General features: G+C 39.9%; 1 protein-coding gene and 1 pseudogene across 11 annotated transcripts; one reads left to right on the forward strand and one right to left on the reverse strand.

The window, feature by feature from the left end:
- The first annotated feature begins 10461 nt into the window (after window positions 1-10461).
- PIAS2 (protein inhibitor of activated STAT 2) lies at window positions 10462-84189 on the forward strand. Of its 10 annotated transcripts, none has more exons than XM_080920387.1 (14): window positions 10462-10621; window positions 29016-29490; window positions 39656-39740; window positions 48635-48685; window positions 48791-48881; window positions 52117-52251; window positions 54292-54397; window positions 55203-55276; window positions 58547-58707; window positions 59394-59527; window positions 61398-61569; window positions 70127-70183; window positions 75024-75061; window positions 83975-84189. In XM_080920387.1, the coding sequence occupies exons 1-13, from the start codon at window positions 10598-10600 to the stop codon at window positions 75052-75054; spliced, it is 1596 nt and encodes a 531-aa protein (XP_080776513.1). In that variant the 5' UTR covers window positions 10462-10597; the 3' UTR covers window positions 75055-75061; window positions 83975-84189. The 10 variants fall into 10 exon arrangements, with proteins under 10 accessions (XP_080776513.1, XP_080776509.1, XP_080776505.1 ...); XM_080920383.1 differs by having other exon boundaries at window positions 70044-70183; window positions 83975-84150; XM_080920379.1 differs by lacking the exon at window positions 83975-84189 and adding an exon at window positions 77556-80476 and having other exon boundaries at window positions 70044-70183.
- Window positions 12478-12795, reverse strand: LOC308423647 (cytochrome c, somatic-like; annotated as a pseudogene). Its single transcript has one exon. The product of its transcript is annotated as a cytochrome c, somatic-like (transcript).
- Window positions 84190-109141: the final 24952 nt, after the last annotated feature.

Consider the following 109141-nt stretch of genomic DNA (forward strand, 5'->3'; position numbering starts at 1 on the left):
CGAGGGCACTCTCTGCCAGATCCAGGATCTGGCGAAGCCACCAGGAGTCCGAGTGACGACTCGCGACCCCTGCGCATAGGCGAAACTTTTCTACCGAGTTTCATCCACTGGGACGCTGGATTGGATGGCTCCGTAGCCCCCTCCCTGTACCTTCCCAATGGGCAACTCAATGTCTCAAAACGTGTCACCAGGCTCCCCACTGGGATGTCTCCTGGAAAATTCCAAATCTCTAAAACTAACACCTCAGCTAAAGACATCAAAATTGATACACCTCTGCAACAATGTTTGGACTCAATATCCACTAGATAATAACTCAAAATGGCCGAAAAATGGCACCCTAGACTCGTTAATTTTACGAGACCTCCACTCATACTGCCAACGATCTGGTAAATGGAAAGAGGTTCCCTATGTACAGGCATTTACCTACCTCCGTTCTAATCCTTCTCTGTGTTCTTCCTGTAATCCCACTCACCTCCTTTTAGCAATGAAGAAAACACCAGATGACACTACAGCTCTTGACCCAGCCAATGAGCCACCCCCACTTCGCCGCAAAACCCAGACTACTGTTTCCACTCCTCCACAGCCGGTGCCAGCTAGAGGCCACTCTGCCTTGGCACCTAGTTTTACTCCTCCCATTACTCGTTCCAAGGCCATGGCCAAACTTCCACCTGACTCTTCGTCACCAGAGACGCCAGGCCCAGCATCAGTCCTTCCACTAAGGGAGGTGGCTGGCGTCGACGGGCTAGTCCGTGTCCATGTTCCTTTCTCGCTAAATGAGCTCTCCCAAATAGAAAGCAGGCTGGGTTCCTATACCTCTAACCCATCTGCTTTTATTAAAGAATTCCAATACATTACCCAATCTTACAGTCTGACATTCCATGATGTACATATGATTCTTACTAATAATTTACTTCCTGAGGAACGCCGGCGAGTTTGGGAGCAGGCAAAAACGCATGCAGACGAAATCCATCAAACAGATACAACATACCCAATTGGATCTGAGGCAGTACCTGACCAAGATCCCCGATGGGATTACAATTCCACGAGTGGTATCTTGGCCAGAGACAGGTTCATAACCTGCCTCCTGGCCGGTCTCCGCAGAGCAGCCTTAAAACCGGTAAATTTTGAAAAGCTACAAGAGGTTTTCCAAGACAGACAAGAAAACCCATCCCAATTCCTAGAGCGCCTCACAAAGGCCCTGTTACAGTACACTAACTTAGATCCTGAAAACCCAGAAGGTAAACAACTGTTAATGACATATTTTTTTTCCCAGAGCTACCCCGACATAAGAGACAAGCTTAAACGGCTGGAGAGGGGGCCCCTAACTCCACAGGCAGAAGTCTTGGTGCTGGCCTTTAAAGTGTACCATGGGAGAGATGAAAAGGCTCGCAAACAAAAGTACCATATGCTGGCACAGGCTGTCCGACCAGCCACTGCTACAAACTCCCGGCCTCCGAGGGCAAAGGGACCACCGGCTCCCTGCTATAAGTGTGGTCAGAAAGGTCACTGGGCAAAAGCCTGCCCTAGCCCCCGCAAACCAAAGGGGCCATGTCCTAGATGCCATCGAGAGGGACACTGGGCTGTAGACTGCCCTTATGTCGCGCAAGACAGGGGAGCATCACACCCAAATAACTCTCCAGCCGATCTCCTAGGCTTGGCTATGGACGATTGACGGAGCCTGGGCTCCCTTGACCCGACCACTACCATTACAAACAGGGAGCCACGGGTAGCTATCATGGTATGTGGGCGGCCCATCTCCTTCCTCTTGGACACTGGGGCCACTTACTCGGTCCTGACGGAGTTTTGGGGACCCACTTCTCCCTCTCGTTTTCCTATTGTCGGGGTAGGAGGACAACCCTATCTCCCTCACCAAACCCCACCACTTAATTGTACCTTCAGGGGCATACCTCTCACCCATTCCTTTTTGGTAGTGCCTACATGTCCTGTCCCCTTATTGGGAAGAGACCTTCTAGTAAAGCTGGGAGCTTCCATTTCCTTTGCTCCCCCCACTCGCCTAAACCCAAGCTCGCCAGCAACCCCTCTGCTTCTCCTCCTAGCCAGCCAACCTACTGACACAAACATGCTGCTTCCTTTACCAGCTTCTCAGGTAGACCCCCAAGTCTGGGACGTCCAGAACCCCTCTGTTGCTAAACATCATTCTCCTGTTGTCGTCCAATTACTGGACCCTACCAGGTACATAACCCAAGCTCAGTACCCTCTCTCCCTCCAGAGCCTTAGGGGACTTAAACCTATCATTTCTGACCTCTTAAGGAAAAAACTTCTTCGCCCTACCTCTTCTCCTTTTAACACCCCTATACTAGCAGTTAAAAAGCCCAACGGAACCTATCGTCTGGTTCAAGACCTCAGGCGCATCAACTCTGCAGTGGTTCCCCTTCATCCTGTTGTGGCTAATCCTTATACTCTTCTTTCCACTATCCCCTCAGGGACCTCCCATTTCTCAGTCCTAGATCTCAAAGATGCGTTCTTCTCCATCCCTCTAGACACACAGTCACAGGACATATTTGCCTTTACCTGGACAGATCCAGACACCCATTTCTCTACCCAGCTTACCTGGACTGTTCTACCTCAGGGGTTCCGAGACAGCCCACACTTGTTTGGCCAGGCTCTGGCTTCTGATTTGTCATCTCTGCCTCCTCTCAGATCTAAGGTCATACTTTATGTAGATGACCTTCTTCTCTGTAGTCCTTCCTCAGAGATCAGCCAGGATGACACCTCCACTCTCCTAAACTTTCTTTCCAGTCGAGGCTACAGGGTCTCACCTTCCAAAGTCCAACTGTCCACTTCTCAGGTCACCTATCTGGGACTAACAATTACCCCAACCCACAAAGCTATTACCTTAGATAGAAAAAACCTAATTCAGTCCCTAACCGTTCCTTCTACAAAGGAAGAAATTTTATCATTCCTAGGGATAGCTAGCTTTCTACGCTCCTGGGTTCCTTCCTTTTCCCTCCTCTCTCGCCCCCTATATGAAGCAGCATCAGGTTCCATCCATGAACCTCCCCTCAAGCCTGTTACCAGGCCCTTTCGAAGGCTCCAACAGGCCCTCCTTAAGGCTCCGGCCTTACATCTCCCTGACCTGACTCGCCCCTTTTCCCTCTATGTAACTGAAAAGGAGGGATTTGCCCTTGGAGTCCTAGGTCACCAACTGGGGCCATCTTTTGCACCCGTAGCATATTTGTCAAAAAGACTAGATCTAACCATCCAGGGATGGGCACCCTGTATTCGCACCTTAGCAGCTGCTGAACTCCTCATTAGAGAGTCAAAAAAGCTAACCTTTGGTTCGCCCATAACTGTTTTCTCTTCTCATAACCTGTCGCAGCTCCTGACTTACAAAGGCCTACAGACCCTGCCCCCTTCCAGGGTTCTTTCTCTCCAGGTAGCACTAATCGAAGACTCTACGCTCACCTTCCAATCATGTCCACCTCTTAACATTTCCAGCCTTCTTCCTCCGCCAGATACTAACTACTCACCCCGTTACTTTGCCACCAATGTTGTAAATTAGATTTCTCGCCTAGGCCCAGACAGACCACACCAAACACGGTTCCACGTGGAGAGGTTTAATAGAACGGGATAGGGCAGGGGTCAAGGCCGGGCGAAGAGAGGAAGAGGAAAGAGAGAGAGGAGAAAGGGTTTCGGTCTTTTGTAGGGGTAGTGACGTCACTTGCTCCCAGGTGGAGATGGGATTTAGAACTGATGTCTTCTGGGAATGCTTTGGCTGTTTCCATGGCAATTGATGTGCTAGGTTCCTGTCACCTGTGGGTGGAGCCATTGCTGGGGGAGGGGGCTATCCTAATGCCAACAATGTTGACTTTGATTTTGCAGTGATCCTCTTACCTTAGCCTTCCAAGACCTGGAATTAGAGATGTTCACCACTATACCCAGCCCAATTTAGCAATCTTTCTGAGATCTGTCCATTCTTCTATGCAGTTCTGACTTGAATTTCATTTTCTTATTTTATAAATTGTGTTCTTTTTGGGAATCTACTGCATTATATACAATTATTTGTTTGATTCATCAGTTTGTTTTGTTATCAGTAGTAATGAAATGTATATTCTACTATATATTGCCCAGTGTGCTTGTGTATCAATAAGTTCTGTAGGTGAGGGCTGTATTTACTTAAGTCAGAGCTCAAATTCTGATTGGTCCTAAGTGGGAAATATGGTTGTGGAATTCTTAAGATTAACAAACTACAGAACATGCAGAACATATGAGAGTATGTGGTCAACATGGCCCTGCTCTGAGTTTTTTGTTTTTTTGTCAACAATATGAAATAGCTGGCAGACATGGAACAAAATGGCTGCAGCTATGCTAGAGGGGCAAGTCTCAACGTTATGTATATGAATATTTTGCCTGCATGTATTTTTCAAATACACTGGTGGAAACATCAGGTAGACAAATTATAGCCAAGCCTCTGCTGTAGACCTTAGATACCATCTGATGAAACTATTAGCCTGTGAGTTGGTGCAACCTAGTGTTCTGCTGAGCTAACACATTCTAAAAGCTGTCACCTGGTAGTCACAGGATGTTAGGCTCTAGACCTGCAATATCCTAACCTTTCCACAGTCAATGATGCTCACAGCTCATCAGTCCTGGGCATTGAACAGTCAGGTTTGGTGGCCAGCACCTTAGCCTGTTGAGTCATCTAGACATTCCCTATTCTCCTTTCAAAACTACTTATTCCTTGTTTTGTGTGTTATTTTATTACTTCACTCATTGGCTCTTCATTTTTGCCAAAAAGCAGATTTACTTTTATCCTACTATGTTACCGAACCTATGCCAAAAATCTATCTTTGTTTTTTTAAACTCATAATCTGTAAGGAAAAGATGACGGGGCACCAATGAAAGGAAAAGTCACTGAAAGGAAGAGTCACAGGGAACCAATGTTGTGAAAGGATAACGATCCGAGTCACGGCACCAATGTTAGGAGAAGGATGAAGAGAGTGGGGGGCATATGGCCCATGGAGGTGCAGCGAGGCCTGAGGGCAAAAGATGCCTCTGGGGGTCCATGTTGGGAATCCCTTCCCTGAGGGACCAGCCACACAACGGTATAGTACGGAATAGAGTTTATTCAGGTCATGGGAGAGTTAAGAGGGTGGTAGAGGCAGAGAGAGAGAGAGAGAAGTAGAGGAGTAGAGGCCAGCCATGAGCACGTGGGAGAGAGGGGGAAGGGAAAGGGGTAGGAGTGGGAGAGCAAGGCTGCAAGAGCACAAGAGCAAGATAGGCCAAGAGAGAGAGGAGGGGGAAAGCAGCCCCTTTTATAGTGTCAGGTCACTGGGGCAGAGCATACCTGGCTACTGCCGGGTAATTGAGGGGTGGGCTATACCTGGCTGTTGCTAGGTAACTGAGGGGTGGGGTTTACAGAATCCCAACATAATCTCCTTTTTTTTTTTTTTTTTTTGTCTGCTTGAAACATGGTCTTCTTACTAGGCAGGTCAGGCTTGCTTGGTGCTTACCATCTGACTTGGTCACTTTCCCACTGCTGTGATAAAATGCCAGGACCGAAGGAACTTACAGAGGATAGATTCAACTCATAGCTCTAAAGGGATAAGGATTCATCACCATCCAGACTGGGAAGTGCAGCAGCTAGAGCTCAGAGCTTGTGGAGAGCGGGTGTGGCGGCAGTCCCAAGATGGCGAGTGGGACTTCGGCCAAGTCTTGTGACTAGCACCTGACTTCCTCCTGCCCCCCCCATTAGCCACTCCCACCGTGCGAGCTGTGCAGGTATACCCATGATGCGAGATCAGGATGATGCGAGATCAGGCCAGATGACTCGGACCTATGAACTGCAGTCATGCAACATGGACTGAGGAGGTGGAGTTGAGAGAGGATAAAAGGGACTGCACTTGGGGGTGGAGAGAGAGAAGGGGAGACAAAAGATTTTAACTTGCATGCTGTAAGGTTCCTGAATAAACCGCTTTGAGAAGAATGCTGTGTCGTCACCAATCCTTTTCTGCTGGTCGGAGACGGTAGCGACTAGAGCTGAGGGTTCAGACATCAAGCCACACATAGGAAATGGAAAGCAACCTAGAAATGCTTTTTGTCTTTTGAAAGCTAAAAACCACAACCCCTACACAACCCTACAGAACCCCCATGACATACTTCTTCCAACAAGGCCAAACCTCCTAAACTACTCAAACAGTTCTACCAACTGGGAAGCAAATGTTGAAGACCTGAGGACTGTGGGGTCCATCTCATCTTGCCATAAAACTGTCCTCTAGATTCATCCTCAGGAGTGGGGCTACTACAGACCACTATTCCTGCAGGCTTTAAATCTATCCATTTTACGGTACTGATAAATCAGAGAAAAGAAAGAAACCTGCTGGGCTGGAGAAATGGTTCAGTGGTTAAGAGCACTGACTGCTCTCCAGAGGTCCTGAGTTCAAATCCCAGCAACCACATGGTGGCTCACAACCATCTGAAATGAGATCCCATGTCTTCTTTTAGTGTGTTTGAAGACAGCTACAGTATACTTATATATAATAGATAAATCTTTAAAAAAAAGAGAGAAAGAAATCTACAAGTGAATGCATTCAAGGTATGTAAAAAGAGGCCAGAAGGAAGATAACAAAATAGGGAGATGATTTATCCCTTATTAAGAACAAATATTCTGCCAGGAAGTGGTGGTATATGTCTTTAATGCCAGCACATAGCAGGAGGAAGCAGGTGGATCTCTGAGTTCAAGGCCAGGGAGTTGCACCATTCGAAAGGATTAGGAGGTGTGGTTTTGTTAGAGGTTTCAAGCCTACGTTCAGGATGTAGCTCTCAGCTATTGCTCCAGCACTGTCTGCATGCCACCATGCTCCCTGCCTTGATCATGGACTAAACTTCCAAAAGTGAAAGCAAGGCCAACGCAAATGCTTTCTCTTATAATTGTCTTGGCCATGGTGTCTCCACACAATGTCCCACTGACTAAGGCAGAAATTGGTATTAGGACTGGAAGTAATGCTGTAACAGGCCAGACCATGCTGCTTGCTGGTAGAGTGTGGACTTTGGGAGTTTAGATTAGGGAAGAAGTTGAGAGGTTTAAGTGGGGCTCAATGGGCCATCCTAGAAGGAACATGGAAGACAGTAGTTCTAAGAGCAATGTAGATTATGACCTACCCAGCTCAAGAGGTTTCAGAGGGGAATAATATTAGCAAGAGGTCTAGAGACCATTCTTGAAGTGTTTTGACCAAAAATGTGGCTGCTTTTTGCCCTTGTCCTAAAAAATCTGCCTGCTGCTAAATTGAATTTTGGATTAATGGCGTTGGCAAAAAAGACTTCCAGACAGCATAGTATTGACTGTGTCCTGTGGTTATTAGGAATTATTCTTATGCAGATCTACAATGATGAAAAGGAACAAGCTGGACAAAGACATACAAATGTAGTTTGGGAAGAAAAGGCACACCAGGAAGTGTTGTGAAGCTAAATCCTGTGCTTAAGGAGATAAAAAGGTTTTTATTTTTATTTTTTTATTTTTAAGCCTGATGCAAATGCAATAAAAGGAGTTGTAACCTCAGAGGAAGATCTCTCCTGGCTAAACTTCCAACATGTGGGAAGGAATTAGAGAAAAGCTTAAGTAGTAAAGGAAACCATCAACAACAGAGTGCTGATGAAAGTGTAACTGAAGGAGGGACCAAGCTCCAGCAATCAGCAGAACCTGGCAGTTTCTGCGATGTGGTTATGGCTTTAGAGCCATCCAAGGCTAAGTGAAGATGCCAATACCAGGCATATGTCAGCGGTATCCCTACATGTTGTTCCAGAGAGGCCATTGTGTTGAAGGCCCCAAAATATTGAAGATATTGACGACCCAGATCCATACAACTTTAATTAGCTATGACTATCATATAAAGAATGGATTATTACAGGACAATTTTTTCAGTCTAGGTGGACAGTTTATATCAATATCAATTGGCTCTGAGTTCTTTGGACATTCTGTGGGTTGAGAATTTACTGATATAAATCTGATAATTTACAAGCCTCTAGAGCTTTGATTTTTACTGGGTTACAGGGATTTGTGACAGCTAGCCACAGGGGACGGATTGCTGGGAATGCGACCAGAATCTGCAGCAGAACCATAGATGAATGGGGATCATGCAGACCCTGGGGGCTGGCGGATGATGCTAGCTGGCATTATTGTGGGATGATTTTTTTTTCTTTCTATTTCATGAAACACCATAGTGGGATATCTGCCAAGGGGAGTGGCTAACAGGGTGGGAAACAGCCCGAGAGAAATGTGTCAGAGTCAATAAAACTGAAAGGACTTGGAGATCTGAAGAGTGCTTTGACATCAGACATAGAGATACAGAATTTGGAGTTTGCTGGGTTTGGGTTTTGCTTTGGTCTAGTATTTCCTCACTATGCTCTCTTTCCTTCCTCTTGACATGCAATTTATTAATCCTGTGCCATTGTATGTTGACAGTAGGTGATCTCATTTTGATTTTACAGGGGTTTCTAATGAGAGATGCCTTGACTCTCAGAAGATAGTTTGAACTTTGGATTTTTAAGCAGATTTGAGACTGTGAGAGACTCTGGGGACTTCTGAAGCTCGATGGAATGCATTTTTGCATTATGAAATGGATATAAGCCTATGGAGGCCAGTGAGTAGAATGTGGTGGTTTGAATGACTCAAATAAGCTTATATATTTAAATGCTTAGACACTAGAAATGACACCATTTTAAAGGATTAGAAGGATTAGGAGAGTGGCCTTCTTCAAGAAAGTATGTCAGTGTGGGTGGGCTTTGAGGTTTCAAAAGCCTAGAGGTTTCTCAGTTTCTTTCTCTTTCTGGATCAGGCTGTACCTCTCAGCTACTGTCCCAGCACCTGACTGCATACTGCCTTTCTCCCCACTATAATTGGATTAAACTGTTGAAAACTGCAAGCAAGGTCCCAATTAACTGCTCTCTTGTATAACAGTTGTCTTGGCCAAAGTGTCTCTCTTCACAGCAATACAAGCACTGTGACTGAGAAATGGCACAGTGACTGAGACACAGTGTTTTGTTTTTAATCCTTATTTGAGTCAGCTGTCCACATTCCACTCATTAAAGCTCAATTATTTATTATACATGTATACCCTACTTCATTTAGCTCTTGGGTAAGAGTTTAAGGAGAGGCATTCTAGGGCTTAGGTTTTTTTTTTGGGGGGGGGTGGTAGAGGGAGACGGAGGCCAGGGACTAACAGAGTCTAGCTCAGAGCTTACTACTGAACTATGGCCTAACCTCATCAAGGCATTTAAATTAGTCTGTTTGAAGAAAAATCCCTGTGTGCAAGTGAGAACTGTGGGATGTATAGAGTAGGAATTTTATGCCCACAGACCCAACACTTTAAAACTCACACGAATGACTGTAACTGGAAAGAAGCCTTAGGTAGGAGTGATATTCAACAGGGGTTCCAGTCTTATCAATGAAGTCTGAACTGGGTGTGCCCAGCCAGTTTGACTCTGCATTGTCCGTCATTATGTTTTTGTTTTTTCATTTTCACACTGTCTTCCAGCCTGGCCTCCACCTGACTACATAACAATTCCTAATCCTTCTGCTTCAACTGCCCAAGTGCAAGTATCCAGCTTATTTCTTTTTTACATTGTCCTTGAGTCTGGGGATATCAGCCATCTTTCTTGTCTCTAGTCTCTTCACTTTTTTTTTTCCTGCAGGTATCGGAATCAGCTGAGTTTTCAACTTCATCAGGGTTGGGTCTCTGGAGTGCTTTTACGTCGCTTTTCTCCTAATCTTACCCACAATTCTTTCAACTTCGATGTCCGGGCCATTGACAGTCCCTTCAAGGTCAGGAAAAGTATCAGCCAAGGTGAAAAGTTAAGACATAAATTAAAAGGTCTTATCCAACTGGGTGTGGTGGCACACACCTTTAAATCTCAGCTCCCAAGACACTCAAGAGGCAGGTGAATTTCTTGAGTTCTAAACTGGCCCACAAAAGCTTCAAGCTAGCCCGGGTTATATAGAGATGCCCTTTTTCAACAACAAAAACACACAAAAAAATTCTTATCCGCCATCACCATTAGCCTGGAACAACGGTTTCCACATCACTCATACTTGGATCATCCTACCACAGCTACCCTGGGGATGGCTCTGAGGCTGCTTCCTCTGTTCTCAGCCATCTCGGGTAGAGCACTGGGAGGATCTTCCGTGTTTCCGTGAGTACTGCCACCTCCCCCGGCCACTTCCTCAGCCAAGGCCGCCCTCCAAGTCTGGGGAGAACGCACGGTTCCGGTACGAGCCTCGGTAGCAGCCTGCACACCCGTTCAGGAAACAGAGAGCAGGGACAGGAAGCCGAGAGCAGGACGGGGCTCAGCAGGGACAGGCCACCACCGGAAGCGCGTGGGGGGCGCTCGGGCGGAAGACCGAGCACGACGGGCCGGGGGCGCCGCGAAGGGCGGGGCCTGCGCGCGCCGGGGGCGGGGCTCCCGCTCAGGTCACGTGAGGGGCCCGGTGGAGGTGGTGGAGGTGGTGGCGCGGCGGCGGCGGCGGCCGCGGCGTCTAGAGCGGCGCCCAGTGCAGGATGTTGCAGGAGACGGCGGCGGTGTCTTTGGCGGCAGCGGGCGGAGGAGCGGTGACGGCTGAGGCGCCCGCGGGCGGGATAAAATGGCGGATTTCGAGGAGTTGAGGGTGAGCGTCGCGGGGGGAGCGGAGGCCGCAGGGCGGGGGGAGGGGAGGCGGGAGCAGCGCGGCGCCGCCGGGGCGTGCGGCCGGTTGGCGGAGCCGAGTCGTCGTCGCCGGGCGCTGCGCGGGGAGGGACAGCGAGGGCGGGCGGGTGGCCCGGGCGGCGGGCCGCACACCTGGCGGGCGGGTGGCTTGACCCGGCTGGGCACCGGCAGCGGCGTTCTCCTCGGCGGTGGCGGCCGCGGAGCACTGTGTGAAAAGACCGACCGCCCTCGGAAACGTGAAGTTGCGTTTAGGAATTTTCCTGTCCCCGCTGGGGTCTAGGCAGGTCTGTCACGAGATGAGGCCCCTTCTTCCCACCAGCGCTTTCTCCCTCAGCGTGGGGAGAAGCGCGGTCTTTTGGGAACACCGCCTTCCGTAGTCAGCCTTATACCCAGAGACTTGGTTTGTAACCATGGTAAGAAATCTTCAAAGTCCGTGTTGTCATGTATGTAGTTTGTGCTCTTGAGGAGAAACTGTTTCTTAGCAGGAGAACAAGGTCATAACTTTATTGTCGGTGCCTTTGTAGTCGGGGTCTAACATAGAGGCTGTGGGAGGTTACAAGGAAAAAGAATTTTTTTTCTCCAATAGCAGATCATCGTCACAGAAACCTTATTCCAAACTAAAACAGGTATGGTGAGCTTCACTGAAAGCCGAAGTACTGACAACATATGTGGGATGCTTACTGATAGAAATCTTGACTTGTGTGTCTATTTGTCTGTGTCTGTATTTTAATACAAACTGGAGACATAAGTATGGGTTTGAAGTTAAATGAACTTGCAACCAGTTGGGGTAATTTAGCCATGTTTGGTGTTTGGGATACTTTAATATGTTCTGTGTTGTAAGACTATTATTGTTTGTGGGAAGAGGATGTTGGCTGGCTGGACACCAACAAAAGAGTGAATGTGAAAGCTCGTACAGGGCCTACCATTTACCCTCCGGTTTCAGGAAAGAATGATTTTCCCCATAAAAATTATATGCATGGTGTATCCCTTATCAGTTTATACAGAGAACCATGACTGAAAAGGATATTTGAGCTGTATCCGTCCTAAGTGTTTAGTGGAGCTCCTGAAACAATCAGGCCCGAGCCTCACTACAGTAAACTGAACACTGACGGTATTTTCACATGCAATATTACCTTAACTTTTGCACAGTAACAGATGTATATTTCCTCTCCCAAAAAAGGTAGCTTTTTTTTTTTTTTTTAATTTGGTTGGTGTAAACCTCTCTAGGGCACGTATTAGACTTTTAGAAATGTTACTGGTTAAAGAGAAGAATTAAATTTAATCTTATAGGGTGCAAAAGGACATTAATACTTGGATTAAAGTGGAACCAGGACCTCGAAAGCAGTCCCTTTCTGTTTTCTCCATTTTGTTTTTGTGATTAAGCTTCATTTTCTCATCCCTACATCACCTGGATTTTGCATCGCCTTGTGCTGGGTAAAAGATAATGGGCTTCCCCATTCATAGTTAAGTGACCAGCAGAGACTTGGCCTCAGGGTTTCTAGAGAAAGGAAGGAAAGCTGAGTAGTTGCTGGGAGAATTATCCACTATGTTTTGCTTAAGGCAAATCCATGTTAGCTTTATATGTAAAGAACTTTATCCCAGTCTTCAGTGCAGAAAGTGATGATGATGGCACATCCTCATTTTCATAGCACCTTATTACATGTTAACTCTGCTTCAAATACTTCTCATATATATTGTTATTCTCCTAATTCAGTTTTAACCAAAACAAGTCATTCATGATCTGAATTTGGTGTATGAATTAAATTATGGTATAAAAAGCCACGAGACATTTGTTTTGTAATAAATAAGGCAGTGGAATTACTCATTAGTAGCCTTTTTAAGATAAGCTATTGGGTCTGCCCTTTCTCCCTTCTTCATAATTCCAGTGAAGATCATTTTTGTTCCAGGGATGTACTTTTTGGGATTCTCCAAAACCTCCAATCTGGTATCCTCTCCCCAGATGATGCATTTTTTTCTTGTTGGTATCTGTGTAAGAGAATCCAGCAACCTGACCTGTCTTCCGCCCAAACAGACCGTGGAGATTTGGTCCAGTCTTATGCTTGCCTCCCTTTTCCACAGTGTGGCACTGGGCACACTTCTGAAGAAAAATCTTTTTCCCTTTTCAACATCGCCCATTTTAAATTTGCGCTGGGCTGGTTAACACCACAAACTATTCAATCTCCCATTCTCTAGCGACGGACTTGCTGGCCTGCGCCTGTGTGCTGGTGGTGTCATTGCTCTCCTAATTCTACAAAGAAAATGAACATAGAGAAACTTTCACTTAGATTATAGTTTGAGAGGGAAAAGGCTAAAATTTTAAACACTAGTTACCTGATTTCAGGGTCTTGAGTTCTTGAGTCTTGTTAGATTTTATTGTTCAGGTGCCTTTGGGATTAGGAGGGATTCCTAATCCCTCCTAATTTATGAAATAAATTAAATGATAAATACTATTTTGTGTCATAAAAGTGGAAGAAAAACAGAAGAGTGCCCCCCAAAGACCCAAAAAACAAACAAACAAACAAACAAAAAACCCAAACTAAACAGCAACAACAAAAACAAAACTATAATTGGAAAGAAAGGAAAGGGGAAGAAATATCCAGGGCATTCAGAATGATGGTTTCTTGTATAGATTATTTTCAGATGATCCAGTGACAGTTAATTAAATTATAAAATCAGAGAAGAATATGGATATTAGCTTTTTTGTTTTCTTAGCAGTGGAAGAAACAGTAGACTGGATGAGACACTAGTTTAAGCTGTTGAGATTAGTCAGCATGTGCTTGGTGCTGTCTGTTCTAGAAGGATCTTGGAGAAAAATCATCCCCTCATTGTGGTTTAGTTATGTTCTTTCACTTTTTAGGCTTGGTAGGGGTGGGGTGGGGAAGGGATAAATGTGGTAGTTTGAATAGGTATGACCTCCATAGATTCATGTACTTGAATGTTTGGCCTATTGGGAATGGCACTGTTTGGGGGTGTGGATTTGTTGGAGTAGGCATGCCCTTGTTCGAGGAAGTATGTCTTTGTTTGGGTAGGCTTTTGAGGTCTTCTGTGCTCAAGCTCTGCCCAGTATGGAACACAAGTTCCTCTTAGATGCCTTCAGATCAAGATGATGTTGGCTACTACAGGTACAATGTCTGCCTGGATTCTGCCTTGCTTCCCACTATGATGATAATGGATTGAATTTCTGAGACTGTAAGCCAGCCCCAATTAAATGTTTTTCTTTGTAAGAGTTGTCTTGGTCATGGTGTCTCATTCTTTAGTGGAACCCTGAGACAGAAGAGACAGAAGTTAGTAATAGGGACTGGGGTATTGCTGACCATTTTTGTTTGGAGGAATGTATGTTTTGAAATCTTGGATTAAGAAAACAGTGGAATGCTTTAAGTGGGTCTTAATGGGTCATACAGACAGATGCATGGAAGACATTGGTGCAGAGGGTGATTTGAATTGTGGGGGTTTTAGAGAAGAATTTTAGTATGTTGTCTAAAGAATTGTGGGGGGTTCAGAGGAGAACAATTTTAGTATGTTGTCTAAAGATTGTTTTTGTGATATTTTGGTGAAGAATGTGGCTGCTTTTTGCCCTTGTCTGAAGTCTGCCTGAGGCTAAGGTGAAGGAAATCTCAAAACAGCCCAATATAGACCTTGTATTGTACATCCCTCTTCTCTCTCTCCCCACTACCCCCTCTTACTGTGGCTGCTTTGTGATTTACCTGTCAGTCCCAAGTGACTAGTAGATTACCAGTCTTGCTTTCTTCCATTCTTCTGAAAGAATATGATGAGTCTGGAGTCAGAATCCACTTGAGTGTCCAGTTCCAGGGTATGGGAATCATGGTACAAACCTGATTTTGGTAGCCATTCTAATGGGTTGAAGGAAAGGAAGGGGGGAATTCTTTGAGAAGAAGGTGGCCTGTGTAGTCAAAGGCGTTTAGAATAGTGTGGTTTGTATAAGAAGCTTTCAAGCGCCAGGGAAATTGCTTTCCTAGATGCTCACTTATAACATCTTTATTATAATTGAAGAGATGGCTAACTAGTTTGTGGATTAACTGCTAGATGTGAATTAACTTAGTATAAGATTGTTTTAGCTTCTGTCCTATTGCTCTGAAGAACCACCATGACCAAGGCAGCACTTAAAGAAAACTTTTAACTTGGGCGCACGCTTAACAGTTTGAGAAGGTTAGTTCATCATCATTACTGTGAGAAGCAAACAGGCATAGGTTAGAGTAGTAGCTAAGGTGGTGGTTCTCAACCTTTGTAAGTAGTAGTGTGATCCTTTATACAGTTCTTCATGTTGTGGTGACCCCCAACCATAAGACTATTTTCATTGCTATTTTATTACTACTTTTGCTATTGTTATGACTCTTAAATATATCATTTTTTTCTGATGGTCTTAGGTGTCCCCGTGTAAGGATCTTTTGAGCCGCAGGTTGAGAACCACTGAGTCAAGAACTTTATATCCTGATCCATAGTCAACAGGAAGACACTTGGGCCTGGCCCAGCCTTTTGAAATCTCAAAACCCATTCCCAGCCACACACTTCCTCCAACAATGCTGCACCTCCTAATCCTTCCAATCCTCAAACATTTCACCAACTGGAACCAAGTATTTGGACATTATACTTTGGGGGATATTCTCATTCAAATTACCACAGAGATCAGTGGTAGGTCTGTCATTACCACTATGGTTTTCCTCCTGAAAATTATCTCTCAAGGAGCTAAGTAAGTACTGGGTGAAGTCATGAAGGTAGAACAGTCGGGTTTCTGGAGTCAATTTAATCTATTCAGCCATTCACTAGTTTTTCCACCCTTGTTTTTCCTTGCCTGTTACACAGTTCTAGCATTGGGTTTCTGGTGGCAGTCATTCTTCAAAATTTTGTAGCAGTTCAATCTAGCCAACTTATTTTATTCAGTACACAGCTGTGAATGGAAAATCTGTTTGTAGTGACAATTCTATTTTTTTTTTTTTCTTAAAAGGACATCCCTTTATTACCTTTCTTTCATCATGGATTGAGAACTAGATTTCTGTGTATCTCACAGAAAGAATGAAGATGCACATGAGACTTTGGATGTGTGTCATAGTTGTGGGTAAACTGGAACCTGGATAGATTGTGGCATTGTAATTTGAAATCAGTTAGCTTGGTTGGTTGCTGCATAGCTCATTGCTATGTAGAGTTTTCTTAGCACACTTCGTGCCCTAGGTTTGATGGAAGTGTAGACTGTGGGTTGTGGAAAGTAGAGGTGGTTCTTTGATACTGAGTCTTAAGTAATTCTGTAGCAGGTAATTTTCTGCCTAGAAGATCCAAGTGTTCGATCCCTTTATACCAACCAGGAATCTTCAGTTTTACAACCTTAGGTACTACTAGGATAGAGGGAGAATGAGCAGTTAATGAGATGGTGAAGTTGTAAGTCCTTATCACCCCTCCACCAAACTACCGCACAGGGAAAACAGACTAATATGTTGTGTGACAGAATCCATGGAGTTTTCAGTGTTGTTAGGAAACACAATGGAGATTTAAAAAAAAAAATACATTGCTTGAGTTGTCTATGAAGGCATGCCAAATTGATGTTAATTTAAAATGAAATAGACAATTTCCAGTTGTCAGTGAACCATGATATTCTTGGGTATAAGTAGGTGCTTCTGTATTTGTTTGCTTTGTAGGTCTGTATGTTCCCTCCCGTGAACATGAATTAACTTTTCTGCTGATGAAGTGGCAGATCCCTGACATCATCTGAGCACTTCCACTTTTCCTCAGCAATTTTTGCTTTTGTTTCTGTGGATTTGATGTCTCTGTGTGTGTCTGTCTGTCTGGCCCCCCCCCACCCCCACCCCCGTTTTTCTAGATAGAGTTTCTCAGTGTAACAGTCTTAACTGTCCTGGAACTGACAGATCTACTTACTGCCTCTGCCTTTTAAGTGCTAGCATTAATGGTGTTTGCCAATACGCCTGGTTTAATGTCTATACTGAAATTATTGAATATGGGCTCTTTAGACTATTCACAAAGTCACACTAGCTAGTATCACTGTCTAAATCAGGAACAGTTTTCTTATTCCAAAAAAGTCCTATATTCAGTAGTTACTCCTTATAACACCTGCTCCCTAAGCCATAGCACCTACTAGTCTACTTTCTGTCTGTGGGTTTGACTGTCATGAGAGTTTCTTATCAATGGAATCACACAACACTGGCCTTTTAAATCTGGCTCATTTTCATTTAGCATAATGTCCTTTGGATTCATTTGTGTTGTAACAAGTACCAGTAATCTGTTCCTTTTTGTTCTGTTGTGTGAATGCGTTGTCTGGCATTGAGTTATTTTTACTTATTGGCTAGTACCAGTGTTCATCTACATGAGCATAAGTTTTATTTGGACAGAGGTTTTCAGTTATCTTGAATGGCTATTTAGGAATGGAATTGATGCATAATCTGGTTAACTTTATTTAAGGCAGCATCTCATGTAGTAGCATAGGCTGGTTTCAAACTCTGAAGACAAGGCTGGTCTTGAGCTCCTGGTTCTCCTGCCTCTAATTCCCGAGTATTGAGATTACAGGCATGGTCCGCCACTTTTGGCCTCTTTCCTTTTCCTCAGATATGAAATTACACTTAAGCATCACTCAACTTGTTTTTTTGGCTATTTTTATTTCGTGGGATTTTAGTAAGGCACATATCTCCCTGGCCTAGAAGGATTTTTTTTTTTTTTTTTTTTTTTAATGTGATGACAGAAAAGAGGAGAAATGCTTTGCTCATAAGAACGGTTCCCTTGGCTATTGTCTCTGAGTTTGAAGCTCGCCTGATCTACATACTCCCATGTTAGGGAGTAACAATAAAAACAAAACTTTTTGTTAATTCTTGCCAACTAACATTGTAATCTTCAGTTGTTTAAGTCTTCTATAGTGCTTTACAATAATGTTTTACAGTTTTAAACTGTTGTAAAAAGTTAGCTTTAGTTCTAGGCACATTTTTTTCTATAGAAATATACTTTTGATTAGACTTTGTGTAGCCATTTTTTAATGATTAATTTTTGTATAGAAAGTATACTGTCCTAAGACACACCAGAATTGGGCATCAGATCCCATCACAGATGGTTGCGAGCCACCATGTGGTTGCTGGGAATTGAACTCAGGACCTCTGGAAGAGCAGCCAGTGCTCTTAACCACTGAGCCATCTCTTCAGCTCCTGTGTAGCTTCCTACTACTTCTAATTTTGAAATTCTTTATAGATATCCTTTGGATTTTTTGGTGTGTGTGTATGTATGTATAAATGCATGCAGACAGTTATGTAATGACATCTTCGTTTCCACTTTTCTGATTATTATGCTTGTTCCCCTTTCTCACATTTCTTGTTTTAACATTGCTTGCTAAGATCTCCAATATAGTCTTGAATAGAAGCTGTTATGGGGTTGGAGGCACATTTTGAGTTTGTTTCTGACCTTAAGGGACTACTTTCAAATTGGTTTTACAGTTAAGAATGATGTTTGCTATAGGCTTATTACTCTGTTCAAGTTAATGTTTCTAGGTTTGCTAATTTAAAATCATGAATGGACACTGAATTTTAGCAAAGGCCTTTCCTATGTCTTTTGAAAAATCACTGCTTTGTAATAATTAGAATTATAGATTGGTATATTGTATTATTTCTAAACTAATTTTGTATTCAAAGTACAAATTTCACTTTGGTCATAAATTTGCCTTTTCTAGAAGAGTTTACATGGCATTACAATAATGTGTTTCATAAATATCTAATAAAGTCTGCTGTAAAATTGTTGGTGTTTTCATTGATAACTAGTTTTTAACCAATTGTTGCAGTTACTTTGTTTATAATTGTAATTTTTACCCCCTCTAGAAATTTGTTTAGTTTCTTTTCCTTCCTTCCTTCCTTCCTTCCTTCCTTCCTTCCTTCTCCTCCTTCTTCCTCCTCCTCCTTCCTTTCCCCTCCTCCTTCTCCTCCTTCTTCCTCTTTCTTCTCCTTCCTCCTCCTCCTCCTTCTTCCTCCTCCTCCTTCTTCCTTCTCCTTCTTCCTCCTCCTTCTCCTTCCTTCTCCTCCTCCTCCTTCTTCTTCCTCCTCCTCCTCCTCCTCTTTTTCTTCTTCTTTTTTTGATATCTACCTCTGCCTCCTGAATGCAGGGATTAAAAGCATGTGCTGCTGCACTTGGCTTCTCTTTACTTTTTAAAACTACCCTCATTATTTAAGTTTATCAACTGCTCTGGCTGCAGTGATTTTTAATCCCAGCATTTGGGAGTCAAAGGCAGGCAGATCTCTGAGGCCAGTCTGATCTGGTCTACAACGAGAATTCTAGGGCAGCCAGGATTACACAGAATCTCTGATTTTCTTTTTTTTAAAAGCTTGTAATCTTTAAGACTTTTCAGAGTATTACATTTTTGACTTCTTTATGTTCTTTGGACTTATTCTTTCCCTCCATAGTTTCTTATGTTGAATGGCTGTCATTATTTTTCAGTATTTTATTATACAGGCATTTAAGACCATAGGATGTGGAGTGTCTGTCTCTGTCTGTCTGTCTGAGTAGGTACTTGTGCATGTGTTTGGAGGCCAGAGGATGGATCTCTTCCTCAGTTGCTTCCCACAGTACTCTTTGAGATCCTATCTCATTGAATGTGGAGCTTATCTGTTTAGCTGCCTTGAGCTGCAGGGATCCTCCCGTCCTCACCTCCCCAGTACTGAAATTACAGGTGTGTGCTCTGGTACCCACTTTTTATGTAGATACTGGGAATCTGAACTCAAGTTCCCATGCTTGTACCAGGAGGCCTTTACTGAGTAACTGAGCCATCTCAAAAATCAATCAACCAACCAACCAACCAACCTACCTACCTATCTCATCTCACAAACCTGTTTATCCATCATCCACCATCCATCTGTGTAATGTATATGGGTATTTTATCTGCATGTATATTTGTACACTACATTTGTGCTTAGTATCCATGGAAGCCAGAAGAGGGCATCATATCTACTAGAACCAGAACTAGGGTTACAGATGGTTTTGAACTACAGTGTAGGTGCTGGAAACCTGGATTTTCTGTAAGAGCAGCAAGTGCTCTTAACCACTAAGCCATCTTTCTAGCCATCATGAACTCCTCCTCTCTCTCCCCCCAACGTATTTTGAGGCAGGATCTTTATAAGGCTGGTCTTAACCTCACTTGTGTTGCTTTTGCCTCAGTCTCTTGAATGCTGGGGTTACAGGTATATGTCACACTTGACTTTTAAATTTGGTTATTGGTTAGTAATTGCATTATGCTGGTGGCCATGGTCTATGTTATAACAATTCTTTTGAATCTGTTGAAGTTATATAGTAAATTTAAAAACAGTCTCCTTTCCTTCCTTCACTTCAGTGGTAAAGATTGATTCCAGGACCTTGCACATGCTAGGGGAGTCTCTGTAACTATGCTGTAACCCTCATGCTTTGAGGCAGATTTTTGTATTATTTCTTACAATGGTCTGAAATTGCAATCCCCTACTTCTAAGTGCTAGGATTACAGGTCCGGTGCCATTAGCCAGATGCCCAAATGGTCACTTTAAAAACACTTGTTTGTATCGACAAAATACATACTTTTTAATTTTGTCTTAATCGCTCTGATAAAACACTATGACTAAGGCAATTTATAAAAGGGAGCATTTATTGGGGCATTCTGATTTCAGAGTCAGAATCGGGGACCATTGTGGAAGGGAGAACAGCATGGAGAATAGCAGTAGGCAGGCATAGGGTCAGTGGAGTGAGCTAACTGGGAATGACTAACTGCTAGCTAATTATGTTCTTCATATCTTTTAAATTATCTCTTAAGATTTATTTTATGTGTATGAGTATTTTACTTGTATGTGTGTCCCTGGTGTTCACACTGGTTAGAAGGAGGTAGTGGGTGCTAGGAATCAGGGTCCTCTGCAAGAACATGTGCTTTTAACCACTGAGCCATCTCCCTAGCTATACTTCCCCCAACCTCCATAACCTAATAATACCCATCTTATGCCAGGATGATTTATTTATGGAACACAATGTCTCATGTATCCAGGGCTAGCCTTGAATTCATGTGACCAAAGATGACTTTGAATTGCTGATTCTTTTAACCCCACCTCTGGAATGCTGGAATTGCATGCATCAGCCACCAGGTCCAATTTTGTGCAGTGTTTGGGAATCAATTCTAGGACTTGGTGCATGCTAAACAAGCGTTCTACTAACAACTACTTCCTGAGAAAATTGCTCCCCCCATGTTTTTATTTATTTTATTATTATTTTTTTTTTGCCTAAGTTTTTTTTTTTAACATTCTGTTTTTAAATTTAAGGTTATGATTATTACATGAGTTTGAATCTGTTCTGCTGGGTGATCATCTTACTTGATTTTGAAAATTTTCTCTATTTTATGTGTGTGTACATGTGTTTATTTTCACTGTGCTGGAGCTTGAACCCAGGACCTAGTGCATTCAAATAAGTTCTCAGCCACCAAGCAACATTTCCAGCCATATTTTAATTTAAAATTTTTGTGTGTATACTATTTAATTTAAATTTGGCTTGTTAGTGTTAGTCTTAGACTATGTAATTTTAGATTTTGTTTTTAATACAATGATTCACTTGATTTTTGGAAAAAATGGTACATCCCATGTACATTAAAATTTTATGATTGTGTGTGTGTGTGTGTGTGTGTGTGTGTGTGTAGTGTTTTTGTGGAGGTCAGAAGAGTTCTAGGAGTCTGGTTTCTCCTCCCATAAGAATCCAGGAATCAAATTGGCCAGTCTGTCTCAATGCACGGCATGTACACGGGAGCCCAGCGAGGCTGATGTCAGGAAACGAGGCTCAATCATTTTCAACCTGCTCATAAACCAGTCTGCCAGTGTGCCAGCAACCTGTGCTAGGGGTTCTGTCCTCTCAGACATGAACGGAAAGCCGTATCTTCCCAGTCCTAGTGTTGACCTTTCATAATTCAGAGTGCCATCTGCTCCATAAAATGTGAAAAATTAGTTATTCATTTTTATTGTTGTGTAAGTATTAGTTATGGGTATGTATTTACTGTAATTTTTTTAGAAGAATGTCTTGAGTTAAGGTTTTGGTTATTATGGATAAAAGTTTTATAATGATTTATTTGTAGTTCATGTATCTGCACACATAAATTTTAATTTCTCTGCCCAAGAGTGTAATTGATGAGTATTATGGTTATTGTAAGTTTTTTTTAAAGAACTTGCTAAACAGTTTTTCAGAGTTGCTGTACCATTTTACTTTTGTATCAACAATGTATAGACTGATCCAAGTTCTCTGCCTCCTTGCTAGCATTTGTTGTTGCCACTTTTTTTTTTCATTTTAGCCATTCTTGTAGCTGCTAGTGAGGTTTTAATTTGCATTTCCCTGATGCCTAACTATGTTAATTTTCATGTGCCTGTTTGCCTATATATTCTCATTAATGAAATGTCTCTGCATGTCATTTGACCCTTATCTAAATGGATTGTTTCCTCCCCCCCTTCTTTTCTGTTGAACAATAACAGTTTTAAGTATATTCTGGATTCTAGTCCCTTGTTAGTGATAGTTTGAATGTATTGTATCCAAGCCTGATGAAAAGCTTACCTTTTCATTGTTATAAAGGGATGTTTTTGCAAGATGTAACTTTTGGCGAAGTCTAGTATGTCATTCTTCTTTTTGTTACTTGGTTCTTACTGTCCTATTTAAGAATTCATCCTAAACTAGATACTGAAAATCCCCTCCCCACCTTTAAAGAAAAGTCATCTGTTCCAAATACAGATGTGATCTATTTGAAGCTATGGATGTCTAACTGCTTCAGCATAATACATCTTTGTCAAATATTATTTGGGCAGATTTATTCATCATTTGTTTCTATTTCTGTGTTTTCTGTTCTGTTCTGTTGAACTACTTGCCTGTCCTTCACCTGACACAACACAATTTTGAATAGCATTGCTAAAGCTATATTGTGAAGCTGGGATAGATTGATTGTGGTTTGGTGCTGAGGGTTGATTGAATACCTTGCATATGCAATGCAACTCTATTGTAAGACCCCTCAAGTGAGACATGAGAATGGAGTTTGATGCAAATGCAAGAGGTTTATTTTCCAGCATGTTGGGGTTGACCCCCAATCAGCCCCTCAATGACAAGTGACTAGAAGGTGACCCAGATGGCTATAACAAGAAGTTTTTATACTTTAGGGGTACAGGTTACATTATTAGCAAGGTTACAGTTTAAACGTATTGGCTAAGCATATTGACCTTCGAATCTTTTGGCTAGCAAGCATGGGAAAATTATGACATGCTTTGGGACCAGAGAGTCAGGTGACTATCAGTCAGTACATTCTGCAGTGGGTGTAAGGCTGGCGAAAACCTTTAGGGTCCTTTAATGTCACTGAGCTACATCCCCAGCCCTCTGTTCTTTTAAAGGAAAGATTATGGCAGTTCTTTTGTCTATGAAATGTCATGCTCAAGATTTGGATAGTTAACTGTGTTAACATATATTATAGTTTAGGGAAAGGTGGTTGAGAAAAACATGAATACTTGTTTTGATCTTGGATTTTTTATTTTTTTATTTTTTGTAGCTTTTAACATATATGTTCAGTATGCCTATTATATTTTTATATGTAATTCTAATTTTTAAAGAGTGATTATAAGGCTGGGGTGTGCTTTTTTGTTTTGGTTTATTTGTTTCTACCCCTTGTTCATTGCTAGTTTATAGAGATGCAATTTTAGTATTTTATTTTAGCCTATTCATTCAGCCTTTTATTTTCTTGTATTACTCTACCAGGTAGAACTTTCAAAACATATTGAGCAAGTAATGAGCATAATCACTTGTGTTAGTTACTATTCTGTTGCTGTGAGGAAACACCAGGACCAAGGCAGTTTACAAAGGGAAACATTTACTTGGCAGCTTCAAACAGAGAGAGGAGGTGATGGGGAGAGAGGCAAGAAAGGGAAGGAACAAGAATAGGGGAGGGGAAATGAGATGGGACTGGCCTGAGCTTTTGAAACTTCAAAGCCCACTCCCAGCAATACATATCCTTCAAGAAGGCCACACCTGCTAATTCTTCCCAAACAGCTTTATCAACTCTGTGTGTGTGTGTGTGTGTGTGTGTGTGTGTGTGTGGTGGGGGGAGGTAGAGAGGGAGGGAGACAGCAACACATGGAGGACATGAATATTCAAACGTGAACCTACAGGGGCCATTCTCATTCAGATCATGTCACTCTTGCCTTATTTCTAATATTTGGGGAAAGTATTTACTTTACCGTTATGTAAAATATCAGGGCTCCACCGTTGTAGATACTATTTGTCAAATAAGGACTTTCCTTCTATTCTTGTTTTAAGTCACGGCTGGCATGATACTATATAGTCTACATTGCATTGAGTTATCAACAATCTCCCTGACTCAATCTCTAGTACTGATTACAGGCATGCACTACACATCCTCTTCCTCCTTAAAATCATGATTGGGTTTTGAATTTGTTGGTAGTTCTCTGAGTTGATTATAGTCACATGACTTTTTAAAAAGCTATTAAAGTGCTGTGCAATTTCTTGACCCCAGCCATGTCTCCCTGCCATAATCCCACTTAGTGTGATGGTATAATCTTTTCTATGTAATAATATTCTGTTATGACTTTTGTTTATATTGATTTATATTGGTTTGTAGGGCTTTTTTTTTTTTTTTTTTTTGTAGAATTCTGTAAAGCCGAGGCCTCAATTTCTTTTTTAAAAATGTGTATATGTATGTTCCAGAGTATATGTACCACATACATGTAGTACTTGAGGAGACCAGAAGAGGGAGAATTCCTTTACAGTTAGAGCTGTAGGTGACTGTGAGCCACCCAGCGTGGGTGCTGGGAGCAAACTTCAGTCCTTTGTAAGAGCAGCAGATGTTCTTCATAGTCCTCACAATTGGGGTGAGGGAACTTTTGAGTTATGACTTAAAAACTTGGTGTGGTGATACGATACCCCTTCAATCCCAGCATTTGGGGAGGCAGAGGGTCTCTGTTGAGTTCAAGACCAGACCAGTCTAGCTTACATGATCAGTTCCAGGCCAGCAAGGTTACATAGTGAGCTCCTTTACACACACACACACACACACACACACACACACACACACACACACACACACACACCCCGCTATCAAATACATTTCTTGGCAAATTAGGATACTTAAATTTTTGTTTTGATAGTTTGTTTTGTAAGAAATGGGTCTGTTTTCTCTAATTTACCACATTTATAGGTAGAGTTCTTTCCACTCTTGTGTTATCTTTCTAATACAGTTTTTGTAGTGATTTTCCCAATTTGGCTTTTAATAGTTAATTTCTTATTTGGGAGTTATTAATAGATTTCTATTGTTTTAACTTGTCATTTTATCTGTTTCCTTTTGTGCCATCCTGAGCTTTAGATTTTGTTTGCCTATGCTTATTTGTTGCGGGGTTGATTTTATTTTTCTTTCCTCTTTGTCATTTTTTCCCTCACTTTACCACTTGTGAAGTTACATACATTTTTGCCTCTTCACATTCTCTTGATATCTTGAAATTTTGATGTTAGTCTAAAAGTACTTTTGCTTTCTCACCTACAAAACAGTTTAACCTGCTCACATGCTTATTGTTACCTTTCCAGGTTTCTTAAGTCTTTTCTACAGTAAATACTCACTTAGGAAAAATATTATCCTTCCCTACTCGGGTTTGTTATACTCTTCGCTTATTTTTCTGGCCTTTGTTTTTGATGATGAGGCAAGCACTACTATTAGCAGCCGTTCGTCCAGCTATTATAACTCATCCTTCTAGCTTTTAGTTCAGCAGAGGTGATGATCTAAATTTGTTTTTTGTTTTGTTTTGTTTTTTTTTCCAGGTATGTTTTATTTTTGTCATGCTTTGGAATTTGTGTCCTTACATCTCCTCAGATTTTTTTTTCCTCCTTATTTACATTTACCTTTTAAAAGTCTTTTGTATATACTTTTTTTCTTCAAGAAAGAGTTCATAGCCCACACTGCTTTCAAACTTGCCATCCTTCTGCTTCATTCTATAGATTGCTGAAATAGCAGGTATGTACCACCATGCCCAGTTTCTTTTATCATAATTATTACTTTTTTTGGAGCTCAGATCTCTATTCCTGCTATTCTAGAACTAGCTAAGTAGATCAGGCTGGCCTTGAACTCAAAGATCCTCCAGGCCCTGTCTGGGGTGCTGTGATTAAAGATGAGTGCCACCATGCCTGGCTGCTATTATTATTATTATTATTATTACTACTATTACTACTACTACTGCTGCTGCTGCTGCTGCTGCTGCTGCTACTACTACTACTACTACATTGTGCATTTGTTTCCTTTTTTGTTTTTAAGTTTGACTTCATTTTACTTTCTAGTTCATGTTTTTTGCTTGGGCCTTTAATTCCTCCCCCCATTTGGTTGCTTTTGATACTATTTGTTTTTTAAACTATTTTTTAAAGAACTGTGGGTTGTTTAATGCATTTTTAAATCTAGTGTGTTGGTTTTTTAAGGATTCATTTTTTTACTTCATGTGTATGAGTGTCTTGTTTGAATGTGTGTTTGTGTATCATGTCCATGCCCTGCCTGTGGAAGCCATAAGATCTGCTGGACCTGGAATTACAAGTGGTTGAGAGCTACCGAGTGGCTGCTGAGAACTGAAACTGAGTTTTCTGCAAGAGCCATCTTTCTAGCCCCTATAGTATATTCTTCATTTCTTCTTTTCATAGGTGACATTTGATTTTGTTTTTGTTGACCTGAGATGACTTAAAATATTTTATTTTAAGCAAGAGATCTACTTAAAGTCCCTCAAGTAAAAGTAGGCTTAATTATAGGGCATGGTTTTATAAGGAATGGGACTTTCCATGACTTGTGAAAAAGACGGTGGTTAGGAATTAAAGAGATCTGTATCATTTGCCATGCAGCCTATCTTAGGATGTTAGTATATTTTTTGCTATATTGATTTTGTTAACTTTTTCATTATTCCTATTTATAAATGTAGATATAGGTATATATTTATATATATATACACACACACCTAAATATACACATATACACATAGTAGTAACTAAAATAGGTAGCATTTAATAATACAATTTATCAGTTTTCCTGGCAATTAGCAAACTGGACTCCCAGGTCCTGTCACATGTATTGACAGATGGGGAAAGTCAGCAACACTTGTATCAATTTCTAACCAAGTAGAGTTCACCTAAATTTCAGACGTTTTAGTTTCCATCTTAGGCTTAATTAAGGGTTGAAAAGCAATTTCAAAGAAACAGTGTACTGGTTTTATATGTAATGAGAACATTTTCCTAATTAATGTGGTATTTTCTAATGTGGCGTATCTAGCTTGCCTTCATATATATCACAACTTTAAAGTTTTTATACTACAGTGTACTTATATATAATAAATAGTACTTATATATTTTTTATAGTATATGTATAATTAGATGTGACAAATATTGTATCCCTAATTTTAACTTTATAGCCCTCGAACTCACTAAATAGATCAGGCTGGCCTTGAACTTACAGAAATGTACCTGCTTCTGCCTTTTTAAAATTTTTTTGCTTTGGGAATGATGCTTAGGCCTTGTGAATAAGACATGACCTGATATTGAGATACCCCTAGCTCTGTGCATCTTAAAAAAAACAAAACAAAACAAAACAACAACAACAACCAAAAAAAAAACCACCGTTTTATTTTTGGTAGAGAAATTCCTCTGGGTAGAGCAAGTAGAAGTTAGACATACTGAAAGCCAGCCTATGGAGCCAGTAGAGTGGAATGGGGATAACAACAAAACAACAGCTTCAAAGACCGTACTAAAGATACAGACATGAACTATTGGTGAAGCAAAATAACTGAAAATCACTCTTGCCCTGTTGTCACAGCAGATTAGCCTGACTCCTTGAGGGCTCTGATGACTTATCTATACTCCTTTTCAAAGTACCTGAATAAAACTTGGTTAGAAAACTTAAGTTTAGAAAAAAAGTAGCATTGTTTAAGAAAATTTTAATTTTTAACTACAAGATGTGAGTGTGTGTGGGTATGTGCATGCCAGTACAGTTGTCTTAGAAACCAAAAGAGAGATCTCCTATGAGCTGCTTGATGAGAGTGCTAGGAATTGAACCCTGGTCCTCTGGAAGAGCAGTCCAAGTGTTCTTAAGGACTGAGCCATCTCTAAGAGCTCAGGGTTCAGAGTCTTGGTGACAGGGTTTGGCCTTTCACCTGTGTATAGATTTTGGGTCCCAGGTTTCCCACTGGGTGTTCTTGACCTTTACACCACTATCTTCAGAAATTTCAATGTAAATGTTTGTATAATTCAGAATCCTTTGATGCCACATCTTTATTTCTAAGCCCCTATATCTTTTTAGTTTGTATACAGTATGTCTCCCTACTCCCTGTTTTTCTTCCCTGGAGTTAAGGCCTTTAATCTTACAGGAAAGGAACCCTGGCTGCCACATGACTAACTGATGAGATAGGTAGGATAGGGAAACCCCAGATCACAAGGAGAGGAGGGTCTCCTGAGAGCAGGTTTTGGATGGTCAGTCTATATCTCTTCCTTTCGCATGTGGCATAGGGAAATCTCACCTGTGTTGTTTACCTCTTCCATTCAGAACTGAATGAAAATCACCCAGTAGCTAGACTTAAAAGGCAGCATGTGGTGTAAATTACTTACTAGATGTTATGGACTAGACACATGAGATATGTAGACTAGGCATTGCTTATTATGTAAAAGTCAGCAAGAGTGGCATGAGAGTAATCTTAATTTTTTAAGGATAGTGACAGCTGCTTTCCTTACTTTGTAGAGCTTTTACACTCATTTGGATAATCTACATTTTTAAAGTTATTTTTAAAGTTGAACTGTTAAATATAGGATATATGTGATTCTTAGTCTTAATATTTTTAAGTATCTTTTAAAAATGATTTTGTTTGTTCCTTAATGCTTGAGTTAGGGTTAAAAAAATGCATTGGCTTTAGATATCAGTTAGAGCTGAGTTTTGTAGATTTTACTAAGCAGCACTAGAAGTTAAACATGTGACAGAAAAAGTCTGACTCATTTGTTTAACTAGTTTTGTAACAAATGTTATGTTGTATGTTAGGAAATCTTAGTTTTGAAAAGAACATTTTCATTAAAGACTTTGTAGTGAAGAAGCAAATAGGGATTTTTATTAGAACATAATCTGACAGGAAAGTGTCTAATAAGCACCAAGACTAGTTAACAAAATAAGGAGGAAAGCAAATTTGATTTAATAATATAACTCAAATGGAAGTTCCAAGAGAAGATAGTTTCTGAATACTATATTCTATGTGTTGTGGTATATGTAATATTGACTACTATCAGGAAAAATCTGGTTTTACAGTATATTTTAGGTAGAACTTTTAAAAAAACATGCTTGACAATGACATGTCTTTTTTCCTCCCCCTTTTTAGAATATGGTTTCTAGTTTTAGGGTTTCTGAATTACAAGTGTTACTGGGCTTTGCTGGACGGAATAAAAGTGGGCGTAAGCATGACCTCCTGATGAGGGCGTTGCATTTATTGAAGAGTGGCTGCAGCCCTGCGGTTCAGATTAAAATTCGAGAATTATATAGACGCCGATACCCACGGACACTTGAAGGACTTTCTGATCTATCCACAATCAAATCATCGGTTTTCAGTTTGGATGGTAGTTCATCACCAGTAGAACCTGACTTGGCTGTGGCTGGAATCCACTCGTTGCCTTCTACTTCAATTACACCTCATTCACCATCATCTCCTGTTGGTTCTGTGCTGCTTCAAGACACTAAGCCCACATTTGAGATGCAGCAACCATCTCCTCCCATTCCTCCTGTCCATCCTGATGTGCAGTTAAAAAACCTGCCCTTCTATGATGTCCTTGATGTTCTCATCAAGCCCACAAGTTTAGGTAAGTATTAAGAAAAAATTATTTTTAATTAAAATTTTTTAGAAGTGAATAAAATAAAATAACCTTCAGCTATTGGTTAGTGATTTGTTATTAATACCCTAACATCAGTAGGCAGGGTTGGCAAGATAATCCTGATAATCTGAAATTAGTCCCCAAGACCCCTGCAAATTCTCTGCTTTTGCACACGTGTACCACAGCATGCATATAGCCACAGATAAGTGTTAAAAATATTTGTAAGAAAATGATAGTCGGGTGTGATGTACAGCAGTTCAAGAGATTTGTTTAGCAAGGCTATAGGGAGGCTAGCCTAGACTACCTAGTAAACTGGAGGCTGAGCTGGGTTACATATTGAGTCCTTATTTTAAAAACAAAACAAACACCCCTACCTTCCTCCCAAAAATAAGGGGCTAGGGAAATGCTTTAGTGTGTAAAAGCAACAAGAACCTGTATCTAGAACCTGTGTAGACCCAGACTTGGGTAACTCATACTGTGTAGTCTCTGTATTCTTACAGGGAGTTGGGAAGTAAAGACAGAAAATCCCTGGATGTTTAGTGTGAGAGTGTCTCTCTCATACACACACAAACACACACACACACACACACACACACACACAATATGTCTGACACTGTGGGCTCCTTCCTGTATTGGCAGGTGAACGTGGGTGCACACATGAACGTTTAAAATCAAAACAAGTCATGCATGGTGGAACTTGTTCCTGTAGGACTCAAACCTATAGTCCTAGTACTTGGGAATTGAGGCAAGAGGGTTGCTGAGAATCAGGGGCTAAACTGGGCTACATAGGAAGACTCTGTCTCAAAAGCCAGACAAGACAACAAAACCAAACAACTACAAACTTAAGATATTACTGCTAAACATTTAAGTGTATGAGCAAAAATTGTGATAAACATAAGTAAAGTTTAATTTTAAAATGTTCTATCATTTTAGTGTCTTTATTTTTCTAGTTTGTAAGAATTGTGTCTGTGTGATGGGTATAGGGAGGGGCATAAAAAGCCAGTATAAAACTTAAACTGTTTTTTGTCCTTTGTAGTCTTGTGTTGCTCAGGCTAAACTAGAATGCTGTCTTACTGCCTCAGATGTCCAAGAGCTGAGATTACAGGTGTCTCAGCATCTACCTAGCTTTTTTTTTCTTTAAGATTTGGGTATCTTTTATTTCATTTTTTTCTGCCCTTTTAATTCCTGTGGCTAGAACTACCTCGTATACTTTTTATGTCTAAGGACTCAGATTGCTTTTGTATGAATTGGGAATAAATTTAGACCTTAATATCTATCACATTTTGATAGTCTTACAGAGTCCTAGCTTTTGTTTAATGTAGTTTTAAACTACTTTCCCAACAAATAACCCTCTCAGCTGAAGCGATGACTCAGTGAATGTAGTAAGTACTGCTTTTGGAGAAGACCCTTTTGGATTTCCAGCACCCACATCAGGGAGCTGGGAGCCTGGAACTCCAGCTCTGCACACCTTTACTCCCACATAAGCGCGTATACATCACTAAAAGAGCAAAACTTTTTTTTTTTTTTAAGATTTATTTATTTTCTGGACATGAGATATGAGTACACTGTAGCTGTATGCAGACACACCAGAAGAGGGCATCAGATCTCATTACAGATGGTTGTGAGACACCATGTGGTAGCTGAGAATTGAACTCAGGACCTTTGGAAGAGCAATCAATGCTTTTAACCACTGAGCCATCTCTCTAGCCTAGAATAAATCTTAAATCATATACTTCTTATATATTTTTCCAATGGCAAAAGGTTTCTGATAAATTTTACAATTTTTTAATATACCTTATAATTTATATTATATCATTCTGACTCAAGAAGTTGTTGTCGCATGGGGCTGGCTAATGAGATTTACATGGTCTGATTGTTGTCAGGCCAAGATGGCTACTTGGTAACCAATGTGGTAGAGGTCTGACTTGCACAAATTGTTAGTGTGTGTGTGTGTGTGTGTGTGTGTGTGTGTGTGAGAGAGAGAGAGAGAGAGAGAGAGAGAGAGAGAGAGAGAGAGAGACATACAAATATATGTAGTAAGAATAATAATGTCTAACCACAAAAACTCTACAGATTTGAAATTTTTATATGAAAATTTTCTTATTGTTTAAGCTTCATTTTGAAATTAATATTAGAGGAAAGGCAGTATGCCTCAGTGGGTCAAAGACAGTTGTAACCACACCTGAAGGCAGGAGTGTGATACTCATAATCTAGGTGATGGATGAAGAGAACTGCCTCCTGCATGCTATCATCTGGGCTCTACAAGTGCTCTGTTGCATGTACACTCAGCAAAAACAAACAGAACACTCTTTATAACAGGAGACTGGGTACAGTGAGAGGCACATGCCTGTGTTATTCCTAAATAAAGGAAGGATGATCAGGAACCCAAAGTCATTCTTGACTATAAAGTCTCAGCTCAACGTGAGCTGCTGAAGACCCACTCTCAAGTTTCTGGTGGCAGTGGTACCCACCTTTAACCTCAGCACATGGGAGGCAGATGCAGGTGGATCGCCTAGTTCACATAATGAGTTCCAAGGCAGCCTAACCCTAAGCCTGAAAACCAACCAAACAAAAACCCAATCAACCAAAATAATAGCAGGGATAAGTATTGAGAACGCTTGGTTTATCTTCCTTCATAATTGTACTTTATTTTTTCTTCTTCCTCCTTTCTTCTCCTTCCTCCTCCTCCTCCCTTCTTCTCTTTTTTTAAACAATACAAAAACAAGGCCTCACTGTGTAGCCCTAGCAGTCCTAGAACTTGGTATGTGGATGAGACTGGCCTACAAAATTTCAGCGATCCACTCGCCTATGCCTCATGAGTGTTGGGCTTAATGTGTGTACCACCTTTCCTTGCTCATTTTTTAAACCTCTTATCCCCTTCTAGTTTCTTTGATTTGGATAAGATAACTTATTTTCCCTCCCTCTCTTCTTCTCTTCCTCCATCCACTCCTTTTTCTTTTAAGCATAGTTGACATGTTTTCTTTTTTTATTCTGGTTTTTGGTTATACCAATGCACAGCACTGTGACTCATTTACATGTTTTTTTCCCCCTCTGGAATTAATGCAAAATTATGCTGTATTTTGGATGTTGAATACTGTTTATGTGTTAAAGGTTTGGTACCATTTGGGTGTGTTAGAAGGTGAGGTTTCAGTGGGCAGTCTTCAGGTTACTAAACATGCTCATCCACCCATACTTTCTTCTCTCCTTTCCTCTATCCTCATCTCCTTTGCTTCCTTCCTCCATCCCTTCCTGACTAAGGTGTGAGCAGTTCTGCTCTAATAAGTGTTAATGACTATGATGTCACTTTATAGGATAAAAGCAATAAAATTCTGAAAACTTTAGAATTGATTCAGGAACTTATTGTGAGGAGTATTTACTTAGCACACTTCAGTAAGCCTATGTGATGTGAGGACTCCTCAGGAACATCGCACAGAAGAGAATTCTGTAGAACAGAGCCTGTGGCATAGTGGTTACAGTAAAACATTTGACCACTTCTAAAGTGAGGCCAAGAAGTAATCAGCAATGTATCTTATTAACATCCACAGTGTAGGTGGTAAATTCTAGAACCTCATAGTTTTCTTTCCCTACTGCTTTGTTCAGAAATAGAAATGCTTTTTCTTTAACTGCTAGTGTAGCTTTTCTTTTACTAATTTCAGCAACATTAAAGGAAAATAGTTTTTTGGTTTGTTTTGGTTTTGGTTTGAGACAGGCTTCTCTGTATAACCTTGGCTGTCTTGGAACTGGCATAGTGTGCATATCTGTAACTTGGGGAGCCAAGGCAGGAGTATGGAGACCTCAAAGTCGGGACACTTCAGAGAGGGTGTGAAAATTGGGGCAGGGTGCTGGCTGGTAGCTCAAGGTTTAAGGCCTTCCCTAGCACGTGTGAAGCCTAGAACTGAATTTGATCTCTAGAACTGAAAAAGGGGCAGGGAGTAACAACTGAGAGTGTGGTTATGATTATGAACTATATACATTATGCTCAGATTTTACATCAGCTTAATTAATGAGGAATTGAATTACACTTTTAGAGACTTGCAGGAGCTCGGGGTACCAAATATGTGTATACTTGGGATTATTGGAATTTATGTTGAGAGCTCCAGTTAATCATAGAAGTTAAAATTGTAGTGCACAATTGTAAGCTGAAATAGTGAAGAACTGAGTAGGCTGCAGGAGGCTTGAGAAGTATAGGTTTGCTCGGAAAAGAGCTAAGGCCATTGCTAATGGAGGACTGTGCAGAGTAGAATTTAGAGCTGGCTTACTCAGACATGTGACACACAGTAGCAGAGGAATTTGATGGAAGGGAAATTGGTAGAGAAGACAGACAGTGAGCAGAACAGTGTCAGTGAGGATGGCAACAGCGTCAGGGAAGAAGGTTTTAGGCAACAACAGGACTCAGAGTGGAAGCCAGAGAACACTGAAGTCAAGGAAAGGACTTGTGGTAGTTCTACTGTGGGGTAGATGTCTTCCTCTTCTATAACTCTGATTTAAGCTCACTATTTTTAGATATAAGAAATCTCAATTTTTCTGGCCTCTTCAGTTAACTTTTGCAGTGGTGAATATTAATATGATGATGACATGTGTGGTGTTAATCAAATAATCAAAATTGGAATAGTTTGATAATATAAAGTGGCTATATTTCTCCTGTTAACAATTGTATATAAATGAGCCTTTGTACATTTTTATAAAAATTTTAAGCTTTAATTTAATATCCCCTTGTATTTTAAGGAATATTTTTTCTCCCAACTTCATTTTTACTGGCATAAAATGCACGTGACATCAAATTGTCTACAGACTCCCATCAGCAGTCCCTCCCTGTTTCCTTTCATCTTGTAAAACTGAAACTCTGAGCCCATAAAGCTTTAATTCCCCATTTCTTCTTTTTTAGCTTCTAGCAACCACAGCTGTACTTTTTGTATCTGAGATTGATTCAGCTAAACACTTCTTGTAAATGACATCACAGAACAACAGCTTTTGCTATTGGCTTGTTTCACAGCATAGTAGCCAACATACTTGTCTTGGCATAGTAGAAATCATTTTTTCCCTTCTTAAAACTGAAAATTACATGTATTTCTGGCTTTTGCCTATTCATATGTCTGTTCTTTGAACACTTTGTTGCTTTCACATTTTAGCTGTTGTGAATAATACTTTTTTTTTAAAGATTTGTTTACGTATGTATGTATGTATGCATGCATGTATGTATTTAAGTACACTGTAGCTGTCTTCAGACACACCAGAAGAGGGCATCAGATCTCATTACAGATGGTTGTGAGCCACCATGTGGTTGCTGGAATTTGAACTCAGGACTTCTGGAAGAGCAGCCAGTGCTCTTAACCACTGAGCCATCTCTCCAGCCTGTGAATAATACTTTTATGAATATGAATGTAAAGATCTCTTTATCAAAAGTAAAATTGTTGGATCATATAATGATTGTTTTTAAAGAATTTTTTATTTTATGTATAAGAGTACACTAGCTGTCCTAAAACATACCAGAAGAGGGCTTTGGATCCCATTACAGATGGTTGTGAGCCATCATCTGGTTGATGGGAATTGAACTCGGGACCTCTGGAAGAGCAGTCAGTGCTCTTAACCACTGAGCCATCTCTTCAGCCCCCATAATGATTGGTTTTTAATTTTTATGCAACTCCCATGCTGTTTACTACAACAGCTGCAGTGTTTTATGTTGCTTTGAACAGTATACAGCTTTGCATGAGAATTTTTCCACAGCCATGCCACAGTGTTCTGGTTTGGGGGATAGTGCTTTATTTTGGATAGTAGCCAACCCAGTGGGTATAAAGTAATATTGGAGTCTTCCTTGAAGTTCTCTAATTATGAATTATATTGATTGCTTTTTCATGTGATAATTAGCCATTATGTATGTTGTTTAGAGAGAAGTCTTTACAAATTCTTTGCCCAGTTTTAAAAAAATAATTATCATAGGCACTATAGCTGTCTTCAGACACGCCAGAAGAGGGCATCAGATCTCATTACAGATGGTTGTGAGCCACCATGTGGGTGCTGGGATTTGAACTCAGGACCTCTGGAAGAGCAGTTGGTGCTCTTAACCACTGTTCTCCAGTCCCTCAGTTTTTGTTTTTCTTTTAATTTTTTTATTGGATATTCTCTGCATTTACATTTCAGAAGTTATCCCTTTCCCCCAATCTCATCCCCTCTCCCCCTCCCATTACCTCCATGAAGATGCCCCTTCTCCCAGCCATCCTCTCCCACCTCAGCACCTTGGCGTTTTCCTACACTGGGAAAACGAGCCTCTCCTTCATTGATGTCAGAAAATGCTATCCTCTGAGGCCATGGGTCTCTCCATGTGAACTCATTGGTTGGTGTTTCAATCCCTTGGAGCTGTGGTGGGTTTGGTTAGCTGATCATTTTGTTCTTCCCATGGGATTGCAGACCTTCAGCTCCTTCAGTCCTTTCTCTAGCTCCTTCATTGGGGTCCTAGTATTCAAGCCACTGGTTAGCTACAGGCATCCTCCTCTGTTATCAGTATGGCTCTGGCAGAGCCTCTGAGGAGGCATCCATATCAGGTTCCTGTCAGTAAGCACTACTTGGCATCAGCAATAGTGCTTGAGTTTGGTGGCTGCATATGGGGTGGATCCCCAGGTGAGGCACTCTTCGGATGATCTTTTCTCCAATCCCTGTTTCTCTATTTGTCCCTTTATTTCCTCCCATAAACGTTTTGCTCTCTCTTCTAAGAAGGACTAAGGTATACACCTCCTGGCCTTCCTTCTCTTTGAGCTTCATAAGTTCTGTGGATGGTTTCTTGGGTATTTCGAAGTTTTTGGGCTAGTAAGTACATACCATGTTCTTTTGTGACTGGGTCACGTCCCTCAGGATGGTAGTTTTAAGTTCCACTGATTTGCCTAGAAATATCATAAAGTCATTTGGGGTTTTTTGTTTGTTTGTTTTTTTGTTCGTTTTGGGTTTATTTATTTACTTAAATATAATACACTGTAGCTGTCATCAGACACACCAGATGAGGGCATCAGATCCCATTACAGATAGTTGTGAGCCACCATGTGGCTGCTGGGAATTGAACTCAGGATGTCTGGAAGAGCAGTCAGTGCTCTTAACCACTGAGCCATCTCTCCAGTCTGAAGTCATTGTTTTTAATAGCTAAGTACTCCATTGTGTAAGTGTATCACGATTTTTGTATCCATTTTTCTCTTGAAGGACATCTGGGTTCTTTCCAGCTTCTGGCTATCATAAATAGACTGCTATGAACATCATGGAGCAATGTGTCCTTGTTAGATGTTGGAGCTTCTTTTGAGTATGTGCCCAGGAATGGTATAGCTGGGTCCTCAGGTAGTACTATGTCCAATTTTTTTAAGGAACCCTTTGCCTAGTTTTGAGTTGGGTCACTTTACTTTTTTTTTTTTGTTGTTGTTGTTGTTGTATTTTAGGAGGACTTCCCCACCTCTGTTCCTAGCTCCCACTTACTTTTAATTTAGAGATACAGTGTAATAAGGAATAAAAGGAGAGTATTCTTATATGGCATTGCAGTGATTGATGGGGGATGGAAACCAAGCACAGTCTTAGATGATGCAATGTAATAAATTAGTTCACTTACTATTAACTTTATGAATTATCATGTTGGCTAACTGAGCTATAAATTTGCCTATCAACTTTACATTTTAAGAAATTTATTTTGTGTATATAAAAGTGATTATCTTCATGTCTTTGTACCACATGCATGTCTGTTCATGGTGGACAGAGAAGGTCATTGAGTTCCCTGGAATTGGTGTTATAGATGGTTGTGAGCCTGTTTCGGTGCTGGATTTAACTCGGGTTTTTTGGAACAACCATCTCTTTTGTCTGCAGTGGTACTAGTCATTACATCTTTACAGACCACTTCCAGCCTGAGTATAGCTGTAGAGAATAATAATATGACCAAAACACAAGCCAACTTACTACAAGGCCATATACTACTTCCGGCCAATAGAGGGGATGCCTTAACAAACCTCATTTTTATTAAGAATGTTTAACAAGGTATGTCAAACTGACAACTTTTTACCTAAATATTTTACCAAGTCAGAGTCATTATTATCAAGTAGGTGGCAATATGTGTGTATCAGATTATAGCTTTTTCCACCTTCAAATACTTCTTTTTTCTTAATTATTTTGAGACAGAGTCCTACTATGTAGTCCTGGTTGACTTGTTAGCACTATGTTTTCTAGGCTGCCCATGAACAAATAAGAGATCTGCTTGCTTCTGCCCTTTGAGTACTGTGATTGCTAGTGTGTACTGTCATGCCTGGCTCAGATTTTATTTATTAATTTATTTATTTTGAGTGCATGTTGGTATTCAGAAGATGTTGGACCTTCTGGAGCTGGAGTTACAAGTGGTTGCCAGCCATCCGATGTAGGTATTAAAAGTTTAACTTTGGTCCTCTATAGGATTATCAAGCCCTCTTAACTCCTGAACCATCTTTTCAGACCCTTTCCTCCCTCTTTCCCTCCCTTCCTTCCTAGCAAGGACTTAAATGCAGACTACCAGAACTAAAAATGTATCTGTATATTTTCTGTTTCCGAAAGCTTTCACATGTGTTAATAGTCATAAAAAGTAGAGAAAAGTGTTCCTGTATTTTAGAAGATTTACAAGTTTTATGTCAGCTTTATTTTTGTGTTTGTTCCTTGTTTTTACTTTGTTCCTTTTTGGAGCACTCTGTACTTGTGTTAGATATTTTCAGATTTATGGCTAGAGAAAACACAGTGCTCATGGTATTAAATAAGATTGAAAACACTGTGTATTCACTTGGCTGCTTGGTTTGTGCTAGAGATTGGGTGTAGGGTCTTGTGACAGTTGTTCCAGTGCTGAGCTAGATATAGTCCAACCCCCCTGTGCTCACATGTAATCCTACAATATGGGCTATTGTATTACATTTGATAGTTGCACTGTTGTGGGTGAACTTAGTCATTGACAGAGGCAATGGGAGCCATAAACGGGGAAAGGATGGAAAGACAAACAGGAGCCGAGGACAGGGAAAATATGAATCATTACATTTCTTTGAAGCACTATTCTGCACTAAAGTGCCCATGCTTTTTACTCAGGGAGTTAATATTTTTCTTGATTTGATGTGACTGACAAAGAGGGCTTTCTGATATTAGACATTTAGCTATCATCTTGTTCATGATCTTGGATATTGTAGTAATAACATAACAGGAATCACTTTTGCTTGCTCTTGGGTAATGTTGCAGTACTTTATGGTCTACTCTCCCTCCCTGTCTGTCAGTTCTTATTTTTGAGACAAGATCTCTGTAGCATTAAGCTCGTTATACAGTCCAGGCTGGCTTTGAACTCATGATCCCTTTGCCTCACCCTTTTGAGAGCTAAGATTACAGGCTTTTGCCACAATGCCTGTAATGAGTATTAGAACATCAGTATTAATATGTTTCTGTTCTTTGTGATGTTTTCAATACATTTTAACTTTTAACAATAGAGTTTAGCAGGGTAACTTTACCAGGATAATTCTTCATAACTAGGTTATCTTTTATAAGCAATAAAATGTTTATCAGCTTTACCTAAAGTTCTAAAATTTTTGGACTTTCTTTTGTATGCTCTGAGTACTTAAATATAAAGCACTAAAATAATAAAGATGCTAAGAATATATATTTTTAAAATTTTATTTATTGTTATTTATTTTATGTCCATTGGTGTTATACCTGCTTGTGTATCTGTGTGGAGTCAGAGCTCCAGGAACTGTGGTTACAGACAGTGGTGAGCTGCTAGGTGGGTGCTGGGACTTGAACCCAGGTCCCCTGGAAGAGCTGCCAGTGCTGTTAACTCTTGAGCCATCTTCCCGGCTCCCAGAAAACATGCATATTTCGTGGATTGCACTACTGTGAGGGAATGTTTCTGACGATCATGAGATAGGGCAGAGTGAAATGTCGTCTTGAATGGTTTTATCATATTCTGATATCACAGTGTAGTTCGTTTTTTTTAGAATACTAAATGATTATTTAAAAATCAAGCTCATTTGGATAACTATGCTCAAAATTGTAGATGAATACGGTTTCATACTATCCTGGAGTTTTAGAGAATTAATTACATTTAACCTTGAACATTTTAGGCCTTAGCAAATACTTGGTTGTTATTGCAGGTGCTTCTTTGTTACTGAATACATTTCCTTTCCCTCCTCAGTTCAAAGCAGTATTCAGCGGTTTCAAGAGAAATTCTTTATTTTTGCTTTGACACCTCAGCAAGTTAGAGAGATATGCATTTCAAGGTAAGAGGAATGTTTCAGTATATTTTCCTTGAAGGTTATATGTTTGCCTTATACACTTATAGCCAATATAATAGACTAGGTGATTTACACAGAAACTTACTTTAAAAATTCTAGAGAGTTCTGTCAAAAATCAAGTCGTTGATAAGCTTTGTTATTCCTAAAGCCCATTCTTATGGCTTACACATTTTGCTGTGCCACACATGACTTTTCTCTGTTGCAGTGCATCCAGCTATGCAACAAGCTACTGTCATGACAAACATGCCTCTTAACTTAGGGATTTCTTTAAGAATTTTAATTGCATTTATAAAAGCAATTGCAAATACAGTCACATGTGGTTAAGGTTTCCATGTATAAACTTGGGAATCCATAGTTCAGTCTATAAAAGCTGAACTAATCTCCCTCTTTTTCTCTTTCTTTCCTTCCACTTTTGTATACATTCATGTGTGTGTGTCTGTCTGTCTGTGTCAAATGTCACAGTGCAAGTGTGATGTCAGAGAATATCGGAAATTGAGGAATTAGTTGTCTTCTATTTTGTAGCTTCAGGGATCAGACTCACCAGGTCATTATTAGCATAGTTAAGCATCCAGTGCCTTTGTCACTGAGCTGTCTTGCCATGCCCACTTGTGCTGTTTGTTAAGTAATAATAGTTAAACTGAGATAAGTCATAGTAAGTACTGTGTACCAGAAAAAGTTGCAACCTTTGAATTAAATCTCAAAAAAAAATTTTTTTTTTAAGACACATTTGCCAATATTTTTGTTTGACTGGTGCTTGGAATTAAACCCTGGACCTTCTGTGTGCTGAGCAAGTGCTTCTATCGCACTTCTATCTTAAGTGTTTCAGCTGAAAACTTATTTTAAATAGGGCAGCATAAGAAGTGTGAGAAATTGGCATGGTGATGCATACCTATAATCCTTGTGCTCCAGAGATAGAGGCAAGAAGATCAGCAGTTCAAGGTCAATCTTGGCTACCTAAGATGAGTAAAAATGAATTTGATAATAACCTAAAGATAAAATATCTAAACATATTTTGAGACTAAATAGTGAACAACTTAATGATTATTCTTGGTTAACTGGGCTAGGAATGGTGGCACTTGTCTTTAATCCCAGCCCTCAGGATGAAGAAGCTGGCACAGGCAGATCTCTGAGTTGAAGGCCAACCTGGTTTATAAACTGAGACCTTAAAAAGAAAAGTACTGGCTAGTTTATTTCAACTTGACACAGGCTAGAGACACTTTGGAAGAGGGCACATCAGTTGAGCAAATGCTAGCACTAGGTTGGCTTATAGGTAAGTAAAGTTCTGTTTCTGTAGTGAAACACAAAGACCAAGGGAGGGAGATAAACTGGGCCTGCCATGGGCTTTGAAACTTCACAGTTTACCCTTAGTGACAGCATTCTCCAAAAAAGTCACACCCACTCATGACAGAACCACACCTTTCATTGGTCCTAAATAATTCCTCTAAATGGGAAGGGAGGGGGGGTGGAGTCTTACTCAATTCAAATAAGCACACCTGTAGGCCATTTTCTTGACTTTCAATTGCTTCAGAGCAGCCCTGCTCTCTGGATGATGCCACCCCTGTGTACTGTTACTGGGTACTGTAAGAAAGTTAACTGAGCAAGCCAGTAAGCAGCATTCTTTTATGGCCTCTGCATCAGCTCTTGCCTCCAGTTTTCCTGCCTGTTTGAATCCATGTCCTGACTTCCTTCAGTAGTAGAGTATTGTTACATAAGAGCTGTAAGCTAAAATACCTCCCCTCCCCTAAATTGTTATGGTCGTGGTGTTTATCACTGCAAAACAAACTCTAAGACAAGAAACAAAACCACAAAAGCCAGAATATAGTTCAGGGCGAGGTTAACTGTGTAGTCATCCTCCCCGGCCAAACTGATTAATAGATAGCCCCCAACACAGGAAAAGTACAGCTAATCTTTTCAGTTTTGGATGTAAGAGTTTTAATGGCATGGAATTTAGGGGCAAAGAAGAAACTCCAAGACATACGAGGTAAAAAGGGAAAGGATGATCAGTAGTGTGATCAGTTCCAGTTCCAGAAGGAGTCAGTTTTGTGCTGGAGAGGTGATCCAAGGTTCAGAGCACTGGGTGCAGATGACTTAGGTTGGTTTCTAGTGCTCACTAGGTTCATAGCCAACTGTAATTCCAGTGCCAGGGTTCTGGTGCCCTCTTCTAGCCTCTTTTAGTCTTTATTATGTAAGTGTACGTTGTCAAGTTTCTAAGTGACTATATCCAGATTATATCATGAAATTCTTTGCAATTAGCATTTGAAAGTGTGTCTAATAGTGTATGGAAAAGACTCTTGAGACACAACTTTAGATTTTTTAGAGTGATCATGCTGTTTTGTTAAAATTACGTTATCTTAAAAATCTCAAGATTTTATAATTTATAAAGTTTGAGGTTCCACAGAGAAATGTTTACATAAATAAACTGGTTTGTAATAGTCTTGGGATATTAATAAGCCAACAAAGAACACAAAAGTAAAAATTATTTTAAACAAAAATTTGTATTATTAATCTAGTGATAAGGCCTTGTTTGAGGCTAACATTAAGTGATGTGTACAAGGCATGGTATTAAAGGATATAATGACAACTGATTGCAGTCTTGTTAGTGAGCCGGATTATTAACTGAAGTGTCCATTAGCACTGCAGGGTATTGTATTAAAAAACCCAGTTTAGTCATGACAAATGAATCGATGTGAGGAGGCAGGAAATCACAGTTAATCCTGGTCTAGAAAACTACTGAGTTATTATGTGGGCTTTTTGAAGGAGGGAAGTGAAGAAGATGTAGATTGGGAAATACATATTTCAAGGTGCATTTTTATTCTTTGTGTGCATGTGGTATGCGCAGAGGCCTTGAGGAGGCTGTTGAACATCTTTCCACCACCCCTCTTCTTACTCCTTTGATACAGAGTCTTCTCTGATCCTGTACTTAGGCTCGCAGCCAACCAGCTCCTGTGTTCTTCCTGTTACTCTCTGCAACTCTTGTGGTGAGGTTCCAGTTATGATTACGCCTGGCATTTTATGTTTTGAGGCAAGCCCTCTTGTTCCCTGAGGCATCTCCCTAGGCCTAAATAATTATATAACAATTGTTTCAAAACATTTATTTATGTATGTGAGTACACTGTCGCTGTCTTCAGACACACCAGAAGAGGGCATCGGATCCCACTACAGATGGTTGTGAGCCACCATGTGGCTGCTGGGAATTGAACTTAGAACTTCTGGAAGAGCAGCTTTAACTGCAGAGCCATCTCTCCAGCCCAAATTAAAATTTTTAATAAGGTCCTGGAGATAGATGATAGTGGTGGTTGTTACCCACTACAAATGTTTTTATTGCTTTAAATGGTTAATTGATTTTAATAATTTTATGTATATTTATCCCCACTATAAAATTTTACCAAGTAATGCTGTTTTTCATTGCTTTAAAAAGAAATCAAACATGCTCATATCTATCTATCTGTCTGTCTATCTATCTATCTATCTATCTATCTATCTATCTATCTATCTACATTACAAACACAGTCTTTTCAGAACCGTGGAATCTATTGGTAAAAACAATTCCTTTCCTAATAAGTGTAAATAAAATTTAGCTGAGACTTGTATTTGATCCCTCCATGTCTGTCTCTCCTTTCTTTTTTGTACTGAAGTATTATCAAAGCTAGTCACTTGCATTATGTAATACACAATTGTGCTTAAGTGTGCAGCTCTACTGGATTTTACAGGATTATTCATAAAGTTTTGTGTGTGTGTGTGTGTGTGTGTGTGTGTGTGTGTTGTATGCAGAAGTCAGCCGTTGCCATCAGTCTTTAATTTGTTCACCTTATGTATTGGGGCAGGGTCTCTCAGCTGAAACTGGAGCTCACTGGCTAGTTGAGCTAGCCAGTTTTGGGCAATCCCTGTCTGTATCTCCTGATTGCTGGGATTGTAGGGGAGTTACTACTGCTATTTAATTGTAAGAGTGCTGAGGATTTGAATCATGGTCTTCACGAATTTTTTATAAATTAAGCCATCTTTCCAGCTCCCACTCAGAAGTTAATTAATTCTAAATAAAATTGTATCTGACCAATGTTCAAATTTTCTAAGTTGTCAACTAAGGGCTACTTGCTACTCTTACCTATTCGTTTTTGTTGTTATGGTATTTCACTCACCCACTCACCCACCTACTCACTCACTCATTCATTTGGGACAGGGTTTTCTCTATGTAGCCTTGGCTGGCCTGGAAGTCACTCTGTAGCCCAGGCTGATCTCAAAACTCAAGATCTGCCTGCCTCTGCCTCCAGAGCACTGGGATAAAACATGTGTACTACCATAATCCAGCTTTGTTACTGTTTTTATAATTGTGTTTATGGATGTGTGTCTGTTACATGTACACATGTCCCAGGAGGCTAGAAGAGGGTGTTAGAGCCCATGGAACTGGACTTATAGGAGCTCATAAGCTCTAACACGGGTGCTGGAAACTAAGCTTAGGTCCTTTGTAAGAGCAGTATGTGCCCTTAACCGCCTGTCTTTCTAGCCTATGTTGTACTTCTTTAAACTTCATTTTAAGGCAATTTTGATTTGTAGAAAAATTATAAAAAATCATGCATATGTCCTTTATTCAGGTACCTTTAATATTAGCAACTATCATAAGCATTGTATAATTATCAAAACCAAGACATTGGTATAATGGACTTCATATCGGAATCTAGTCCCAAATTATATCTAATTGTGAAACTTTTCTTTCACTTAGTGACTGTTTTCTTAATTTCTTTATGAAATTCGTCATTCCAGACATCTTGTTTCAGAGTAGCTGTCAGAACCACTTGCAGGAGTTGGTTGAATGCTTCTGCCATGTAGGACACTGGGATCATTTTCAGATTGTTAGGCTTGCCAGCACGTACAGAACTGTTTTGCTGGCCCTTGAAGTTTTATCTTGATTAGATTATGTGGCCCGAATACCTTGTTATATGTTCTTTTCAGAGAACATCATGTGCTACATAATATTTTTGTTCTTTCTTTTGGTCATGCTAACATACCATTTGGCTCATCTGTCTGTTATATTGTAATATTCCTGATATTTCCTCATTATTATTAGTGAATATCTTGGAGGAATACTAAGACTTTGCATGTATTTTTCTCCTTAAATCTTTGCAAACCCTCTGGAATCTTGCACCTTCTAGTTTCTCTCTCTCTCTCTCTCTCTCTCTCTCTCTCTCTCTCTCTCTCTCTCTCTCTCTCTCTCCCTCCCCCCCCCTTTCTTTCTTTCCTCTTTCTTTCTTTTGAAGCTGTCTTCAGACACACCAGAAGAGGGCATCAGATCTTGTTACAAATGGTTGTGAGCCACCATGTGGTTGCTGGGAATTGAACCAAGGACCTCTGGAAGAGCGATCAGTGCTCTAACCACTGAGCCATCTCTCCAGCCCCACCTTACAGTTTCTGTTTGGATTAGTCTTCTGTAAAGAACTGTTTTAACTGACCTCCTTTTATTTATTTGTGTAATTGTAGATTCATAGATAAATTGTAGGTTGTAACAAATGCTATAGGAATTTATTTTATGGTTCACAAATTGCTCTAGCTTATTTTAGTTATCTTTCCTATTGGATCCTAGAAGCTTAAATTTGTTGTTGTTGCTGTTATCTTACTTGATGGCACTTTATTTTGTTGTTGTTGTGTTGTGTGTTTGGCCTTTTTGAGATAGAGTCTTACTGTCCAATTGTACTTGTGTCAGTCTCCTACCCTCAGCCTTATTTTATGTGTATGGGTGTTTTGCCTGAGTGTGTATGTCAGCATGCTATGCAGTATATACCTTGGGAGACCAGAGGAGGGTGCTGGTCCCCTGGGACCAAGTTACAGCTGAAAGATGACATACGACGCATGCTGGGAATTAAAGCTTGGAAGAGAAGCCAGTGTTCTTAATCACTGAGCCATATTTAAGGCTCCATAACATGACTTTTCAAACCAATGAAATTGGTAGTCAGGAGTGGTAGATGGATCTCTCTGTATGAGACCAGCCTGGTCTTCATGGTGATCTCCAGAACAATCAGAACATAGAGACCCTGGAGAGGAGAAATGGAGGAGGAGGGGAGGGACGGGGTTGGAGAAAGAGACAGATTGTGTCTAAAAAATTGAACTTACCCCTGTGACTTAATGTTAGTGTTAATGTTAAAGCTGTTCTTAACTTTGTGACTTAGTATCACCAACCACTAGGAAACACATCTGAAACCTTGCCTCTATCCTGGAGTCAGCCTTATTTATCTATACCCATATATTCTCAGAAGTCATTGGATCTTACAAGATTCTCTTTTAAAGATTTATTTATATAGTTTATGTATGTGAGTATACTGTAGTTGTCTACAAATGAGAGAGAGAGAGAGAGTCAGTCAGTCAGTCAGTCAAGAGCCACTCCATATGGTTTCTGGGACAAGCTAGAGTCTGTACTCTCAATTGCTATCTCTTCACTCCCCCAGTGACCATGTAATCTTTAAAAATCTGTTTCTTCTTTGGTGCTTAAAAATTGGATCACTGGGACTTTGTAGAATTTGTATGTTGTCATTTGTTAGCTTGTCACACCTGTTGTTTGCACCTTCCTCCTTTGGCTGGTACAGAACTTGCTTCTTCCAGCCCTATTTTCTAGCGGTTGCACATTCTGTCTTTCTGGACTCACCTACTGACACCTCTTTCAAATTTTGTTTCACAGCATAACAAACAAATTTCTGTTATGTATCTTGTTGAGAATCTCTTTACTCAGGAAACACTGAACAGAATTACTGTTGTACAAATGTGTGTTCTAATTTGCTTGTGGAAAGTGTCTTGAGCTTTTAAGACAAACTAATTTTCTTTTTCTTTCCTTTTGTAAGAATTGTTACATTTCATTTTGTTTGTATCTATAACTAGCATGAGTTTTTATGGAAAATAGTGTATTTCATTTCTCTTTAAAGTTCCAGGAGCCAAACCAAATTTTTGGTTTGGATACGTGGAATGTTTGAATTGCTTAATCAAATAATTTCTTAAGAGAGGGTCAGGATGGTTGAGAAGAATGTAGGCTCTTGGAAGAACATCTTAAACCCAGACATTTGAATTATCTGTTTAATCATCACAATTACTTAATGAAGTAGATGTATTCTGTGTTTAACACATAAAGAGACTGAATACTGAAGGGTTGAGCAGTTTGCACAAAATCATAGAATTTGGGATTAGAGAGTCCCCGTGTCTTCCAGGGAACTAGAGAATGTGAAGCAGTGAGCAAGGTGAAGGCTAAAGCTGCTTCTTCAGGTTTCTCATGGTAGGACTACTGTGTGATAGTTTCTCCGTATACTCCAACGCTTAGAATAATGGTTAAGAGTGATCTTGCATTTTTATCTGATGGGATTCCAGGCATACACTGCCATGTGTGTTGACTAGATTAGTGTGAGGTTTTGTTTGTTTGGTCCATTTTGACACAAGGTAGAGGAGGGAACCTTAACGAAGAAAATGCCTTTACAAGATCAGGCTGTAGGCAAGTGTGTAAAGCATTTTCTTACCTAGTGGCTCTTCCATGGTGTCTGCATCAACTCCTGCCTCTAGGCTCCTGCCTGGTTTCAATTTTATCTTGACTTCTCTCAGTGGACTATGTTTCAGGATATGTAAACCAAATAAACATTTTACTCCCTAAGTTGCTTTTGGTTGTGGTGTTTGATCATAGCAACCATAGCCCTAAGACATCTAGCTAGGAAGATATTTCTTGAATTGTAATGTGCATCCATTTGATTTGGAGATTGGGGTTTTATTTTCTTCTCTTCTTTTTGCTGACAATGTGCATGTTCATGTACATTTTGAATCCTCTGGAGTTGGATCTGAACTCTGGTCCTCAGAAGAGTGGTGTATGCTGTTAACAACTGAGCTATCTCTCCAGCTGCTGGAGATCTTGTTAAAATGCAGATTCTAATTGTATACATCTGGGACAAGAGCTGATATTCTGAGTGTTTCTTCATCTCCTAAAAAAAAATGACAATTTTCTTAAGTGAAGACTCCATTTTGAGACTAAAAAAAAATCTAGAAATCATAAAAGTTTCTGGATAGATGGTTATGAAATTACCCTAATTATCATGTTGGATTGTAAGTATTACTTTAGTTCTGTTACAATCACCCGTGCAGCTCTAAAAAACGATCACATTATACTCAAACCAATAAGAATTACCTGATGAGGAAACTTTATATTAAACAAAAAAAAAAAAAAAAAAAAAAAAACACTCCATGTGATTAGAATATTCAGCCAAGGTGAAGAACTAAATAAGCATGGAATTAATTCATTAAACTTCTTAGGATCTTAGAATGTTCCTCTTCTTTTAAGTAAGTTTGTTATGTATAAAAGCAAGTACTATATCACTGAAGTTTCTATGAATTGGAAAAAATACCTCAAAAAAAAAAAAAAAAAAAAAAAAGAAAAGAAAAAAATACCTCAGACATGAAGAATTACTCAAAATTTAGTGAGTAGAAGTTATAATTCCTGCATTGTTTTGTTTGTTTTTGGTTAGTGTCATTTAACATTTTTAAAAGTGTGTATGTGTGTAACTGATCACCTGTGACCTCACCAAATGGCATACTGAAGCGTTGACTTGAAGACAGTGTTGGTTACCTTTCTCTGTAGTAACTACCTTATTCACTGCGACAGGGTCTGTGAGTTTGGATATTGTTATTCTAGTTAGTCTGACTGGGCAGCAAAACTTAGGAATTACCCTGTATCCATAAATCCTGCCCCCTCCAGGGCCCAGGGCTTGAGGGTGGGGTGGGGATGTAGTTGCTCACTGTTAAATAGCACCTTGCTTTTTCAGTGACACTTAGTATTGGAACCATTACCCACTGAGTCATGTCCTCAGCTCCTGTTCTGTGAAATTTTATTGTACTTTCTTAACTTTTTTCTCCCTTGCCAACAGGGATTTTTTGCCAGGTGGTAGGAGAGACTACACAGTCCAAGTTCAGCTGCGGTGAGTTTGATATTTCCCTACTTGCTTTGTGCATTTGAGTTTTAAAACATGGAAGCATGTTTTGGTACCTTAACTTTCCTTTTCTTTTTCTTTTGTTTAATACAGACTTTGCTTGGCAGAGACCAGTTGCCCTCAAGAAGATAACTATCCCAATAGTTTGTGTATAAAAGTAAATGGGAAACTCTTTCCTTTGCCTGTAAGTTGCTATATATTTACCAGATTTTTGTGTAAGTTTAGAAACCCTGACAAGGGGTCAAAACAGTAACAACTGAGTACTGATAAATTATTTATTCACCTCTACAGAGGTACATATAAGCTTCAGAAGTAAATGAATGGCCAATTTGGGGAAGATAGAGAGGATGAACCGGAAACATAATAGGTTTGATTGGCTCTTGGATCATATATCTAACAGCTAACTTGAGCACTTAAGTGCACAAAACATTGATGAATTTCTGAGTTAGCTGAGTTTGGCCTGTAGCTTTTATCAAGGGAAACAAAGAGCAACAGAATCCAGGCTTGGAACCTTGATCTTGATGATTTCACATACTTGGGGCCAAGGAAGAAATATTTGGTTGGCAGCTTGTCATCTAATAGTGAAGCAACTCCTAGAATATGTATAGTGTAAACATATGTAGCATATTCTGGCCTGAGATAACTAGAATTCTCATATTGTTAGGTCTAAAATAGCACTTAAGTTATTGAACTGTAGTATGTATTAGTTCCCATTGAGGTCTGGAATACACCACTAAATTAGTATGGTTGTGTAGAAGCAACAATACTTGAATTCAGAAGTGAAAGAGAAGCTTATTTATTAAGTATTATGAAATAGGTTGTGTATTTGTTGTAATTGAAGTATTCCATGACTCCCGGTATTTCAAGTTGCCATTTCAGCAAAAGCTGCTATTAGAGAGAAAAGCTGTTTGATATTCCTGCTAGGCTTGAGACTTGACTTAGAATGTTTATGTGAGCAATACATTGGAGCAGCTGAACACAGTGCAACCCAGTAATCTAGGTTCTCCAAGAACCAACTGCTTATAAGTGTTAAGGCTTAGGCCACCCTGTAGCCTAGGAAACTGAACCTTACTTTGTTTTTAGGCATATCATTTGCCTTGACATTCAGCTATGGCTTGAGTTACTGCTTTTCATTTTGGCAGACCACAAGCTGCTGTTTGTATTTGGTTAATCTACCAATAGATATAGCCAAAGCAGAATTAAATGTAGGATCCAAAACAGACAGAAACAACAGTTTGCATTTATAATTGCTTAAATGCTGATAGCAGTATTCTTGTGTACATTGTTCTGTGTTATCACTTTCCTCCCAATGCTTAAGGACAGGACACTTCACTGAATTGGAAGCTGTTTTGATTGGGCCAACTGGATGGCCATCCACCTCTAGGGATCCACCTGTCTCTGCTTTCTGGAACTGGAACTACAGCCCTCTGTAGCCCAGCTTTTTATGTGGATGCTGGGGAGTTGAGTTCAGGTCCTCATGTCATTACTGAGCCATTTCCCCAGCTCCTAAAGTAAGGGGATCTGATTTTGAGTTTCCTTTTTCCTCTGTGCCTCAGATGGAGCAGCTTAAATGGGTATGGCTCTGTTAAACATATAAACACACATTACTCCTGTCCATGCAGTAATGCAAATTCCTTATGCCCAAGGTTTTGTATGATATTTGGACTTTGATGTTAGGCTTAGATAACAAATTATCATTTGGATACATCCTCCCATCAAGAGAATGACAGAAAAGACATTCTCCACTTCTAGTTGACTTGGGTGTATTGTGTAGTTCTGCTTATGCACCAGTGCTGAGTTTTAATATAGCTCAACATTGCTGAAATCATAAGGGTCTTAATATTTGCTAATGATCAGATGTTAGCTGTGACATTTAGCCATTGCCTATATGTGTCTAAGTTTGATACTATTTCTACTGGCCTGACTGGGTAGCTCAGCTTTTGAGCCAACAAATAGCTTTAAGGATGTTCTGAAAAGGAAGCATGGATCTTGGCTGTCTTAAAACCTCTCACCTATAATTGTTGGGAGATCCTAGACTGTATTAGTATTAACACAAGCAATTAAGGTTGTCTTTGACCTCAAGGAAGTCTGAGGTGTGTTAGTAGAATGAGGTACAGTTTTAAGAAATATTGTAAAGCTTTTTCATATACAAGGATTAAAAAAAGTAAGTGCTAATGATGGAATGAAAAGTTCTTCAGAGATCTTTCTGTTAAAGAACATGATAAGCTGTCTGTGGTGGTGCACATATTTAAATCTTAATATGGCAGGGTGTGGGTCTCCGAATTCAAAGCTATCCTGGTTTACACAATCAGTTCTAAGACCCAGACCTATTTAAATAAAGAGACAGGGCGGGGAGGGGGTGAGGGTATGGTAGTTGATTCATTGTGCTTATATTTCTTTGGTATGTGAAATGAATAATGATTTAATAGTGTTTATGTGAAGGTTCTAAATTGCAGAGTAGTGAGACATACTCTATTTAATATGTAGGTGTTACTGCAGCTAAGCAAAGTTCTTTTTCTTAAGGGTATACTATTTTGCTTTTGAAGACGACAGCCGTTTGGTAATTGAGAGTTGTATATACTGTAAATAAAAGTGGCATGTTTCCTATTTAAAGCAAAGTCAAGCCAATTTAATACCTATTGAAATAATTTTTTTTTTTTTTAAATGTATTAACCTGAAGTTTCTTTGGTTCGTTTTTGTTTGGTTTGTTTTGAGACTGAGGTTTACTATGTAGTTCTGGTTGACCTGGATCTCAGAGATGTATTTGCCTTTTGAAAGCTTATGGCTTTGGTTTTAGTAGTTTTAGTAGTTTAGTATTTTTAGTAGTTTTGTTCCATTTTTATTTGGGTATGTCTACATGCATGCATTGCCTGTAGGTGCCAGCAAAATCCAGAAAAGGCAGCCTGATGCTTTAAAGCTGATGTTTCAGGTGGTCGTGAGCTGCCTGGTGTAGTGTAGTGGAATTCATCTCGGATTCTCAGGAAGAGAGCAGCAAGCACTAACTGCTAGGCCATCTTTCCAGTTCCTTAGCCTGGTTTTAACGATCATAGTTTCTTTCTCAGATGAGGCAATAGATTTCATTAGTAAATTCCTCTTTTAATTCCCAAAGACTACTCATTACTCTTTCCTACTCATTCATGTGTATGTGTTTTGAGTGGGGCTTCCTTAAGATGAGCTTTTATTGAGCCATCAGTTTATCTTTTTAGAGATTGATTTTCTGTAAAAAGATTCATTGCTGATAAAATAAGATGTCAACATTATTAATTTAAGTGGTGGAATAAATAGATTTTTATTTTTTCTGTTGTATTTGTATCTAAGATAAAATGGAAATAACTGTAACAAAAATTAGGCAAGATCCTGTTTACATCTGAAAATGTTTAAATCCTGCAGAGCCTTTAAACTTATCTTTATGATTATAGGGCTATGCACCACCACCTAAAAATGGGATTGAACAGAAGCGCCCTGGACGCCCCTTGAATATTACATCTTTAGTTAGATTGTCTTCAGCTGTGCCAAATCAGATTTCTATTTCTTGGGCATCTGAAATTGGAAAGGTAAGGATTTTTTCCTGGGTAGTATGAAAGTGCCTTCATTGGGAGTTGATCCCTCAGGCTGGTGGCTTGTTTGTGAAGCTGTGAGAAAATACCTTACAGAAGCAACTCTAATGAACAGCTTATTTCAAGGCAATAGAGTCCATCCTGGCAGAGAGCATGCTCAACGAAACAGTGCTGCCACCTAGGGAGCAATTCTTCCTACACGTGAGCTTCTGAGAAGGATATTTAACATGAAAACTGCAGAATTCAGTTTCCTTCAGTTTCTTAACTATAACCTCTGTCTAGAAAGCTGTTGTTTTCTATGCAGTGATGTTAGTGAGAGATTACCTTTAATTTTTCATCAATCTTGTTTTTATTTTGCAGTGAAAAAATATGCATATTTGCATGTCTTCAAATAGTGGTCAGATTTTTTAACCTTAGTGTTTACGTAGTGTTTTTATAAACAGAAAATCTCAAATATTCTTTGAAGAGGATCAAAAAATACTTTATTGGTCTTTGTGGGAAATGGTTAACTGTACTTATGTTGTAATTAAAAATATCTATTAATAACTTGTTCTTAGCCAGGTGTGGTGGTTTACACCCTTAGTCTCATCACTAAGGAGGCAGAGGCAGGTAGGTCTCTAGCCTGATTTACAAAGCAAGTTCCAGATCAATCAAGGCTTGTCTCAAAAAACAAGACAAGAGCACTGACTGCTCTTCCAGAGGTCCTGAGTTCAATTCCCAGCATCCACATGGTCACTCACAACCATCTGTAGTAGGATCTGATGCCCTCTTCTGGTGTGTCTGAAGACAGCTACAGTGTACTCACATACATTTAATTAATTAATTAATTAAGATTAACATGACTTTTTACTGATGCTTGGTCTCAAAATGAAAGATAACTGTTACCATATTGACTAAAGCAGAAAGTTTATATTGACTTTATTTTTTATTAGTAAAATAAATGGAAACATTTTTAAATATCAGCTGTCACAGTCCTGTTTCATGCAAGTAAAACATAATCCTGTTTAAAATTGAGGTATATGTTTATAGTAGGATTTTAAAAATTTGTTTTAACCACAAGATTAATTCTAGATCTAAAAATAACTTACATTTTTAAATGAATGGGTTTAAGCCATTGCAGGCATCTTAGTAGTGTTGTAAAATAGAAATACTTTTGGGGGCGGGTTGTAACAAGGTGATCAGCGGATGTGAAATTTAGGCAGTGTTTGGATTTTGGATACTTAAAAGAATATCAAAAAGTACTTAGAAGTATTTATTTGATTGGCAATTATTAGACATTCTTCATTGTGAAGTTGAGTGAATATATGCATTGAAGAGGCAGAGCCAAGTATATCTACACCTTTTCCTCCTCTGTGAATTGTGAGCAGTACCTTTGTGTAATATCTAAGTGTGGGATTGGATAGAGACACTTTTTGCCCTTGGTTTTTAGTTTTGTAATTTGTTTGTGTTTTAGTTGTTCCATTCAGGAAGTGGAATTAATTTATTGGACTTACTTTCAAAAAGAAAAAGACTGGTCTAGGCTTTGTGGTGTGATTTGCTCTAGGCCATGTAACAGAATAGTCTCATCAGAAAGAATCAGAACATTGGCACTCAAAGATGAAGTGTTAATTTTAGAGCAGAGTTATTTGAACTTGATTTGTGCAGTATGGGCCATTTTCACATGAAGCTATGAAAGCATGCATTGTTACCTAAGTCACTAAAACCAGGGAATGTTCTCATGGTGACCCCCAAGCTACTCATTTGGCTAAATTAAAAGACATAATCCACAAAAGCCCCTGTCCACACTATTTATTTACCATACAAATGGATTTTTAAAATAACAAGTGGTTGAAAATGATTTCACAGTGACAAAACTATTTTCTTACTCAAATGCTTAGTTGATGTCTCTGTCCCAGTTGCCAATGCTCCTTTGGAAGTTGTTTGAGTGTTACTTTCAGAGCCTAGAGTTTCTTTCCTTTATATTTCCTATAAGTTAAAAACCAACAACAACAAATAAAACACTATGTTGTCTTTAAAATAGCTTTTCTTTCTTTGTAGAATTACTCCATGTCTGTGTATCTTGTACGACAGCTTACATCAGCGATGTTATTACAGAGATTAAAAATGAAAGGTATTAGAAATCCTGATCATTCCAGAGCGCTAAGTAAGTAATGTTTGTAAGACTAAACATATGACACACTTTGGAGGGAAATCCTTACATACATAGCAATATGATAATTTTAATTACCCACTCACACACACACATACATATGTGTTTACTACATACATGTATATATATGTGTGTGTACACATTACATACATTTATATAATGTTTAATTTAACACATTTTATAATACATCTATTATATTTTAATAATTATTAACATTTTCTTGATATGTGTTGCTATTATATAATACTTAGAATTATATAAATATAAATAAGTAGCTGGGGCACATAAATTATATTAGTTACTTAGTGGAAGAAATCTGAGACACTTTGCCACATTGTTTTCAGTTTTTAGAGGAAATAAAGAATGTGTCTTTTCTGTTTACAAATTTACTATGTTTGGGAACAATCAGGTCAGCACAATAAAAACATATGATAGTATGAAAGAACACATTAAAGCTCAGAACCTTACTCCATTCCATATCCCCCTCCCAACTATTGTGTTAAATTATAAAACATTTTTTGTTTGTTTTTAACTGTTCTTTTTCAGTGGCCTTATTTTTAAAATTTCTAGAAACCTTAAAACTTCAATTAGATATGTGATGTAGAGTTTGTTGATAATTCTTTAATAATGGGAATGTGATTTACTATATTAGTATTTAACATTTTGTGCTTCTTCACCTATTCAAAGGAGGGTAGGAACTTTTAAAATGCTTTTTTTTTTTTTTTTTTTTTTTTGTAATTCTGCTCTACTATAACTATTAATTTTAAAGTTTATTGTTACCATTTTGTTCTTTTTAAAGTTAAAGAAAAACTTACTGCAGATCCTGATAGTGAAATTGCTACAACTAGTCTTCGAGTGTCCTTGATGTGCCCTGTAAGTAAAGTGACAAAACATTTGGGCCACTTTTGCTTCTTGTAGAGACTAAGTGTCCTGTAAGTGTAAAAGTGGGGTGAATGGAAGAGCATTGTGGTAGGATTCTAAACTTTTGTCTTTCCCATTTAAGCATCTGTTGCAGTAAATATTAAATATTATATTAATTTTATCACTCCATAGGCCTGACCCTCACACAGAGCCGCATGCACTCCGTCCAAGCCACCACCCGGATTTCACTCCGTTCGCACAATTCCCTTCCCTTGGCAGTTTACTACCACCTGTTCTCCGCCTCAGTCCCGGGTGTTTCTGTACCCCAAAATCCCACAAACCCAGCTCTTCCGCCCGATAGCTTTTCTTACAGGTTTATATGTTCAGCTCTCAATCCCTAAACCCTTTACACAACATGATTGCATCAAATAGACAAAGATACAAACTTCCCTTCTATATGAGGTACTAGACCTGTAAAATCCTTAATGTTCATAGCTATTTAACGCCAATCAATATCACCTGGGTCTAGCTGGTCCTTGGGAACCTCCCAAGTTGCCACAATCCTTCCTCATCCTCTGACCTCTGACCTCTGACCTCTCAGCCCTCTCCACCCCCTTGCTCCACCTAGTCACTGGCTTTCCTTTATTTTACTAATTAAAATGGGCAGGTTCATATGAAGCCACCTCTTGGCAGCCCTTCTTGGGGAGGTGGAATTAACTTTAAAATACAAACAACTTCAGGACAATCTACAGGCATCTTTATGAGTAAATGTTAAAAGAGTTGTTTGTATACTTTTGTTTTTGGTTTTTTCAAGACATGTTTTCCCTATGCGACACCTGGCTGTCCTGGAACTCTCTTTGTAGACCAGCCTGGCCATGAGCTCAGAGATCTGCCTGTGTCCCCCTCTCAAGTGCTGGGATTAAAGGCCAGCACCACTGGGCCCGGCTTGGTTTTTTGTATTCTTTAAGCAGTTCTGAAGAAAGAATGTACAGAATTGTTACATAAGAGTAGAAGGCCTTAGGCGCAGAAATCTGTCGTGATGCAGTTAAGAGCTCTCATCAGAGTGCATGTAAATCTGTAAAATAGTGTAAACTGGAGTTATTTCCTATGTGCTTACATAGACATGGCTGAGAAATCATTCCGCAGATCTGATGTCCTGTGCAGTGTGTGCTTAGCACTGAGCTGAGAGAAAGTCAGAATTGGGGAACACAACCCATGAAAAGTGGCAGACCATACCTAATGATGGGTGGAGGAATGTCAGGAATAGTGGATGCAAGTTTCTTTAAATTCTTTTGTAGAAGAAAGTCTTAAAAATGAGAAGAACTTGATGAGAAAAGCTGTGAGTAATGAGTTTCTAGTATAGCTTTGGATGACATTTGATGATTGCTACCAGTGTGAAATGTACTTTTTTTTTATTTATTGAGAGAAATTAATATCAGGTTGGGGAGCTGAGAAAGAAAATAATTTTTGAGTTTCCATAATTTGTGTTTCAACAAACCCCAAGGGAGGCATTGTTTTTATTTTGCAAATTACGTAAATGATTGAGGTTGAATAACCCAAACCACAGGGTCACTAGTAGACCCTGAATAAAGCTTTTATTCTGATAATTATCTCAGTTTTGTTTCCAACAGTTGGTGCCAGGTTGGGCTAAAATATCAATACACTGAGCTTTAGTAGACTGATTGTTTAGCTATTTTATTTATTTATTTATTTTACTTTATTGGAGTTTTTCTAGACAGTGTTTTTCTGTGTAGCCTTAGAATTCCAGGTCTAGAACTCACTCTCTAGGCCAGGCTGGCCTTGAATTCATAGAGATCCTTTTTCCTCTGCCTCCCAAGTGCTGGGATTAAAGGAGTTTACCATCATTGCCTGGCCTTTATGCAGCTTTTTTTGCTCACATGAGAACAAGATTTTGCTGTGACTTGGTGCTTACCTCTCAGGCTAGGGTTGTTTGGTCAGTGAACCCAGGGATCTGCCTGTCTCTGATTCTCCAGCACATGCTGTGTACTTACTTTCAAGTACTTACTGTATTAGCAGTTACACTTTATTTTCTGTAAACACTTTGTTGAGTGAGTTAGTGTAAGTTATTCAACTTACTTTAATGGCTTGTTTCCACATACTTAATAGTGTAAAAAAGCAAATTCATTTATACTGGTGTAAAATTCCTAAATTGAATATGACTATGCCGATATGCTTTAAATCTTAGAATATAGGCATCCTTCAATGAAGGGAAAATAGGGAAATGCCTACTTTTAAGAAGATGCATGCTGCATTTTCTGTTAACCTGTAGTTAAACTTTGTAAATGATCAGGTCACTAACTTTTAAGAACACTTCTGCATCCCTTGTTTTATCTTTCCCCTTTTCTTGTCTTTGTGCATTCTATTGCCAAGTCCATGAATACTGAGGACAGGTTATAAGATGGTATTGATCTAGCATTGGGGGATCACAGAAGCAGACAATACTGTCATTGTGAGCAGAGGACCTAGTAGAAGAAAGAAATGTTTAGTCTAAATAACTGCTCATTAATGGCAATATTTTCTGTAAATGACATACACGGGGAGGTTTTAAGGGTTATAAAAGGAAATGACTTGGTCAAACGTGGGTGTGGGTGTCAGTAGACCTCTTCTGTAAGAATTACGCATAACAATACAAATACATCTATATAAAAACATTCTGGAAATTGATAGATTTGATTATATATAGCAAAACGTTTTCATGAATATTTTTAGCTTGTATCTCATACAAGGCTCTTCTTTTTTTAAATATAAAGAACTCTTATAAGTAAACAAGTGACTGAAAAATGAGTAAGGATATGCATAGAAAGTTTTTAGAGAAACAAACGATCTCTTTAGAATAGATGGGGTTTTTTTTTGTTTTTGTTTTTTTTTTTTCCATTCTCCCCCTCCTTTTAAAAATAATTTGGTTTTGATAGTAGCTACTCTGAATATGAGGTGACATATTGTATTTTTAATTTGAGTTACTATAATGATTTATGATGTTGAGAATCTTACATCGGCTTAATTGGTCATTTTCATGTTCTGAGGAGAAATGTCCCTTCAGGTGTTTTGTCTTTTTAAAATTAAGATTAAAAAATTCTTGAGTCTACATTTTCTTCATGTGTTGTAAATAAAAAAAAAAACTTTATGAGAGTAAATTCAGGTTGGAGCTTTTTATTTTGAACCTCTGTTTGACTTGTAAAGACTCTGATGAGCACCTCTTTTGTCCTGTAGGCTCTCTTGTCCTATTTGAACTTATTTTCTGTTGTATTCTCTGTTCTGTAGTTAGGAAAAATGAGGCTGACAATCCCATGTCGTGCAGTGACTTGTACACATCTGCAGTGCTTTGATGCTGCCCTTTATCTTCAGATGAATGAGAAGAAGCCCACGTGGATTTGTCCTGTTTGTGACAAAAAGGCTGCCTATGAGAGTCTGATACTAGATGGGTACGTGTAACTCTGGGCAAACAGACAACAATATAGAATAAGTGGAGGAAAACCAATAGACCACCTGCTGATGTGGGGTGGGGCAGTTTTAATTCCATCACTCAGGAGACAGAGGCACATGGATCTGAGTTTAAGGCTAGTCAGGGATTTTATATATATATATAGATACAGAGATAGATAGATAGATAGATAGATAGATAGATAGATAGATAGATAGATAGATAGATAGATAGATAGATTCCTACAAAGCATCACACACATACATTGTAAGTACAGTCATATTACATAGATGCTAAGTTTAAAGCTGTAGTTTGTGTGTAGGTTATTCTGGCTCTGGAGTTAAGTCCTAAATGTGATTTCTTACATTGTTCATATTAGAATTGGGTAAAAATGTATGAACTGATTTCATAAGCTAGGTCTTCTCTTTATTAAAGATTTTACTTTTAATTATGTGTTTATATGTGCTTAAGTATGTATGCATACAATGGTAGGCCCCAATTTCTATTCCTGTCCTTTGAGCTCATCCTCCACCCTCCCATCCATCTCTTTAAAGAGGAATTATAATTGTCATAAAATGTTAGATAATTGAAGTTCCAGTGGTGTTTTTAAAGTCTAGTACTGTTACTTTGTCTTCAGTGTATACTATTTTCTTATTTCATCTTTTATGACATTTATGTACTTTACAGGCTTTTTATGGAAATTCTCAATGACTGTTCTGATGTGGATGAGATCAAATTCCAGGAAGATGGTTCTTGGTGTCCCATGAGACCTAAGAAAGAAGCTATGAAAGTAACCAGCCAGCCCTGTACAAAAGTAGAAAGTATGTACTGACTGTTAGGAGCACTCAAAGGAGTGCAGATTGTGAAGCATAAACTCTAACCATTAGGACTATATTCAGAATTTAGTCTGCTAACTTCAGGTCATCCCTCCTTTCTCATTTTCTTAAGGAACATGCTAATTTCTGTACCATCCTTCAAGCTTTTCAATGGTGTTTTATGTTCCAAACAAGTAAGCTAGGAGGCTTTGTGGATGGGTATAGCTAGCATGAAGCCTAGAGTTCAGATCCTGAGTTACCCATAAAGGCTGGGGCCATCGGTGGCCTATATGTAATACTGGTGCCCTAGAGGCAGAGACAGGAATCCCTAGGGCACACTCCTCTGCCTGTGGGTGCTGACCCCCTTTTCAGAGTGATTGGCTAAGACCATTGGAAAACACAGATATGTATATTACAAATAACAGTAAAATTACAGTTATGAAGTAGCAACAAAATAAATTTATATTTGTGGGTCACCATACATTGGGAATTGTCCCAGGAGTAAGAAGGTTGAGAACCATTAAACTAGACTTAAGTAACAAAGTCGGTTTAGGGAAACCTTTTAAGTGGTGAGCAGTTGAGGCAGGTGTTTGATATTAACCTGTCTCTCACATGCATGCCCACGTGTGCAGACATATATGCATGCCTGTATATTATTTAAACACACTTGAAAAACAGAATAGTAATAGTTCTGTTTATCTTTACAGAACCCAGAATGGTTGCGAAGGTTGTATATATCATTTATTAATAAGTGTGGAGAGTGGTCAGGAATTGGCTGTTCCTGAACAGATTCTTACACTTGTTGGTGGAAGGATTCTATAGCTTTAGTTCCCCAGTTTGTATGCGTGATTTTAGCTCTGTGCTCTCATCTGCTCTGCAGGGATGTGTTAAAGGAATTTGATAAGTTGAGACCCATAAGCACATGCAACCTCTGGACTCATTTCACTTAATTTTTTTTTTCTGGTTCTGTTGAATTTCATAAAAGCAGTAAGATTTTCTGAGTAATAAAAATAAAGATTTTTTTTTTCAGAATGTTACTTATTCTCTGTGATCATCACATAACTCTTAGGGGTCACATTGTCACAGTCGCCCACATTCGTGTAAAAATGTGGACAGATATGGTTTTGTTGATTAATTTCTGATGTTTTTTTCCCAATAAAATAGCATTCATTTTTTGATTATAGATAATAATGTTACATAATATGAGTAATGTGATTGCTTGTGTAAACAGAGTGGGTGATGATGAGATAATGTTGCAGTAACTTAGTTTACCAATTTTGTACTTTTTTTAAATTTATTTTTTATTGGATGATTTCTGTATTTACATTTCGATGTTATCCCCCTCCCATTGCCTTCATAAGGTGCTCTCTCTCCCAAGCACCCTCCCACCTCCACCAGTTTGGAACTTTTATATGATCACTACAGTTGAAATGTCTGATTCTGACCCCTTGGTGCTGCATATAAAGATATGCAGCTACTGAGTCCGCATACTCTTGAGAACAGATGTCTCTGACTTAATACTGCCACATTTGTATAATGACAACGCAGAGCTGGTCACATTCTATACTCTTGTCCCATGGCATAAGACCAGTTGTCTGACCCTTATATTCTGGCTGTAGAACGATTGCTAACCCAGAAGACAGCGTAAGTCACCCCAGGTTCCATATAGTTGGAGGGACATGCTATGAAGGAGACTTCTGATCTCTGTCAGGAGTAGCTCTGAGGGTCCTCGCTTAATGTTGAGCAGACTAGTAAGGACTTGGACTTCGTTCCCGCTAGAGAAAATGGTTTCTGTAGCTGTGAGACATTTAATACTTCTGTAACTAGTTTTTTGTTATATCTTTGATATCTCATTTTTCTTTTTATCAACATTCAGGTTCAAGTGTCTTTAGTAAACCTTGTTCAGTGACTGTAGCCAGTGACACAAGCAAGAAGAAGATAGATGTTATTGATCTAACAATAGAGAGCTCTTCTGATGAAGAGGAAGACCCTCCCGCGAAAAGGAAATGCATCTTCATGTCAGAAACACAAAGCAGTCCAACCAAAGGGTTTGTCCATTTATAGTTCACTACTGTTCGTTACACTTAAAACAAGTTGTTCCTGGAATGGTTTTGAGATATCTGTGTGAGAAGTAACTATAGAAAGCAATTTTCACCTACTTTGGTACAGTTGAAATATTTTCAAATAAGCATATTATTTACAGGAGACCAAATTTTGCTGAAAAAAATTCATGTCTGGGAAGTGGGAGTGTGAATATTTTTACTTTGTGTTACATTCTTGAACCTGTTCACAAGGGATTTGGCATCTCAGTCCAGTGTAAGGCAGTTGGTGTAATGGAACGTAGACACGAGGCTTCTGAGGACAGCTCTATCTCTGGCACTTTTGTATGCTTGTTAGGTGATTTGGGTTATAATCCTTGACTTTGACCCACTTTTTGTTGTGTTAAAATGAGGTAAAATAATGTCTGCTTTCACTGCTAGGTTCCATGAGATTATAGAAGAGCTTCTTTCCACTTTACAGAGCAAAATATAGCCAAGGGTGCATCTTACCATGTACTTTCTATGACTAATACAGGGAAGCTTTGGACCTTTACGACAAGACAGATTGGACAGATCCTTCTCACATGCTCATACATTGTGACAGACTGTGATTACATTCTTAAAGCTGTGTGTGTTGGTCTCATCTCTGTCCTTTGTTTAATAACACAAATCCCCCAGTTTAAGTATATATCGCGAAGTTGTTTGTTCACCATTACAAGTCAGTTTTAGCACATTTTCAAGGTGAAAAACGCACATAACTTGTTATCCTGCATCTCCTAGACATAGTCACCATAGCTTTTTAAATTACATTTCTGAATTTGCCTATTCTGGACATTATATGTAAGTGAATTATAAATACGAGTATTTCAAATTTCTTTTTATAATCCTTTATAGGTACTTTGAAATAAGTAATAAATACGTGTTAATAGCTACTTTTAAAACTTTTTTAAAACTTCTGAACTGCTTTCTGAACTATTAAGGTACTTACTCTTCTAAGCTAGGTACCGTAGCCAATACTTGTTATACCAGTACTTCAGAGGGTTACACAAATTGTTATGAGTCTAGGACGAGCCTTAGGGTTCTGTCAAAAGACAAAAACCCTAAAACGACAAAAACAACAGAAAATAAAGTACTTATATTCCAGGTGTGAGTATAGAACTATATTTTCTCTTACCTATATAATTAGAATAATTTTTTATTTTTAGTGCCAGAAAGTGAGAAAAGTAACCTCCCCCCCCCCCAATATGCTGATTATTGCTGTTTTGGGATACTTTAATACTTCTGAAAATGAAATGTTAAAGGACGACAGAAAATTGAAGTGCTTAGTGAAGTGTAGACTCAAGACAGTGGATGCTTCAGTAGTCTAGATCTTTACCATTTTAAGTAATGATTAAATGTTTTAGAATTAAAACAGAGTTTCAAACTTTTTCTATTCATGATTAGTTTTTGTCTGAGAAGTTTTTATGTGGTCTCAGAAATATGAACTAAGTATACAAATTGAACATTTACTGATAATAAATCATAAACTTTCAGAAACAGTGTTTTAGTGTACATGGAACTTAAGCATTTATTAAAAGTGGAAACATTGGATTCTAATAAAATAGTTGTGCCTATTTTTACATTAAGAGAATTAAATGGGTCGCTAAGTAGTTTCCCTGAAAGAGTGTGCGGCATCTGAATTTAGGGACTCACCACCCATATAAAAGTGTGACCTGTGCGTCTGTGACCCCAGTGTGGCTCTGGAGGAATAGACAGGCAGATCACAGGCTCAGTAGCCATCTAGTCTGACAGAAGCAGTGAGATTCAGGTCAGTGATAGAGCCTCTCTTGAAAAATAAGATAGAAAGATGATTGAGAAACATGCCTTGATGACAGCTTCTGACCTCCGTTGGCACACAGGAAAGCGCGCGCACACACACACAGACGCACGCACGCACGCACTCGCGCATGCACATTCAATTTGGATAAATGTTTGATGTTGCTGGATATATCAGTGCTAAAATTCCCATTTACATAAATACATAGTACAAAATTATATAAGTATGTTAAGGAACACAAGAAATTGTTGGAAATATTTTCCTAATCTTACTCTTAACATCCATTTAATGATTTAAAAATGCACCTTAAATAAGCAACTCTAAAAGAAATATTTGAAGCCAAACATTGTAATGCAGTACTATTCAAAGATGTTTTAATTCGATACTTATATACTGAAGAATAGTGCTATAATTAAATACTATATAATGGTGCCTTAAATACTATTCTCCTGTTACATATGTACAGTAGAAACAGAGCAGGTCACAACAGGGATGGATTTGACCCAAGGTGTTTAAGGTAGTATCAGTTTGCATAGTGCATTGCACTACATGTGCATTGCAAAACGTAGACATGTCTAGTAAGATCTGGGGTTTAAATGAAGTCACCTGATGCAGTGTGGGTTAGTGTTGCCTTGAATTCATCATGCATTCAATTACATATTAAACATCAGTTGTTACTCAGAACCTTTCCCTGTTAATCCACTGGGGACATTACCCATAGCTTCAGAAACCATTTTAGATTATGAGGAAAGTTGAGTCACAGGTGTTAGAGGACATTTCCTGTGTGGCTGAGAATTACATAGTGATGCTGACTCAAACCGAGGTAACTGTATGCAGTGCCCATTGTCATACTACAGAGCTGTACTGTGTGTGTCCTGTACTCTGTGTTCAAACCAGTGTAAGGATGAGAAAAAACTGAAGGATTGGCACATACTATGTGACAAAAGTTCAAAATGACAGCATGCAGAAGAATAGAGTTTACATTTGAGCTTACAGTCTAAGGAGATATTAAAGCTCTTTATCTAGATTGAAAAGAAAAACAACACAGCTAAATATAAGGTGGAAATTGTAATGGTTTCAAGAATACTTGAAAGTTTTTATTCTAAGTCTTTTTATATATCTTTTCATATTTTATAACTTTTAGCTACTCAGCCGTTTCCATAAAGTTGAAATAATTCCTACTCTCCAAATCACATTTGCACAACAAACCAAAAAAAAAAAAAAAATGAACATATGGAGATATAAGTGAGAATTCTTAAGCTCAGTCTTAGGAAGTTAGCAATTATTATTAAAGTGACATTCACTACAGCCAAGTAGAATTCATTCTACACATTCTTCACTATTGGAAACTACATTGATAAAATGATTTTGTCATAAGGACAATTATTTAGTTATCCTAATAGATGCTTTGAAAGTATTCAATAAATGTCTGCTGGTAGAAATTTTAATGTCTTTTAAATGTCTGAATTCACTAAACAGTGATGGACTCACTGCTTAACACTAGTCTTTGTCAGAAGCCTGGTATCCAGCATTCATACCATGTCACTTTTGTCCCATTGTGGGACTGTGACTGCACTGAGTATTTTAGCCAGATTGAGAAATGCCCTTGATTCAGCCCAGAGTAATACACAGGGCAGTGAGTAGTGGAACTTGGAGTGAGATGGATGCATGGGTGTCAAGACTGATGGTTGGTTCTAAGCTGAGAAAAGCAGTCACGATTATTCTGATTCTGAAAATACAACTGGCTGGTTTTTCTTTTTCTTTTTTCGTTATATGACATTGAACAAAGTTTAGACCAGTAAAAGAGAGATAAATGGGAAAACTTACCACAGTGTTAAAATCTCATTTTTTGAGAGCTGGAGAGAAATAACTTAGTGCTTTAGAGTACCTTCTTGCTGTAAGAGGACCTGGGTTCTGTTCCCAGCACTCACATGTTGGCTCACATCCATCCAGAACTCCACTTCCAGCTGTTGTGATGGCCTCTTCTGGCCTCCATGGGCACCAGGCACTTGTATTAAGTGAGAGTAGGTGCCCTCTGTCAGCTCATGGTGTCAGCTTCTGCTGTGTTTGACACTTGTTTCTTGCCACCTCTTCTGCTTTCAGTGTTTTCTTCCTCATCATTTATTTTACTTATATCACAATGTCTGGAAGTTTTAGGTTTTTAACTGGTGTTTTAAGGGAGAGTAAGCAAATGAAGAATAAAGAATGAGAAATCAGAAAACTTACTGTAACTTAGACAACAAGAATTATATGAGCTATTTAAGTTTTAAGAGGTGTATTTTAGTTTTAGTAAAAATTATATAAATATTTTTTTCAGAGAGCCAAGAAGCAATTGAAGCCCTTCTCATGTAGAAAGTATTCACTGCCACCATTTTGTGATAGTAATTGAACCAAAGCCCTTTAATGCATCTCTGTAACTCTTGTCTGAAGAAACTTGGGCCATGTAAGCACATAGAGAACTTTGAAACTAACTTTATAGTGTGCTCCTTCCCAGCTCTTAAGAGCCTGCATGGCCGGCTGCTGTGTTGTTGTTGATGATGCTCCAGCAGTAGGGAGCAAACAGTGAAGGTATTAAATTAAAAGGTGTCTCTTATTTGGGGATAGGTAAGAAGAGTCGCTGACCATCTGTCTCCCCCCCCCCCCTTTTTTTTTCTTTTTTTTTTCTTTTCTGCTTGCATGATCAGAGTGGAAACCCAGAGTCAACTTTCGAGTATATGAATGATGACAGTTAACTCATTTTCAAACATCTAGATCTGGACCATGCATGATTTCTGTATTTCTGGTATAAGACATGATCTAAAATATTAATGCTTACTCTATAGCAGCATTCTGGCAATTTACTTTTATATTATAAACTTAAGAAAATTTAGAACAAGTACATTTGCTTAATATGTACATATATGTGTATATATGTATGAATCCTATGAGGAATTAACACATTATAAAAGTTAAATAATTTTATTAAATTTTAGCATCAGAATTTTACACTATTACTTGAAGGTGACACGCTCATTTTCATCTTTTTGTGGAATTTCTAATTCATATCTAAATACATATCTCTTCTGGGTTTAGTTTTTGTGTTTGTGTTACATTTTTTTAAAGATTTATTTATTTACTTTTATGTATGAGTACACTCTGTCTTCATGAGTTCACTGTAGCTGACAGGTTCACTGTAGCTATCAGATCCCATTACAGATGGTTGTGAGCCACCACGTGGTTGTTGGGAACTGAACTCAGGACATCTGGAAGAGCAGTCAGTGCTCTTAACCACTGGGCCATCTCTCAGCCTATAGTATACAGTTTTGTTTCAAACTTGATCTATTGCTAGCCAAGGATGACTTTTTACTCTTGGGACTGCGGGCCTGTACCATCCTGCCTAGCTAGCAAGTTGGATTTATAATGTTAGTTGTGAAAGTCAAGCAATAGGAATTAATCAGCACTGAATTCTTTAACATTAATATTTAGTGAAGTATTAATGGGAGCAAAAAATAGGTATTTCTATTTTTGTAAATTTTGACTCAATCTTTTTGGGACAAGAGAAATGGAATAGGTATACATCAATTTGGTGCTAGTATAGGGACGTGAAATAGGGAATAACTAGGGCATAGTTACATTCAAATCAAAGAAAAACTGGTCTGTGTCAGACATCTGAGGTTCAGGATAGGCTCTAAAGGCCTTCACTTCTCCAGCTCTGTCCTCCATAGCGCACACAACTTGTTCATAAACTCAGACCTCTCCACTTCACACTGACTGCTGTTCTTGACAGCTGTTGCATGGTCCTAGAGTCTCTAAAATGCTGGACTTTCCATTGCAATTGTGCTGTGCCGTCAACAACTTGGCTCCATCTCAGTGGCTCCAACCATGCCACATGGTGCTTCACTGCTCTCTATGGTGCCCTCTTGCCTCCAGTACTACCTGGGTAGATGATGAAGTTCACTTGCAGGCATGAGACAACAGCTGATCCTTCGAAGATACTCCCAGATTTATGATCCTCGGTAGTGTTGTATCTTAATCACTGTTCATTTCTCAGCTTTAGCTAACCAGCATCAGCTGTTCTAGGACAGCAAAGGCTTCATTTCCTTGGTGCTGAACGATTGCCAATCACAGCTGATTCTACAGCCCCAGCTGAGCAAAAGCACAGATTTTTAATTCACCAAATTGAATGGCCCTTTGAGACATCACAAGCCAGGCCTCCTCCATCTGTATTCTTAATGTTCCTATCCTCTGAGCTCCTACATAGCAAGGAGCAGCCCACTGAAACTCTTGAGTAGGCAGTGGGTTGTCCAGCCCAGAGCTCAGATCTCTCCATAATTTTTCAAAGACTAACAGGGTATCTGGTGGTAAAACGTCGTGATTAAACGTGACTTGGGCAGATACGGGTTTGTGTTAGCTTGCAGTTCTCCAGTACAGTCCATTCTAGAAAATGGGAACAGAAAACTCAAGGTAGGAACTGAAGTGGGACCCATGGAGGAGCACTGCTTACTGACTCATGGTCCATGGTGTAAGCCATGATTTACAGATTTTGATAAAACCATTACCCACAGTGGGCTTGTCCATCCCATATCAATCTTTTGTGAAGAAAATGGCCTACTGGACAGTGTGATGGAAGCTTAGGTGACACTCTCTCCTCCCAGATCATCCTAGTTTGTGTCAAGTAGACAAACACTAACCAGCACACCAGGTTTATATATTTCCTAGACCTACCTTGGTCAGTTTTTCATCTAAGATGTCTGAACCCTGACCTTATTACTTACTTTTTGGCATTACCCTAATTGTCAGTACAGTCATGCATTTATACTAAAGACAACTTTGTTTTTTCTACATTTCCAGTATCTCTTGTTTTTTTTTTTACAAATGGTGTGGAGTAGCAGCTAGGCATTTTTTTAGTGTCTTTATATAATAACACAAGCTAATTTTAGAAGGATCCTTGAGCCTAACTGGATTCTGATTGCTTAAGACTGACATTAAGTTAGGATTATAGAAACGTTCATTTGTTAAATTTAGACTGAAGAATTCCATGCAGGTATAGCAGACTGTGCTTCAGCCCTGGGAATGATATCTAGATGTCCTGATTATCATCCTAGTTCTGCCTTGGCACCATGGTTCTTAGAGTTTCTAAGGAAGTTGTACTTTGCTTTTCTTCTTTTTCCTTCCCCAAGACCTTGTCTTTTGTTCCCCAGCCCTTGGTTCATTTGTTTGTTTGGAAAAGAATTGACCTTCTACTTTTCTCTGCCTTTCAGATACCAGTTAGTGCTAGGATTGCAGATTTTTTCATCAAGTCTAGTTTTGTATGGTGTTGGAGGTTGAAGTCAAGGCCTCATACCTGTCAGGCAGGCACTCTTATCTGTGGTGGTACATCCCTGGCCTAGAGAACTGTGACATCTTCATCCTCACACTGGTTTTCTTCAGTGTTGGTCTCTTTGAGTTGGTGTTTATTGGCAGCTCTTTCTGTATCTCATTACTTGTTGCTAAGATATTTAGTCCCAATATAAACAGTCCATAAAGTTGCTTAGTTCTTTAAATACGTGAAAATATTTATCTTACAAAGTACTAGTTTCCCTAAGCTAAGAAAAAAGTCAGGTAAATATGAGTGTGAAATCTCTCTTTAAACCTAGCCTTTCAAAATATGCTCAATTTTTAGTTATGTTGCTTCTTGGAATTATAGTCTTAATTATATAGTATTCATATTTTTTAATATAAAATACGCTGTAAGGTTTTGCTGCGTGCTTGATTTGTATTAGTAGTGGTCTGAATAGCTCATTTCAAAGATAGAAGCCCTCTTAGAAGAGCAGGTAGTATGTCATGGTGGCTAGCATTTTTCTCAACACCATGAAGATTTTAAATGCTGATGATTGGTTATCTTCTCTTAATTTCTAATCATATTGTTGTATCACCAAGCTGACTAGCTTTAACTTTAGTTAATTTTGTTCAGATTATTGAAGAGACTGATTGGGCTGGTGTTAGCAGCTTCATACAGGTGTTATATTTAAAAGCCCTTCCTTCCTTCTTTCCTTCTTTCCTTCTTCCTTCCCTCCGTCCCTCCCTCCTTCCTTCCCTCCTTCCCTCCCAGCAATAATAGCCCTCTAATTTAGTCTCAGACTTCTTTACACATAAATTATTATCCATATATGTGTGTTTGTGTGTGTGTACACATACACTGTGTGTACATTAGCATAAATATAAATAATGTATATTTCTATTTGTGAATTAAAATATTTCATTACAGCAGTGGTTACCAATACTGCGACCCTTTAATACAATTTCTCATGTTGTGGTAACTCCCAACTGTAAAATTATTTTCCTTGCTACTTTGTAACTCTAGTTTTACTATTGTTACGAATTATAAATGTAAGTGCCTGATATGCAGGATATCTGGATATGTGACTCTTGTCACAACCCAGAGGTTGAAAACTGTTGCTTTACCATACATTTTAATTTCACCTTGTTCCTATCTATGGCAACAGCTAGTATTGAAAAGCCAGTTGCATTCGTGCTGAAATGGAGGCTGTTAGAAAGATTAGTGTAGATATAGAGATTGTGAATGTAGTGAATGGCTGCATATATTGAGACTTAATGAACATACATCTGAGAGTGCCCAGTGGTTCAGCTCTTCTCTCCTGTGAACTAACAGCCAGATTATTTGTAATTTCCGTACTATTTAAAACAGGGTTCTCATGTATCAGCCATCTTCTGTAAGGGTGCCCAGTGTGACTTCAGTTGACCCTGCTGCTATCCCACCTTCATTAACAGACTACTCAGTACCATTCCACCACACGCCAGTGTCAAGCATGTCATCAGATTTGCCAGGTATGTGAGTTCTTTATTTGAGTTGCACTCTTTTTAATCTTAATCAGTAGAACAAATGTATTTAATTTTGAATACAAATGCTAAAAGAAATTTCCAGGCTTCATATAGAACTGTTGCTGTCTTAGCATTTTATATTCTGTTTAAATTTTAATTAATGCACGAATTAATTCCTGAGTAGGGAATTTTTACAGAATTGTAGAAAATTTGCACTTAGGCTTTCTTTTTTTCGAAGCATCATTGCTATGGGGCAGTTTCCTCAGAAGTCTTTCTGTTTCTTTTTATATTTTTTGTCAATTCAAGTCTGAGCGATGTGGAAACCAGTACATCATGTATTCCTCACTTCCACCTGCGAGTCATTTTAATGTAATACATTGCCCTCCTGTTCTCTGGAAGTTCATTTTGATCTGCAGCTTATTTTTATTCTTGCCTTTATTAAGATTGTAAGCACAGTGCTTATGCTTTGAATAAAACACATGCTTTTAAGCATGATTGGTAGTTGTATTACCTCTCCCTGTTAGTCTTGCCTCTCATTTAGTTTTATAAAATGTAGTGGAAAAGAGTAGACTAAAGATAATACCCACATGCTAGTGAGTGCTCGTGCACACACACACACACACACACACACAATACTAGCACGTTATGTTTCAGGTATAATTTGTGATTTTGTATTCACCTTTTTTGGTGAAACCAACTAACACCAGTCAGAACATGTTCATCTCATATTCATTGTGTGCAAGGGCTCTAGTAAGGGATAGAAGTCAGAGTTCTTTGTCAGGACAAAATTCTCAACAGTCATGTGTGGTTGGAACCTTGTCTTAAGTTGTTGTGTAAATGGTCATCATTTTCGTATGTGTTAGAAAATAAATGTTCTAAAGGATTCATATAAGTCTTGGGAAAAAATAGTGGACATTTCTTCTTACTAAAGTGACTAGCAGTAATTCAGAAGAAGAAAAGTATGACTCACTAGTCCTACTAAGTTTCCAATTATGAGAATCTGAATGCTTTTTGAACTTGGGGGAATGTATATTCTGATTTTGAGTATAAAGGAAAAATTTTTTTTGTTTTGTTGCTTGTTGTGTGTCTTAAATGTGCCTGAACTTTGTATTTTATATAATTAATTTAAGTTTATAGAAGTAATATTTAACTTAAGGCTGATAAATGGCCAATATAAACCAATACTCCAGTTGTTAAATATTGAAAAACTTTTAATGGTTGGTAAACTTAAATAGAATAGAGCCAGCTAGTCTCAAAAAATTACTAGATATTACAAGTTACATAGCAATTAGACACCTACAAAGTTTAGGTTTTATTTCTGTTCTGTTGTAATGCACTTTTTGGTAATTCATGATTGGGCGTATACTTTTTATGTAAGTAGTCATAATGGGCAGTTTGGGCATTGATAAGTTTAATAGTTTTGTAGTACACCAAGAGTGGAGAGAAGACAGTTTTCATAGATCTGTCATTCTTTTTAAACATCATAAATCTGAATCTTCTGAATCTACAGGAGAACAAAGAAGAAATGATATTAATAACGAAGTGCAGCTTGGAACATCTTCTGATACTGTGCAGCAGTGAATACAAAATAAAACATAATTTGTAATTATGGAGTGGAAAAGAGCTTGATTCTTTCAAGGAAAAATATGTCTGCCTTATTATTGGTAGTGCCATATTGTCAGGTGTGAGTGGGGCTTAACAGTTGTATGGTCAAACTTTGAAAGTGCTAACTAAAACCTTTACAAACTCAACTATGTAGCATTTGCGTTTGCGACTTTTATGGCTCAAGTAAGGAAAAATTGTGTGGTTGCCAATGAGGGGATGCAAAGCAGATAATCAGTTCATTTTATTAACAAAGCATCTAAAATTTTAAAATGACAACTTTATTAATGTTTATTAAGACACCTGATTCTATTAGATTCCTAACAGCACCCCCACCCCTTTTAAGTGAAAAGAGTCAGAACATTTTTAATTGAAATACTTGAGGGCCAAAATAACTCCTATCAATGCACTGTTACATTTGAAATATAATAAAATAATTCTGCTAACAACAAGGGAGTAAAATTTTAACTATTGGTGAAACTATTTTATATGCAGAATAGTGCATCTTTAATGACATGTTGATGGTGGTCTGCCCTTTATTGGTAGCAATGACTCTGAAACATACGGAGATGTTTTTATTGAGGAATAGTTACATTTACATTGCTTGGATTTTTTTTTTTTTTGAGATGCTGGGAAAAACACTAACATTCCAACCAATCTTTAGAAAAATGTTCATACATCTTAATAGGACATTGTGTAATTAGCAGTATGTGTAGTTATCAGTGGGTGAGATATCAAAACAAATAAAAAACAATTAAAACTTTTCTAAATAGATTTTTTATTTGCTGGGATACATGAAATATCCAGCAAAGAGAATCACAGTCCATCTGCAAAGCTGGGTTGGAATGACTAATATTGGAAGACCTTGGCCCTCAGTGTGCGCTCTGTAATAATGGAGTGCAGTTGGAATATTTTTATCAGACTCACATGTTTACTTAGAGTCATGACATGGTAGCAGTTGGACATAGGGACAAATGAGTCTTCTCAAATGAGTACTTTGAATTTGTGGTACATCTTCTGGAATGGTAATGCTTTCTTTAGCTTTTATTTAGTTTCTTACTAAAATAGAATGAGTAACCAACATTACAGGTGGCGAGCCAGACATGGTGACGTCTGCATATGACCCTGCACTTTGGAAGCAGGGGCAGGAGGTCTTTGAGCTCACTGTTATGGAGCAAAGCCTGCCTGACAAAATCAAACCAACAACAAAACTGTTAAAAAGCAGGAGCTGAATCTATGAGATGGCTCACTAGTTAAGAGCATTTACTGTTCCTGCAGAGGGCCTGAGTTCATTTTATAGCACCCTCCCCACATGACAGTTCACCAGCACCCTTAACTGCAACTCTGTGGTATCCAGTGCCCCCTCCTTTGACAACTGTGGGTGCCGGTATGCATTTGCATTGAGAGTACATGCACATGCATGCATACAAAAATATCTTTAAAAGGTAGAAGTTCTTTGTAAAAATGAATAAAAAATGATACACCACTTAGAGCTAAACAACAATGAATAAAATCAACCCAGTTTATTAAATGATATTCTAATAAATATTGATAACTTGATCAGTGATGGAACCATTAACTAGAAAACTCTCAAGGTATATAAAAGCTAGACAGGTTTGAATTGCTATTTAAAAGCAGAAAGATTGAATAATTTAAAGTGTTATCCTTAATTAAATACATTACTTTTTGGCTATCATTTTAATGGGTAAATCATTGCAACAGTGGATTATGATTTACTTTGCTATCAGATTAAACTGCTTTATCTTGTAGCTAGTAACAGATTATACTAACAGGTTTTTAAAAAAGCTTTAGAAATTGTTTCAGTAATTCCTTCCAAATTGTGGCGGTTATAGCTTGTATGATGATAAATGTTTAAAATATACTCCATTTGTAAATTAGGAAATAATGATAGTTTAAATTTTTTAGTTAAACTATTTATAGTTTTTATTGAATGTGTCCATTATCTTTCTTATTAATCTCTATTTTCATAGTGATAAAGTATTAGACTTTCACTCCACGTGGTTGCTATATTAAATGCCAGCATATAAAAGTTCATGGGAGCAGGGCAGTGAGTGATGCTGCACACCTTTAATCCCAGCGCTTGGGAGGCAGAGGTATGTGGATCTCTGGGTTGAGGCCAGCGTGGTCTAGAGTGAGTTCCAGGACACCCAGGCCAGAGCTACACAGAGTAACCTTGTCTCAAAAAACCAAAAACCAACCAACCAAACAAAGCACCGGAAAGAAAATAAAAGCATCCATGTTAGGTATAAGGTTGTTCCAGGCGTGGTAACGTGAACAGTGGTGGGATCAAATAGACAGTGGCCTTTTGGTTTGTTTGTCTTGGTTAACAGTCTCACTGTGTATCCCTGGCTGGCCTGGAACTCATAGAGATCTGCCTGCCTCTGCATCTCACGTGCTGGGCAACATTGCCCTAATTTAATGGCCTTTACTCACTATTTGCTTTCTTTTTTTAATGTCTTAAAATAATTTAAAAGCATTTGATTACAAAGTGGAAGTCTTCAGAAGTTGACTTTGAAGATTTTTGCTAGACTTTTGAGACGTGGGGTTATTTTAGTATACCATATTGTTACTTGAATACTTATTTGAAGAAAATCTTTTTCACATTTCTATTTTCAAAATGTAGTTGTAGAATTCTAGTTTCTTTGTTTAGGGCACTGTATTAGCTGAGAACCTATTAACTATTAAAGTAGCTTGTTGCTGAATAGCAGCTCCCAAGTGCTTACTTTGTGCAGAGCTCTGTATGACTCTTCGATGTGGGAATGGGCAGACAGCTAGCTCCTGATGAAGTAAATATCTGTTAAAGAATTGGTATTTTTAGATTAATGTGTATTTCTTTAAAATAAATATGAAGTATCTTAAGAACCTAAGTATGTTGTTTTATTAATGACCCAAAGATCATTATGATTTTTACTGCTTTTTACTCTAAGTGACAAAAAGAAAAAGATTTGGTTTAAGTAGACCGACTCTGAAAAGTTTTAGACTGCTGTTTTTGAGGTGCTGAGAAGCAGTTTTTTACAGTTGTTTGGCCAAAAGAAATGTATTATTCATCTTTGGGTTTTAGATGCATTAATTATAACTAGCTATGATTATAGAACTTCACTGTAGCAGAGAAGTGAGCATTTACCACAGGTGTTTCTTGGTTTATAAATGCAGAATGATCTTGGGAAATAATTTCTTGTCTCCAAAATATGAGACAACTATTAACAAAACATTTTTGTTTTAGGTTTGGATTTTCTTTCCCTTATTCCAGTTGATCCCCAGGTATGTATCCTGAATTTAAGCAACTAATTTGCATTTGATTGTTGATTATGTCATACTAATTAAAAATGACAAGTTGCATAAAATCAGGACAGTAAATTCTCATGCGGCTAGAAAGGAAGTGCTATCTAAAGATCACAAGTTTATTTGAAGGAATAAAGTTATTATTCAGTTTATTGTTTATGGCTTTTATTAAACTTTTTATTCTTATGGAACACAGTCAGTTGGTATTTCTTACAAATATTTGAGTCATTAGAATGAGTGAAAGCAATACTAAGTATATAGAAAAAAAGGTAAGATTTTTACACACTAAACCATTTACATAAGCCACCAACTAAAGCTCATCCAGTTTGGATCCCTGACTGAGAATGGATCATTGTTTGAAAGACAGTCAGAGTCAGACCTTGAAAAGGCTTCACTTGAAAGTTTTGCAGTATTGCTGTTTTCAATCAAAGAAAAGAAATTCTAGGACTATCCCAGAGTTCCAACCTTAAGACTGCGTGGTGAGCATGGATTTCGTGACAGTCTTTAACAGCAGAGGCAAAACACAGAAAGCGACAGGGGCAAAGTGGAGCCGCAAAAGAAAGTACTTGAGGCACAGATGTGGCACCTAGGGAGAGGTGGAAGAACTGACCTGTCATCAGCTTCAGAACTGACTGACCACAGGGTCAGTGTGAGCTCCTATTACAGTATCGGCATCTGGTTGCACAAACAGCACAGGAAATTTGAGCCCAAGATCTGTGCGGACTAAGCATGTTCTTCTCACCCTAATTGACTTTGTTATAGGAGTGAGCCCTTATAGGGGAGTTACATATTTTTCTAGAATGTAAGTTGTTCAAGCTTAAGAGAATTACATACTTTTATGTGAACAATGCTTTGAAAGAAAAAAATATCTTTGAACCTATGGTTTTTATTTCATAGTTTTATTTAATCTGCTTAGAGGGAGACTGGTTTATTTGGTAACTTGGTAGGAGGGTAAGAATGGTGCCTTCTATTGACTATATAGAATCCATAGGTTTCTCCTCTGCATCTTCTTATTGTCCTATAATCCCTTCTTACTAGCCTTGTGCAGATGTGTATCCAAGTAATCTAGAGTAAAAGTTAAATGGTAGCAGCACAAGTCTAAGTTTAAGCACATTGTCCATTAGTAGCACTTAGCATTTTTACAGATCATTCTGTTACAGGCAAAACTAAGCACGGGTGGTAGCAGATTAAAATGGAATTATCTTCCTCAGTTTTGCTATTGTTGACTTTATTTTAGAGAAAAAAATTTTAACATTTGACAATTTCACTGTCAGAACTTCCTGTGCATGTCTGTTGAATTTCTTCGAGTATGGCATTAACTGGTCCAAAACCCCAGTAACTTTATTTGTTGAAAGTCAGCCTCATTTGGACATAGTGGATCACTCCTTTAATCCCAGCACTTGGGAGGCAGAGGCAGGCAGATCTCTGTGAGTTCAAGGTCATCCTGGTCTACATAGTGCCTTCAGGACTGCCAGGGCTACATAGTGATACCCTGTCTTTTAAAAAAACCAAAAGTTGGCCAATCAATAAAAAGGCAGTTCAGTCAGTCTTCCAGCTGTTTCCTTTCTTCTTTTAATGCGCCCTGAAAGCCATGTAATGTGAACAGCTCTGGTTTGAATTACTGTCCATAATTCATTGTCTCTAAGGAGAATGTAAATGAGATAGGTATAGAATAGGTGACATTAGGTGTCCTTACTGATCTTTCCTGTAGCCTAACTGAATATTTACAGCACTAGATATTACATGTGCTAAAGTCAACACAGTTGTATCTCATGTAAGGCATCCTACTGTAAAATATAAACTCCATTTAGCTCTTATATTAATGTCTTACTAGTTTTAGATTACCACACTCAGGTTTCTCTTTGTGTGTGAATCACTCAGATGGAAGGAGAGTTGAAATACAAAAATATTTGGAGAGGGATGTAAAAAAAAAACATAAAAAATATTAAATTTGTGTTTATGATATTATTCTCTGACATTCCTATGGTAATTACCTGACTTATACTCTCCAAAGACTCCAGAATGAATGTTGACATTATTTTAAGTATTGTTATATTTGTTTGCAGAGGAATCTAATGTCATCTTTCAGCTTGTTACTCTTAATATTATTCACAAAGGGTCTGTTTGAGTTTCAATTATTATTAAGTAGTTTTTGAGGTTAATTTGAGTCATAATTTGTGGGTGGGGTCAGTACATTAAAATATTTCAGTTGTTTTTGACATTTTCCCTGTGTATATGGTCAATAAACAAGTTCCACACATTTAAGACAATTAAAAATGTGTGGTGTTCAGTAGAGAATGTAAAATATCCTAAGTCCATTCTGTCTTCCACTTAAATAGGAAATTTGCTATTTTCAAATTCCACCAGGATTTAACTTAAGGCTGTTGGTTGTACATAGCTAACAATTTCTAGTCTCTTTATTTAAAACCAATGTAGCCTCTTCCTCATCAGCATCATTGTTTGTTTCAAGCAGTACTGTCCTCCTATGTTTTTGGATAGTCTCACCTCACCCTTAACAGCAAGCAGTACGTCTGTCACCACCACCAGCCCCCATGAAAGCAGTACTCACGTTAGTTCATCCAGCAGCAGGAGTGAGACAGGGGTCATAACCAGCAGTGGGAGTAACATTCCTGACGTCATCTCTTTGGACTAAAGGTGGACATACTTGATTCTGGGAATCATTCATCAAAACTCTTTCTTGGATGTCTAGTCCATGGAAGCTACTTTTTGCAACTTAATATTTATTGAAATGTCAGCTGGATTCTTTGCTTTCTGAGAGATGAACAAAGATGACTCCAACAAGAACCAGTTGACATGCAAGGACTCTTATGCTGTATACTGAGCATCGGATATATTTCTCTACAACGCTGTCTTCTGGAGCAGTTGATGTCAGTTTCTTCACTACTTACTGGATGGATTCTGCACACCAGTTAATCTTTTGTTACAATAAACAGCAATAAAGTTATGTAAATAATTAAACTTTTCTAAGTAAAGATGTAATCAATGATAAAGACTAACAGCAACTTCTGTTTAATCCAGTATGAAGGAAAAATGAATGGAAGAAGTCTTGTTTCCTGAATGAATACTTTCTATGGAGATTTGTTCTATTTTGTTGAAGTAATGAAGTTTCAATAACTGGCCAGAACTTGGTTCTACTTTTCTTCAGGTTTTCTGTTCTTCATGATCTCATCAAAGCAAATGATCTTTGTACTGTGCATTTTTTCTCTTGTCTTTTATGCTTTGACGTTTGCTGGTTTGTGCAGAGTAATGTGCTGGATTTACTTGCTCTTTATAATGATTATGTTTGAATACCATGCAGATTTTGTCCCGATATAAAGTGTTATTTTGGGTAACTATACATTCTTGTAGAATTCTCTACAGATTTGAGACTTTTTCTTTCTTTCATAAAGTCTATCCTTTGAAATGTGTTTGAGTTAAGGTGTGGCTAGAATACTGGTAGGGTTTTCTTTACAACATTCATACATATTTAATGTTGAGGAACAGCAGAACATACTTAGGAGAGGTGGAAATAACAGAATTCTTCCTAAGAATTTAATTGATTTTATATATTTTATAGGATAATACAGTATACTGTCTTGGTTGGAACTCTTCATTTTAATGGCACTAATATACAAATTTTAAGGTCTCTGATCATAATTTTTACCAATGTAATTTCAATTTCAGCAGTGACTTTCAAGTTTAAAGAAAAGTCAGTGGTAAATGATAGAGGGTTGTACTAGATCTCATTTTCCTAATTTTTAAAAAAAAAAAGTCTGCTGTGAAAATACACACACACACACACACACACACACACACAGGATATTTGATATGAAGTGAGGAAAAGTGTCCAAAGTTCCCCTGATGCTGCCTTTAAGCACACCTCTCCTATGGCTGTGCTGGGTGCACTTGTCACTTCAGGTTCCTTAATTTTTAGTTTCCTAGAATTTAGTATTTCTCTGATGCCTAGTGATCTCTAGCTTTGCTATGTTGACTTAAAGCTTTTTTTTTTCTTAAAGTGGCTACTCTTAATTTCTCAAATATGTTCTATCATAATGACTACTTTCACTTATAACAAGGACATGTTCCCCCACGTCAGCATGAGCTGGCTTTTCCCTGGCTGGTATTTTCTCAAGCTTTCATGGCCTTTGTGTACCGTCTGTACAAATGCCTATGTAGTTGTCCACATTGTTTCTACTTTGCCTTCAGCTCCTCATGTTTGATGTCATCAGAGATATGGAAAGCAAAGCAAACGCAGTGATCTCAGTGGTCACTGCAGTGGTCCTGGCTCGCTTGACCTTAGCCAGTCCAGACGAAGATTTTCCCTGTAGGATGCTATGTTGTTGCTGCTTTACCCAGGAGGCCCGTGAGTGCTGGAGGCTGGAGTCCACACCACTTCTGTAGCTCTCATAACATGCCTCTGCCTTTGTCATTGTCACTTTGCTTGTCAACAGCTCATGAAATTACAAAAGAAGTCACTTTAGATGACTAGCACCTTTAAAATAGACTTGAGTTTTTAATATTAAAATTGGGTTTTTTTTGAAGGTCTGTACTTTTCCTTCTGCACTGGGCTCTGTATTTACATGGTTATTGCAAAGCCATCCTTTCTTTAATGTCACATTTTATGAAGATCCGGATAAGCAGAGTCTCTGTAATGCAGATTTCTGTTTAACTAGATAAACTAGAATAAAGAGGCCATCTTGGTGTTACTCAGATGGCAGTCACCTTGCCATTATCTGAGATCTCTACACCCAGGGAGCAGTGGGTAATGCTTACAGTCACCTGGGCAACCCGTATTTTAACCTTTTTTCCCGCACAGAGACATATTGGAGGGCTGTCTTGCTTTACTAATTCCAGGCAGTGTAGCTACTGCACAGAGCTCCACTCTGCAAACTGTTTCCTTTTTGCCCCCACAGGATAAACAATTGATGATATCTGTTCTAGGATACCTGTAAAGGCAAATGAAATAGGTCAGATGAGTTTAGTTTGTTCTAGAACACTAATGAAAACGTGATGCATAGGTAAGGGACAGTGAATGGAATCCAGTCGGTCATAACCTTTTATATCAAACAACCTTCCATTAGGGTAGTATTAATGAATTTGAAGGGGAGGTGTTGGATTTTAAAGTCATGTTGAATGGAGTTAGTCTGTTTTGACGTTTACTGTGTCTTCAATCGGTCCTGCACACTCACCTTTGTCTTTTGCAAATAAAGATATTCATTAGTTGCATTTGTGTTTTTAAGTAAGGTTGGTTTTCATAAAATATTTTTTTCAGTTGCCTTTGCTTATTTAAAAGGAAAAAAATTACTTTTTTTAGTAACTTTTTTCTTGCAAGTTTGTCTCCAGTTCTATGGAAAAATAATTTATTTCCTACATTATTTTCATCTTAAAAATAAAAATCAGTGCCCATTTAACTTGAGTCTGACATTGATTCTGGGTCCAAGTAGTGGGAGTTTGGAGTTGCCATTTGGAGGCCATTGTTGTTGAGCCTGACTCAGTATCTTTCTTGGTTTTCTTCATACATTATGATGAACCTTGTGGGAAAGATTGGAAGACTTTCCTTGCTGTTTCAGAGACTAATGCTCTTGGTAACTGACTGTTTTGTATCTTCCTTTTGTTAGGAGCTATATCATAATTTACAAAAGCAGCAGATACAGGTAGATCAGAACTTTTGCCCATTCTTCCCTGATTCCCTTGAGTAATATTTTTGTTGTTTGTCAGTAATGGATGTCCATTGCTGAGAATTGAGACAAAGAAGAAAACAAAAGAAAAGTAACAATCACCTCTAATGTTTTCAGGGTGCATAGCCTACTCACCAGCAGATAGCATGGAAAGCTTGGATAACTACTTTATCCCAAGAACACATTTGTTCTGCAGGTATTATATTCCCTGACCCCAGTGAATTGGACTATGAGGCAAAAATTAATCATGTCTTTGTGTGGATATGTGCATACTTGTGTGAAGACCAGAAGAGACCCTTGGATTCTCCTGAGTTGGGGGCTACCAAGCAGTTTTGAGCCAAAGGATGGATGGTGGGAACTGAACTGAGTGCAGGTCCTCTTGTAGAGTAATACTTGCTCTTAACCTCTGAGCTATCTTACCAGCCTCAACCTTTCAATATTAAATACTGAGTTGTCTCAGTATGTGTGGGAGAGTGGTTTTAGAATTCTCAATAAATATTGACAAATACTTGAGTCTTATAAAATGATAAGTATTTTCATAAAACAGACATACTCTCAAGTTAAATCATCTTAATACAAATGTTTTGTAAATGGGTGGTACACTGTACTATTTAGGGAATAGAACTCTGTTTACTTAAAGTACAGTATTGATCCTTCCACACTGGTAGTTGAATTCTGCAACTAGTTGGATCCATGGATTCAAGATAATGGATATGGAGAGTTGAGCACACTTGTCTAATGTGTTCTTGAAGGTTTTGTATATGTATGGATACCTATCTGGCTATTTACATGGCTTAATTCAGCCCTATGAAGATATCATTAACTGGTCAGACTACATTTTGACTTTTGGCTTGTTCTAAACCATTTGTGCTAAGGCCAGCCCTTAGGTTGCCAGCTGCTCTTAAAGGTTCCACTTTCCTTTCTGAACTAGTGCCAACAGGATTTGCTGGAACACAGCCAGTCCAACATAAACTGGACGCTGGTAACTCTAAAACAGTTGAACTAACTGCCTTTCACTTTGCATTTTTTAAGTATTTATTCGATTACTGTTCCACCATAGGTGTGTGGAGGTCAGAACAGCTATGGGAGTCAGTTTTCTTGCCACTATGTGACTACCAGGAGTCAAATTCAGAGTGTTAGTTTAGATCTCAAACATGTTTTACTTGTGAGCTCTCAACTGTATTGTTGATGTTGCAAATCAAATCATGGTAGAAGAAAATAGTGCTGGCCCAGTGTGGTATTCAAAGGCAGGTGAGTCTCAAGTTTGAGGCCAGCCCCAAACTACATAGTGAAACTAAAACTAAATAGGGTAATGTATTCAGATGGTCAAGGTATAGTATTTTAAAGGGCATGCACCTTATTTCTCAGACTGGAGAATACTTACCTAGGGAGCCTAACGTAAACCAGCTGAAGAAAAAACTCCTTTTAATTAAGGTGATGCTAATTTGTAATGTTTATGACACTAGAGTGGAACTGTAGACAAGTACTGGTTTCAGATGATGGTCACTGTAGTTGAAGGTACTCTTGTCGTTGGGAGAATTACATTTGCTGCTATTGACAGGAACATTGCAAGTCAGTGTGAACTGCCCTGTCAACCCTTTCCTTTAATAACACTGCTTCATGGAACCAAGCAGTGCCACCTAGAGCTCTTTAACCCCAGTTGGTTCACTATCTTCTGTTCTGCTTACTCGAGAGGTACTTGCTGACCTGCTGTTCTAAAGTTTGCCTGCAGGAGTGACAACTGAATGGACTTTTGAAATAGCACTACAGAGCTTCCTGTGAATCATATATTTGTTTCTTTCTGTTGTTTTGTTAAAATATCTCCAACAGAAAGTGATCTAAGAAAGAAGATTTATTTTGCTTTAAAGTTACAGAAGAAATACAGTCATCATGGCCAGAAAGTCATGGACACATTTCATCTGAGCACAGGAAACATAGGGCACGGCTATGAAACCTCGAAGCTGGCAACGAATGCTCTTTCTCCAGCAATGCTCCACCTCAGCCTTTCTATAACCTTTCCCACCAGCATCAACAGCAAAAGCCTATGAGAGACCTTTTTTCAAACTACAGTGAACTGTAACAATTTGTTGTAAACAGAATGACTTGTCCAATATCATACATCTAAGTGCTGATTGGCTTTTATCCATCTGTTCAGGGGCCTTTCTAGATATTTTGGTTGAGTTTTTTCCCCCTCACCAGGGCAGACATTTAAACACAATGGCCTCTGAGCATTTGCTCAATGCTGAGCCACACCCCTACTTTCTCATAAGTAGGCACGTCCTTAGTATCTATCCTGTTTATATTCTACTAACGGTGGCTCTGCTGTTGGTTAGCTCTGCTAAATTGTAAGCTCCATGACAGTATGGTGGTTTTGCTTGTATCCCACAATGAACTAATAGTTCATTTGTGGTGGATATACCATATCTGTTAATGAAGAAACAATGATAACCATCTGCACTTGGCTTGTGCTGAGTATGGAAATTTAATACTTGCTGAATATTTATGTAGCAGCAGACGTTTACCAGGAAAAGAAAGCAAGAAAAGAAAAAAAAGAAAAAGAAAATAACCTAAAAGACATACATATTTATAGTGGGTGGCAGAGGTGTGGATAGTTGGAAGGTAGCATGTATAATTTTTTTTTTAAGGTCTTGAGGCTCGCAAACTGACCCACTATTAGACTCAGGACTTTAAATAGAAACAAGAATAAGTTAACCTGATGACCCTAGATGCTATTAGACAAGATATATATTGTTATACAACAGGCTGAAAGGACACCGTATTCAGTAGCTCCTAACTTCTCCAGTATACTATACATACCCAAGCTCTAGGCAACCAAACTTGTTAACCTCCTGTCTCAGGTGCCTGTTTCAACTTTTTGTGTATATTGGACCTGGATATGTGGTATTGGATGACCGCTTTAATTTAGCCTAGGTCTTAAAGAATCACCCAAGATGTAGTAAGTGTATGTGCTTTGTTCCTTTCTTAAATATATATGCACTTGTTTCCCTGTTTTGTCATCATAGATATTTGAGCTTGCTGTTATGAATAACGTGTGCGCATTTATGTACACTGTATTGTGGACATGTTTTACTTGGTTGATATGTGTGTATATCTTTGGAGATCAGAGGGTGGGATCAGTGTACCTTGTCTTCTTTCCTCCTCCTTCCTCTTGTCTTTTCCCTTTTTTCTCCCTCTCCCTTCTTTCTGATTCAAGGTCCCCACTGGGAAGCCAGGGCTCGTGGATTAGTCAAAAAGACAGCTGGCCAGCAAAGTCCTAAGAAACTGCCTGCATTTCTGTCACCTCTTCAGTGCTGGAGTCACGAGCACATTCTACCATACCTGGTTTTTTACTTGGTATGAACTTGGTATGAGTTCTGTTGTTTGTTGGTGTACAAGTCCTTAATAGACTGTTTAATTTGCATATATATTTTTTCCTGTCTGAGGAGTATCTTTTCAGTTTCTTGTGTTACCCACGAAATACATGTTTTAAATTTTGATAGGGTCTAGTTTGTTTCTTTCCATGCTGCTTATGTTTTTGGTTTCATGGCTAAAATTACCAAATCCAAGGTAGTTTTGCTGGGTAGCTCTTATGTTAACTTATCATAAGGTAGTGTTATCTGGGATGAAGGAAAAATTTCTATTTTCTTAGAAAATGTCTCAATATGATTGATCTGTAGGCAAGTCTGTTGAATTTTTTTTTTTTTTTTTTTTTGATTGATTATGTTGACTACCTGGCCCATTGTGAGTGGTGTCACTCCTAGGCAGGTAGTTCTGGGTTTTATAAGAAAGCAGGCTGTGCAAACCGTGGATAGCAAGTCAGTAAGCAACATTCCTTTATGGATTCTGCTTCAGTTCCTGCATCCAGGTTCCTGCCTTGATTTCCTGTGCTGACTACTTGAACTGTTACCCGATACTGTAAGCTGGAGTAAACCCTTTCTTCCCCAAATTGCTTTTGATCGTGGTGTTTATCATAGCAGTTGAAACCCTAAGTAGTACGATAATGAAATTATTTCTTGGAAGAGTTTTATTTGAACTTAAATTTGCAACTGATTATTTGTTAACTGTTTTGAGTTTTTTTTTTTTTTTTTTTTTTTAGCTTATTGAGAATAGATTTGTATCTCATATATCTGGATAACATTTTCTCCTCTACTCTTCACTCTCTCTATTCTCCTCACCTTCCTTCCCTCCTGGATCTACTTCTTTCTCTCATTAGAAGAACAAACTATATACATTAACAACCAAACATAACAATAAAATATATTAAAAATACCATCATATTGAGTACACACAAGGCAACCCACCAGAAGAAAAAACTTGAAGAGCAGGTACAAGACTCTGAGACCCACTCATAAACTAAGCTGAAAGTATATGTTCTATGTGTAATTCAAAATGTATTGGGGTGAGTGTGTGTGTGTTTAACTTTTTTTCATGTGTGCTTGTGCATTAATTATGTGCATGATGATCAAGGAAGCTATGAGTGAGCATCAGATCTCCTGGAACTGGAGTTACAGCTGGTTGTAGTTGCAGTAAATATTAAAAAATAAACAGTTTTTCTCACTCCTCAGGCCCGGCCCTAATACGGAACCGCACACACCTCTGGCGCTCAGTCCGAGCCGCCACCAGGATCTCACTCCATTCACACAATTTTCTTCCCTTGGCAATTTACTACCACCTGTTCTCTGCCTCTGTCCCCGGGGTGTTTCTCTACCCCCAAATCCCACAAACAATTCTACAGCCCGATAGCTTTTCATACAGGTTTATATATCCAACTCTCAATTCCCAAACCCCTTTACACAACAAGATTACATCGAATAGACAAAGATACAAACTGCCCTTCTGTATGAGATATTAGACCTGTAAAATCCTTAATGTTCATAGCTATGTAACGCCAATCAATATCACCTGGGTCTAGCTGGTCCTTGGGAACCTCCAAGTTGCCAGGACCTTCCCTCCATCCTCTGACTGTCTCTGACCTCTCTGCCCTCTCTACCTCTCTCGCCTTGTCCAGTCACTGGCTTTCCTTTATTTTAGTAATTAAAATGGGCTGCCCTTCTTGGGGGACAATCTACTGGTTGTAGCTATCATGAGGTTGTTAGGAACTGATTGTGGGTCCTCTGAAAGAGAAACAAGTGCTTTCAACCACTGGACCATGGCCAACTCCTCTCCCTCTTTACACAGAATTTCATGTAGCCCAAACTGAGATTGAAACTTGAGCCCCTGACCATTTACTATCTGCTTGTACCAAGTGTTGAGATTCCAAGTTTGTGCCACCATGTTCATCTGAACACCACATACTTACTCAGCAAACTACCCCATTTGTGTATCTTCATGTGTGGGTGAGTGTGGTAGCCAAATGTCTGTCAGGTATCCTCAGTGTCTTTTCATCCTATCTTTGAGACAGGGTTGGTTATTGCACTGAAAGCTTATGGATTCAACTAGATGGACAAGCAAGTTCTAAGGATCTTTTTGTGTCTCTCCAGCTCTGAGACTAGAGATACATGCCACCATACAACACTATTTGGATGGAGATCTGAACATGGGTCTTCATGCTTGTGTGGGAGGCAGGCACGCCAGTAACAGCTAGCTGTCTTCCCAGCCTGACGCTCATCTTAATTTTTGGAAGTACTTGCCAGAATTGATCGTAGCTGTACCAATAACAAAAACAAAACCTATGATGGGACACATGCAAGCAAAATACTCAGTTACGTAAAATTAAACATTAAGAAATTCTAACAGCAAATGGGATGTAGGAAATTAGGAAATATTTTGGGTGATATTGAAGATACATTAATACTTGTGCTATACAGCTTAAAGTAGCACCTTCATTTTTATTGAGGGAAGATCCCTCTATGTAGCTATATGTTTGTGATTCTGTTACCCATCCCCTTCCAGTTCGAGAATGCTTCTTAAATTAGCTGGGCATAGTGTCTTAAATGTTCAATCCCGGTATTCAAGAAATGGGGGCAGGGGTAGTGTCATGAGTTCAAGGACAGCTGGGCTACAGAACAGTCCAGTCTCAAAAAGGACAGACTAGCAAGAGTGAAGTATCAAATTGGGAGATTACAGGGAAAAAATGGCTGAACTACGTATATATAAAACAAGCTTGACTTGCAAAAATTATACAGTATAGAAAAATTGCAGTATAGTATGTTTAGTTACAAAACAAATTTAAAGGGGGACATTAATCAATGTAAGCAGCTAAGTGTTTTTTTAAAAACAAATAGAAAACATGTCCTTTCAAAACTCAGCATTAGCTTGTGTTATTTTGGAGAACTTAGAGTCACCTTGGTCTTTGGATGTGACCACCTAGAAAAAGAACCAAAGCTACAGAAGAGATCATTCAGTAGTCAGACTTGAGACAAAGGTCACACTTGCAAAAGGAATTTAATGGACATGCAGGCAAAAAAACAAAAAAACAAACAAACAAACAAAAAAAAAAAACAAACTGGTACCTCTAGTCTTTGTCTATTTGGGTTTCATAGAGATGGGTGTGAAAACTACATTCTGCCCATTTGGTAGTCGGAATAAGAATGGCCCACAAAAGCTCATTTGAATGCTTAGGAGTGGCATGAGCAGGTGAAGTCTTACTGGACAGATTGTCACTGGGAGATGGGCTTTGGGATTCAAATGCTGAAGCTAGGCCCAGCATGTGTCTTTGGGCTGCCTGTGGATCTGAGTGTAGAACTACATCTCCAGTATCATCTTTACCTGCAAGCTGCCATACTTCTCACCATGATTGTGGACTAAATCTCTGAACTGTAAGCAAGCTCCAATGAAATGTTTGTAAGAGTTGCTAGGGTTGTGGTGTTTCTTCAAAGCTGTGGAAACCCTAACTATGACAAGCCTAGAATGATGTAAGCCTTGGCTTTGATAGCTAGGCCCTGCTAACTAAAACTGGGATGGTCGTATTCATTATTACTGAGATTAACGTGGCAATTCAAGGCTTCAGACTCATGTTAGCAACTTTTAGTTGTTTTTAGTTCGACTCCCTATCCTTTCTTGAGTAATCTTGGAGAAATTAATTTACTTCACCCAGAACCAAACAAAACTCAAAAACTATTAAAAGATTCAGGTAAGTTTAACAGCTTGAACAAATAAAATTTAAAATCTCAAGTTGGGAAGGCTTCAGATCCATAGAGGTTCAAGCAGTTTGGTTCATAAACAATTCTTGTTCATTTGAAATAAATTTGTGTACATATTGTTCTGTGTGTGTTCTCTTCTGTTTCATTAGAAATCAATACAGTTCACATTCCACACTGACTATTGTGGTTTTCAATAAGGTAGAAAGAAATTACAGCAAAATGCATGCAAAGGGAAGAACCCCTTATCCTGGAGTCTGAGAGTCTGCAGTTACAACACAGCTGATAAAGTGACAGTTGCCTACAGAGACAGTGCTTATGTTCATAAAGACAGCTTCAGTACAGATGCTAAGACAACTTACATAAGCCTTTGTGGTCCTGCCATTTCTCAACTCACCCATTAAGTCTAGACAATGCATCTCAGAAATAAAACCTACAATTTACTTGAAAAAGAATGTGGTTTAGAATAAGGAAAACTAAACTTTGCTGAATCTTTAAAGTTTTTATTTTATGTATACACTTTTGCTGTCTTCAGACACCCCAGAAGAGGGCATCAGATCCCATCACAGATGGTTATGAGCCACCATGTGGTTGCTGGGAATTGAACTCAGGACCTCTGGAAGAGCAATCAGTGCTTTTAGCCACGGAGCCATCTCTCCAGCCCTTGCTGAATCTTTAAACCTTGTAAATTGAGTCTGTAGGGAAGGTAGCTTGGCCAGAATTGTGTATGTGACCGCTGGAAACACCCAGTGGCTGTGTTCTCTAATGCCTGTGCTTGATTCTAAGCCGTATATTCATTTTTAGTCTCCATAAACATAATTTTGGTTTATCCTGAAATCCTTTTCTTCTGTATAGTTGAGGATCCCGAAATAGCTGGGTGGAGGTCCCACAAAGGAAGAATGTGTTGAGTTGGAACTTTCCACTGCTGCTGACATTTCCACGACATGTTTTAGCATCCGGTCAAGCCATTGCTCTGACTTTTTCTTCAAATATTCATTTAAAAATTAATCAAATAAAATTACAAGTTTACTGTGACTTCTATTACTCATCAGTAACTGAAAATTGCTTCTCACCTTGTTCTTGCTTGCAATTCCTTGTGTTGTGTCTTTATCTTTTGTCTTTGGTGACAGTTGTTATTTCAAGTAAGACCTTGTAAGTAGGTAGGAGAAGGGGCTCATGTAAAGGGCACAGAAATTGCCTTGTGGAGCATTGCCACCGAAAACTATGGTAGCAAGGTGTAAAAAATCAGAATTCTGCCTTGTTATTTTAGTGCATGACAATTTGATAAAAATCTTGTCTTCTCATTGCCTGCAATTAGACAGCCTACATATGCACTGCACATTGTTTTCTCTTTACTGCAGACATTGTACTTTTTCTCTTTCCCGCTCCTCTTTACCTCCCTCTGAAAGCACCAAATGCTCGAGGGATGTGGCCCAAAAGGAATTTTATTCACTTGTGGGAAAGCAAAATGGTATAGTTACTTCGGTTTGGTAGTTTCTTTGAAAATTGAGCATATTCTTACCATATGACAGAGCCACCATTTTCCTTAGTGTTTGTGCAAATTAATTTTGAAAGTATATGTTGCAAAAACTCCATGTGGAGATTTACAGAAGCTTTGTTAGAAATTGTCAACACTTGAAAGCAGCCAAGGTTTCCTTTAGTAGGTGAATGGATAAGTAAATGGTATTTCCAGACTGAGTGTTGTTTATTCAAAAAAGAGAAGGAGGCATCATTAGTCTCTGTAAGAATAGTGAAGTGTTTAAGTATACTTGCTACACAACCATTTGGATCCCATTACTCAGATAATAAACTGCGCTTGGTCTCTCGTTCACCTATCATACTAGTGCTGTGGAATCCGGAGACTTGAGGATTTCTGAGAATTGCTCTCTGCCAGCCTAGCTAAAAGCTTGAGCTCTAAAAGCCCCTGCCTCAAAGGAATATATCAGCAGTCTTCAACCTCTTGACCACTTTGGACATTGCATATTGGATATTATGCATATTGGATTTTTATATTATGATTTGTAACATAGCAACATTACAGTTATGAAGTAGTAATGTATGTGTTGATTGGGGAGTCGCCACAACATGAGGATCTATATTAAAGGGATACAGCATCTCTGGCCTCTGAGCACATGAACAAACCTCACATATCTATACATACATATATACATATATGACACACAAGAATGAGAAAAGAATTGGCAAGATGACTCAACAGGAAAAGGTACCTATCACCAGACCTCATAAGCCTGATCTGATCCCTCAGACCCACTCAGTGGAAAGAGGGCCAACTCCCTTGATTGTCCTCTGACTCAGGTCCTGCATGTGCACTGTGGCATGCTGCTTCCGATCCCCCACCCTGTGCACACACCCTGTGTACTAGAATGTAAGAGAAAATTATTACTTCAGTCATGAACGTCTGTACATTATATGGTTCCATCTATTTGGCAAACTGGAGCAGGCAAAAGTACAGTGAAAAGAGGATTGGAGGCCAGGGCTAGTGGGACAGAAGGGATGAAGTAGAAGATACAAGATTTTGAGGACAGTGAAATTATTATGTATGATGGTGTGATAAGTCACTAAAGAGTAACAGTGAGTAGACCTTAACGTAAACTGTGAACTTTGGGTGATGTTAAGTCACAGTAACCTACACAGCACTTGGTTCCACGTTAGCAGTGGTGGAAGCTGTGCATGCATGTAGATTGGGCCCGTTATTATAGATGGAAAACTGCTCTTAAAGGTGTAGTACCTAAGCAAACAGTTAAAGGGGGTCTTAGACATGTTAGCTGTCAAAATGATTGAAGGAAACTATTAAGAAAAAAATGGATCCTAGACCTAAATGTAATACATAGAATCATGAAATGCATAGAAGAAAAATAGCAGGGAGTGCCTATATGCTTTTGTTATTAAGCAGAAAATTTTCTTAGACCAGTGTCTTAAATATCTAAGCAGGTTTATCTGAGCTTTTAAGTAAGCCTATTTGATAGACATTAGAGTAAAATAAAAGGATGAGCTAGAAATTGGAAGAAAAAATTTTGTAAGTTCTACTTTCCTCCAAAAAAAATATAAAATACAATGTGTGGGTAGATATAAAAGAGGCTAGGTATAGAGGTGCATGCCTTTAATCTCAGCACTTGAAAGGCAGAAGAAGATAGGTCTCTGTAAACTTTAGGCCAGCCTTGTTTCTATAGGCCAGCTAGGACTACATGCTGAGACCCTCAAATCAAAACACATGTGCATGCATGTGACACACACTCCAAACCCAAATACATTCAGGACTATGTGTCCTTTTGACAGCAGTGCCTACATTTCCTTTTCAGACATAACTTATTTTTTCTATAAGGATCCATTATCACATGCAGGATCATTTCTCCCAACTAAGTAATTGATTCTGAGGAATGTACAGTACCTGGAAGCTTTCTGAAGTCTCCAGGTGAGTTATCTTGGAGTTGACACCCTGTGAACTTAGAAGCTATCTACCCATACTTACTGACCCAAGTAGTTAAGTGTGTATTTTAACCTTAACTCTTTAAGGAAAGATTATGTGTTTGGAGCTGGGGAGAATACAAGCTAAAGATTACCTGAAACACTTTTTCCAGAGGAGCAGCACTAGAGGAAAAACCAACATCTGAGGTTTAAAAAAATGGGAGAAGTCTGGTCCAACAAGAACCGGAAAGGCAGGTAGGGGGAAAGGTGCAAAATTAAACTTAGGCCAGTCTTGGACTCTAGAGGAGCAACTAGAATATACAGAGAGAATGAATCTCAGTGTGGAGCAAGGAAAGGAAAGCCTGGGATAGGCCCAGCTTCAAAGGGAAAAGGAACAATTCCATGAAGCTGTATACAAAACTCAATGTCCTAGAAGACTTTTATACTGATAACAGTTCAGCAAGCAAATGAGGACAAGATCAAATATCTCACACAAAAACAAAGCCGAACTTCAAACCAGCTACTTCATGAAAAAGGAGAAATTGGGAGGAAAAAAAGTTAAAAAGATACTGCCTCAGCCAATTTACTCAAAGAGCCCTGTCTTTGAGTGTAAAATCTTGGCTGGTGTAAGCTGTGTGTGCTGTGGAGGCACATTTGCCAACCCTCTGGGACAATATACTCTTGTTGCCCACATACTCTTTCTAAACCTAACTGCAGTAACTAAGCCTACAAGCTGCCCAGAGCAAATTCCCAGCATGAAGTTGTGCCTTAAAACACACACACACACACACACACACACACACACACACACACACACAAAAGTCTGATTTTACACACACACACACAGTATTCTTTAAGAATCTTGCTTAACATATTTTGATAATATTTCCCACAACTCTTCTCAAATCCACACCCCCTTTTTCTATCCATTCAACATTCTGTTGTCTTGTTAAACTCATCAAGACCAGTTTGTGCTGCCCAAATATTCTTGGATGTGTGGTCTTCCACCCGGAGTGTGGTTAACTCACTAGGGACTGCACTCTTAGAGAAAACTGACTCTCCCTCCCAGCAGCTATCTGTTGTAGATAGCTCCATGGCTAGGGTTCAGACTCTGTCCCCAACATCCTTCACTATGCTGAAATTTGGTCTGTCTTGGGCTTGCACAGGTGCTGTCATGCCTTTGAACTCATGTGCTGGTGTCCTGTGTCTAGAAGATAGTTTTCTGGTGGCCATCCATGGCCTGATGCTTAACTCTTTTTGGTCTCTTCCACAATGACCCCTAAATGTGGTGGTGGTGGTGGTGGTGGTGGTGGTGTGTGTGTGTGTGTGTGTGTGTGTGTGTGTGTGTGTGTGTATTGTGTACTGTGTTCCACTTAGGGCTGAGCATACCACCATCTCATTTCCAGTATCTTTGGCTAATTCTGATTGTCCCTGTTAATCACCATATATCTACTGCAAATAAAATTTTCTCCGATGAGGGTTAAGAGATGCTGTAAGACTAATGCTAAGTCATTAGGACACAGTTTAATACTATGTCCATTTGGTAGAATAATAGTAATAGGTTCTCCTCTGGAGCCTATGTCTAGCTGTAGTTCTTTTGCCAAATACTACTACCGGGTATGGGTTTCATATTGTGAAGCAGGACTTTAACCAGAAAGTTGTTGCTCACTTCCATGCTGTCCGTGTGACCAGCAGGCATGTCTTGTCAGTCCAGTTATTTCTATTGCTTCCAGGGTCCATAGTCAGATTAGACAAATGGTTTCTTCTCTCCTCTGGTAGATCATGTAGCAACTTCCAGCACTGTGGAAGCTAGCCAGTAGTGATGAAGCTTCCAGGTCAGTACCAGCTTGATTTCTCATGTTCCGTATCAAGATATGTGATGTCTTCAGCAAGTCTTACCATCAAGTTCTAGAGGGTAGCTGGGAGCAGTAGCAGTAATATTTGGAGGTCTGTAAGACCATGTGAGACTTTACAGGCCAACAATACCAGCAGAAGCAATCCATTCCTGGCACTGGGCTTTTTAGTAACCTGTGATATCTAGAAGGGGTGCTGTTGCCCCATCATAGGGTACCTCAATTTTGACTTTGTGTGTGTTTGTGTATGTTCTTAAGGAAGTTTCTACAGTGGTGGTTTCCGTATGACTTTTTGAAAGAATGTTAATGTTATCAGTCTCTTCCCGTATCGCCTCTGCTCTGTGCCCTCTCCTCTCCAACCCCAATTTCACCCTCCCTGTTCCACTGAGTTTTCAAGGGATGGGAATATAACACATTGGTGTAAAAGGTTCTAGAAAATCCATTTGCATCTATGACGTTGTTTGGACTTTAAATGGCCACAAGATGAGCTGGGCAAAGCAAGCTTGGGACAGGAGAGCTCTGAAGTAAATGATGCAAACCGGAGGCCAGTCAATCTGAGATGACAGACAGCTGAGAGCAATTAGTCAAGAGAGTGTAAAGTGGGCTGGGAATGTAGCTCAGCCACTAACAGAGCGCCTCCCAGGAATGCACAAAGCTGGCTTCCATCCTAGCTGTGCACAAACTTGAGTGTGAAGTGCACGCCTGTAGTCCCAGCACTGAGTATGCAGTGCACGCCTGTAGTCCCAGCACAGACCAAGTGTGGAGTGCATGCCTGAAGCCTTAGCTACATCAGTGAATTCAGGTTCAGCTTGCGCATGAGATCTCATCTCAAAAAGAAACATAGGGATGAAAAGAGGAATAGGAGGAGGAGAAGGAAGAAGAAAGGAGGAATGTGTTACATGCCTTTAACCTAGGTTATATGTGGGCAAGTGAGAACGCAGAGTGGCTTAAGTTTTGGATGACAGTGGCCCAGTGGCAGAAGCTTTGTTCTTCCTACTCTCTTTTACACACATAGTTTTGTTTTTTAACATTTGGATATATTTTGTTTTACTCTTTTTTAATATTTGCTGACATTTATTTCTTTGCATTATATATGATATTAACAAATACAAAATGGCAATGTTAACTTCTAGGAACAAAGAGATAGTATTTTCATAAGAACATTTATGCACTGTCCAAAGAGCACACATGGACGGACCCATGGCTTCAGCTGCATGTGTAGCAGAGGATGGCCTGGTCGGGCATCAGTGGGAGGAGAAGCCCTTGGTCCTGCCAAGGCTTGATGCTGCAGTGTAGGGGAATGTCAGGGTGGGGAGTAGGGAGGGGGTGGATGGGTGAACACCCTCATAGATGCAGGGGAAGGGGTGACGGGCTAGGGGATGTGGAGCAGAATCCAGGAAAAGGGATAACATTTGAAATGTAAATAAAATATATCCAATTAAAAAAAGAAAGAAAAAACTTTATAAATAGAAATAAATTTAAATAAGAGTATATCAATAAAAAAAAAAAACAAGAAGTTAGGCATAAGCTCATCTAGCAAAAATCACTAGGTAATTATGGCATTTTTCTTTTTGTATTTTAAAGTCTGTGACATCTCAACAGATTTCTCTTACACATGTCGCATAATAAACATACCCTCGTTCATTCCAAAAATGTATGTTTAATACCATTATTCATTAGGCAAATGCAAATTAGAACTACATTGAGAGCCTGTGACTACCACTCACTGGCTGCTTTTTCAGAGGTTCTGACTTCAATTCCCAGCAACCCCATGGTGACTCACAACCGTCTGTAATAGGAACCAGTACCCTCTTCTGGTGCATCTGAAAACAGTGACAGTGTACTCACACACATTAAATAAATAGATGAATAAAATAACTACATCTTTTTAAAAAAAACCAACAAAAGCTGTTCAAAACCTTAACCACTACAAGGAGAGCTACGTCAATCCATATGTGGTTACTAGCCCGGCAGAGTAGCTAAGGGTATCCTGGCGGCTGCAGCTCTGGGGTTACTAGCCCGGCAGAGTAGCTAAGGGTATCCTGGCGGCTGCAGCTCTGGGGTTACTAGCCCGGCAGAGTAGCTAAGGGTATCCTGGCGGCTGCAGCTCTGGGGTTACTAGCCCGGCAGAGTAGCTAAGGGTATCCTGGCGGCTGCAGCTCTGGCACATTCCTGAAGTGAGTATTTCCTCAACCTCGGAAAACAGGTCAGGAAGGGTCGAAGGATTTTGCTTTTTGTTTGTTTTGTTTTGTGGTATTTGGGTCTCTTTGATGGTGCTAAAGAGGTGGTTCAACGGTTAAGAGCAGTCACTCTTTCTGCAGAAGACCCAGGGTTAGTTCACAGTTCACACATGGCAGTTAAAACCGTCTTTGATCTATTTCCTGAGGATTCGATGTCACTTCTGACCTCTGTGGGCACCAGGCACACACACACACACACACACACACCCCTAAAATAATTTCTAAAGGATCTAAATCTGGTGTTTTGGGCCAGTGTGTCACTTCAGGCATAGTCCTGCTTCCGCCTCTGAAATGCTGGGATTTCTGGTGTGGTGTGTCAGTCCACCACCCGGGCTTACAGTGTGCTCACAGTAGGAGTTTCCCTCTCAGAAAGGAGCATTTCCACTGCTAAAATATATGCATACACACTTAGAGCATTTTTATTAATGATGGTCCCCAACCAGAAAGATGGAATGGATAAGTGAGCAGTGGTACCTACGTATGCTGGGAAACATGAAACTGAGAAAAGTTTATGTGCACAGTAATACTAGTGACTCTCAAGACTTTACTTGGAAGAAGCTAACTCAAAACTCTTCACAGGTGATGCCAATAATTGCAGGCAGGAAGGATGGGAGCAAAGGCCATGTGGAATTTGGGATCCAATAGAACTTATTCCTCAATTTAAGAAAGTGTCTCTGTGCATGTGTGTATGTGCTTGCACTGTGCATGTGGGCATTTTGAAAGCCACGCCAACCTCTGGTGTCCTCGGGCTCTAGACCCTGGGTTTACTGTTGTTTATAACAAAACCAAACCACCAAAACACATAAAAGTGTTACTGTGGGTCTGACACACCGTGCTTTGCATCCGTTTGACACTGCTATTCATTTTGCAGAACACTCTGCTTGCAGGGACATGGTCAACTCCTATAACTGACTTTGTGTACAGTGGGATGCTCCTGCCCCTACCTCCCTAATTGTATCTCTGCCTTCCATTTAAGGGCAGTGTACGATGGGGCCCCACCTCCTCTCAAAACTCATATTGAAGCCTGTGTAGTTCTCGGGTCACTGTGGTGGCAGAGACACACCACTGTCATTCAAAAGCTGGGCTGAATGTCATGAGACTCATAGGATGGAGAAATAAAGGGTACACACAGAGAAAACACGAGGGCCAAGAATTCAGAAGGCACAGTGACCTCAAATGGATACCGCATGGTTTCTACAAGAATAAAGTCAAACAAGGCTGACGGAAACCAAGAGGGAGCCCAGTGAGAAGGATGCATATTTCTACCTCTGTGTCTCCAGATGTTCTAAAGTTATAAGTAAACAAACTCCTGCAGAGAGTATAAGTCAAGGCACGTTCTACATACCCACCTCCCAATCTAGAAGTCATTCTCGATGGCGTGGAGGTGATCCCGATGAACTGACAGTGAAGCTGTAAGACAGAGGGGACGGCACTGGGGAGCAGATGCTAGCAACAAGGTCAGGCCTGGCCTGGAGCCCGAGGACACCCTAGAACTGGAAGACACGTGTCCTGTTTGTTTTTAGGACAGCATCTCTAATTGACCTTGAGCTAGTCAGCAAGCCGCAAGGATTTCTCTTCACATCAATGCCACAAGTTTGTGCCACCATGCCTGGGTATTTTTTGTGAGGACTGGGCATGGAACTCAGTCAAGTTCTTTTTTTTTTTAATTTAATTTAATTTAATTTTTTTCCGATTTTATTGGATACACACACACACACACACACACACACACACACACATATATATGTATTTACATTTCAAATGTTATCCCCTTTCCGGGATTCCCCACCATATCCCCTATCCCATCACCCCTCCCCCTGCTTTTATGAGGGTGTTCACCAACCCCCTTTCTCCTCCCTGCCCTGATATTTCCCAATACTGCAGCATCAAGCCTTTGCAGGACCAAGGGCTTCTCCTCCCACTGATGACCGACCAGGCCATCCTCTGCTACATGTGCAGCTGGAGCCATGGGTCCATCCATGTGTGCTCTTTGGATAGTGGTCTAATCTCTGGGAGCTCTGGTTGGTTGGTATTGTTGTTCTTATGGGGTTGCAACCCCCTTCAGCTCCTGCAATTCTTTCTCTAACTCCTCCATTAGGAATCCTGTTGTCATTTCTATGGTTGGCTGAGAGCATCTGCCTGTGTATGTATCATGTTCTGGCAGAGCCTCTCAGGAGAGCTGGAGAGGTGGCTCAGCCAAAGGCTAGTCTCACAACCAAAATGCTAAACAAATTTAAGGTTTATTATGAGACTCTAACAAGTCTTCAGCCATGCCAGAGATCTGAGAACAAATTTATTTATAGGAAGCAAAAAATCCATAGTTTCCAAAATTTAAACAAATTGCTGAGAGTTGACGACCTGTACAGTACCCTAGTCCTCAAAACAACCTTTTGGCCCAGAACCATCTGACAGACCTTAAGTGAAACAGGAAGTCTTAGGAAAGTATGCCATTTCCTGGCCATGTATTTTTATTTGCAGATGAATTAGGGCAATTCTTGCCCAGTGGATGCCTTGTCACGACAGGAGAAATTCCATGTAGAGGTTATGATGCTCAATATCTTCTTTGGTTCATGACAGGGGTATTGTCAGGAGCCAACATGTTTCTTAGTCAAAATTCTAATAATAATGAAATGATGATGAATGGCAGATTCTGTGGATTTCTGATGCATTTGAAGACTATCTAAAGAGTATATCTGAACCGGTAAATCTTGACTAATCTTAGCTATTTCTATTTGAATAAATTGAAAGCATTTTATGATAATTACATCAGAATCTAATGTAAATATGAGTTTACTATCTTGCATTCCTTAGTCATTCTATACAGTTCTCAGTCAAGCTCTTAGGCTTGAGTGGCAAGCACTTACAAACTAAGTTCTCTCCCTGGCGCTCGCTAATTAATTTTTATAGCAATTTTAAAAGTCTGTTTTTGTTAAAGCACATGGGGCTATCTGCTGAAAAGGGTAAATTTTATTATGTGTAAATTACACAGAGGTATAAAGGAGAAACTAGTGAAATTTTAATAGATTCAGGATAAGAAACTCATTAAACAATACAAATGAATACCCATTCATGATGCTCCCATGGACGAGGTATAGATGGGAACTTCCTCAACTTGGTAAAGAATACCTGTGAAAAGATTAGAGCTAGCATCACAGCGAATGCAAGATACTGAGCATTTGTTCTCCAAAATGTTAGTAGCAAAATGACAATAGCTACCATTCTTATACAGCCTTATGTTCAACCAGAGTCCTGGAAGTTCCAGCAAATGGAAGGAGGTAAGAAAAAGGGAGCTCTAGAGCAGGAATGTTTGTAAGATGATATGACTGTTTATGTAGAAAACACTAAACAAGAAAACTTCAGAACTAATAAATTAATCACATTAACAAATATGTGTTTACATTTATTTCTGTATACCGGCAAGCGATTATTGGGGAAATGGAGTTCAGAAGATGCCCTATTTGAGTAGTAGCTTCTCATATTGGTGAGCACAGGGAGTGGTGAGATTTGAGTTTCTAAAGCATTCTCCAATAACAGGAGCCAGAGCTCTTTGGAAATCTGGCAAATTCTAGAATGGAAGCAGCAATTGCATGACCTAGAAGCATCTCAGCACTGGAAAGACACGTGGCACACACCTATTATCCTAGCACTGAGGATGCAGGAGCAGGAGCAGGAGCATCTGTCTTAAAGCAAAATGAAAAGGGGCGCCAAATCAAAATGGAAAAGTGTGTCATGCCTGCATGGTCTTTACACTCACTTCTCCTTGGCGTGTTGTTGCCAAGCCTTAGACACACACATTCCAACTCTGTGGCAGGCTCTATGCATTTCTCCGCTACACCATTTGAACTCAATTAAGCAGTCACATCAAAAAACACACCAAACTCCTCTGATCCAACAGGTATAATATAATTTGCCAACCTTGATAAGTCAAATGATCTTGTACAGTTCCATCCCTTATAAAACAGTTATAACAACCTTATTCATGAAGAGATGTGCTGAGAGAAACATCCACATCTGCCTCCATCTTCGCTCCTCCCAGAATCCCCACCTACTGGCCTCCTCTTCCGCTTTCCTAAACCTTTTCCTGCCTACCTCTCTACTGTCCAATCAAGTAACGCCTTAACATAAAACTGCAATAAATAGGTAGGTAGATGAACAGATACATAGATATATACACATTCTAATCGCATCATTTTAAAGACAATATGGATAAGATTTTACATTGTTAAATGAAATCCCTAGAATTCTATCAGACTACAAATTCGTGAAGTGATTTCAAAATAATCTCAAAGACTGAAGTTCAAGGATGTATACTTCCAGATTTTGAGGCATACTAGAAAACTGTATTTAGAAACTGTTATTGCATAACAGTAGTTGAGTAGATCAGTCAGGTAAAACTTTAAATTCAGAATTAATCCATCTGCGTAGTAATATTGGTTTTCAACAAAAGTTCCAATTTAGCGGTGGCGGTGGGGATATCAGTAGATGGTATTGGGAGAAGGTGGATATTCTTAAGGGAGAAAAGTGAGATCCAACCACTGCCTCACAGCACATACTATATATCTGCAAAAGGTAAGTATGTAAAGCTTCTCAAAAAATACCAGATATGTCTCTGCAATACTTTAGGAGATTTCTTAGGACAGAAAAATTCCAAGGAATAATAATGATGATGATGATGACTTTATCAAGAGTGAAAATTTTCTTATAATTAAAAAGCACTAAAAATTAAACTATGTGCCATCTTGTGGGAGGAAAATTTACAAGTCACATATATTTGATAAAAGTGCCCCATCAGCACCCTGCTATTAGCTATCTATTATCCAATGTACGTATCACCTGCCGTCTGTCTACAACTGCAAATCAATGATGAAAGGGAGTTAGTGGCATCATGAGGTGGGGAAAGCACTCAAACAGGTGTCTCATAAAGGGAAAGGAAAGAATGCCTGGTGAGCAAGTGCAGATGCTCTCTAACGTTCTCTCCCTCACAGATGCGTTAGCTACTGAATCACAAGAGGAAGCTGAGTTACTCAGTGTGTTAGGGCTTTCTGAGAAACAGAATGAATCTGTGTGTGTGTGTGTGTGTGTGTGTGTGTCTGTGTGTCTGTGTGTCTGTGTGTCTCTGTGTGTGTGCATGCGCGTGTGTACATGCATGGGTGTTATCTCTATGTGTGTCTGTATGTGCATGTGTGTGTCTGTTTGTGAGTTTATGTAGCTACAGTGACTGGGAAATCCAGAGGAGACTTTGGCTCCCTTGCGGTTGGACTTAAAGGGCTAGGAGCTGCTAGAATGGGTGCTAGAAACAGAACTCAAGTTCTCTGCAGGAGCAGCACCCACTCTTAGCTGCTGACTCATCTCTCTAGTTCCTCGATGAAGGATTTAAAGATTGGCATTTGAGAGAGCTTGAGGTCAGGACGGAGGACAGACTTCAGGACAGGTATTAGCCCTGGAGGTTGGAAGAAGTCCAGAGTTCTTGGATAAGGCCAGACATTAAGCCAATCGGCAGCTAAATCAATGGCAAGCCAAGTTAAGTTGCTATGGGAGGCAAAGGAAACTGATTTAAGATAGTCATGAAGGGGGAAGAGCCTTAGCGATGGAGCTATGGAAAAGCCCTCAAATACCCTACCTTACAGATAAGGGATCTGAGGCTGAGAGGGAAAGCAACTTGCCCATACCACACAGCATGCTGACACCTTGTCCCACAGAATGTATGTGCTGTCTCTGGTTGGGGACTCTCTTCGTGAATTTTCTCTTGCACTCACAGCTCAGCTTGTCCTCAGGAGTGTCTCGTATCAGCCAGGTGGGATCCCCAGGTCTCCTCACTCAGTGTTACCTCGGACTGCTTGGCAGTGGGCAGCACATGATGAGCCAAGCTGGACACTTTGTGCCCAGCCCTAGTCCTGGAGCAGTAGCCCTTTCATGTGGCTGGAAGGCTGACCCCGAGAACCGGTATTTTAATCACCCACACTGGATGAAGCGACTGCAGCCGTGAGAGTAGCTGTTAGATGTGTGCTAGATGCAGTGGGGGTAAAAGACAAGTGAAAAGTCACATTTGATGCTTTTGCTTTCGTTTACAGCAACCTGACCTTTCACACAAGGCTCCTAGTGGTTTCCTGATCCATGGCCTCATTAGATCCAGTGGGAGCAAGGAGGACAGAGGCTAGGTCTGGAGGCCAAGGTGGACAGCCTCCTGGTAGGCAGTGCCAGAGACTGTGCAGAAGGCATGAGTGGACCTCAAATGCCTAGTCTCTTCTCCCTTCCTCTCTGTTTACTAATCACCTCACTACCTCCAGATCTACGCAATAGTGAGAAATGCCAGGGGTGTCCAGTAAGAATGTTGACACTGTTCCCCCAGCTCAAGAAGTGCTGACATTCTACACAGCATGGTTTTCCCTTTTTGGAGGTGGACTGTGTGCCAGCATGGCATTCCTGCAAGCCTGGGGACTAAACGTGGGGACTGACCTGTCATCCAAGCGGGCCAAGCTGATGGGACGTGATGCTGAGCCCTCTTCAGGGAAAACTCTTTGTTCAGACAACCATCTGAGGGGAGGTGTGGTGCTGATGGAGAACAGGGGTGCCTTCTTGCCTGGGACCTCGAGATCCCTCTAGAGAAGTCTCTGCTTTAGAATCAGGCTTTCATGAGAACGTACGAAGCTGTTATGTCTTAGCTCTCAAGTCCTTTCTGCTGGTTGCTTGGTGGCTCTGCTGTGGGAACAGCCTGCCTTTGCTCACCTTGGCAGGGATGAAGCTTTGATGGAGGAAAGAGAAGTTCAAGGCTGGAGGCAGGGAGGGAAGGACACGTTCCCTGAACAGCAGTTCAGGAGAGCAGTGGGGTGCCTGGATGGGTAGCCATGTTGCATTCAAAAGAATTATGAGTGCTTGGGTCAGGAATGTCAGAGAGCTGTGGAATTGTCTGCCTCTAGCTGGGAGCAACAGAGAAGCAGCGCTCATGGTGAAGTAAGTCATCACGGATGCAGGCCGGCCATGCCGGTTCAGCATTCACTGCAACCTCTGCCTTTCTTTAATATGGGCCAGTTAGTGAGCAAGAGCGGAGTAGCCATGTGTCTGAGCTCGGGGTGAGATGGGAGAGGAAGACATTGAAGGAAGGGCTCCTGAGCAGGAGGGGGACCAGCAGAAGGAGCTCACCTTTCTGCCATCTTCCCTCCATCATGTAGCTGTTGCTGAGTCCTAGGCCAGAGGTGACCCTGGAGTCTTCATGTGGCAGATATGGTCACAGCTCTATGTCCGTGAGCGTCTCAGGGAACACGCAGCTGTTCGCTGTGCATAGGGAGGAAAACCTCGACTCTGCGGTGAAGACTTCACAGTTCATAGACAGGATCTGGGGTTGGTTGTGATGGGACAAAGACTGCATGGCCACTGAAGAGGCTGCCTCGCCGACAGGCAGACTCAGGCTGCGCCTCCCTTCGCTTAACCAGCCTTCCATAAAGAGAGCAAGGAACCTTCTCTTCTGGATGTATTCCTCAGCTCTCTCTGCCCAGAGTTAAGAAATTATAGTTTTGCAGAGACCTGAGCTCCATCTAAGCAAATAATCTGAACATCTCAGAAAGGGGTGAGGAGCTTTCCTCTGAACCCTCAGAATACATCTGTATGTTCCTGTTCCAGAGCCGCTGCCCAGTACGTTTATCATGTGAGAGCATGTTCTTCCCTGGTTCTGCTGATTCGGCCAGGATGGGGCTGCCCGGTTCCCGGTCCTTCACACCCCACAAATGCTGCTTTCAGCCCCAGGCTGGACTGGCTTCCATCCTAACTGCTGATGCTGCCACTGGCTCTGGCTGTTCTGCATTCCCTTGTCTGAGTGTCCCACATAGTCCCCGAATGGCCTGCTAAGTGCTCACCTACCTCTGCAGTTATTATTAGGCGCCACCGCAACCCAATCAAGCGAGAGGATTTGATTTTTACTAGCGAGTGTCATGAGGCTGGCATCCATATGTCTGCTTAGGAAACATCCTAGCAAGGCCGAGGTAAGTATTAATAAATATGATCTCTTAAAAGGACCAGCACTCTGGCCCAAACTTGCATTCAGATGTCCATGGGACTGTAGGTGATTCTGAATCCCTTCCTTGGTCTCATCACCTCCGGGTCTCGCTCAGTCGTACCAGAGCCCACAAACAGCTTCCAATCTGTCATGGATGGTTTAAGACCAGACTAGTCATCCTTCCCTTATGGGGATCACAGAAGCAACCTGTGAACCAAACTCGGTGACTTCCCACCCAGGGATTCAGAGCATGCATCTGAAACCTCAGTGGCTGCACGTGAAGTACCGTGTGCCGAGCACAAGCCGTACCCCCTGTCCCATGGGAAGTAGGCAGCACAGTGGTCCCTAGGACGGTGCTCAAAGACCATCAGGGAGATGATACATCTTACCAGATCTTCAAAACTTCTGAGTGCTACAGGCCAGAGAGACTTTTGGAGGTAGGCTCCAAAGTACGTGCTCTTTCCACTGTGTGTTTCCTGAGGCGGCCCAGGGTGCACCACAGAAGACACGGGGCCTGGAAGAGCAGTGGAGATGGAAGGGTTCAATATGGCACCCGAATCTGGAGGAAGTCGAGGGGCTCCAGGTGCCGGCGGGTTCTCTCCTTCATTGTTCTGTCCTTGCATGGCCATCGTCGTGTGATTATTCACAGAGAGCTGCACCGAGGTCACGACTGATGTGCCCTTTGGAGCATATGTTCTACTTTTTACAGAGTAGACGGAGAAAAGAACCCGTGAGTCCTGTTCTGGGCGTCTGATTGTTGAGCCCTAATGTGTTTAAGTTCGGATTTAGCTGTGCAGCGCTCATTTGCATCACCGTAGATGTTATCTGTTAAGAATCTGAGGATACTCAGGTAACATTCCAGAGCTCCTCAAGTCTAGTGTGAACTGACTCATACAGACAGTCAGTGGCGGCTCCAGACCTGACACTTGAGCCTGTGTCCTGCCCATGGCCCATATGCTATAGCAGGCTTCTGTCCTGGCCAAGAAGGTAGCGCAAGGCTCATGGAGGGGGAGTTTTGGTGGAAGGAAAGCAGCCATGGTTTGGGCTGGAGTGAGAACACCGAAGGGTCAGACAGAGATCTGAGAGCTTGAATGTGAAGCTGGCAGGGACAGGGAAGAGCAGCGGACACCTGGGCAATGTCACACTTGTTGAGTGTGCACCAACAAGAGGACTTGCCCGTCTAAGGTCGCAGCAAAGAAGAGGAGTCCGCACTGAAAAAGCACATGGAGTTTTACCTTTGATCCTGACAAACTTTTCTTCTTGTGGCACAGTTCTCAGTGCTTCCCAGACTCTGGGACGCCACCGGCCACCTCCTTCGGCCTCGCCCCAGGCGTTGGAGTCGAACATCAGGGCATTCAGTCAACAAAGAATTTGCTTGCAGCCCAAGGACGCTGCCCTGGCTTATTACCTCACCATGAGCTTGATGATTCTAACCACACATGTGAGAGTCTCTCGGCCTCTTTCAGCACCTCCTCATTTACTTCCCAGAATCACAAGTGTACACCACACCTAATGCGCTAATTAATTTCTCTGTGGATCCTGCTCTGTTGCTTGACCCTGGCCTTTGGGACTCAAGAATCTATTGTCTCCAAGGGGAAAGGTGGAGTCATATGAACACTTGCTCTGTGACCCATGGTGACCAGAGACAAGCATCCAGAGACTGCAGGTCGCAGTCAGAGGGTCATTTATGCATATAAATGTCACACTGTGAGCTCCAGCTTCAACACAAGGGTAAATAAATCTGATAGGTTGGTAGTGGATAATAGGTTCATATGTTATGATTTATCAAGCCTTTGTGGAGACAATGGGACTGTGCACAGGTTCTGCATATCCTGCTGTGGGGTGGAGTCAGCAACACAGCCCATGTTGGCCATGCTTCCACATTACAGCAACTTAGTGTAACACTGGCTATAGAAACCGTGTTTCATGAAACGTGGGGCACTTACAGTCTGGTCTTTCTGAAATCTTACCAGTTTCTGGTATTCTTCACTGTTCACTTGGTTTGTGAGAATGAGTCAGGGTAAACTCAGACAGCCGGCCTGTCAAACAGGTGACTACACACGTCACGGACAGGGGCCTCTGCTCAGGTTCTTGGGCAGAGCACATCAGACTCAAGTATTGGCTCGTAGGAGGCAAGAAATATTCGGAACGACAAACTCTATTCCCATTCCCGTTAATTCTGTTAGAGAATCAAGTATGTGCTTCAGGGGAAAAGCAGCTGCGGCGGCCTAAGCTGAAGATGTTTGAGGCCCAGATAAGGATGTCAGTTGTGTGTATATTTCTTACAGCGCTGGGAACACGATTCGAATGGGTACAGTGTTGACCACGTTCTCAGGTTCAGTCTCTCCATCAAGGAGTTAGATGAAACTTCTCAGAGCCTCTCCCAAGAGAGGAGATTGGAAAGGCAGAGAAGAGCATAGACTTGTACCAGCAACCTGGAGGACAGAGTCTCAGAGGGCAGGGACAGTGCCCAGCATTCACGAGCTCTAGCGACTGCACAATTCCTCAGAGGGCCATCCCCGGCCATGCTTAACCTACTGCCACGCATCTCAAGTGAACTGAGTGAGGAGACACTCAGTAAGGCGTGTCTCCTTATTACAGCCTTTTATAAAACGGTGATCATATCTCACTACTCCTGCTTCCGGGGAAGAGGTAAAAACTTGTCTTAGGTTGCGCCGTGCTGCCTGCTGATAGGGAGAGGGAATGCATGCCAGGAAGGGGCCCAATGCCTGTGGGACTAGAAGGCTAAAGAGCCTTCGGGGTCTTGGACATGGTCCCATCAACTCGAAGCATGAGTAGCTAAGATGCAGTTTTGCAGTAGTTCATGGATGGAGTGCCAGCACCCAAGGCTCTGCCTCTGGTCCCCCGACCAACCTCGTCTCTAAGGCGCACGGAGCCAGCCATGCCGCAGCAACTGCTGGAGCCTCTGCTCTCCTCATGCTCTCTAGAACACTAGGCCGGCCGTCTCTAGAATCCTTTCCCGTCCCATGCAGGCCCAGTCACATCCCCTAGAACCTTCTCTGCAGTCCATCCCACCGCCCCTCCCAGCCACGCCCACTGGTTTATCCTATAAGGATTGTCCACCGGGCTTCCTCACTGGACGATAATCCGTGAAGGCACAACTAATGCCGTGTTTCCTTCCCAGGACCCAGTCTTTAAGATGCGTGAAGCAGGTTTGGCATTCGATTTAGCTCACACCTCATCTAAGGGGGAACCAGATGACCTTATCCCACGGTGAGCTGTGCCTGGCTAGCTACGGGAACGTGGCAAACTTGAACCTTTCTGCACTCTGATGTGTTAGTTGACTTGCTGGAAGGTGGGAAGGGGGAGCTACTGGGGTTGGAGGTGGCACAGCAGGAAGGCTCAGGAATAGACATGATGCAGACACACTTCATAGGGGCAGTGCCCAAGGGGTAGAAAGTAGAGCTCCAGTATGCAACGCTAAGTGATTAAATAACAGGATGGATAATGTAAAACCCAGCACCTGCCGTGAACTCAGGTTGTTAGCCCAGCTCTGTAGATTCTGAGGCTGGAGCATTTGTGCTCACATGGTAACAGTCGCTTTCGTCACCATCCCTGTCCTGAAGCCGAGAGCAGCCCTCAAAGGCCTGACTCGTTAACACAAATGTACAGAGGCACAAGAACGCTGCACACTTATCACACATTCTCTGAACACGTGCGTGGAATGTCACTTACATAATCTGGCAGGCTGTGGTCGGACTGCATAAAATAAAAGCCAGCTTCTAGAAGCCCACAGAAACTGCTAAGTTCCTTCCTCTTTTCAAGCTGTTCCATGCTATACTGGAGACAATGCTCACAGCATGAGTAATTCCCATCAGTTATCGGTAATTTAGCAGATTGTGCCAGTGTTGACATTTGTTCCTGGCTTAATTGTGCATGAGTGTGTGTTTTAAACAATGATGCAGCTGTCCCCATTCCTGGGCAATTACAATATAAAATGGTGTTCATCGAATCTGGCACTGCAACCACTTGGCCACGTGTTTACTCTTTTGTTTGTTAAGTCCTTCCGACTGTTTGCTGCAAGTCTACAGTCAGAGCATAAATTTGGCCTAAGGTATGTTTGGCTCGGCCTTGCTAGTGGCATCAACGATTTCAAACTTGTTCATTCCATGACCTTAGGTCTCTGATTCCACTAGAAGTCTAGTGGGTTAAATATAACTCTGATTTGATCTGAAGGAATTGGAGTTCAAATGCAGTGTCAACAGACATGCACTAGACATGTATCAAGTGATGGAGACCCACCCCTTACATGATGTCACAAAGCCCCAACTGTGCCTGTCACCTGCACCAGTCTTATTTCCTGCAGACCCATGCAAGTATCAGACAGAAAGGAACTCTGAGTCTGTTGTTGTCTCTCAATAATCCTGGTGTTCTTCACTTCCTGTTACGTGAGAAGGTTCACGCTCTTGTCACCTCGTTTGGTGACTGCAAGACAAAATAAATACCTACTTAAAAATATGTCCCTTTTGGAAAACCACTTGGCAGCAGTTGCTAAAGCTGAACATACACACACTGTCCGAGTGAACAATTTCTCTTCTAAATGCAGATGCCCAACTGACACGCACGCACGCACGCATCCATCAGAGAGAAGGCTTGGAACACTTCCTGGCAGCAGCTGCCAGATGTCCATCAACAGTAGAAATGATGGTGCTGGCCATGTAGTAGTGTGGTGGGATAATGTATAACTGACAGGCACACTGGGTCCTAAAATCAGAAGGTAAAAGGGTGTGCTGCAGTACACCAGAAAGACTGCACACACTAACTTTACACTATATACTATACTGCTTTTGTTCTGTTGTGAAAGGACCACATGCTTAGTACCACGAGGAGCACACATGCAGCTTCAAGCTGTGTAGCTGGGTTCTCTTTTTTAAATTTATGCTCTTTAAAATGATTTATGTGCATTGGTGTTTTGACTGCAGGCATATCTGTGTGGGAGTATTGGATACCCTGAATTAGGGTTCCAGTTGTGAGCTGCCATGTGGGTGTTGGGAATTGAACCCATGTCCTTTGGGAAAGTAACCAGTGTTCTCAGTTGCTGAGCCATCTCTCCAGCCCCATTGGAGTTCCATTTATTTATTTTTTTGTGAGTCTCAAAGACTGAAATCAAGGTCAGGGCAGGCGGAGCTCAGGACCCTCTTTGAAGCTTCTTCAGGTTGTTTCAAGAATTCACTCTTTTTGTGTGGTTGTTGGCTGTGGGCCAGGAGCCAATCTCTGCTGTAAAAGGACATCTGAGTCCTTTGCCAAGAGGTTCTCTGTCTTCAAAGCCATCAGCAAGCGCTCTCTTGAATCAATCCCTTTAATGATTCAATCACCTCCAAGGAAGAGCCGGGTTATCTTCAAGGACCAGTGATCAGGGCCACGTAGAACAACTCACTGATCAGAGAGAGAGCCGGCTGATCACGTACAGAAAACTAGCAGCTCCTGTGCTAATGCTTGAGCTGAGTGAGCGTGTGGGCCCCCTGCCACAAACAGTGACTCGGTGGACTTCACGGTTGACTGTGAGCAAGGGAAGCCAGGCACATTTACGGAAAACTCGTGGACAGCTGATATGTTAGTTTGGTGGTATTGGAAGTAAGAGACGTCTCTGGGAGGTGGCTTAGTGGGTGAAAGCCCTGACCCTGCAAGCCTGCTGCCTGGAGTTTTGGGTGTGTAGAGGCCATAAAGGAAGATAAGGGGGTCCAAGGGGGTGACGAAGACTTCCGATCCATCACTGTGCTCAGCTTATGGAAATACATGGATGGGCCATACTTTTTTTTTTGGTAAATGTAC

The sequence above is a fragment of the Micromys minutus genome (assembly GCF_963924665.1).
Source record: "Micromys minutus genome assembly, chromosome: 8".
In the NCBI taxonomy this organism is placed as follows: Eukaryota; Metazoa; Chordata; class Mammalia; order Rodentia; family Muridae; genus Micromys; species Micromys minutus.

What these genes read in the sequence shown, in the direction of transcription:
- PIAS2 (XM_080920379.1), top strand. Translation starts at nt 10,598, where the DNA reads ATGGCGGATTTCGAGGAGTTGAGG. An exon ending in CGGATTTCGAGGAGTTGAGG is followed by an intron (nt 10,622 to 29,015) that starts GTGAGCGTCGCG and finishes CCCCCTTTTTAG; the next exon opens with AATATGGTTTCTAGTTTTAG. An exon ending in TTATTCCAGTTGATCCCCAG is followed by an intron (nt 75,062 to 77,555) that starts GTATGTATCCTG and finishes TGTTTCAAGCAG; the next exon opens with TACTGTCCTCCTATGTTTTT.